The 144,179-nt window shown below is 47.7% G+C and overlaps 1 protein-coding gene across 1 annotated transcript; it reads right to left on the bottom strand.

Moving 5' to 3' along the window:
• Positions 1–33,256: 33,256 nt before the first annotated feature.
• LOC135056777 (neurotensin receptor type 1-like) lies at positions 33,257–129,895 on the bottom strand. Its single transcript, XM_063962350.1, has 3 exons — positions 129,825–129,895; positions 63,284–64,213; positions 33,257–35,850 (listed from the first exon to the last, which is right to left on the bottom strand). The coding sequence occupies exons 2-3, from the start codon at positions 64,185–64,187 to the stop codon at positions 35,390–35,392; spliced, it is 1,365 nt and encodes a 454-aa protein (XP_063818420.1). The 5' UTR covers positions 64,188–64,213; positions 129,825–129,895; the 3' UTR covers positions 33,257–35,389.
• Between the last annotated feature and the right edge of the window lie 14,284 nt (positions 129,896–144,179).

Here is a 144,179-nt window from a genome sequence, read left to right as displayed (position 1 = left end):
GAAGTAATTTTTCCTTAAATTTCCCCTGAACCTCCCCCCCTCCAGTCTCAATGTATGCCCTTGAGTTCTAATACTTCTTTTCCTTTGAAGAATGTTTCCCTCCTGAACTTTGTTAAGACCCTTGATATATTTAAAAGTTTCTATCATGTCCCCCCTTTCCCTTCTCTCCTCCAACCTATACATGTTAAGATCTTTTAGCCTTTCCGGGTAAGTTTTGTGATGTAGGCCATGCACCATTTTAGTTGCCCTTCTTTGTACACTCTCTAATGTATTTATATCCTTCTGGAGATAGGGTCTCCAGAACTGGACACAGTATTCCAGATGGGGCCGTACCAATGACCTATACAGTGGCATTATCACTTCTTTTTTCCTGCTACTGATTCCTCTCCCTATGCAACCAAGCATCTGACTTGCCTTTCTCATTGCTTTGTTGCATTGCTTTCCTGCCTTCAAGTCACTTGAAATAGTGACTCCTAAATCTCTTTCCTCCTCAGTAGTTTCCATTATAGTACCCTTGATACTATGCTTAGCCTTTGGGTTTTTGAGACCCAAGTGCATGATTTTGCATTTTTTAGCATTAAACTGTAGTTGCCACGTTCTTGACCATTTCTCAAGCCTACCTAGGTCATTAATCATTTGTTTGACCCCTCCCGGTGTGTCTACCCTGTTGCATATCTTTGTATCATCTGCAAAAAGGCATATCTTCCCTTCAATACCATCTGCAATGTCACCAACAAAGATATTAAAGAGAACTGGACCAAGTACAGATTCCTGGGGTACTCCACTGGTAACATTTCCCTCCATAGATTGCACTCCATTAACTACGACTGTCTGTTTCCTATACTGCAACCAGGTTCTTATCCATTTAACTGATTTATAATCCACCCCCAGGCTTTCAAGTTTATTTAGCAGTCTGCGATGTGGGACAGTGTCAAATGCCTTACTAAAGTCTAGATATGCTACATCTACAGCTCCCCCTTGATCTATTATTTTCATCACAGAGTCAAAAAAGTAAGATTTGTTTGGCATGATCTCCCACCAGTAAATCCATGCTGTTTTGGATCCTGTAAGTTGTTTGATTTAAGATATTCCACTACTCTTTCTTTTAATAGTTTTTCCATTACTTTCCCTACTACTGATGTAAGGTTTACTGGTCTGTAGTTACTTGCTTCTTCCTTGCTTCCACTTTTGTGCAGTGGAACTACATTTGCTCTTTTCCAGTCCTCTGGAATAGCACCTGTATTTAGTGACTGGTTAAATAATTCTGTTACGGGTGTAACCAGCACATCTTTTAGCTCTTTGAGTATCCTTGGGTGTATCCCATCTGGTCCCATTGATTTTTCCACTTTTAGTTTTGAAAGTTCTGTTAGGACCTTCTCCTCTGTAAATGTATTTTCATCTACCTTATTTTTATGAATCTCCTTGCAACTTAACTGTGGCCCCATCCCTTCTTCTGTAGTAAATACTGAGCAAAAATAATTATTTAGGTGATCTGCTATTGCCTTGTCTCCCTCCACCAAATGCCCACTCTCTGTCTTAAGTCTTATTATTCCTCCATTTGATTTTCTCCTTTCACTTATATACTTAAAAAAAGTTTTGCCCCCTTTATCTACTGACTGGGCCATTTTCTCCTCAGCTTCTGCCTTTGCACGTCTGATCACTTTCTTAGCATCCTTCCGTCTGTCCAGATACACCTATTTGTCGTTATTATTTTGAGTCTGTTTGTATTTCCTAAAAGCCATCTTTTTTGCTTTCACACTAGTTGATACTTCTTTTGTGAACCACACTGGCTTCCTTTTCCTGGTGCTTTTCCTAACCATTTTGATACAATGGTCTGTTGCACTTAGCATTGCACTTTTCAGTTTTTTCCACCTCTCCTGCACCCCTTCCAAGTTCCTCCAGTCTGCCAATGAATCACTTAAACATCTCCCCATTTTTGCAAAGTCAGCATTTCTAAAATCCAACACCTTTGTTTTTGTGTGACAGGAGTTGGATCCTGTCTTTATACTAAACCATACTGCTTGATGATCACTGGATCCCAGGTGCTCACCCACATATATATCAGATATCCTATCACCATTTGTAAGAATTAGATCTAATATTGAGTCTTTGCGAGTGGGCTCCCTCACCAATTGCTTGAGAGATGCTCCCTGTAAGGAATGTAAAAATTTGCCACTTGTAGCTGAACTTGCAAAAGACCCCTCCCAATTTACATCAGGTAAATTAAAGTCTCCCATGATTATGACTTCTCCCTTAAAAGCCATTTTAGAGATGTCCAACAATAGGTTCCTGTCCAAATCCTGCCCCTGGCCTGGTGGTCTATAGATCACCCTAATGCGAATAATGTCCTTCTTCCCAGTTTCTATGGTGACCCAAAGGGCCTCAGTTTTGGCTTCAATATTTTGTATTAAAGTTAGCTACTGTCTAACAGATCCCACTGAAAGAACCTTGCATGGAACCTGCCGAAGGGAATTGCTTCGTAAGAAGCTACCATCTTTCCCAGGACTCGCGTGCAGTGATGCACCGACACCTGTTTTGGTTTCAGGAGGTCTCTGACCAGAGATGACAACTCCTTGGTCTTCTCCTCCGGGAGAAACACCTTCTTCTGTTCTGTGTCCAGAATCATACCCAAGAACAGCAGACGCGTCGTAGGAACCAGCTGCGACTTTGGGATATTCAGAATCCAGCCGTGCTGTTGCAGCTCTTCCTGAGATAGTGCCACTCCGACCAACAACTGCTCCATGGACCTCGCCTTTATAAGGAGATCGTCCAAGTACGGGATAATTATAACTCCCTTCTTTCGAAGGAGTATCATCATTTCGGCCATTACCTTGGTAAATACCCTCTGTGCCGTGGACAGACCAAACGGCAACGTTTGAAATTGGTAATGGCAGTCCTGTACCACAAATCGGAGGTACTCCTGGTGAGGTGGGTAAATGGGGACATGTAGGTAAGCATCCTTGATGTCCAGTGATACCATATAATCCCCCTCTTCTAGGCTTGCAATAACCGCCCTGAGCGATTCCATTTTGAACTTGAACTTCCTTATATAAGTGTTCAAGGATTTCAAATTTAGAATGGGTCTCACCGAACCGTCTGGTTTCGGTACCACAAACATTGTGGAATAGTAACCCCGTCCCTGTTGAAGGAGGGGAACTTTGATTATCACCTGCTGGAGGTACAGCTTGTGAATTGCCGCCAGTACTACCTCCCTGTCCTTGGGAGTAGCTGGCAAGGCTGATTTGAGGTAACGGCGAGGGGGAGACGTCTCGAACTCCAGCTTGTATCCCTGAGATACCACTTGTAGAACCCAGAGATCCACCTGTGAGCGAACCCACTGGTCACTGAAGTTCCGGAGACGGGCCCCCACCGCACCTGGCTCGACCTGTGGAGCCCCAGCGTCATGCGGTGGACTTAGTGGAAGCAGGGGAGGATTTTTGTTCCTGGGAACTGGCTGTCTGGTGCAGCTTTTTCCCTCTACCCCTGCCTCTGGGCAGAAAGGACGCGCCTCTAACCCGCTTGCCTTTCTGAGGCTGAAAGGACTGTACTTGATAATACGGTGCTTTCTTAGGCTGTGAGGGAACCTGAGGTAAAAAAGTCGACTTCCCAGCTGTTGCTGTGGAAACGAGGTCCGAGAGACCGTCCCCAAACAATTTCTCACCCTTATAAGACAAAACTTCCATGTGCCTTTTAGAATCAGCATCACCTGTCCACTGCCGAGTCCATAATACTCTCCTGGCAGAAATGGACTTTGCATTAATTCTAGATGCCAGCCGGCAAATGTCCCTCTGTGCATCCCTCATATATAAGACTACGTCTTTAATATGCTCTATGGTTAGCAAAATAGTGTCCCTGTCCAGGGAATCAATGTTATCAGACAGGGAATCAGACCATGCTGCTGCAGCACTACACATCCATACTGAAGCAATAGCAGGTCTCAGTATAGTACCTGAGTGTGTATACACAGACTTCAGGATAGCCTGCTGCTTTCTATCTGCAGGTTCCTTTAAGGCGGCCGTATCCTGAGACGGCAGTGCCACCTTTTTTGATAAGCGTGTGAGCGCCTTGTCCACCTTAGGGGATGTCTCCCAGCGTAACCTATCCGTTGGCGGGAAAGGGTACGCCATTAGTAACCGCTTAGAAATCACTAGTTTCTTATCTGGGGAACCCCACGCTTCTTCACACAATTCATTTAACTCATCAGATGGGGGAAAAGTCACTGGCTGCTTTTTCTCCCCAAACATAATATCCTTTTTTGTGGTAACCGGGTTAATGTCAGAAATGTGCAACACATTTTTCATTGCCGTATGGCCCTTGTGGATTGTACATTTGTCTCATCCTCGTCGACACTGGAGTCAGACTCCGTGTCAACATCTGTGTCTGCCATCTGAGCTAGCGGGCGTTTTTGAGCCCCTGATGGCCTCTGAGATGCCTGGGCAGGCACGGGCTGAGATGCCGGCTGTCCCAAAGCTGCGTCATCGAACCTTTTATGCAAGGAGTTGACACTTTCGGTTAATACCTTCCACATATCCATCCACTCTGGTGTCGGCCCCGCAGGGGGCGACATCACACTTATCGGCACCTGCTCCGCCTCCACGTAAGCGTCCTCATCAAACATGTCGACACAGCCGTACCGACACACCGCACGCACACACAGGGAATGCTCTGACTGAGGACAGGACCCCACAAAGTCCTTTGGGGAGACAGAGAGAGAGTATGCCAGCACACACCAGAGCGCTATATAACAGAGGGATTTACACTATACACAAAGTGAATTTTCCCCCAATAGCTGCTTATATCACAATTTGCGCCTAAATTTATGTGCCCCCCCTCTCTTTTTTACCCTTTCTGTAGTGTATACTGCAGGGGAGAGCCTGGGGAGCGTCCTTCCAGCGGAGCTGTGAAGAGAAAATGGCGTTGGCTGTGCTGAGGAAGATAGCCCCGCCCCTTCAGCGGCGGGCTTCTCCCGCTTTTTTAAAAATAATTATGGCGGGGGATTAGGCACATATACAGTTTAGAACTGTATTATGTGCATTTTGCCACCTAAGGTATACTAATTGCAGCCCAGGGCGCCCCCCCCCCCCCCCCAGCGCCCTGCACCCACCAGTGACCGGAGCGTGTGGTGTGCTGTGGGAGTAATGGCGCACAGCTGCAGTGCTGTGCGCTACCTTATTGAAGACCTTATCTTCAGCCGCCGATTTTCTCCGGAATCTTCCGTCTTCTGGCTCTGCAAGGGGGACGGCGTCGCGGCTCCGGGAACGGACGATCGAGGTTGGGCCCTGTGTTCGATCCCTCTGCAGCTAATGGTGTCCAGTAGCCTTAGAAGCACAAGCTAGCTGTAAGCAGGTAGGTTTGCTTCTCTCCCCTAAGTCCCACGTAGCAGTGAGTCTGTTGCCAGCAGATCTCACTGAAAATATTTTCTTTATAGTGAACTCAGGAGAGCCCAGCTCTGGCCGGGCACAGATTCTAACTGAGGTCTGGAGGAGGGGCATAGAGGGAGGAGCCAGTGCACACCAGATGTAGTACCTTATCTTTCTTTAAAGAGTGCCCAGTCTCCTGCGGAGCCCGTCTATTCCTCATGGTCCTTACGGAGTACCCAGCATCCACTAGGACGTCAGAGAAATATAATTGATCTCATCTACGGAGGTTCATAAACATTGTAGAGGTAGCTACATTACTCAGCTCACATAATAAGCAGCACCATCTGTGACATTGCTACCTATTGCGCCAATTCCATAACAGTTGCAGAGGGAAGAGTAGCTAACAGAACTACACACAAGTTAGTAGAAGAGTGGCAGGACCGTAGAGTGGCTGCATGTGTGACTCCATATAGTAAATGAGAGGCTCGTAACTAAGATCTAATGGAGGCAGATGAAGAGAAATATGCTGCCTTTTTGGATTTTAAACAAATGTAGCTACTAATATATAGAGCAAAGTTAAAAACTGGAAAGGAAATTTTTATTGGATGGTTACAGTTGAGTTTTATGGAGGAGTGCATGAAATATAAAAGGACTGAACTCTTTCCTGAAGGAGATTAAACACAGCTATATTGAGTAGGTGAATTGTAATTTTCTGCGTGAATCAAAAACATTTCTACATTCAACTAAAGAGTTTGTTAAACAGAGAAATATAACTTCAAACTCAGTTTAGGCTTACAAGGAGAAGCGACAACATACAGTACAGCACATATAGTGCTGACTAATCCTTCACAGTGGAACTAGTGAAATACTTAAAGATATCTCACAGTTAACAAAACTTAAGATCCTCCTTAAAGGGCCCCAACGTAAGTGCACCGACGTTACTGCAGTACACAGTGAGACAAATTTGAACCCGGGTTTATAGTTATGGTTTTTGGTTTTGTTTTGTTATTTGTATTTAATAGGGCATATCTATGTGTTCTACAACTACATACGGTGCAACTATTAGATAAATGTTAATGTTGGCAATGTTATTATACCTATGTGCTTACATTAAAACCTATGTACTTGTCTGTTGCATAACATTCTAGTGTAATATTCTTTGTGAAAGCAGATAAAGAATACAGGTATTCTTATACAACAACAATTTCAGGTGTAAATGTCATGTTATTGTTTAAACTAGTACAATTGTAATCTCACATGCCTATACACAGGACACAGATTGCCTACCTATCAGGCTTACCCAAGCAAGCCAAATAGAATATAGCTTGGGTTGAGGCACATATGTATTAAGTACCCCTGGGTGGTGAGAGAGGGGTTACATATATATGAATGGATGTCAAAGGTAGCACCACCCCCTTAAGTGAATTCCAAGAACACTATATATGAATTCACAAGGAGTTGTTTTTTTCTATTTTGGTCAATTTAACCAAAATATATATATTCACATATAAGTGTGCAGATAACCCCAGTCCTTCTTATCATATTTCCTGCAAAGCTAATCCCATTTATTATGTTCATTGACTCTGTACTGTATTTTTGATTATTGTTCCTACAATCTGTTAAGCACCTTGAGTCCTATTGGAGAAAGAGCGCTATATAAATAAAAGTATGATTATTAAATTCACTTCTGAGCTGCGTATGACCCATAATCAGGCCCAATGTGTTCTCATTGGTGTTCATACACTAGTGCAGGAATGGCCAACCTATGGCTTTCCAGCTGTTGAGAAACTACAAGTCCCAGCATGCCCTGCCACAGTTTTTCTATTACAGAATTCTATACTTTTGCAGGGCATGCTGGGATGTGTAGTTTCACAACAGCTGGAGGGCACAGGTTGGCCAGGCCTGCACTAGTGCATACAATGAAGCACACATTCCCTTTTCATCTTATTTGGTTGCAATAACTGACAAATTTCAGGAACAAAAAAATAATAAAAATTACAGCGCTTACACAACTGATGCTAATAATGTATAAATGTAATAATTACAACATACTGAATTACCAAGCATATATAAAAAAATTGATGATAAAAATAAAAATGCTCATAGACCAATTCATGGACATACACTATGCTTCTCAAAATTGACCTAAATAAGGCAAAGGTCCATATGTTAGTATTCGGACACAGAGTCTAAATTAGACCAGGACTAATGTAGTTTGTTACCCAACATGTGTTCCAATGCAGGGATCCGGATTCAGGTCCTTAGTTATGGAATGGATTCTGGTTCACAGTCTGTTATAATGACACTGTAATGTCCTGCACACTGTGTTCCACTTTAGATGAATCCTGGGAAGTTATTCCTTGTTGGACCAAATGGAATCGGGATCCTGGTTCACTTTTAGCATAGAGGTGGGTCGTCCTGGATTTGGAGCCAGTGAGGTTTGCCTTAAATGACGTCCAATGGTCTGGAGCAATGTTCCCTTACGCGTTTCGCCGCTCCAGGCAGCTTTGTCAAAGGGTAATGTGGTGTTCAAGTTTTACCCCTTTTTATAGGGGAAATTATGTCATCAATTAATTTGCATAAACAATCAATTAAAACCAAGCATCATAATTTCAAATTTTAAATTACGCAGAAACAGCAGAGACTAAAAAATAAAAACACTCATGAAATAATGTTCACAAAACTATTCATAGATCCCTTAAAAAAACCTTTTGTTTACATTCCAATAATCAGTCATGTGATCGTATTGCCGATCACATGACACTGCTCTGAGTGACTTCCTATAAGGCTGTCTATTCATAGGGACAGCCATCCGTCACTCAGCACATCCAACCCCACTCACAAATAATGTGAGTATACAATAAAGGAAGTGACCCGCTTCTATAACTACGGAGCCGTCACTTCCTGATGCGCATGTTATTCGCGTTGCTAGGGAACACAGAGGTGACGAAAAATGGGAGGATTCTCTTCGGCTACATGTACGATCACCGGAAGTGACCTATTTCTATGGTAACAGAGCCGTCATGTCCTGGTGCGCACTGTTGTTAGCAACCATCTATAATACCGGAAGTGACCCGTTTCTATAGCAACGGAGCCGTCACTTCCTGATGTACGCTATTACTAGCTTTTATACCATTATCAAGAGGCACAGAAAAAACTAACTAAAAGTGGGAGGATTCTTTTCAGTTGCACGTGCGGTCACCGGAAGTGACCTGCTTCTATGGCAACGAAGCCATCACATCCTGGTGCGCACTATTATTAGCAACCTTAATGAAGAAAAAAGGAAAACATCTAAATTGAATCATTTCAAAATTGATTCATATTGCACTTTCAGTAAAATACTCATTAAGATTAGAATTTGGATATTAAACTGTGGTCCAAAATATATGACAGAAACCACTACATACAAAATCTCTTTGAGAAGGTTAAAGTATATAGCTAAGAGGACACTAGATTAAGAATAAGGGAACCATACTAATACTGAATACCAATTTTATCAGTTACCACTCGAGATGTGTTGACCCAATCAAAAGCTGATAAATTCAATCAGCTTTTGATTGGGTCAACACATCTCGAGTGGTAACTGATAAAATTGGTATTCAATATTAGTATGGTTCCCTTATTCTTAATCTAGTGTCCTCTTAGCTATATACTTTAGCCTTCTCAAAGAGATGGTCTACGTGCTTTGTATGTAGTGGTTTCTGTCATATATTTTGGACCACAGTTTAATATCCAAATTCTAATCTTAATGAGTATTTTATTGAAAGTGCAATATGAATCAATTTTTAAATGATTCAGTTTAGATATGTTTTCCTTTTTTCTTCATTAAGGTTGCTAATAATAGTGCGCACCAAGATGTGATGGCTTCGTTGCCATAGAAGCAGGTCACTTCCGGTGACCGCACGTGCAACTGAAAAGAATCCTCCCACTTTTAGTTAGTTTTTTCTGTGCCTCTTGATAATGGTATAAAAGCTAGTAATAGCGTACATCAGGAAGTGACGGCTCCGTTGCTATAGAAACGGATCACTTCCGGTATTATAGATGGTTGCTAACAACAGTGCGCACCAGGACATGACGGCTCTGTTGCCATAGAAATAGGTCACTTCCGGTGATTGTACATGTAGCCGAAGAGAATCCTCCCATTTTTTGTCACCTCTGTGTTCCCTAGCAACGCGAATAACATGCGCATCAAGAAGTGACGGCTCCGTACTTATAGAAGCGGGTCACTTCCTTTATTGTATACCCACGTGATTTGTGAGTGGGGTTGGATGTGATGAGTGACGGATGGCTGTCCCTATCAATAGACAGCCTTACAGGAAGTCACTCAGAGCGGTGTCATGTGATCGGCAATACGATCACATGACTGATTATTGGAATGTAAACAAAAGTTTTTTTAAGGGATCTATGAATAGTTTTGTGAACATTATTTCATGAGTGTTTTTATTTTTTAGTCTCTGCTGTTTCTGCGTAATTTAAAATTTGAAATTATGATGCTTGGTTTTAATTGATTGTTTATGCAAATTAATTGATGACATAATTTCCCCTATAAAAAGGGGTAAAACTTGAACACCACATTACCCTTTGACAAAGCTGCCTGGAGCGGCGAAACGCGTAAGGGAACATTGCTCCAGACCATTGGACGTCATTTAAGGCAAACCTCACTGGCTCCAAATCCAGTACGACCCACCTCTATGCTAAAAGTGAACCAGGATCCCGATTCCATTTGGTCCAACAAGGAATAACTTCCCAGGATTCATCTAAAGTGGAACACAGTGTGCAGGACATTACAGCGTCATTATAACAGACTGTGAACCAGAATCCATTCCATAACTAAGGACCTGAATCCGGATCCCTGCATTAGAACACATGTTGGGTAACAAACTACATTAGTCCTGGTCTAATTTAGACTCTGTGTCCGAATACTAACATATGGACCTTTGCCTTATTTAGGTCAATTTTGAGAAGCATAGTGTATGTCCATGAATTGGTCTATGAGCATTTTTATTTTTATCATCAATTTTTTTATATATGCTTGGTAATTCAGTATGTTGTAATTATTACATTTATACATTATTAGCATCAGTTGTATAAGCGCTGTAATTTTTATTTTTTTGTTACTTTCGTTAAGGAGATTGACTTCCTCCTACCTACAGCAGCTTGGAGGAACTACTCATTTCAGCGCCTGTTTATTATATACTTGATATATAATTTTTTTGCAAATTTCAGGAACAATAAGTAAATAAATATACATAGAAGAACCCAGTCCTATTGAGATACCGGGTAACAATAGTTCTCCAATTTGTAATGTATTGCACTGGAAAGAGTTTGGGGTGTATTTATCATTGTCATAGATAATTTATCATGATCTAGCAATCTCTATAGCCGCTTACTGCAGTGATAGAGAATTTAGTTGACCCCAGTGTACAACATTGGGGCTCTAGCGGAAACAGCACTCGGCAAGGATTTTTGGCAACCAAACAATGCCAGCCAACGTTAAAGCATAGGTTCTCAAACTCGGTCCTCAGGACCCCAAACAGTTCCCATCTGTCAGGTCACCCTTCAGTAGCACAGGTGTACTCATTACTCACCAACACACTTTCAAAGAGCCACAGGTGGAGCTAAGTATTTCACTTGTGATTCTCTGACGAGAACTGGAAAACATGCACTGTTTGGGGTTTTGAGGACCAAGTTTGAGAACCTATGCCTTAAAGTGATCCTCACATGTGTGGCTAACAACGTCAGCTCATGCCCATAGTGTATGGACTCTGCTGGGGTCTAGCAAAGCCTCTCTGACAGCTTCCCTATGTTCAGAGGTGTAGCAAGGTGTCATGGTGCCTGGAGCAAGGTATGTTTCGGCACCCCCCTCCCCTGTACTGAATTGGGGGCGTGGCCACCAGGGCCGGTTCTAGACCTTGTGGCATCCAGGGCGAAAGTTTCCTTTGGCGCCGCCCCCCCCCCCCAGCAGGGAAAACATAGTGCGTGCCGAAGGCGCGCGGCAAAAAATAGGAGTGTGGCTTCATAGGGAAGGGGTGTGGCCACAGTTATGCCCCCTGTAGTTATGGACCCAGTAGTAGTGCCCCCTGTAGCTGTGCCCCCTATAGATTTGCCCCCAGTAATTGTGCCCCTGTAGCTGTGCCTAGAGTAATTATGCCCCCTGTTGCTGTGCCCGCTGGTAGTGCCGCAAACACAAAACAAAACAAAAAAATACTCACCTGCCCGCTCCTGCTTCCCGACTGCTGCTGGCCGCGTCTCCGCCCGTCCGTACGTGTGATGCATGACGTCACACGCAAGTCACGGACCAGCGGGGAGCGGAGGAGGTAGGGGAGCGAAGGGGAGGGGGAGACTTGATGCAGCTCGGGTTTCCAGGTGTCAGTCACTGACAGCTGCGGCTGCTTGTGGTCAGGAGGAGGTTCCGGCGGAGTCGAGCTGCGGCGCCCTGTACTGTCTTGGGCACCTGGAGCTCGAGCTCCACCGGAACCGCCCTCCCTACGACTTTTGTTAAATTGACTAAGGCAGCTTTCCCATAAAGGTCTATTGCTACAGAATGTCATGACTACCATGGCAACACTGAAACATGGCACATGATGTATACAGCAGAAAGGCTAGGAATTGTACATGTAAGCGCCGACTGCGATGTGACATCCTCCCACTCCTTCCCCCCTTTGCCATAATATGACACCCTGAGAGCTATACAAACTTGGGTCTGGTTCACCATTCTTGTTTCAGGTGCAGAGAGGTTTTGAAGGGACATAATGATTTGCAGGAGGAGTGCTAAAAGAAAATCACTATCAGTCAAGATATTTAACTTGCTATTCCGGGAAAAAAAACCTTTGTGGAAATGCTGCTCTAACTTGACAGATCTATTCCTGTAAAGGGACACACGTCTAAGGTACGGTATGCGGACTTCTATGATACAGGCACATTTTGGTAGGTGTATACAGTATGGAAATGTATATATAGAAGCCACAAAAACAGACTAGACCCAACCCTAAATTTGTCACTTTCTCTAACGTCCTAGAGGATGCTGGGGACTCCGTAAGGACCAGGGGGAGAGACGGGCTCCGCAGGAGACATGGGCACTTTAAGAAAGAATTTAGTTCCTGGTGTGCACTGGCTCCTCCCTCTCTGCCCCTCCTCCAGACCTCAGTTTGATTCTGTGCCCAGAGGAGCTGGGTGCTTTTCAGTGAGCTCTCCTGAGTTTGCTGATAGAAAGTTTTTTGTTAGGTTTTTTATTTTCAGGGAGCTCTGCTGGCAACAGACTCCCTGCATCGTGGGACTGAGGGGAGAGAAGCAGCCCTACTCTCTGAAGCTAGGTCCTGCTTCTTAGGCTACTGGACACCATTAGCTCCAGAGGGATCGGTACGCAGGATCTCACACTCGCCGTCCGTCCCAGAGCCGCGCTGCCGTCCCCCTCGCAGAGCCGGAAGACTGAAGCCGGGTGAGTATGAGAAGCAAGAAGACTTCACAGGCGGCAGAAGACTTCGTGATCTTCACTGGAGGTAACGCACAGCACTGCAGCTGTGCGCCATTGCTCCACACACCTACACATACTCCGGTCACTGTTAGGGTGCAGGGCGCAGGGGGGGGGGGGGGGCGCCCTGGGCAGCATTTGGGACCTCATTCTGGCAAATGAACACATATATACAGCTGGGCACTGTATATATGTAGGAGCCCCCGGCAAAGAAATAAAATTTAAGCGGGACAGAAGGGCGGGGCTTCTCCCTCAGCACTCACCAGCGCCATTTTTTCTCCACAGCACGCTGAGAGGAAGCTCCCCAGGCTCTCCCCTGCTGATACACAGTAGAAGAGGGTTGAAAAGAGAGAGGGGGGGGGGGGGCACATAATTAGGCGCAAAAAAGTATATGAACAGCGGCTACTGGGTTAACATTAAGTTACTGTGTTATTCCTGGGTTATATAGCGCTGGGGTGTGTGCTGGCATACTCTCTCTCTGTCTCTCCAAAGGGCCTCGTGGGGGAACTGTCTTCAGAAAGGACATTCCCTGTGTGTGTGGTGTGTCGGTACGCTTGTGTCGACATGTCTGATGTGGAAGGCTATGTGGGAGAGGAGCGGGAGCAAATGAATGTGGTGTCTCCGCCGACGGCGCCGACACCTGATTGGATGGATATGTGGAAGGTTTTAAATGATAATGTAAATTCCTTGCATAAAAGATTAGACAAGGCTGATGCATTGGGACAGGCAGGGTCTCAACCCGTAGACAACAACACTTAACTGCTGAACAGCGCCTATGGAATATGGCAGATGAACAGTTTAAGAATTCCTAATTAGGAACAACTCCTGAAATACTGCGCGTGCCGAGAACACTATGTGGAGTGAGCAGAGGGACAATATAACAAAGAAAAAACGGCTGCGCTGTGTGTCAGGAGATGATCTATATAAAGAGAGCCGACATGTGAATAATTAACAATATTTAATATGATTAATATGATTAAAAAACCAATAAATGAGCATGTATGAACCGATCACATGGAATAAAACACACCTTAAAAGCTCAGGAATAAATTACACTCTATAAGGGCGTTATATGCAGATTCAGGACCCAATATAGGCAAGTGTCCATTTTCCATAGGCTAAATAGCCATAACATAAATTGATTGTCGGTAAACGAGCACAGAAAGTTCCAAAAAGTCTGTGTGCTTGCAGAAGTTGGATGTAATACGTAGAAGGTATTTACCTCTCCAGTGGGCTGGGCGAGAGTCGGGCGTCCCCGACTGTCCGTCCTGCAGTGCCCACGTCCACACGGCGGCGGGGAGGGATAAAGATCACTGGAAGAAATAGCTGGCTGTAGAGACGTGACGTCCAGCGGTCGCTCTCAAAGGATTTTGCAGCCAGATGGAATATCGTTCTAGTCTGTGCAAGCAACACCTGTGACTACCTGAGCGAGGTGTGTGGAGGGCGGGGTCTGACGCGTTTCGTCACAGACTATGCTCATTTATTGTTTTTTTTATCATATTAATCATATTAAATATTGTTAATTATTCACATGTCGGCTCTCTTTATATATATCATCTCCTGACACACAGCGCAGCCGTTTTTTCTTTGTTATAGGGTCTCAACCCGTGCCTGATCCTATGTCGCAGGGACCGTCGGGGTCTCATAAGCGCCCACTATCCCAAATTGTTGACACAGATACCGACATGGATTCTGACTCCAGTGTCGATTACGATGATGCAAAGTTACAGCCAAAGTTGGCTAAATCACTCCGATATATGATTATAGCAATTAAGGAGGTTTTGCACATCACAGAGAAAACCCCTGTCCCTGACACAAGGGTTTATATGTATAAGGGAAAGAAACCTGAGGTAACTTTTCCCCCCTCACACGAACTGAATGAGTTATGTGAAAAAGCTTGGGAATCTCCAGATAAAAAACTGCAGATTTCCAAACGGATTCTTATGGCGTATCCTTTCCCGCCAACGGACAGGTTACGATGGGAATCCTCCCCTAGGGTGGACAAAGCTTTAACACGCTTATCCAAAAAGGTAGCCCTGCCGTCCCAGGATACGGCTACCCTCAAGGATGCTGCTGATCGCAAACAGGAGGGTGCCCTGAAGTACATTTATACACATTCAGGTACCTTGCTCAGACCGGCAATTGCGTCGGCCTGGGTCTGTAGTGCAGTAGCGGCATGGACTGATACCTTATCAGAGGAGTTTGATACCCTAGATAGGGATAGTTTTATTGACCCTGGGGCATATTAAAGACGCTGTCCTTTATATGAGAGATGCTCAAAGAGACATTAGTCTGCTGGGTTCTAGAATAAACGCTATGTCGATTTCTGCCAGAAGGGTCATGTGGACTCGGCAATGGACAGGTGATGCCGACTCAAAATGACATATGGAGGTTTTACCTTACAGGGGTGAGGAATTGTTAGGTGAAGGTCTCTCGGACCTGGTCTCCACAGCTACGGCTGGAAAGTCAAATTTTTTGCCTTATGTCCCCTCACAGCCTAAGAGAGCACCGCATTATCAAATGCAGTCCTTTCGTTCACAAAGAAACAAGAAAGTCCGAGGTGCGTCCTTTCTTGCCAGAGGGAGAGGCAGAGGAAAGAAGCTGCACAATACAGCTAGTTCCCAGGAACAGAAGTCCTCCCCGGCCTCTGTAAAATCCACCGCATGATGCTGGGGCTCCACTGGCGGAGTCGGGGCCAGTGGGGGCGCGTCTTCGGAATTTCAGCCACATGTGGGTTCACTCCCAGGTGGATCCCTGGGCAATAGAAATTGTGTCTCAGGGTTACAAGCTGGAATTCGAAGAGGTGCCTCCTCGCCGGTTTTTCAAATCTTCCCTACCGTCTTCCCCCCTAGAGAGGGAGATAGTGTTAAATGCAATACAAAAATTGTATCTTCAGCAGGTGGTGGTCGAGGTTCCCCTCCTTCAACAGGGAAGGGGTTATTATTCGACCATGTTTGTGGTTCCGAAACCGGACGGTTCGGTCAGACCCATATTGAATTTAAAATCTCTGAACCTATACTTGAAGAGGTTCAAGTTCAAGATGGAATCGCTAAGAGCGGTCATCGCCAGCCTGGAAGGGGGGGATTTTATGGTGTCACTGGACATAAAGGATGCGTACCTTCATGTCCCCATTTATCCACCTCATCAGGCGTACCTAAGATTTGCGGTACAGGACTGTCATTACCAATTTCAGATGTTGCCGTTTGGTCTCTCAACGGCTCCGAGGATTTTCACCAAGGTAATGGCGGAAATGATGGTGCTCCTGCGCAAGCAGGGTGTCACAATTATCCCGTACTTGGATGATCTCCTCATAAAAGCGAGATCAAGAGAGCAGTTGCTGAACAGCGTATCTCTTTCACTGAAAGTGTTACAACAACACGGCTGGATTCTCAATATCCCAAAGTCGCAGTTGGTTCCTACGACTCGTCTGCCTTTCTTGGGCATGATTCTGGACACGACCCAGAAAAGGGTTTATCTCCCGATTGAAAAAGCCCAGGAACTTATGACTCTGGTCAGGAACCTTTTGAAATCAAGACAGGTGTCCGTGCATCATTGCACTCGAGTCCTGGGAAAGATGGTGGCCTCATACGAGGCCATTCCCTTTGGCAGGTTCCATGCGAGGACTTTCCAATGGGATCTGCAGTCACACAGGGAAGACATTTCCAGGGTCTTTGGTCAAGTCAGGAGACTTGTCTGCACATCAACATCCTGGAACTAAGGACCATATACAACGCCCTACGTCAAGCGGATGCCTTACTTAGCGACCAACCAGTTCTGATCCAGTCAGACAACATCACCGCAGTGGCTCATGTAAACCGCCAAGGTGGCACAAGGAGCAGAGCGGCAATGGCGGAAGCTACCAGGATTCTTCGCTGGGCGGAGAATCATGTAAGCGCACTATCAGCAGTGTTCATTCCGGGAGTGGACAACTGGGAAGCAGACTTCCTCAGCAGACACGACCTACACCCGGGAGAGTGGGGACTTCATCCAGAAGTCTTCGCACAGATTGTGAGTCGGTGGGAACTGCCACAGATAGACATGATGGCGTCCCGCCTCAACAAAAAGCTACAGAGGTATTGCGCCAGGTCCAGGGACCCTCAGGCAGTAGCGGTAGACGCCCTCGTGACACCGTGGGTGTTCCGGTCCGTCTATGTATTTCCTCCTCTTCCTCTCATACCCAAGGTGTTGAGAATAGTAAGAAGAAAAGGAGTGAGAACAATCCTCGTTGTTCCAGATTGGCCACGACGGACCTGGTATCCAGATCTGCAGGAAATGCTCACGGAAGATCCGTGGCCTCTTCCTCTAAGGCAGGACCTGTTGCAACAGGGACCCTGTCTGTTCCAAGACTTACCGCGGCTGCGTTTGACGGCATGGCGGTTGAACGCCGGATCCTAGCGGAAAAAGGTGTTCCGGTTGAGGTTATCCCTACGCTGATAAAGGCTAGAAAGGAAGTAACAGCAAAACATTATCACCGTATATGGCGAAGATATGTTTCTTGGTGTGAGGCCAGGAATGCTCCTACGGAAAAATTCCATCTGGGCCGTTTTCTTCACTTCCTACAAACTGGAGTGGATTTGGGCCTTAAATTAGGCTCCATTAAGGTCCAGATTTCGGCCCTATTCATTTTCTTTCAAAAAGAATTGGCTTCTCTCCCAGAAGTTCAGACTTTTGTCAATGGAGTACTGCATATTCAGCCTCCGTTTGTGCCTCTGGTGGCGTCTTGGGACCTTAATGTGGTCTTGGACTTCCTAAAGTCACACTGGTTTGAACCACTGAAAATGGTGGAGTTGAAATATCTCACTTGGAAGGTTGTCATGTTATTAGCCCTGGCTTCGGCTAGGCGAGTGTCGGAATTAGCGGCTTTATCACATAAAAGCCCCTATCTGGTTTTCCATATGGATAGAGCGAAATTGCGGACACGTCCTCGGTTCCTGCCAAAAGTGGTTTCATCCTTTCATATGAACCAACCTATTGTGGTGCCTATGGCTACACGGGACTTAGAGGATTCCGAGTCCCTTGATGTGGTCAGGGCTTTGAAAATTTATGTAGCCAGGAAGGCTAGAGTCCGAAAAACAGAAGCACTGTTTGTTCTGTATGCAGCCAACAAGCTTGGCGGCCCTGCTTCAAGGCAGACTCTTGCTCGCTGGATCTGTATCACGATTCAGCAGGCGCATTCTAAGGCAGGATTGCCGTTACCTAAATCGATCAAGGCCCATTCCACTAGGAAAGTGGGCTCTTCTTGGGCGGCTGCCCGAGGGGTCTCGGCACTACAGCTGTGTCGAGCTGCTACTTGGTCGGGTACAAACACCTTTGCAAAATTCTATAAGTTTGATACCCTGGCTGAGGAGGACCTCATGTTTGCTCAATCGGTGCTGCAGAGTCATCCGCACTCTCCCGCCCGTTTGGGAGCTTTGGTATAATCCCCATGGTCCTTACGGAGTCCCCAGCATCCTCTAGGACGTTAGAGAAAATAAGATTTTACTTACCGGTAAATCTATTTCTCGTAGTCCGTAGAGGATGCTGGGCGCCCGTCCCAAGTGCGGACTTCTTCTGCAATACTTGTATATAGTTATTGCTTCAATAAGGGTTACGTTATTGTTGCATCGGGCGTGAACTGATGCTATGTTATTGTCATACTGTTTACTGGATTGTTATCACAAGTTATACGGTGTGATTGGTGTGGCTGGTATGAATCTTGCCCTTGGATTAACAAAAATCCTTTCCTCGTTTTGTCCATCTCCTCCGGGCACAGTTTCTCTAACTGAGGTCTGGAGGAGGGGAATAGAGGGAGGAGTCAGTGCACACCAGGAACTAAATTCTTTCTTAAAGTGCCCATGTCTCCTGCGGAGCCCGTCTCTCCCCCTGGTCCTTACGGAGTCCCCAGCATCCTCTACGGACTACGAGAAATAGATTTACCGGTAAGTAAAATCTTATTTTTCCACTGCTGCAAAAAAAATAAGAATTTACTCACCGGTAATTCTGTTTCTCGTAGTCCGTAGTGGATGCTGGGAACTCCGTAAGGACCATGGGGAATAGCGGGCTCCGAAGGAGGCTGGGCACTCTAGAAAGATCTTAGACTACCTGGTGTGCACTGGCTCCTCCCACTATGACCCTCCTCCAAGCCTCAGTTAGGTACTGTGCCCGGACGAGCGTACACAATAAGGAAGGATTTTGAATCCCGGGTAAGACTCATACCAGCCACACCAATCACACCGTACAACTCGTGATATGAAACACAGTTAACAGTATGAAACAATAGAGCCTCTCAACAGATGGCTCAACAATAACCCGATTTAGTTAACAATAACTATGTACAAGTATTGCAGATAAACCGCACTTGGGATGGGCGCCCAGCATCCACTACGGACTACGAGAAACAGAATTACCGGTGAGTAAATTCTTATTTTCTCTAACGTCGTAGTGGATGCTGGGAACTCCGTAAGGACCATGGGGATTATACCAAAGCTCCCAAACGGGCGGGAGAGTGCGGATGACTCTGCAGCACTGAATGAGAGAACTCCAGGTCCTCCTCAGCCAGGGTATCAAATTTGTAGAATTTTGCAAACGTGTTTGCCCCTGACCAAGTAGCTGCTCGGCAAAGTTGTAAAGCCGAGACCCCTCGGGCAGCCGCCCAAGATGAGCCCACCTTCCTTGTGGAATGGGCATTGACAGATTTTGGCTGTGGCAGGCCTGCCACAGTATGTGCAAGCTGAATTGTACCACAAATCCAACGAGCAATAGTCTGCTTAGAAGCAGGAGCACCCAGCTTGTTAGGTGCATATAGGATAAACAGCGAGTCAGATTTTCTGACTCTAGCCGTTCTGGAAACATATATTTTCAGTGCCCTGACAACGTCTAGCAACTTGGAGTCCTCCAAGTCCCTAGTAGCCTAGGCACCACAATAGGCTGGTTCAGGTGAAACGCTGACACCACCTTTGGGAGAAACTGGGGACGAGTCCTCAATTCTGCCCTATCCATATGGAAAATCAAATAAGGGCTTTTACAAGACAAAGCCGCCAACTTTGATACTCGCCTGGCAGAAGCCAAGGCCAATAACATAACCACCTTGCACGTGAGATATTTCAGATCCACGGTTTTTAGTGGTTCAAACCAATGTGATTTTAAGAAACTCAACACCACGTTGAGATCCCAAGGTGCCACAGGAGGCACAAACGGGGGCTGACTCTGCAGCACTCCTTTTATAAATGTCTGAACTTCAGGTACTGAAGCTAGTTCTTTTTGAAAGAAAATCGACAGAGCCGAGATCTGTACCTTAATGGAACCCAATTTAAGGCCCATAGTCACTCCTGCTTGCAGGAAATGCAGAAATCGACCTAGTTGAAATTCCTCTGTTGGGGCCCTTTCGGCCTCACACCATGCAACATATTTTCGCCATATGCGGTGATAATGAGTTGCTGCAACCTCTTTCCTGGCTTTAGTAAGCGTAGGAATGACTTCCTCCGGAATGCCCTTTTCCTTCAGGATCCGGCGTTCAACCGCCATGCCGACAAACGCAGCCGCGGTAAGTCTTGGAACAGACAGGGCCCCTGCTGCCGCAGGTCCTGTCTGAGTGGCAGAGGCCATGGGTCCTCTGATATAAATTCTTGAAGTTCTGGGTACCAAGCTCTTCTTGGCCATCCACGAGTATCGTTCTTACTCCTCGCCTTCTTATTATTCTCAGTACCTTTGGTATGAGAGGCAGAGGGGAGAACACATAAACCGACTGGTACACCCACGGTGTTACCAGAGCGTCCATAGCTATCGCCTGAGGGTCCCTTGACCCGGTGCAATATCTTTTATAGCTTTTTGTTGAGTCGGGACGCCATCATGTCCACCTGTGGCCTTTCCCAATGGTGTACAATCCTATTGGAAGACTTCTGGAGGAAGTCCCCATTCTCCCGGGTGGAGGTCGTGTCTGTTGAGAAGATCTGCTTCCCAGTTGTCCACTCCGGGAATGAACACTGCTGACAGTGCTAACACATGATTTTCCGCCTATCGGAGAATCCTTGTGGCTTCTGCCATCGCCATCCTGCTTCTTGTGCCGCCCTGTTGGTTTACATGGGCGACTGCCGTGATGTTGTCTGATTAGATCAGTACCGGCTGGTTTTGAAGCAGAGGCCTTGCTGGCCTCAGGGCATTGTAAATGGCCCTCAGGTCCAGAATATTTATGTGTAGGGAAATAACCTGACTTGACCAAAGTCCCTGGAAATTTCTTCCCTGTGTGACTGCCTCCCCGCCTCAAAGGCTGGAATCCATGGTCACTAGGACCTAGTCCTGTATGCCGAACCTGCGGCCCTCTTGAAGATGGGCACTCTGCAGCCACCACAGTAGAGATACCCTGGTCCTTGGAGACAGGGTTATCAGCCTATGCATTGGAAGATGCGATCCGGACCACTTGTCCAACAGGTCCCTCTGAAAAGTTCTTGTATGGAACCTGCCTAATGGGATTGCTTCGTAGGAAGCTACCATTTTTCCCAGGACTCGCGTGCAATGATGCACCGCTACCTATTTTGGCTTCAGGAGGTCTCTGACTAGAGATGACAACTCCTTGGCTTTCTCCTCCGGGAGAAACACTATTTCTGGTTTATGTCCAGAACCATCCCCAGGAACAGTAGACGTGTCATAGGAACCAGCTGTGACTTTGGACTGTTTAGAATCCAACCATGCTGTTGTAGCACTTTCCAAAATAGTGCTACCCCGACTACCAACTGCTCCTTGGACCTCGCCCTTATAACGAGATTGTCCAAGTACGGGATAATTACAACTCCCTTTTTTTGAAGGAGTATCAACATTTCGGCCATTACCTTGATAAAACACCCTCGGTGCCATGTACAGTCCAAACGGCAGTGTCTGGACTTGGTAATGGTAATCCTGTACCACAAATCTGAGGTACTCCTGGCGAGGATGGTAAATGGGGACATGCAGGTAAGCATCCTTGATGTCCCAGGATACCATGTAATCCCCCTCGTCCAGGCTTGGAATAACCGCCCTGAGTGATTCCATCTTGAACTTGAATTTTTGTGTTCAAGGATTTTAAATATAAAATGGGTCACACCGAACCATGCGGTTTCGGTACCCCAACCCGTGTGGAATAGTAACCCCGTCCTTGTTGAAGTAGGGGCACCTTGAGTATTACCTGCTGGGAATACCGCTTATTAATTGCCTCTAGCACAGCCTCCCTGCCTGAGGGAGTTGTCAGCAAGGCATATTTTAGGAAACGGCTGGGGGGAGACATCTCGAATTCCAGCTTGTACCCCTGAAATACTACTTGAAAGAAACAGGGATCCACCTGTGAGCGAGCCCACTAATTGCTGAAATTTTTTAGACGGCCCCCCACCGTACCTGGCTACACCTGTGGAGCACCCGCGTCATGGTGTGGCCTCACAGGAGGCGGGGGAAGAATCTTGATTCTGGGAACAGGCTGACTGGTGCAGCTTTTTTCCCTCTACCCTTGTCTCTGTACAGAAAGGAAGCGCCATTTGACCCGCTTGCTTTTCTGAAGCCGAAAGGACTGTACCTTTGTCTGTGAGGAAACCTGAGGTAAAATTATTTCTTCCCAGCAGTTGCTGTGGATACGAGGTCCCAGAGACCATCCCCAAATAATTCCTCACCCTTATAAGGCTCTCTATGCGCTTTTTAAGTCAGCATCACCTGTCCAGTGACAGGTCTCTAATACCCTCCTGACAGAATGGACATTACATTTATTTTGGATGCCAGCCGGCAAAATATCCCTCTGTGCATCCCCCATATATAAGACGACGTCTTTAATATGTTTTTATGTTTGCCAACTAGTATCCCTGTTTGACAGGGTCACCGACCACGCTGCAGCAGCACTATCTGCAGGTCTCAGTCTAGTACCTGAGTGTGTAAATACAGACTTCAGGATAGCCTCCTGTTTTTTATCAACAGGTATCTATTAAAGTGGCCGTATCCTAAGACGGCAGTGCCACCTTTTTTGACAAACGTGTGAGCGCCTTATCCACCCTAGGGGATATCTCCCAGCGTAACTTATCCACCTGGCGGGAAAGGGTACGCCATCAGTAACTTTTTATAAATTACCAGTTTCTTAACGGGGGAACCCACGCTTTCACACACTTCATTTATTCATCTGATGGGGGAACAAAACACTGCCTGTTTTTTCTCCCCAAACCTAAAACCCATTTTTAGAGGTGCTTGGGTTAAAGTCAGAAATGTATAACACATTTTTTATTGCCGGGATCACGTCACGGATGTTCCTAGTGGATTGTGTATATGTCTCCACCTTGTCGACACTGGAGTCAGACTCCGTGTCGACATCTGTGTCTGCCATCTGAGAGAGCGGGCGTTTTTGAGCCCCTGATGGCCTTTGAGACGCCTGGGCAGGCGCGGGCTGCGAAGCCGGCTGTCCCACAGCTGTTACGTCATCCACCCTTTTATGTAAGGAGTTGACACTGTCGGTTAATACCTTTCACCTATCCATCCACTCTGGTGTCGGCCCCACAGGGGGCGACATCACATATATCGGCCTCTGTTCTGTCACCATATAAGCCTCCTCATTCAACATGTCGACACAGCCGTACCGACACACCGCAGACACACAGGGAATGCTCTAAACGAGGACAGGACCCACAAAAGCCCTTTGGGGGGACAGAGTAAGAGTATGCCAGCACACACCAGAGCGCTATATATATACAGGGACTAACTGAGTTATGTCCCTAATAGCTTTTATATAATATACTGTATACAGTGCCAATTTTAATGCCCCCCCTCTCTTTTCCCTCTTACTGTACTGTAGAATTGCAGGGAAGAGCCAGGGAGCTTCCCTCCAGCCGAGCTGTGAGGGAAAAATGGCGCCAGTGTGCTGAGGAGATAGGCTCCGCCCCTTTTTCGCGGCCTATTCTCCCGTTTTTTATGGAATTCTGGCAGGGGTATTTACCTCATATATAGCCCCTGGGGCCATATATTGAGGTATTTTAGCCAGCCAAGGTGTTTTTATTGCTGCCTCAGGGCGCCTCCCCCAGCGCCCTGCACCCTCAGTGACCGGAGTGTGAAGTGTGTGAGAGGAGCAATGGCGCACAGCTGCAGTGCTGTGCGCTACCTTGGTGAAGACAGAGTCTTCATGCCGCCGATTTTCCGGACCATCTTCTTGCTTCTGGCTCTGTAAGGGGGACGGCGGCGCGGCTCCGGGACCGAACATCAAGGCTGGGCCTGCGGTCGATCCCTCTGGAGCTAATGGTGTCCAGTAGCCTAAGAAGCCCAATCCGGCTGCAAGCAGGCGAGTTCGCTTCTTCTCCCCTTAGTCCCTCGCTGCAGTGAGCCTGTTGCCAGCAGGTCTCACTGAAAATAACAAATTCTAAGACTATAACTTTCTAAGAGCTCAGGAGAGCCCCTAGTGTGCATCCAACCTCGGCCGGGCACGAAATCTAACTGAGGCTTGGAGGAGGGTCATAGTGGGAGGAGCCAGTGCACACCAGGTAGTCTAAGATCTTTCTAGAGTGCCCAGCCTCCTTCGGAGCCCGCTATTCCCCATGGTCCTTACGGAGTTCCCAGCATCCACTAGGACGTTAGAGAAATCTGGGTTATTGCTGGGTCTACCCAGGTTGTTGCTCAGTGTAAAAGGGTCCAGTGACCCAGGAATCCGACCCCGGTAGCTAACAGGGTCTGTGAGTGACATTCAGGGCAGACACAGGTTCAGTGAGACCAGGGAATAACCTGGGTTCAGGCTGATAGCTGAGGGTCCCCTTTTTCCAGGGATACCAGATTTATGAATATCGGCCCTGAGGAACCGGAGATATCTGACTTCAAAGCAATGGTCCCATCCAAGCCTGGTAATTTGTTCTCCCCAGCCAGATGCCTCGAGTATTGTCTGATTTACAGTTTATCTGAGAGTATACTTTAAAAGCTGGGACTCTCCCCTTTAGGTGGACATTGGCATCTTGTCTCTACTATGCCCAGAACCAGAGATATCAGCCTTCCAGCAGCTGCTCCCTGCTCCAGCTCCACACGCATAATATGCAGTTTTATATTTTCGTTGGTGGGTTACTCTGGCTCTTGAACTCTGATCCCCAAGTCCCCAGTATCTCCTGAAAGGTGGGACTCTCTAGTCTTTTATCCAATTAAAAGCTAAGAACTCTATTTCCAGGAACTGGAGATATCTGCAGTCAAGTAAGCTGCCCTCCCACCAGAAAATGATGAATATTAAGCCCACTCCACTATCCACCATCCCCTGCATATTATACACCCCCTACCACCCTGAAAGTCATGTACCAGGGCCCCTTCATTCAGCCCAATGCCCGCTTCTACAGTTTAGTGTTCTCCCTCCCGCCCCATCTCCCACCATCTGTGCAGTAAAGGAGTAATTAGCAGAAATTACTGCTCCAGGTCTTACATGCTGAGCAGAAGATAAAACACCCCCTACCACCCGCAGGACATCACAGCTGTCGCTGATAGCACACCCCACCCCTACTGCTGGAGGATGGGTAGGGGCCCCAGTGCATTGCTTTGCTCAGGGTCCTACACTGCTGTTAAGACCACCCTGTCTGGGTTGAAGGTGCAGTGTAAATGGGGTCAGACCCGGATTTGACATGGGTTGGAACCATGGGGGTCATTCCGAGTTGTTCGCTCGCAAGCTGCTTTTAGCAGCTTTGCACACGCTAAGCCGCCGCCTACTGGGAGTGAATCTTAGCTTATCAATATTGCGAATTAAAGATTAGCAGAATTGCGAATAGACACTTCTTAGCAGTTTCTGAGTAGCTCGGGACTTACTCTGCCACTGCGATCAGTTCAGTAAGTTTCGTTCCTGGTTTGACGTCACAAACACACCCAGCGTTCGCCCAGACACTCCTCCGTTTCTCCAGCCACTCCCGCGTTTTTCCCAGAAACGGTAGCGTTTTTTCACACACACCCATAAAACGGACAGTTTCCGCCCAGAAACACCCACTTCCTGTCAATCACATTACGATCACCAGAACGAAGAAAAAACATCGTAATGCCGTGAGTAAAATACCTAACTGCATAGCAAATTTACTTCGCGCAGTCACACTGCGGACATTGCGCATGCGCATTAGCGACTAATCGCTCCGTTGCGGAAAAAAAATAACGAGTGAACAACTCGGAATGACCCCCCATGTCCGGAAACCCAGATCGGACCTGGGTTTTTGGTGGAAAAGTGGTATAAGTGATCTCTGCAATGAAAAACAAACACCAAATGAGCATACTTCGTTTAATTCTCAAGTAAAGAAAAAAAAATACAATCAGTGATTTTTTTCCTAAAATAATAAAATTCCCAAAAGTACTATTACAATAAGTAACATCAGCAACATGCTCTCTGTTCTTGTTGTAGCTGTAAACCTGTACACCCGTGATCCATCTGAATGCAGGACGAAACAAGCCAGCCACTAATTGCACACTATAAAGTGATGGAACAGAATACTGAGCTCATAATGTTAGACTCCATGTCAACCATCAAAGCTTTACTTGGCAGCTGAACAAAATGCAAAGGTGAGAAAGAATCAATCACAATGGTCAGTTGTAGAACATGTCTGGGCTGGCCCAAATGTATTAAGCCTTAACAAGAGATAAAGTGGATACAGATAAAGAGTGATACATGACCAGCCAATCAGCTTCTAACTGTCATTTTTCAAACACAGCTTATGACATGGCAGTTGGGAGCTGATTAGCTGGTACTTTGGGTATATTTGATATAACATCATTATCTCCTAAAAGCTGGAAAATTTTATATTTATGTACTCTGGAGATGGAGATAAATATCTCCTCTCCAGTGGCAGTTGCAGAGCAGTCCACAATTCAAATAGGGGAGCCACACCAACTGTCACCCCAAACACTGCCACTGACATTGCAGTTTGGGACTCACCGGCAGTTGGTGTGGCTCCCCTGTTTGAATTGTGGACTGCTCTACAACTGCCACTGGAGAGGAAATATTTTTCTCCATCTCCAGAGAACATAAATATCACATTTCCAGCTCTTATGAGATAATTATGTTTTATTAAATATCTCCCTTTATCATTCTTCGGGTCTTATTCAGGTTTGTTAGCAAACCAAAAAAAGCACACAACTGTGCAAAACCATGTGCACTGCAGGTGGGACAGATGTAACGTGCAGAGAGAGTTAGACTTGGGTGAGTTATATTGTTTCTGTGCAGAGTAAATACTGGCTGCTTTATTTTTACACTGCAATTTAGATTTCAGTTTGAACACACCCCACTCAAATCTAACTCTCTCTGCACATGTTACATCTGCCCCACCTACAGTGCAGCATGGTTTTGTCCAATTGCTAATTTTCTTGGTTTGCTAACAACTCTGAATAACCCCCTTTATCCGTCTCCACTTTATCTCTTGTTAAGGCTTAATACATTTGAGCCAAAATTACATTTTCAAATTTAGTCCCTGTAATCTTCTTGCTGCAGGAAGGCACTTCCAGCGGGTACCCTGCCATACCATACAGGTGTAACATTTAGCTGTTTCATGTTTGGTACCCCAGGCACCCTCAATAACCTAGGCATATTTTAAGGTGCCCGTCATATATTTCATAAAATAAAATTTATCTTTTCCCAAAGTGCTGCTTATAATGGTGATGCGATTATAAACATTTGTTATGAAAATCCATCTTTTCATTTGCTAATCTCTGTGGATGAATGTTAAGTGCTCGTTATCTCAAGCAGTGACCCTATTTTGTTTGAGACAGAATAAATAATAGATTGATGTGTATGCTCGAGTGGTTCCATTCAAGGAAAGAGGAAGAAAAGACAAGCAAGAAAATATGGGTTTCCGTGGCTTGTAATTCATACTCCAAACTGCACAGCCTAGAGAACTGTTTGAGCAGCCTGTACCTATAACCTGCGCGCTCCCACTTTAATGTTTTGCGGAACTAATTATTCCTCTGATTATTTTTGGATCATGCCAATGTAGTGATTAGTTTCGTTACATTTTATAGTACATCTAGTGGGACCAACTACTGGTAAATAAAATTTCTCTAACGTCCTAGAGGATGCTGGGGACTCCGTAAGGACCATGGGGGATAGACGGGCTCTGCAGGAGACATGGGCACTTTAAGAAAGACTTTAGATCTGGGTGTGCACTGGCTCCTCCCCCTAGGCCCCTCCTCCAGACCTCAGTTTACTACTGTGCCCAGAGGAGATAGGGTGCATTTCAGGGAGCTCTCCTGAGCTTTCTGACAGAAAGTATTTTGTTAGGTTTTTTATTTTCAGGCAGCACTACTGGCAACAGACTCCCTGCATCGAGGGACTGAGGGGAGAGAAGCAGCCCTACTCTTTGAGTGCAAGGTCCTGCTTCTTAGGCTACTGGACACCATTAGCTCCAGAGGGATTGGTACGCAGGATCTCACCCTAGCCGTCCGTCCCAGAGCCGCGCCGCCGTCCCCCTCGCAGAGCCGGAAGAGAGAAGCCGGGTGAGTATGAGAAGTAAAGAAGACTTCAGAGGCGGCAGAAGACTTCATGATCTTCACCGAGGTAACGCACAGCACTGCAGCTGTGCGCCATTGCTCCCATACACCGCACATACTCCGGTCACTGTAAGGGTGCAGGGCGTAGGGGGGGGCGCCCTAGGCAGCAATATAGGCGGGGCTTCTCCCTCAGCACTCACCAGCGCCATGTTTTTCTCCACAGCACCGCTGAGAGGAAGCTCCCCGGACTCTCCCCTGCTTATACCACGGTAGATGAGAGGGTTTTAAAGAAAAGGGGGGGCACATAATTCGGCGCAGATAATAACAGCGCTACAGGGTAAACATTAAATTGCTGTGTTTTTCCTGGGTCATATAGCACTGGGGTGTGTGCTGGCATACTCTCTCTCTGTCTCTCCAAAGGGCCTTGTGGAGGAACTGTCTTCAGAAAGAGCATTCCCTGACTGTGTGGTGTGTCGGTACGTGTGTGTCGACATGTCTGAGGTAAAAGGCTCTCTTGAGGAGATGGAGCAAATTTGTGTGTGTGTGGTGTCTCCGTCGACAACGCCGACACCTGAATGGATATGTGAAATTAAGTGCTAAGGTAAATTTATTGCACAAAAGATTAGAGAACAGACAGGGAATCTACCCATGTCTGTCCCTATGTCGCAGAGACCTTCAGAGTCTCACAACGCTCACTATCCAAAATAATAGACACTGATATCGACACGGAGTCTGACTCCAGTGTCGACTACGATAATGCAAAGTACAGCCAAAACTGGCAGCAAAGTATTCAATATATGATTATTGTAATAAAAGATGTTTTGCATATCACTGATGACTCATCTGTCCCTGACACAAGGGTACACATGTTTAAGGGGAAGAAAGCTGAGGTAAATTTCCCTCCTCTCATGAAGAAAAAGAGCGGGAATCTCCAGACAAGAAACTGCAGATTCCCACAAAGAATTTTCAGGGAGTATCCTTTCCCTACTAGGGCCAGGATACGATGGGAATCTTCCCCTACGGTGGATTGACACGTTTACCCAAAAGGTAGCGCTGACTTAACAGCTATCCTCAGAGATCCTGCAGATAGCATGCAGTAAAAGTACTATGAAGTCCATTTATACACATTCTGGTACACTACTCAGACCGGTAATTGTGTCGGCCTGGGTGTGTAGTGCTGTAGCGGCATGGACGGATACCTTATCTGAGGAGATTGATACTCTAGATAAGGGTACTATTTTATTGACCCTGGGGCATATAAAAGATGCTGTCCTATATATGAGAGATGCTCAAAGATACATTAGTCTACTGGGTTCTAGAATAAACGCTATGTCGATTTCTGCCAGAAAAGTCCTATGGACACGGCAATGGACAGGTGATGCCGACTCAAAACGGCATATGGAGTTTTTACCTTACAGGGGTGAGGGAGTGTTTGGGGAAGGTCTCTCGGACCTAGTCTCCACAGCTACAGCTGGAAAATCAAGATTTTTTGCCTTATATTCCCTCACAGCCTAAGAGAGCACCGCATTATCAAATGCAGTCCTTTCGATCACAAAGAAACAAGAAAGTGCGAGGTGCGTCCCTTCTTGCCAGAGGTAGGGGCAGAGGAAAGAAGCTGCACAACACAGCTAGTTCCCAGGAACAGAAGTCCTCCCCGGCCTCTACAAAATCTACCGCATGACGCTGGGTCTCCACTGGCGGAGTCCGGCCCAGGGGGGGCACGTCTTCGGATTTTCAGCCACATCTGGGTTCACTCCCAGGTGGATCCCTGGGCAAATATAAATTGTTTCTCATGATCACAAGCTGGAATTCGAAGAGGTGCCTCTTCGCCGATTTTTCAAATCGGCCATACCAGCTTCTCCCCAAGAAAGGGAGATAGTGGTAAATGCAATACAAAAATTGTATCTTCAACAGGTGGTGGTCAAGGTTCCCCTCCTTCAACAGGGAAGGGGATATTACTCGACCATGGTTGTAATCCCGAAACCGGACGGTTCGGTCGGACCCATTTTAAATTTAAAATCCCTGAACCTATACTTGAAAAGGTTCAAGTTCAAGATGGAATCGCTAAGAGCGGTCATCGCAAGCCTGGAAGGGTGGGATTTTATGGTGTCTCTGGACATAAAGGATGCATACCTTCATGTCCCCATTTATCCACTTCATCAGGCGTACCTCAGATTTGCGGTACAGGATTGTCATTACCAATTTTAGACGTTGCCGTTTGGTTTCTCCACGGCCCCAAGAATTTTCACCAAGGTAATGGCGGAAATGATGGTGCTCCTGCGCAAGCAAGGTGTCACAATTATCCCGTACTTGGACGATCTCCTCATAAAAGCGAGGTCCAGAGAGCAGTTGCTGAACAGCGTATCACTTTCACTGAAAGTGTTACAGCAACACGGCTGGATTCTCAATATCCCGAAGTCGCAGTTGGTTCCTACGACTCGTCTGTCCTTCTTGGGCATGATTCTGGACACGGACCAGAAGAGGGTTTATCTCCCGATAGAAAAGGCCCAGGAACTCATGACTCTTGTCAGGAACCTATTGAAACCAAAACAGGTGTCAGTGCATTACTACACTCGAGTCCTGGGAAAGATGGTGGCATCATACGAGGCCATTCCCTTAGGCAGGTTCCATGCGAGGACTTTCCAAACGGACCTCCTGGACAAGTGGTCCGGGTCACATTTACAGATACATCGATTGATCACCCTGTCCCCAAGGGCCAGGGTATCACTCCTGTGGTGGCTGCAGAGTGCTCACCTTCTCGAGGGCCGCAGATTCGGCATTCAGGACTGGATCCTGGTGACCACAGACGCAAGCCTCCAAGGTTGGGGAGCAGTCACACAGGGAAGAAATTTCCAAGGTCTTTGGTCAAGTCAGGAGTCTTGTCTTCACATCAACGTCCTGGAATTAAGGGCCATATACAACGCCCTACGTCAAGCGGAGACCTTTCTTCGCGACCAACCGGTTCTGATCCAGTCAGACAACGTCACTGAGTGGCTCATGTAAACCGCCAAGGCGGCACAAGGAGCAGTGTGGCGATGGCAGAAGCCACCAGAATTCTTCGCTGGGCGGAGAATCACGTAAGCGCACTGTCAGCAGTGTTCATTCCGGGAGTGGACAACTGGGAAGCAGACTTCCTCAGCAAACACGACCTGCATCCAAGAGGGGACTTCTTTAGGAAGCCTTCGCACAGATTGCAAGTCAGTGGGGACTGCCACAGATAGACATGATGGCGTCCCGCCTCAACAAAAAGCTAAAGAGGTATTGCACCAGGTCAAGAGACCCTCAGGCAGTAGCTGTAGACGCCCTAGTGACACCGTGGGTGTTCCAGTCGGTCTATGTATTTCCTCCTCTTCCTCTCATACACAAGGTGTTGAGGATAATAAGAAAAAGAGGAGTGAGAACAATCCTCATTGTTCCAGATTGGCCACGGAGGACCTGGTATCCGGATCTGCAGGAAATGCTCACAGAAGATCCGTGGCCTCTTCCTCTAAGACAGGACCTGTTGCAGCAGGGGCCCTGTCTGTTCCAAGACTTACCGCGTCTGCGTTTGACGGCATGGCGGTTGAACGCCGGATCCTAGCAGAGAAAGGCATTCCGGTTGAGGTCATCCCTACGATGATAAAGGCTAGGAAGGACGTAACGTCAAAACATTATCACCGTATATGGCGAAAGTATGTTTCTTGGTGTAAGGCCAGGAATGCTCCTGCGGAAGAATTCCATCTGAGCCGTTTCCTTCACTTCCTACAAACTGGAGTGAATTTGGGCCTAAAATTAGGCTCCATTAAGGTCCAGATTTCAGCCCTATCCATTTTCTTTCAAAAAGAATTGGCTTCTCTCCCAGAAGTTCAGACTTTTGTAAAGGGAGTGCTGCATATTCAGCCCCCTTTTGTGCCTCCAGTGGCACCTTGGGACCTTAACGTGGTGTTAAGTTTCCTAAAGTCACACTGGTTTGAAACACTTAAAACGGTGGAGTTGAAATATCTCACATGGAAGGTGGTCATGTTATTAGCCTTGGCTTCGGCTAGGCGAGTGTCGGAATTAGCGGCTTTGTCACTTAAAAGCCCCTATCTGGTTTTCCATATGGATAGAGCGGAATTGCGGATCCGTCCTCAATTCCTGCCAAAAGTGGTCTCATCTTTTCATATGAACCAACCTATTGTGGTGCCTGTGGCTACGCGTGACTTGGAGGATTCCGAGTTACTTGATGTAGTCAGGGCTTTGAAAATTTACGTGGCCAGAACGGCTAGAGTCAGAAAAACGGAAGCACTGTTTGTTCTGTATGCAGCCAACAAGATTGGTGCCCCTGCTTCAAGGCAGACTATTGCTCGCTGGATTTGTAACACGATTCAGCAAGCGCATTCTACGGCTGAATTGCCGTTACCGAAATCGGTCAAGGCCCATTCCACTAGGAAAGTGGGCTCTTCTTGGGCGGCTGCCCGAGGGGTCTCGGCACTACAGCTGTGTCGAGCTGCTACTTGGTCGGGTTCAAACACCTTTGCAAATTTCTATAAGTTTGATACCCTGGCTGAGGAGGACCTCATGTTTGTCAATCGGTGCTGCAGAGTCATCCGCACTCTCCCGCCCGTTTGGGAGCTTTGGTATAATCCCCATGGTCCTTACGGAGTCCCCAGCATCCTCTAGGACGTTAGAGAAAATAAGATTTTAAACCTACCGGTAAATCTTTTTCTCGTAGTCCGTAGAGGATGCTGGGCGCCCGTCCCAAGTGCGGACAACTTCTGCAATACTTGTATATAGTTATTGCTTCAATAAGGGTTATGTTATAGTTGCATCGATCCTGAACTGATGCTATGTTGTTTTTTCATACTGTTAACTGGGTAGTTATCACAAGTTATACGGTGTGATTGGTGTGGCTGGTATGAATCTTGCCCTAGATTAACAAAATCCTTTCCTCGTACTGTCCGTCTCCTCTGGGCACAGTTTCTCTAACTGAGGTCTGGAGGAGGGGCATAGAGGGAGGAGCCAGTGCACACCCAGATCTAAAGTCTTTCTTAAAGTGCCCATGTCTCCTGCGGAGCCCGTCTATCCCCCATGGTCCTTACGGAGTCCCCAGCATCCTCTACGGACCACGAGAAAAAGATTTACCGGTAGGTTTAAAATCTTATTATTCAATTAGCCGCCTGTAGAGACTGACACTGTTAAAAATATAACATTAAGGGGGATATTCAATCACAGTCGGATCCTCTCTGACGAAGAAAATCTGACACTTCAGTATTCAATAGCAGGCCGTTTCTGCCCGTTTCCCCTCCGATTCCGACCATTCATTTCCGTCCTCTCTTATGGGCGAAAATGAATGGTGGAAAATGGACCAATTTTGACCGTGGCAGGGTTGAAAACACATGGCTGTGCAGAGATTTTCCATGTGTTTTTCAACTTGTCGGAATTTCAGACAGGGCAGAAAAATGGCACTTCAATTGAATATTGAAATGTCAGAAAGTTTCGATAATTGGCGGAGAGTGCTGTCTTTCCGCCTTGTCGGAACTTCCAACTGCAATTGAATATCTCCCTAAATGAATAATTGTTGAAAACAGGGCAGAGGGCTATCTTGCAAACTCCAGAACGAGCCCCAGTAGCTGGGTTGGAAATGCACAGTGAGTGTGTGTACCAAGGGCCTAATACAGATTTGTACATAAACCCGATGGTTTATGTACAAATCTGATGGTTGTAGGCTTGCACAGATGAGAGACCCGTTCTGCTCATATGCAGGACAAGTCTTGCGATATCACTTGCAGCCCCCTGTCAGCTGTAGCATGACTTGACATGCTGCGGCTTTTGGGGGGCAGAGCGGGGGCAGCACCGTACTTCAAAACGGAGGCCCCCTGTTTTGAAGGCGCGACGGTTCCAGGGTTTGTGTTGTCTGAAGCAGATTTACTGGACCCCGATATCCTAATCTGAATGCCAGCCTGAGTAAACTTCAGCTTAGGCAGGCTGAACGCTGCCCAGAAACATCTAAAATTGTGACCGATGGTTGCGATGGTGATCTTAAGGCTGTGTACTGTGACACAGCACTCAGATGTCGCAATTGCATGCAGGAGGTGTCTATCTCCGACAGATGCCTCCTATTGCATTTGTATTTTAATGTCACGGCTGTGCAATACCATCAAAACAAGAATTAGGCCCCATGTCTGATGTAAGAAAAGAGAATTTTGTATTTCCTCATCGATGGGGTGAGGAATAGTGCTTAATTTTTAATTAAACGTTCTTCCATGTGTGTTTTTGCTGTGTATCTTTGGTACTTTGGACGTGTGGGGATTCCATACTCATTATGTATGTTGCTATGGTCTTCTAACTTTTGGGGAGGGGAGTCAGTTCCAGACAAAAATTAGTTTAAGAAATTAACAAAGCTCTTGAACGACTGGATTTTGTTTCTGTTAAACTAACGATGGTTGAAAAATTAGATTATCACATAAACGTACTGTATCACTTGTGTTTTTAGACCTTTGGCCTTCTCTTTTAAATCCAGGTGATGATAAGGTTTTAAAAACATTTTTTAACCACGGTCATCGTATATGCATAAGGATTCTGAAAGATGAGTCATCTTTTATAACCATGACATGGATATATTGCATCTGTCTCTTCCATGACAGTCCTGGTTTTGTAACAATTCTGCTAGCCCTTTTGAGGTTCCACCTCCTGGCCAAACTAGGAGCGCTTGAGGAATCTCCCGAGAGTGCAAAATAAACATCCACTTTGATACGCACTGGGCAGGCCATCTAGACACCGCGGTGGAAAGCCAAAGAGTTTAGCAGTAGTACACTTTATACATGAGGTGCGGTATGTGAATGAGCCCCACCAACAATTGAATTTTCCATTTTGGCTAGAGTTCTTTAGTTACTGCTACTTACGTTGTTTGTTTCAAACACAATTAAAAATTAATTTACAAAGTAACGTTAAAATTCCAATTAAATATGATTCAGCTAATCCTCTTAGAAGTAAGACTTGGTTTCAGTTGCAGCTCACAGCTTTGATGTGTTAATAATCCATCAATTTTCAAAGCTATTAAAACCGCGCCGTGCTTACATGTATTAAAAGGTAATTTTCACCATTTTATTATTCACTCAAGATCCTCACTTTACGTGACAGCCCTGTAAAAGATTCGCCGTGTGTCTCCTTTGATTGCAATGGTTTCAAAACAATTCCTCTAGGGAACAGAGAAGTCCCCCGTCTCCACCACATCAATATGTCGGAACGATAAGAGTTTGGGGTCAGCAGTTCGAGCCTGACCCAAGCTTTCCTTTTGCTCGCCTTCATTGGAGTTTAGTGTCCACGTTGAACGCATGCTTGGCGCTGATGCCAGGGAGGAGCCACCAGGCCGAACGCCGGAAGCTTGGTAGGCATGACTTGGTCCGTTGGTAGACTTCTCCTGACACGGACAAATGGCTGTTAGGGTTTCCCAGCATGCATTGCGGAAAGATGTTGAGGATATACAAAACAGTATGGGATCCAAAGCGCTATTGAGGTACCAAAGTGGCAGGGATAGGTAGGTCTTCAGTAGGGTATAGACCTTGAGGACGTGCGTGTTCCAGTTATCTATGTAGATCTGCATGAGAGATGAGGCAGTATCGGGGAAATTGCACAGGAAGAATGCCGCCACCACCGCCCCTGCAAAGAAAATGGATGTATTAGTATTTTATACCAGAGACGATTCTACAGTACTGGGGAGTAGTAGCGGCTTGCGTCATGTGAAAATTGCAATTTGCTATTCAGACTCTGAAAGGGATCTAATTATCCTATTTACAGTGCATCCGGAAAGTATTTACAGTGCTTCACTTTTTCCACATTTTGTTATGTTACAGCCTTGTTTCAAACTGGAATAAATTCATTTTTTCCCTCAAAATTCTACACACAATACCCCATAATGGGGGTAATTCTGAGTTGATCGCAGCAGCAAGAAAGTTAGCAATTGGCCAAAACCATGTGCACTGCAGGTGTGGAGGATATAACATTTGCAGAGAGAGTTAGATTTGGGTGGGTTATTTTGTTTCTGTGCAGGGTAAATACTGGCTGCTTTATTTTTACACTGCAAATTAGATTGCAGATTGAACACACCACACCCAAATCTAACTCTAAATGTTATATCTGCCCCCCCTGCAGTGCACATGGTTTTGCCCAATTGCTAAAAAATTTCCTGCTGCGATCAACTTGGAATTACCCCCAATGACAACATGAAAAAAAGTTTTTTTGAGATCTTTGCAAATTTATTAAGAATAAAAAATGAAGAAATCACATGTACATAAGTATTCACAGCCTTTGACATGAAGCTCAAAATTGAGCTCAGGTGTATCCTGTTTCCACTGATCGTCCTTGAGATGTTGCTACAGCTTAATTGAAGACCACCTGTGGTAAATTAAGTTGATTGGACATGATTTGGGAAGGCACACACCTGTCTATATAAGGTCCCACACTTGACAGTGCACGTCTGAGCACAAACCAAGCATGAAGTCAAAGGAATTGTCTGTAGACCTCCGAGACAGGAATGTCTCGAGGAACAAATCTGGGGAAGGGTACAGAAAAATATCTGCTGCTTTAAAGGTCCCAATGAGCACAGTGGCCTCCATCATCCGTAAATGGAAGAAGTTCGGAACCACCTTACTACAGCTGATCGGCCGTCTAAACTGAGTGATCGGGGGAGAAGGGCCCTAGTCAGGGAGGTGACCAAGAATCCGATAGTCACTCTGTCAGAGCTACAGTATTCCCCTGTGGAGAGAGGAGAACCTTCCAGAAGGACAACCATCCCTGCAGCAATCCACCAATCAGGACTGTATGGTAGAGTGGCCAGATAGAAGCCACTCCTTAGTAAAAAAGCCCATGGCAGCCTATATGGAGTTTGCCAAAATGCACCTGGAGGACTCTTAGACCATGAGAAACAAAATTATCTGGTCTGATGAGACAAAGATTGAACTCTCTGGTGTGAATGCCAGGCGTCATGTTTGAAGGAAACCAGGCACTGCTCATCACCAGGCCAATTCCATCCCTACAGTGAAGCATGGTGGTGGCAGTATCATGCTGTGGGGATGTTTTTCAGCAGCAGGAACTGGGAGACTAGTCAGGATAGAGGGAAAGATGAATGCAGCAATGGATGAAAACCTGCTCCAGAGGGCTCTTGACCTCAGATTGCTGCGAGGGTTCATCTTTCAGCAGGACAACGACCCTAAGCACACAGCCAACATATAAAAAGATTGGCTTCAGGACAACTCTGTGAATGTCCTTGAGTGGCCCAGCCAGAGCCCAGACTTAAATCCGATTGAACATCTCTGGAGAGATCTTAAAATGGCTGTGCACCAATGCTTCCCATCCAACCTGACGGAGCTTGACAGGTGCTGAAAAGAGGAATGGGCAAAACTGCCCAAAGATAGGTGTGCCAAGCTTGTGGCATCATATTCAATAATTGCTGCCTAAGATGCATCAACAAAGTATTGAGCAAAGGCTGTAAATACTTATGTACATGTGATTTCTTAGTTTTTTTATTCTTTTTTTTATTTTTTTATAAATGTATTTATTGAAATTTTTCAGAGAAAAAACAGAGCAGAAAACACTACGCAAACATTGGTACCACAAGACATTTCAGGTATCAAAATACAAGTACAGTAGGAGCATTGTAGTGAGATAACACGAACCCAAAATATCTAATGAAATATGAAAAGGAAACAAACAACATCGTAATGTCTACTACTCAAAAGTAGTAATGAATCGAGAGGTGTATATGGAGATAAAGGGAGGAGAAGAAGGAGAGGAGAGGGGAGAGGTAAGGACATAGTAGACATAAAAAAAAATATATATTTCAGAGAAAACTTTACACCTTTTGTAGGATTACTGACACATTTCAGTAGAGAAAATAGTCCATTAGATCAGTCGGATTATATCTCATAACCACACATTCTTATAGTTTAATGTAAGAGAACGTCAATCGTCCTGTTAAAATCTTAGTCAAAAGTTTATATTCGAAATTTAACAGGGAGATCCAGGGTCAGAGGAGTTTCTACCAGGTTTAAGAAGTACTCTAATAATGGCATCATTATAGTACAATGGGAGTTTACCAGAGTCTAATATATTATTAAAGACTAAAACCAAGATTGGGGGCCAATAGTTTATAAAAATCTGTCGTAAAGCCGTCGAGGCCTGCTGATTTGCCTTGTTTTAGCTGGGAGATGGCAGATGAAACTTCATCTGTAGTGATGGTACCAATTACAGAATCACTCATGGCCTGTGACAGTTGCGGTAAAGGTAAACTATCCCAAAATTGAGATTCGCTGGGAGTAGATGGTTTTGGAGCAGAGTGTAAAGTGCCATAAAATTCCTGCAATGTTTTTTGCTATTTGAGAATTCGATGTGGTCAGGGAGTTGTCATTGTTTCGTAAGGTATCCGGACTCCAGGTTGACAGCACAAAGGTCGACACACCTTAGGTCGCCGCCAATTGGTCGACACACCTTAGGTCGACATGGACAAAAGGTCGACAGGAACAAGGTCGACATGGAAAAATGTCGACATGAGTTTTTCACGATTCTTTTCTTTTTTTGAACCTTTTTATACTTAACGATCCACGTGGACTACGATTGGAACGGTAAAGTGTGCCGAGCAAAGCGAAAGCACCATGCCCGAAGCATGGCGAGCGAATTAATTGGGGTTCCCGGTCACTCTACGAAGAAAACGACACCCAAAAAACATAAAAAACTCATGTCGACCTTTTTCCAGGTCGACCTTGTTCCTGTAGACCTTTTGTCCATGTCGACCTTTTGTCCATGTCGACCTAAGGTGTGTCGACCAATTGGCAGCGACCTAAGGTGTGTCGACCTTTGTGCTGTCGACCCTCAGTCCCAGACCCGTTTCGTAATGGGAATACAATAGAAGGGACACGTTGGCCTCTGTGTAGGTTGGATAGCAACTTACTAGACTTATTAGCATATTTGTGGGACTTAAAATTTTTGGTACAAGTGTATGAGGCTTCCATTTTAATAAAAAATACCCTCGAATTGCTTCCTTGCCTGGAAATAAGTGTCTCGGGTGAGAGGTGTCGGGTTGGATTTGTATGTTTGGAAAGTAGAAGTAAGTAAATCTTGAGCCTAAGTGTAAGCTAGTATATCTTCTTATAGGCTGTAGTGTGAGAGATAATAACCCCTCTAATCGTGGCCTTAAATGCTTGCCAGTAAAGTACCGGGTTACTCAATTTCGTATCCGGAAAATCCTTTGTAAAGTCATTCCAAGCCTGAATAATAACACCATTCAAAGTATTTGAATTTGCTAAAGAATAAGGGCAATGCCATCTAATAAGATTCCCCTTGTCTTGAGCTAACAAGAGTTCCACCCATACTACCGCGTGATCAGAGATCATTATGTTCTCAATTTCTGCTTGTACAATTTTTGGCAACAGCGCGGCAGACATGAGGATGTAGTCTATTCTAGACATTGTAGCTCTCGCTGCGATAGACATGAAAATTCCCTATCTGTTGGGTGTAGCGCGCGCCACGTGTCCAGCAAATCACGTTCCATCGCAAGTTCAGGAACACCCAATTTTGGAAGTTTAGGCCCTGGAGCCGAAACATGTTGTCTATCTAATTGTGCAAGAGATTAAATTTAAATCACCACAGGGAATAATAGGTAGGTGTATATAAGGGAGCAGTAAAGCAATGATCTTCAACATAAAAGCCCTAGAATACACATTAGGAGCGTATATTGAGACACAGACAAATTTCAACCATTCAACCAACAGGTGGCAGATAACATATCTCCCCATAGGGTCTATCTGTATCTCTGAGACCTCTACTTGAAGCTGAGACCTAACTATAATTCCTACACCTCGAGCCTTAGAATTAGATGAAGCAGATGTGAGGACTTTCCATCCGGGTGTAGTAGTGTATGCCGGCGGCTGGGCTCCCGGCGACCAGCATACCGGCGCCGGAATCCCGGCCGCCGGCATACCGACAGCTGGGCGAGCGCAAATGAGCCCCTTGCGGGCTCGCTCACTGTGCTCGCCACGCTGCGGGCACGGTGGCGCGCTAATCGCGCCACGCTATTTATTCTCCCTCCAGGGGGTCGAGGACCCCCAAGAAAGAGAATAAATGTCGGTATGCCGTCGGTCGGGATTCCGGCGCCGGGATGCTGGACGTCGGGAGCCCGGCCGCCGGCATACAGAAGACGACCCTTCCATCTCCTATATATTTGTCTTAATCTGTGACTCTGTGCCCGTAACGCTGGGCGGAGTCACAGAGCTGGGCGGAGTCAACTGCATCTGCTGCAGGGAGCTACCCCATACCCAGCGCCAGCAGCAGTCAGGTGCAAGACCCTACCTTACAGTATAGGAGGTGAGGATGGCCACTAGCTGCCGGCTGCTGTGCCTGTCCTCCCCCCCCAATCACCTGTGACAGCGGGCTGTGTGCTGTGCAGTGCGGGTCCCGTAAAGGGGGCGGGGCTACGGCATCACGAAGGGGAGGAGCTACACGGAATAGAGGGGCGGAGCTACACGGGACCAGACAGCTGAACAGTGGTGGAATCAGCATTGCAGTGACGGCCAGCCAGACTTGGTAAGTGGAGGGTGAGAGAGAAATGTGTGTGCGTGTGTGTGTATATAGTGGGGGTGGGTGTGTGTGTGTGTGTGTGTGTGTATATATGGTGGGGTGTGTGTGTTTGTATATATGTGTGAATTGTGTGTGTGTGAGGTATGTCTGTGTGTGCGCACTTTATGTACGCCACTGCTGGGGGGGCCATTACATGCAAGGACGCTACTAATATAGGGGGGGGCATTACGTATAAGGACGCTACTAATATAGGGGGGGCATTACGTATAAGGACGCTACTACTATAGGGGGGGCATTACGTATAAGGACGCTACTAATATAGGGGGGGCATTACGTATAAGGACGCTACTAATATAGGGGGGACATTACGTATAAGGACGCTACTACTATAGGGGGGGCATTACGTATAAGGACGCTACTACTATAGGGGGGCATTACGTATAAGGAGGCTACTAATACTGGGGGGCATTACATATAAGGACGCTACTACTGGGAGGGCATTACATGTAAGGATGCTACTACTACTGGGGGCACATTATGTATAAGGATGCTACTACTACAGGGGTGGCATTACGTATAAGGACGCTACTATTACTGTTGGGAGGCATTACATATAACTGCTACTACTACGGGTGGGGCATTACGTATAAGGATGCTACTATTACTGTTGTGGGGCATTACATATAACTGCTACTACTACTGGGGGGGCATTATGTATAAGGACACTACTACTATTGGGGGGGCATTATGTATAAGGACGCTACTACTACTGGGGGGGGCATTATGTATAAGGATGCTACTACTACTGGGGGGGCATTATGTATAAGGACGCTACTACTACTGGGGGGCATTACGTATAAGGACGCTACTACTACGGGTGGGGCATTACGTATAAGGATGCTACTATTACTGTTGGGGAGCATTACATATAACTGCTACTACTACTGGGGGGGCATTATGTATAAGGACACTACTACTATTGGGGGGGCATTACGTATATGGACGCTACTACTACGGGTGGGGCATTACGTATAAGGACGCTACTACTACGGGTGGGGCATTACGTATAAGATGAATAAGATTGTGCTACATTGTGGCGTAATTTTAAATGGGGGTACTATTGTGTGGCCATGCCCCTTAGTTGTGAGACCACACCACTTTTCCCGATGCACAACAAAGGAATATGGGAGGGCGCAAAATTCATAGTTTGCAGGGGGGCGCCGAACACCCTAGCACCGGCCCTGGCCACCAGTAGCAAAAGTACACCACGGCCACTGACACTATCTGCAGGGAGGGGAACAGCGCTGATATGGAGGGTACTTGCAGGCAGCGAGTCGCCGCCCGCAGCTCCTCTCCCACCTACACACCATACCTGCCGCCTGACACCCACACCCCAGGGAGAGGGCGCTAGCTCAGGCACCGCTAGATCAGCATCTGCAGCATACACACAAGGGCTGCCATGCTCAGCGGCAAGCGGTGCGGAGCATGTGCAGCGGGACAGCGCCAGGACGGGACACGCACTAATCAACATTGCTGCTGGGCCGGAGCTCCCTCCGTCTGCAGCCTAAGGACGCGCGCCGCACCTCTCCAGGGAAACACCATGCCTGCCCGCCCACAGGGCTCCGGACCCTTACCTATGCTCCGCAATCACAGCAGCTGACGCTGCCATGCAGGATGGAGGAATGACGCCCGTCAGACGGGGCGGACAGTGTGCGGCGGAACGGGGCCAGGAAGGAATGCTGACCACGACCCATTGCTGCTGGGTCTGAGTTCCCTCCCTCTGCAGTCACCATCTCACAGCAGCAGCCTGGAGGTTAGTGGCCACCACGACCCGCACATCCTTACCTCACACATACCTCACATATACCTCACATACCTCACACATGACAGCAAAGGTACACACACTGTGACATCACACCTGTAGCCCACCCCTATATCTGCTAAGTACTCCCCGTCACTATGCCCTGTCACCCTCATCCTGCTCTCTAACTGCCTGTCTGTGTACTGGCCTTCACCCCTCTTACACCATCACCAACCCTCACTAACTACCACAGAGGCTATGTGCACTGATATCTGCCCCTCCACCACCTGCACCGCCCCTGGACCCCTCCCCATCCCCCGCAAACCCCCGCACCTGCCCCTCCACCACCCGTGGCACCCCCACCCACTGCGCCTTCGGACCCCCTACCCCACCCGCAGTGTCTTCGAAACCCCTCCCCCATCTGCAGCAGCCCCTCCCCCATCCGCTGCACCCCCGGACCCATCCCCTGCACCCCCACCCCTCCAGCAACCGCAACACTTTCGGTCCCACTACCCCACCCGCAGCACTCACCCCACCACCAACCACTCCACCTGCGGACCCCCTCCACCACCTGCTCCTCCACCACCTACAGCCCCTCCCGATCCACCGCACCCTCACCCCCCTCCCTCCCTCCCCCACCCGCAGCGCCTCCGGAACCCCTCCCCCATCCCACAGCACCCCCACCCCTCCCGCATCCCCTGACCCCCTCCCCATCCGCTGAACCCCCGCACTCACCCCTCCCCCATCCGCTGCACCCACTGACCCATCCCCTACACCCCCACCTCTCCAGCAACCGCAACACCTTCGGAACCCACTACCCCACCCTCAGCACCCACCCCTCCACCACCCACTGCACCTCCGGACCTCCTACACCACCCGCTCCTCCACCACCTGCAGCCCCTCCCCATCCACCGCACCCCCACCCGCAGCGCCTCCAGGCCCCCTACCTCACCCGCAACACCTGCACCCTTCCACCCTGCAGCGCCTCCGGAACCCCTCCCTCATCCGCAACAGCCCCTCACCCGCCTCTCCCCCACCCACAGCACCTCACCTCTCCCACACTCCCGGACCACCTCCACCATCCGCTGCACCCCCGCACCCACCCCCTATCCCACCCGCGCACACACCCCTCCACCACCTGCAGCACCTCCAGACCCCCTCCCCCATCCACCGCAAATCCACACACCTGTCCCTCCACCACCCGTGGCACCCCCACCCACAGCGCCTACGGACCCCACACCTCAACACACACGGACCCTCCCTCCTCCGGACCCCTAACCCCATTCATTGCACCCCCCCTCTCCCACCCGCAACGCCTCCACACCTCCTACCCACCCGCCACACCCTTTCCCACCCGCAGTACCTCTGGAACCCCTCCCCCATCCAGCCCAGCATCTGCCCCTCCCCCACCTGCCCCTCCCCCACACACAGCGCCCCCCCGGCCCCCTCCCCCGGTACCTACCCGCGGCGCCTCCAGACCCCCTATGCCACCCGCCCCTCCACCACCTACATCACCTCCGGACCCCCTCCCCCATCCGCCACACCCCGCATCTGGCTCTCCCCCGCCCGCTGCACCTTTGGATCCCCTACCCCACCCACGCAGCAGGCCCTTCCCAATCCGCATCGCCTACACCATTCGCAACAGCACCGCACCCGCCACTTCCCCACCCACGTTACCCCCGCATCCACCCCTCCCCCACCCACCGCGCCCCCTGGACACCTCCCCCATCCACTGCACACCCGCACCCACCCCTTCCCCATCTGCAGCGCCTTCGGAACCCCTCCTCCATCCGCAACAGCCCTGCAGCTGCCATCCCCCACCTGCGACACCCCTGCTCCTACCCCACCCACAGCGCCTTCATACCCCCTCCCCCATCCGCGGTCCCCACTCCCCAAACCCCTTCCTGTTGCAAGGGACTACGCCCCCTTCACCATCGGAAGGCCTTTCATTGTGCAATATTCAAACACTAACAAAACTAGGAATGCAGGGAATACTCCATATATTGAACCCTAGAAAGGCGTGCAGGGGTTAAAGGGGCGTAGCCCCTTCCGACGGTGTGAAGAGCGCCCGTAGGGCGCGATGAAGCACCTAGTCCTAATATATTTAGCTTGAAGATCTTGAATAAGATGGGTCACTTGCAAACAGACTACATCTAAGCGCAATTTACGAAGGTAAAACGAGGACACATTCACGCTTTTTGGGGGAGTTAAGACCCCCAACATTCCATCTGCTTATTTTTAGTGATGTGCACCGGACATTTTTCGGGTTTTGTGTTTTGGTTTTGGATTCGGTTCCGCGGCCGTGTTTTGGATTCGGACGCGTTTTGGCAAAACCTCCCTGAAATTTTTTTGTCGGATTCGGGTGTGTTTTGGATTCGGGTGTTTTCTTACAAAACCCCCTCAAAAACAGCTTAAATCATAGAATTTGGGGGTCATTTTGATCCCATAGTATTATTAACCTCAATAACCATAATTTCCACTCATTTTCAGTCTATTCTGAACACCTCACAATATTATTTTTAGTCCTAAAATTTGCACCGAGGTCGCTGGATGACTAAGCTAAGCGACCCAAGTGGCCGACACAAACACCTGGCCCATCTAGGAGTGGCACTGCAGTGTCAGACAGGATGGCACTTAAAAAAAAATAGTCCCCAAACAGCACATGATGCAAAGAAAAAAAGAGGCGCAATGAGGTAGCTGTGTGACTAAGCTAAGCGACCCAAGTGGCCGACACAAACACCTGGCCCATCTAGGAGTGGCACTGCAGTTGCAGACAGGATGGCACTTCAAAAAAATAGTCCCCAAACAGCACATGATGCAAAGAAAAAAAGAGGTGCACCAAGGTCGCTGGATGGCTAAGCTAAGCGACACAAGTGGCCGACACAAACACCTGGCCCATCTAGGAGTGGCACTGCAGTGTCAGGCAGGATGGCACTTCAAAAAAATAGTCCCCAAACAGCACATGATGCAAAGAAAAATGAAAGAAAAAAGAGGTGCAAGATGGATTTGTCCTTGGGCCTTCCCACCCACCCTTATGTTGTATAAACAGGACATGCACACTTTAACAAACCCATCATTTCAGCGACAGGGTCTGCCACACAACTGTGACTGAAATGACTGGTTGGTTTGGGCCCCCACCAAAAAAGAAGCAATCAATCTCTCCTTGCACAAACTGGCTCTACAGAGGCAAGATGTCCACCTCCTCCTCATCCTCCGATTCCTCACCCCTTTCACTGTGTACATCCCCCTCCTCACAGATTATTAATTCGTCCCCACTGGAATCCACCATCTCAGGTCCCTGTATACTTTCTGGAGGCAATCGCTGGTGAATGTCTCCACGGAGGAATTGATTATTATTCATTTTGATGAACATCATCTTCTCCACATTTTCTGGAAGTAACCTCGTACGCCGATTGCTGACAAGGTGAGCTGCTGCACTAAACACTCTTTCGGAGTACACACTGGAGGGTGGGCAACTTAGGTAAAATAAAGCCAGTTTCTGCAAGGGCCTCCAAATTGCCTCTTTTTCCTGCCAGTATACGTACGGACTGTCTGACGTGCCTACTTGGGTGCAGTGACAGTAGACGACATGTCAGTAATCGTTGGCAGGTCCTTCAGTCCGGACCAGATGTCAGCACTCGCTCCAGACTGCCCTGCATCACCGCCAGCGGGTGGGCTCAGAATTCTTAGCCTTTTCCTCGCACCCCCAGTTGCGGGAGAATGTGAAGAAGGAGCTGTTGACGGGTCACGTTCCGCTTGACTTGACAATTTTCTCACCAGCAGGTCTTTGAACCTCTGCAGACTTGTGTCTGCCGGAAAGAGAGATACAACGTAGGTTTTAAATCTAGGATCGAGCACGGTGGCCAAAATGTAGTGCTCTGATTTCAATAGATTGACCACCCGTGAATCCTGGTTAAGCGAATTAAGGGCTCCATCCACAAGTCCCACATGCCTAGCGGAATCGCTCTGTTTTAGCTCCTCCTTCAATGTCTCCAGCTTCTTCTGCAAAAGCCTGATGAGGGGAATGACCTGACTCAGACTTGCAGTGTCTGAACTGACTTCACTTGTGGCAAGTTCAAAGGGTTGCAGAACCTTGCACAACGTTGAAATCATTCTCCACTGCGCTTGAGTCAGGTGCATTCCCCCTCCTTTGCCTATATCGTAGGCAGATGTATAGGCTTGAATGGCCTTTTGCTGCTCCTCCATCCTCTGAAGCATATAGAGGGTTGAATTCCACCTCGTTACCACCTCTTGCTTCAGATGATGGCAGGGCAGGTTCAGGACTGTTTGCTGGTGCTCCAGTCTTCGGCACGCGGTGGCTGAATGCCGAAAGTGGCCCGCAAGCCACCGACAGCATCTCTTGCACGCCCCTGTCATTTTTTAAATAATTCTGCACCACCAAATTCAATGTATGTGCAAAACATGGGACGTGTTGGAATTTGCCCAGATGTAATGCACGCACAATATTGCTGGCGTTGGGGGTAATTCCAAGTTGATCGCAGCAGGATATTTTTTAGCAGTTGGGCAAAACCATTTGCACTGCAGGGGGGGCAGATATAACATTTGCAGAGAGAGTTAGATTTGGGTGGGTAATATTGGCCCTCATTCCGAGTTGATCGGTCGCAAGGCGAATTTAGCAGAGTTACACACGCTAAGCCTACGCCTACTGGGAGTGTATCTTAGCTTCTTAAAATTGCGACCGATGTATTCGCAATATTGCGATTACAAACTACTTAGCAGTTTCAGAGTAGCTTCAGACTTACTCTGCCTGTGCGATCAGTTCAGTGCTTGTCGTTCCTGGTTTGACGTCACAAACACACCCAGCGTTCGCCCAGACACTCCTCCGTTTCTCCAGCCACTCCTGCGTTTTTTCCGGAAACGGTAGCGTTTTCATCCACACGCCCCTAAAACGCCGTGTTTCCGCCCAGTAACACCCATTTCCTGTCAATCACATTACGATCGCCGGAGCGATGAAAAAGCCGTGAGTAAAAATACTATCTTCATTGTTAAATTACTTGGCGCAGTCGCAGTGCGAATATTGCGCATGCGTACTAAGCGGATTTTCATTGCGATGCGATGAAAAATACCGACCGATCAACTCGGAATGAGGGCCATTGTTTCTCTGCAGAGTAAATACTGGCTGCTTTATTTTTACACTGCAATTTAGATTGCAGATTGAACTCACCACACCCAAATCTATCTCTCTCTGCACATGTTATATCTCTCCCCCCTGCAGTGCACATGGTTTTGCCCAACTGCTAAAAAATTTCCTGCTGCGATCAACTTGGAATTACCCCCGTTGTCCGATGTCACAAATCCCCAAGAGAGTCCATTTGGGGTAAGCCATTCTGCGATGATGTTCCTCAGTTTCCGTAAGAGGTTGTCAGCTGTGTGCCTCTTCTGGAAAGCGGTGATACAAAGCGTAGCCTGCCTAGGAACGAGTTGGCGTTTGCGAGATGCTGCTACTGGTGCCGCCGCTGCTGTTCTTGCTGCGGGAGGCAATACATCTACCCAGTGGGCTGTCACAGTCATATAGTCCTGAGTCTGCCCTGCTCCACTTGTCCACATGTCTGTGATTAAGTGGACATTGGGTACAGCTGCATTTTTTAGGACACTGTTGACTCTTTTTCTGAGGTCTGTGTACATTTTCGGTATCGCCTGCCTAGAGAAATGGAACCTAGATGGTATTTGGTACCGGGGACACAGTACCTCAATCAAGTCTGTGAATGTGAATTAACGGTGGATAACGGAAACACGTTTCTCACCGCCCAGGCTGCCAAGGCCTGAGTTATCCGCTTTGCAGCAGGATGACTGCTGTGAAATTTCATCTTCCTCGCAAAGGACTGTTGGACAGTCAATTGCTTACTGGAAGTAGTACAAGTGGTCTTCCGACTTCCCCTCTGGGATGACGATCGACTCCCAGCAGCAACAAAAGCAGCGCCAGCAGCAGTAGGCATTACACTCAAGGATGCATCGGAGAAATCCCAGGCAGGAGAGGACTCGTCAGACTTGACAGTGACATGGCCTGCAGGACTATTGGCTTTCCAGTGTAAGGAGGAAATTGACACTGAGGGAGTTGGTGGTGTGGTTTGCAGGAGCTTGGTTACAAGAGGAAGGGATTTAGTGGTCAGTGGACTGCTTCCGCTGTCATCCAAAGTTTTTGAACTTGTCACTGACTTATGATGAATGCGCTGCAGGTGACGTATAAGGGAGGATGTTCCGAGGTGGTTAACGTCCTTACCCCTACTTATTACAGCTTGACAAAGGCAACACACGGCTTGACACCTGTTGTCTGCATTTGTGTTAAAATAATTCCACACCGAAGAGGTGATTTTTTTTGTAATTTGACCAGGTATGTCAATAGCCATATTCGTCCCACGGACAACAGGTGTCTCCCCGGGTGCCTGACTTAAACAAACCACCTCACCATCAGAATCCTCCTGGTCAATTTCCTCCTCAGCGCCAGCAACACCCATATCCTCATCCTGGTGTACTTCAACAGTGACATCTTCAATTTGACTATCAGGAACTGGACTGCGGGTGCTCCTTCCAGCACTTGCAGGGGGCGTGCAAATGGTGGAAGGCGCCACCTCTTCCCGTCCAGTGTTGGGAAGGTCAGGCATCGCAACCGACACAATTGGACTCTCCTTGGGGATTTGTGATTTAGAAGAACGCACAGTTCTTTGCTGTGCTTTTGCCAGCTTAAGTCTTTTCATTTTTCTAGCGAGAGGATGAGTGCTTCCATCCTCATGTGAAGCTGAACCACTAGCCATGAACATAGGCCAGGGCCTCAGCCGTTCCTTGCCACTCCGTGTCGTAAATGGCATATTGGCAAGTTTACGCTTCTCCTCAGACGCTTTTAATTTTGATTTTTGGGTCATTTTACTGAACTTTTGTTTTTTGGATTTTACATGCTCTCTACTATGACATTGGGCATCGGCCTTGGCAGACGACGTTGATGGCATTTCATCGTCTCGGCCATGACTAGTGGCAGCAGCTCAGCACGAGGTGGAAGTGGATCTTGATCTTTCCCTATTTTACCCTCCACATTTTAGTTCTCCATTTTTTAATGTGTGGAATTATATGCCAGTATCAATAGCAATGGCCTACTACTATATATACTGCGCACAACTGAAATGCACCACAGGTATGGATGGATAGTATACTTAACGACACAGAGGTAGGTAGAGCAGTGGCCTACTGTACCGTACTGCTATATATTATATACTGGTGGTCAGCAAACTGTGCAAAACTGAAATGCACCACAGGTATGGATGGATAGTATACTTGACAACACAGAGGTAGGTAGAGCAGTGGACTACTGTACCGTACTGCTATATATTATATACTGGTGGTCAGCAAACTGTGCAAAACTGAAATGCACCACAGGTATGGATAGATAGTATACTTGACGACACAGAGGTAGGTAGAGCAGTGGCCTTCTGTACCGTACTCCTATATATTATATACTGGTGGTCAGCAAAATTATGCACTGTACTCCTACTATATACTACAATGCAGCACAGATATGGAGCGTTTTTCAGGCAGAGAACGTATAATACTGGTGGTCACTGGTCAGCAAAACTCTGCACTGTACTCCTCCTATATAACACTGCTGGTCCCGAGTCCCCACAATAAAGCAGTGTGAGCACAGATATATGCAGCACACTGAGCACAGATATGGAACGTTTTTCAGGTAGAGAACGTATAATACTGGTGGTCACTGGTCAGCAAAACTCTGCACTGTACTCCTCCTATATAATACTGCTGGTCCCCAGTCCCCACAATAAAGCAGTGTGAGCACAGATATATGCAGCACACTGAGCACAGATATGGAGCGTTTTTCAGGCAGAGAACGTATAATACTGGTGGTCACTGGTCAGCAAAACTCTGCACTGTACTCCTCCTATATAATACTGCTGGTCCCCAGTCCCTACAATAAAGCAGTGTGAGCACAGATATATGCAGCACACTGAGCACAGATATGGAGCGTTTTTCAGGCAGAGAACGTATAATACTGGTGGTCACTGGTCAGCAAAACTCTGCACTGTGCTCCTCCTATAATACTGCTGGTCCCCAGAATAAAGATATTTGCAGCCCTCTGAAACAAATTGAGAGGACGCCAGCCACATCCTCTCACTATCATTTCCAATGCACGAGTGAAAAATGGCGGCGACGCGCGGCTCCTTATATAGAATCCGAATCTCGCGAGAATCCGACAGCGGGATGATGACGTTCGGGCGCGCTCGGGTTAACCGAGCAATACTGGAGTATCCGAGTATGCCTCGGACCCGTGTAAAATGGGTGAAGTTCGGGGGGGTTCGGATTCCGAGGGACCGAACCCGCTCATCACTACTTATTTTTAGAGACATAGTAATATTTCAGAGGAAGTAGAGATACAATCAATTTCGGTATAATGAATGCCAACATTAAACACAGCATAACAACCAATCCACTGGGGTATTTCTGAATCGCAATCCGTGTCATAAATGAGCATATGAAAAGGACAAGGTTGTGTAAAAAATAAAAAAATAGAAAGAGGGAGGGACCCAAAGGAGGAAGCAGGAAAGAAAAGGGCAGACCCAAAACAAAACTGGTCAGAAAGTAGGGGTAACTTCCTTGAAAAGTAAGCAACAATATATTGCTTAGCATAAAGAACAATGGGGGTAATTCTGAGTTGATCACAGCAGGAATTTGTGTAGCAGTTGGGCAAAACCATGTGCACTGCAGGGGAGGCAGAAATAACGTGCAGAGAGAGTTAGATTTGGGTGGGTTATTTTATTTCTGTGCAGGGTAAATACTGGCTGCTTTATTTTTACACTGCAAATTAGATTGCAGATTGAACACACCCCACCCAAATCTAACTCTCTCTGCACATGTTATATCTGCCTCCCCTGCAGTGCACATGGTTTTGCCCAACTGCTTCAAAAATTCCTGCTGCGATCAACTTGGAATGACCCCCAATACAAACATTGCTCCAGTGCTCGGCCGCCCATCTTTTCATAGGGGGTCATTCAGAGTTGATCGTAGCTGTGCTAAATTTAGCACAGCAACGATCATCTTCCCTGACATGCGGGGGGACGCCCAGCACAGGGCTAGTTCGCCCCGCATGTCAGTCCCCCCCCCCCCCCCCCCACACAAATACAAAATCATCCCACAGCGGCGATGCTTTTGTATTTGTGGAGTAACTCCCGTCCAGCGCAGCTCCTGCAGCTGGCCGGTAGTTGATCGTCGCTGCCACTGGCCGCAGCGGCTGCGTGAGTCGTCATGCATCCGCCGCGGCCCGTCCCCCCAACGGTCCGGCCACGCCTGCGTTGGCCAGACCGCGCCCCCTAAATGGCGGCTTAACGCCACCGTCCAGCCTCCTCCCACCCTGCGACCGCCTCTGCCTGTCAAACAGGCAGAGGCGATCGCTACTGAATGACGGCCTTCAGCCATCCGGCTGTCGCTGGCGCACTGCGGCGCCGGCGCATGTGCAATTCCAGGCCGATTGCTCTGCTGCGATAAACTGCAGCGAGCGATCGGGTCGGAATGACCCCCATAGTTCTAGTCAAAATGAGTAGTGAGCCTTATATAGAAAACAGCTGAGTTTTATTAGAGAGAGAATAAAAAGAAAAGAATAACCTGAAGTAACCCAGCAACACCGTAGGGCCTTAAAGGAAAAACAATCATGACTGAAAATAAAAACATACTTAGTAGGTGTTGCGTACACCTGCAGCATGAGTAAGTGAATACATTCGTCTAGCAGTATAATCTAAATCTCAGAGCAGCAGCAAAAAGTCCCTTATGATCTGAGTACTGTTTCACCACATATAGAGGCCTATTCATCACCATCCGCATCCAGGAGCTCTGTCCCTGCGATGATACTCTGCAGCATCATCAGGGTATTTTTCAGAAAAAATACCCTGATGTCCTGCTGCGCATGGGCCTCCCCCGCCGACATCACCGCTACCGCCGCCACCCGGTCGACCCCTCCGTCGCGACTACCCCCACGCGCCGCGGACATCCTAAGAAGATCAATATACTCACCAGTCTAGGGAGCCGGTCCGCGCTGCTTCTGCTGGGCTGCCCGGCGCCGAATCCTGTGCGCTGCGGTGACAAGCGGTGCTGTAAAGTGTGCAGCAGACACCGGCTCCCTGGATAGGTGAGTATGTTTTTTTTTTACTTTTTAGAGAAAGCTGGGCAAATGCCACATTATCGCAGTGCTGTCCTGTGAACTCGCCAGCCTGAGCTGGTGAGATTATCACAGGGCACACTGCGGTATTTTTTCACATTTATTTTTTGTAAAGTCGGCCCAGATCGCATTTCCCATTATAAGTATGGGGTGAGAGTCAAGAACTGCAAAACTCTAGCATATGAAATCAGAGTATTATTAACTAATAAGATGGAACGGAGACAATTGTCTCTGCAGGAACAGGTAATGGAGGTCATTCCGAGTTGTTCGCTCGTTGCCGCTTTTCGCAACGTAGCGATTAATGCGAAAATGCGCATGCGCATGGTACGCAGTGCGCATGCGCTAAGTATTTTAGCTCAAAACTTAGTAGATTTACTCACGGCAGAACGAAGAATTTTCATCGTTGAAGTGATCGGAGTGTGATTGACAGGAAGTGGGTGTTTCTGGGCGGAAACTGACCGTTTTCAGGGAGTGTGCGGAAAAACGCAGGCGTGCCAGGATAAAACGCGGGAGTGTCTGGAGAAACGGGGGAGTGGCTGTCCGAACGCAGGGCGTGTTTGTGACGTCAAACCAGGAACGAAACGTGCTGAGCTGATCGCAGTGTAGGAGTAAGTCTCGAGCTACTCAGAAACTGCTAAGAATTTTCTATTCGCAATTCTGCTAATCTTTCATTCGCAATTCTGCTAAGCGAAGATACACTCCCAGAGGGCGGCGGCTTAGCATGTGCAATGCTGCTAAAATCTGCTAGCGAGCGAACAACTCGGAATCACCCCCAATATCCCTTGGCATCAGTAGATGTTAGTAAGTCAACAGTAGTGAGTTCGTGAGAGAACTCTAATAAAACAAAACAGCACAAATTGTAGAACACATCATTGGCACTGAAGGGGATCTGCAACATTCTGCGGAGGGTCATGACGTCAGTAATCTCAAAGTAATAAGTACATTCTGGCACAATGTGGTTAACGTAAGTAGAAAACGCAGGGAGAGCTGTTGGAGGACTGAGTATTATTCACATTCAGACATTCTGGAGATAAAAACTCAGCTTCTGATGATTCCTTGAGGAAGGCTTCAGCATCAATGGGAAACAGAAAGTCCTTAAAGGAGGAGCCATTGTATAGGCGCAGCCTCGCAGGATAGACAAGTGCAAACTTCCGATTTTCTTGAATGAGACGTGAGCAAAGGGGTGCAAAATCTCTGCGGGCTTTAGATAATTCTGCTGAATAATCTGGAAATAATAAAATCTTGTGACCCACCCATGATAATTGTTTGGACTTGCGGGATACTGACCATAGCAGTTCTTTATGTAGGAAATTAAGTGGTTTGAAGATTACAGCTCGAGGTCTAGCACCCTCTTGTGGCCGCACTTGTCCCAACGTGTGGGCTCTTTCTATTATAAGATCATTGCACTTATCTTGTACTTGTAACATTTCAGGTAAAGATACCTTTATGAAATGAAACAAGGCTTGACCCTTCACAGTCTCTGGCAGACCTATGATCCGTAGAGTTCCTCTTCTGGGCCTATTTTCTAAATCTTTAATTTTATTATGGAGATGTAAGATTTCCTTAGTATTCTGTGAGGCAGACTTTTTAAGGTTTGCCACGTCAGCAAAAGTTTCTCCAAGTCGTTGTTCCACTCCCAGCACCACCTGTGTAAGCTGTGCTAGCTGAGTATTAATGTCAGCCATTTGCTGTTTAAACCATACTCGCCTACTCTCCCGGAATGGCCGGGAGGCTCCCAAAAATCGGGTGACCCTCCCGGCCCACCGGAAGAGCAGACAAGTCTCCCGACTTTTCACTTTCCACCTGCCCGGACGCCCACTTTGAGAGTAAAGTGGGCGGTCTGGACACTCGATGACGCGATTCAACAAGAATCGCGTCATTGTAGTCACGCCCCCTGCTGTAAAATGACGGTTATAGTGACATTACAGAGCGGGGGCGTGGCTTAAACGTGGTGTCAATGTAACCCTGAACTCATACCGCCTCCGACCCGCCTCCACCACGCCCCATTCCGCCTCCTCCCCACCCCCTCCTCTCGTTATTGTCCCGGACAGCCCCTCCACTGAGCCGACCTGGCAGCTCTCTCCCGGATGGTTTAAACATAGGGCTTGTAGTAGCTTTAATGGCACTGATCATTGCTGTGTGTGTAACCTGTGTATCAGCAGGGAGCGGTACCTTGTTTGAGGCAGTCACGGAGGGTGTGGATCATTAGATCGACAGTGTCTAGGTCGACAATGTTTAGGTCGACCACTAGAGGTCGACAGTCACTAGGTCGACAGGATTTGAAGGTCGACAGGGTTTATAGGACGACATGTTCTAGGTTGACAGGTCAAAAGGTCGACATGAGTTTTTCATGGTTTTTTGGTGTCATTTTCTCTGTACAGTGACCGGGATGCTTTGGGCAAGGTGCCTCGCTCCACTACCGTTGCGCTTGGCATAGGTTACTATTCCCAATTGTAGTCCGCGTGGATCATTAAGTATGAAAAAGTTCAAAAAAGAAAAAAAATGTGAAAAACTCATGTCGACCTTTTGACCTGTCGACATAGAAACCCTGTCGACCTAGAAACCCTGTCGACCTAGAAACCCTGTCGACCTAGTGACTGTCGACCTATAGTGGTCGACCTAAACATTGTCGACCTAGACACTGTCGATCTTCAGACCGATCCCGTCAGGGAATCAGGGAGCGAGTCCCCATCAGAAAGATCCCCCAGGTCAGCTCTGCCAACATCATCCTCCTTGGAGAGAAAGTCACTGTCTGTTTGGCGGTGACGGGAGATGGCGTCCAGCACCATCTTGGCTTGGGTGCGGTGCCGCTCCTTCTCCTTCTGAGCGCACACTTTACCGCAAAATAGCGTTCCATGCAGCGGACGCGGAGCCTATAGTGAGCGGGCAGTTGTGGTTCACAATTAGAGGCTGGGAAGCCGGGATTTAGGGCTGGGTGGGACAGTGGAGATCTCCTGTTCAGCAGCCTTCCATCAGGCAGGATGGAAGCAGAAGTCAGTTTTTTTATTCTTAATAAATTTGCAAAAATCTCAAAAAAACTTTTTTCACGTTGTCATTATGGGGTATTGTGTGTACAATTTTGAGGGGAAAAAATTAATTTATTCCAGTTTGGAACAAGGCTAACAAGGTAACATAACAAAATGTGGAAAAAGTGAAGCGCTGTGAACACTTTCCGGATGCACTGTGTATTGGGAGAGAGAGAGATAAAGTACCAGACAATCAGCTCCTACCTGCCATGGTACAGGCTGTGTTTGAAATATGAGGATTAGGAGCTGATTGGCTTGTAGTTTATCGATACTTATCTACTCTCCTGCAAGTTGCGTGAGACTCACGATTTGTAGGCCAGTCCCCTGCACCCACAGAGAAATGGCCGCAACTCCCGCATCCTGCTTGCCTCCTAGTGAAGAGGGCAGGTTGACGAGATTAACAGGGTAATTCTGGTGCCGAATGGAAGGTGCGGGTCTAAAAGATACAAATTTGCATAATTTAGTCCCACCCCTCTAGGGAACCCGCAACTTAATAGCTGCACGTGTCATTGGCCTTACACTACAGCAGGGACAGCTCCGTCCGTGGCAGCGGCGGCTGCCGGCTCCGGGCTGCATGTGAGATCTTGTTCTTACATTGCCCTGCGTATCAGCGTGCTATCTGAAAGCAGAGCCGATAATGACAGGGGCGCACATGACGTGCCCTGATACCGATTCTCCCCCATAACAGAAGATCATAAATGTCCCCCATTATCTCTCTCCAAGGCTTAGTATATCTGCCCCATAGTATTTCAAGTATGAAAATTGTGCGCTGTGTATTCTGCCATTTGCCACAAAAGGCTTTGATCCACTGCACTCACCACTCCGTCCTATATCGGGGTGCATGTGGTATAATAATACACCCCCTGAACGGACCATATTTGCATTCAGCTCAAGTCACCACCTGAGAATGCCCATCACTGCTTTACCACATTTTCTGTCTGACCAATCGCAACAGCCCCTGTGATTGCACACTCAGGGTAACACACGACCACAGGAGAATCCAGAATTTACTAACAGTACCAGACAATGTAGAACAAGGAGGTGGTATATACACATTGCTGCACCAGCGGTCACAACACTCAGATAAGCAGCAGGGCAGCAGCAACCAAGGGTTAGAAGCCGGTGTAAGGAGTATGAAGCAGATGATTGTATAGGTAAGGGAAGATAAGCACATGAGGGAGGAGGGCCCTGCTCGTGAGCGCTCACATTCTAAGTTCTCATGCGCAGTTGCAAATGATCACAGAACCACGTGAACATTGGGATTGTGTTTAGATTGTGTGCGACTCAGGATCAGGTTCGGGCTTGCTGCGCTCACCACAGGTTCTATCCCCACTCTATGGGCCCGATTCAGACCTGATCGGTGTTGTGCAAAATCACACAGCGTCCGATTATCAAATGAGTGCGCACGCATATGCGCCGCAATGCACAGGCTTGACACCAAACAACAACAGTATGGTGCGAAAATTCTGATCGCAAGGCATTCGCAAGGTGATTGACAGGAAGAGGACGTTTGGGAGTGGTAACTGGCCGTTTTCTGGGCGTGTCAGGAAAATAGCAGGCGTTCCCAAGCGTTTTCAGGGAGGGTGTGTGACGTCAGCTCCGGCCCCGATCAGCCTGTTCTCATCGCACTGTAGGAGTAAGTCCTGGGCTGCGCACACACTGCACAGTATGGAAAAATAATTAGATGGTGAGTGAGCTGCGAACGGATTTGCAGGTGTCCGCTGTCTGGCTAAGTTTTCGCACGGCGTACACATGCATTCGCACACTTGCACGGGGCGGGTTTTCCCTCTCCCTGGGCGGCGGCTATCTGATCACAGACCTCTGCAAATTTGCAGCACAGCGATCAGGTCTGAATTAGGCCCCACGGGTGTCGTGGACAAGTGGGAATAGTCCCTGTTGGACCAGGGGGTTAGTCAGTGTTCGGGATGCCGGCGCCGGTATTGTGACCGATGGTCTCCTGACCGTCGGTCACATAACCGCATCCCGTGTAAATGACTGCTGTGCGGTAAACCCCTGTAGTTTGCCAGGAATCTATATCCACCGCCACAAATCAAGGGAGGCAACACTGTCACAAAAGATTGCTTAGTACCCGAGTTGCAATCTGTAGATGGTGCACACTGCAGTGACATGCAGTCAGGGCAGGCAGGGGAGGCAGAGCTACCCCCCTGTCATACTCCCTGTGATACTCCTGAGATTTTATATAAAAAGCATTAGAATAAGACACAGAAGATATTTATAACATAAACATCTTTGTTTCTTGTAATCCTATTATAGTTAACGCTCACCAGCTTTGTGGAGAACCCTGGAGCTGCAGGGAGACAAAAAAAGATGAGACAACAACAAGCTCTCCCTCGGTTCTACAGTCAGACACTGCTTTGCAAAGCTGGGGTAGGGGCCACACCACAGCCAGTAATGCTGCACAGAAAGGGGGCTAATAGAGACATGCCTCTGAGTGTGGGGGCGGACCTTGTGCACTGATGGACACTTGGATGTGTCATGTGACCAGGAAGTGCACTTTAGTCGGAGCTCAGTCAGCAGCAGCAAGAGAAGACACAGGGTTGCAGGTAGGAGACTCAGTGTACACTGTAGCTTAGTGTAGTGAGGGAAGAGTTACTGTGAGTAGGGGTTGAAACTGGCTCCCAGCATTCAGACTTATCCCCATGTGTGCTTCCCCATCCATTCACCTCACCGCACGTCACTGACACGCTGACTCTTACATTGTATTGAAGCTTGCATTTCAAAAATCAATTCTTTTTTAAAATATATTTTTGTACTGTGGAACACTTAATCATGTTTTCCTTCGAGAGTAAAATCCATTAAGCTGGTGCTATACAGCGACAGTACATTATGTCAAGGGTCTGCATAGAAAAGAAAGCATACAGAAACCTCGCCTTAATGGTTAATGCACTCTCTGCTCTCTTCATATGTGCTCAGTAAGTAACTGCTACATTACAACATGGCATTGAATAAGATAGTTTGTGATGTATTTAGGTTTTCTAGGTTTACTTCAGGACAATGGGTGTAGTATGTGTTGCCGGCGGTCGGACTCCCGGCGACCAGCATACCGGCGCTGGAATCCCAACCGCCGGTATACCGACAGCTGGGCGAGGGCAAATGAGCCCCTTGTGGGCTCGCTGCGCTCGCCGCGCTGCGCTCGCCGCGCTGCAGGCACGGTGGCGCGCTATGCGAGCCACACTATCTATTTTCCCTCCAGGGGGGTCGTGGACCTCCAAGAGGGAGAAAATCTGTCGGTATGCCAGCGGTCGGGATTCCGGCGCCGGTATGGTGGTCATCAGGAGCCCGGCCGCCGGCAACCTGAAGACCACCCTAGAACAACTCCCCTTAAAAACATTATTTATCATTATCACCTTTTTCCATCTCTTCTCCAAGAAGGAGGGAGCATTGATGGCCTATTTCCCTGCTAGGTCAGTGGCACTTTCTCAAAATATATGAACATACCCTAATAGGAATACAGAAACAAGTACAAGTAGCCGCAACTCCGTTATATTATAACCAATGCATTAATTAACGACAACCAAGAATTATAATAAAAACAACTATTACTATATTGTTAGCGCTACTTTATGACGAAATATAGAATATCTCTCCCATTGCCACCCTTATACGCGGTGGATTCACATTATTATGACCACCTCCTTTATTTGACGTCAGCAGCGCATAGCCCATGACGTACTTCACGTGTAAAAACACCTGCAATGTAACTTCTACTCGGACCCTGCAAATACCTGGAAAACAAATGTTTCTCCAAGAAACATTGTAATGAAGTAACACTGACTTGCTGTTTGCTAACACTGTGTAATTTTCCATCTAACATCAGCAAAACATTTGCCTTACTGTTAACCTGTAGACATTAACCACATTTTAAAGTCTTGCTAATCATATTTATTTCTGCAATTTCACTGCTCTCTCATTCAGCCACCACTCCTCCTCCTATTCTCATTGTACTACCACTATTTACCCCATCCACACTATGGCCAGGCTGGCAACATCCCCCATTAATCCTTGTCTTCCTAATCCTTTATTCTGTCCCCTGGTCTCCTCTGTCTCCCCTCCTCCCCTCTGCCTCCCTTCCCCTCCTCTTCTGTTTCCCCATTACAACTTACTTCTGCCCCTTCACAGGCTCTCTACCCCACCACTCAACCCTGCTCTCTCCCTCCTCTGCCTGTCACCTCACCTCTCCTCCACCAGTATCATACTGCACTCCCTCCCTGCCTCACTCCTGCAGTCTCCTTTCCTAGCCAAGGACCCAGCACCATCATTACACCCTCTGTATCCCTTCCTTCCAAATGAATCTTACCTCAACGCTACAGCAATCCTGATAATCTCATTCATATCTCTCCAACAAACTCCTACCCCCTATCCTGTGCTTTCTGGAATGCCAGATCTGTTTGCAACAAACTGGCCCCCACTCATGACCTCTTCATTTCCAACTCCCTGCACCTCCTGGCCATTACAGAAACCTGGATTACTCCCTATCACACCACTTCTCCTGCTGCTCTCTCTGCTGGGGCATCACATTCTCACACACACCCCGACCCGGGTGTCGCCATGGGGGTGGTGTTGGGGTCCTTTTACCCTCTAGCTACTCATACCAACTTATACCTCCAGAACCATCCCTTACATTCTCTACATTTGAGGTCTATGCAATACGCCTCTTCCAACCTACTAATCTTCGAGTTGCTGTCGTTTACAGTCCAACTGGCATTTCCTCCAAATTCCTCGACAACTTTGCTTCCTGGCTACCCCACTTCCTTTCTTCTGACATTCCCTCCCTTATCCTAGGTGATTTCAACATCCCTATCGATAACCTCACAAAATCACCTGCCTCTAAACTCCTTAACCTCACCTCTTCACTTGGTTTCTCCCAGTGGACCACCTCACCCTCCCATGTGAACGGGAGCTCACTGGATCTGGTATTCACTCACCGCTGTGATATTTCTGATTGCTCCAATTCCCCTTTTCCCCTCTCTGACCACCACTTGCTCTCTTTCAACTTATCTATCTCTGCTTCCCCATCTCTCCCTCCTAAGGCTACCATCACTAAGCGTAACATTGATGCTATTGACGCCTCATCCCTATCCTCCCTGTTTGACTCACTTCTCTCTCCTCTTCTCTCTCTCACATGCCCTGAACAAGCCACATCCCTATACAATGCATCTCTTACTTCTGCTCTTGACTCCACCAACCACTATTCACCCTCGCAGATCAACACCTCAACCCTGGCACACGAAATGCATCAGATATCTTCAAAAATGCTCATGTGCTGCCGTGCAACAGTGGAGGAAATCACGCTCTAAGGCAGACTTCCTCCATTTCAAATTTATACTCATCCTTCAGTGCTGCCGTTTCCCTCACTAAACAATCATACTTCAAAAATCTCTACCCAGTCTTCCAACTCCCGGCACCTTTCTGCCACTGTTAACTCCCTCCTCTGCCCACCACCACCTCCTGGCATGGGGGAAATCGGGAGCGCGTCACCCCCGTTTTCCGGGAGTGGCGAGGCCACGCAGTAACCTTGGCCTTGGAAGCCGCACTCCGAAGGCAAGGCTGAGAAAGCTGAAGCTTACTCAGCCTGCTGTTGCAGATGAACATCACGACTGATGGTTGCGATGTTCATCTGAGATGCGATTACATTGCAAATGCAGGGAGGAGGTGGTGTGCTCCTCCCCCTGCATTTCCATTGCTAAGGACGGCAGCAGTTTTGCATTTGCAATCCTTAGTGAATTAGGCCCACAGGGCCGTTTTCAATTGATTATCGCGCCAAATCTCAGTGATGTCACTGGTCTCTAGTGAATAAGGCTGCATTCTCAAGAAAATTCTTTCAGGTCACAAAATGGCTGCACGCACTGTGGCTAGGTGACAGGTGCCCTTCAATGAGGGCATTGTTAATAAATAGAAACTGCACCACTGCACAGATTTGTCCACCTCACCTTCCTTTATTGCTTTTAACAGGAAGTGTGGTACAGTATAGCCTATGGCCCTCATTCCGAGTTGTTCGCTCGCTAGCTGCTTTTAGCAGCATTGCACACTCTAGGCCGCCGCCCTCTGGGAGTGTATCTTAGCATAGCAGAATTGCGAACGAAAGATTAGCAAAACTGCTACTAAATAATTCTTTGCAGTTTCTGAGTAGCTCCGGACCTACTCACAGATTGCGATCACCTCAGTCCGTTTAGTTCCTGGTTTGACGTCACAAACACGCTCTGCGTTCGGCCAACCACTCCCCCGTTTCTCCAGACACTCCCGCGTTTTTCCCTGACACGCCTGCGTTTTTTTGCAAATGCCGGGAAAACGCTGAGTTGCCGCTTAGAAACGCCCCTTTCCTGTCAATCATTTACCGAACAGCAGTGCGACTTAAAAGCGCCGCAGAAGCCACAGCAAAACTGCTAAGTTTTTAGTTAAATAAATTTAATAATTTAAATTTGCAACAATTTGCAACAAATCGCAGCATAGCGAAAATCGGCAACGAGCGAACAACTCGGAATGACCCCCTACGTACAGTAGTATTGAATATACATGCTGACCATTTGGGAATTTGAGTAACAAGGGCAGCTGCCCCGTCCACCCCTGAGCACATGCGCGCAACACTAAAGACAGGTAAGGTGACAGTTTGTACAAGACACAAACACATCTTCCTGAGCCTGAGCACACCTCCAATGTCTGCCTCCGCAGAACTACAAAGTAGTCCGCATACACAGGAAGAAAAATGGGTTTTTAAAATAAACAACAGTAAATAACACGTTCCAGGTTCTAAAACCCTCCTTTTGACCATATCCCTCATTTATGGCCTGATATATTTTATGCACAGCAATTCCATAATCTCTCACCTTATTTATAAAACACCCTCAATCAATCACCTTCTACCTATCATTTTAGATGTGTTTAATTAATGCTAAGTCAATACTGATTGGTTGCTACAGGAAATTTCAACATTCTTTATAACGCTTGATACGAGCATCTCCCCCTCTGTTTAAAACTGACGGTACAAGTAGAGAGTAATGTATAGTTAACTTATGGGGTCTATGTACTAAGCCTTGGCGAGGGAGATAGTGGGCGGAGATAAATTGGGGTCTATTTGGATGGAGATAAACTCCCAACCAATCAGCTCCTAACTGCCCTGTTACAGGCTCTATTTGAAAAATGACAGTCAGGAGCTGATTGGCTGGTACTTTATCTCTGGCCACTTTATCTCTCTCCAAGGCATAGTAGATTGGCCCCTATTTAATTCCATATCAATGATGCCCTCTGTTAAGTCTTGCCCTAGACCAGTGGATCTTAAACTCAGTCCCCAGGATACCAAACAGTTCATGTTTTCCAGGTCACCTGTGGATCTTTAAAATGTGGCAGTTGGTCACACACCTGTACACCTGCTGGGTGACCTGGAAAACGTGAACTATTTGAGGGCTGAGGACAGAGTTTGAGAGACACTGCCCTAGACTTGTCGAATATGGCTTAATCAAAAGCCTGGTTTCTACGCACATTGTGCCACAAGTGTATACTCACCCATCAGTTGACGTGCCTTTTTTTCAGAAAATGGGCGACTGCATGGCGGTTTTGTTTGCTTTGAAGAAAATCGCCAATGAGTTCTTGTGAGTCCGATATTTTCCCTCTGACGGTGGTTCATGCTGAGGTGATTGAAGATTAAGAGGTGAAAAATGATGATGGTAATCAGGGGCAAGACGAAGAACAAGACGTTACGTGTCTGTATGATGCTCTTGTAAACAATATAGGGCTTTGGTTCGAGCATTTCACATACTGTGGATTCTAGGACAACTTCATCCTGAGAGGTGGCAGTGTAGTCCAAGATGCAGGCAGGCGTTTCTCCGTAGACAATAGCCACCGGTATAGTGCTGAGGAATGACAGTATCCAGATGAAGGCCAATAAGTAAGCCATGCGGGATTTCCGGAGTCCAGTAATGGACCACATTGGATGACATATGGCAAAATATCTCTCAGATGTAAAGGCAATGATTGTCCAGCTGGTGGTGGCACAGTAGACTTGTCTGACCATGAAGTATAGTTTGCACACAGTGTCAGAGAGTGCCCAAGGATAATATTGCCAGAAATATCGGTAGAGAGTCACCGGGATGGTAAGCAGTAGTAGGATGTCCGCCAGAGCCAAACTGAAGAGATAGAAGCGGATGGCACTTACTTTCATCCTTCGGTTTCTCATTAAAGTAAGGATGCTTAGCCCATTGGCCAGAACACCGAAGAGGAAGAGGAGACTGTAAAAGATGGTGGCAGGGATAGCCACATAATTAGGCTCCTGCTTTTGGGCACCAATGAAAAGGTGATGCAGTGTCCTACGGGTGCTGTTCCAGCCAACACTGTTATTCCATAAAGATTCATTGTGAAAATTAATGTGGTTTTGGCACTCGTTGAAAACAGCTGCTTTTGACTGGTTCATTTCAAGTCCGTGTCGAGTTTGGAGAGCTGAATAATACAAATAGAAGAAATTATTAGAAGAAGCAGAATTAAATAACGTTAGCAGAAAAATACATAATTGTACATTCAGTGCTAAGTAAAATTCACCATTAAAGGTGAAAAACAATAGGCCATGATTAAAGCAAAAATTACAGAATTACCCGGTAGTACAAATCCTTGATTGGCTTGATAAATTGATGTCTCTTTCATCAGCCAATATTAAAGAGTGAAAGGAATTGCCGGTAAATGAATGGAATAACTGCATAGTACTTGACTCAAATCCTTCATCTTAACATGAACAGTTAACATTCAACACAAAAGCCTCGATACTGGATGTATACTCGGTGTATACGCTGGCTGTTCTTGACTATTTTTAAAAAAGTCTTCTAACAACACAAAGCGTGTCAGTTATTAATGAGTGGAGCTACATCAGACAATTCCAACCTCTCACTTTTGGGAAACGGAGGAGTGGCGCCTCGCTCTCCCCGATCCCAAACGGCAGCAGGCTGTCAATCACTGACAGTCTGTAGCTGTATTGCGTCCAATGATGCAGGACCCAGGGGTGTATTGGCCATAGTGCTCACCAGGGAGATCCCCGGTAGGATAATGTGTCTGTGGGGCCTGTTTTGTGTGTTGTCATGTGGCCCAGCCCCCCACATGAAGGGCAGCCAACCGCACTCAGTACACTGCATTGTCCCCAGGCCCGGCGACAGGGGGGTTCAAAGGGGACACCAGTATCGAGGCCCCAAGGTTCTGAGTGCACTATTACTAAACATGGCTGCAGCATTAAAAACAGTCAGATCCTGCTGGCCTCTCGCTTGGTGCGATACGGAACAGTTGCTGAGGTAGGCAAAAGATAATAATTTGTAAGGGGCATCCCCCCCCTCTGGTGTCCCCTTGTCACCTGGTCCGGTCCCCGTGCTGCATATGTGTAACGTCATGATGCTATGCTATGCCCACTCACCCATCCGCACACCCGCACTTCCATGTTCTTTCCTTCCCTGCTGTGGCGTCCACTCGATCCACCGTAGAGGAGCAGGCTAGGAGGAACCGTCGCCAGGCAGGGCAGTAATAATACACACAAAGTCACTAAGACATAACAGCTGAAAGCTGCATGCATCCTGATCTCTGCCACTGTACACTACCAGGCTGCCTGTTGGTAAGTGACATATTTATTTTATACTATAGTAAGTAACATATGCTGCACTGCACACACCGGACAAATATGCATATATACTAAAACTACGCTCTACTTTACCACACTAAAAATACTTCATCACTCTAAAAAAGATTCATTGTGTGTGTATAACTGGCTCTTGTTTAAAACAAAAAAAACAACAAAAGTATATATATAATATTATACTGCATATATATATATATATATATATATATATATATATATACACACACATATATATGTGTGCGTATGTGTGTGCCTGTATATATATATATATATATATATATTCTCAAACAATTATAGGCAAGGTACTTTAAGGTCCTCTGGCTGTAATAATAGTGTAGCCCACTACAGTAAGGTCTGGGTCTGTGGTCGAGGGGGGGAGTGAGGCCCCAGACGTGTCAGTGTACCGGGCCCCAAGATTTCTGTTGCCGGCCCTGATTGTCCCCATTCATTCTTTTATTCCATCTCTGCAGTACAGCATCTCTGCCATCCAGTGATACTGCCCTGGCTACACGCAGGGGCGGATTGGGAACCAAAAGCGGCCCTGGAAAAATTTGTACCAGTGGCCCCACATGGGCAGCACCAGAGGTGTAAGGTCTAGCCATGGGCCATGGCAGCATCACCCTCCCCCCAAGACTTTCCAGATAGTGGGCATGTCTAGCATCAAGGGTGAAGTTAAAAGGAAATAAAATTAAATATTATGAGCATATTATATGATTAGTGATGAGCGGGTTCGGTTCCTCGGAATCCGAACCCCCCCGAACTTCACCCATTTTACATGGTTCCGAGGCAGACTCGGATCCTCCCGCCTTGCTCGGTTAACCCGAGCGCGCCCGAACGTCATCATCCCGCTGTCGAATTCTCGCGAGATTCGGATTCTATATAAGGAGCTGCGCGTCGCCGCCATTTTTCACTCGTGCATTGGAGATGATAGTGAGAGAACGTGGCTGGCGTCCTCTCAGTTTTGTTCAGGGGGCTGCAAATATCTGTGCTCACTGCTTTATTGTGGGGACTGGGGACCAGCAGTATTATATAGGAGGAGTACAGTGCAGAGTTTTGCTGACCAGTGACCACCAGTATTATACGTTCTCTGCCTGAAAAACGCTCCATATCTGTGCTCAGTGTGCTGCATATATCTGTGCTCACACTGCTTTATTGTGGGGACTGGGGACCACCAGTATTATATAGGAGGAGTACAGTGCAGAGTTTTGCTGACCAGTGACGACCAGTATTATACGTTCTCTGCCTTAAAAACGCTCCATATCTGTGCTCAGTGTGCTGCATATATCTGTGCTCACACTGCTTTATTGTGGGGACTGGGGACCACCAGTATTATATAGGAGGAGTACAGTGCAGAGTTTTGCTGACCAGTGACCACCAGTATTATACGTTCTCTGCCTGAAAAACGCTCCATATCTGTGCTCAGTGTGCTGCATATATCTGTGCTCACACTGCTTTATTGTGGGGACTGGGGACCACCAGTATTATATAGGAGGAGTACAGTGCAGAGTTTTGCTGACCAGTGACCACCAATATTATACGTTCTCTGCCTGAAAAACGCTCCATATCTGTGCTCAGTGTGCTGCATATATCTGTGCTCACACTGCTTTATTGTGGGGACTGGGGACCACCAGTATTATATAGGAGGAGTACAGTGCAGAGTTTTGCTGACCAGTGACCACCAGTATTATACGTTCTCTGCCTGAAAAACGCTTCATATCTGTGCTCAGTGTGCTGCATATATCTGTGCTCACACTGCTTTATTGTGGGGACTGGGGACCACCAGTATTATATAGGAGGAGTACAGTGCAGAGTTTTGGTGACCAGTGACCACCAGTATTATATGTTCTCTGCCTGAAACACGCTCCATATCTGTGCTCAGTGTGCTGCATAAATCTGTGCTCACACTGCTTTATTGTGGGGACTGGGGACCACCAGTATTATATAGGAGGAGTACAGTGCAGAGTTTTGCTGACCAGTGACCACCAGTATTATACGTTCTCTGCCTGAAAAACGCTCCATATCTGTGCTGCATTGTAGTATATAGAAGGAGTACAGTGCATAATTTTGCTGACCAACAGTATATAATATATAGCAGTACGGTACAGAAGGCCACTGCTCTACCTACCTCTGTGTCGTCAAGTATACTATCCATCCATACCTGTGGTGCATTTCAGTTTTGCACAGTTTGCTGACCACCAGTATATAATATATAGCAGTACGGTACAGAAGGCCACTGCTCTACCTACCTCTGTGTCGTCAAGTATACTATCCATCCATACCTGTGGTGCATTTCAGTTGTGCGCAGTATATATAGTAGTAGGCCATTGCTATTGATACTGGCATATAATTCCACACATTAAAAAATGGAGAACAAAAATGTGGAGGGTAAAATAGGGAAAGATCAAGATCCACTTCCACCTCGTGGTGAAGCTGCTGCCACTAGTCATGGCCGAGACGATGAAATGCCATCAACGTCGTCTGCCAAGGCTGATGCCCAATGTCATAGTAGAGAGCATGTAAAATCCAAAAAACAAAAGTTCAGTAAAATAACCCAAAAATCAAAATTAAAAGCGTCTGAGGAGAAGCGTAAACTTGCCAAAATGCCATTTACGACACGGAGTGGCAAGGAACGGCTGAGGCCCTGGCCTATGTTCATGGCTAGTGGTTCAGCTTCACATGAGGATGGAAGCACTCATCCTCTCGCTAGAAAAATGAAAAGACTTAAGCTGGCAAAAGCACAGCAAAGAACTGTGCGTTCATCTAAATCACAAATCCCCAAGGAGAGTCCAATTGTGTCGGCTGCGATGCCTGACCTTCCCAACACTGGACGGGAAGAGGTGGCGCCTCCCACCATTTGCACGCCCCCTGCAAGTGCTGGAAGGAGCACCCGCAGTCCAGTTCCTGATAGTCAAATTGAAGATGTCACTGTTGAAGTACACCAGGATGAGGATATGGGTGTTGCTGGCGCTGAGGAGGAAATTGACAAGGAGGATTCTGATGGTGAGGTGGTTTGTTTAAGTCAGGCACCCGGGGAGACACCTGATGTCCGTGGGATGAATATGGCCATTGACATGCCTGGTCAACTTACAAAAAAAATCACCTCTTCGGTGTGGAATTATTCTAACAGAAATGCGGACAACAGGTGTCAAGTCGTGCGTTGCCTTTGTCAAGTCGTGCGTTGCCTTTGTCAAGCTGTAATAAGTAGGGGTAAGGACGTTAACCACCTCGGTACATCCTCCCTTATACGTCACCTGGAGCGCATTCATCAGAAGTCATTGACAAGTTCAAAAACTTTGGATGACAGCGGAAGCAGTCCACTGACCACTAAATCCCTTCCTCTTGTAACCAAGCTACTGCAAACCACACCACCAACTCCCTCAGTGTCAATTTCCTCCTTACACAGGAAAGCCAATAGTCCTGCAGGCCATGTCACTGTCAAGTCTGACGAGTCCTCTCCTGCCTGGGATTCCTCCGATGCATCCTTGAGTGTAACGCCTACTGCTGCTGGCGCTGCTGTTGTTGCTGCTGGGAGTCGATCGTCATCCCAGAGGGGAAGTCGGAAGACAACTTGTACTACTTCCAGTAAGCAATTGACTGTCCAACAGTCCTTTGCGAGGAAGATGAAATATCACAGCAGTCATCCTGCTGCAAAGCGGATAACTCAGGCCTTGGCAGCCTGGGCGGTGAGAAACGTGTTTCCGGTATCCACCGTTAATTCACAGGCAACTACAGACTTGATTGAGGTACTGTGTCCCCGGTACCAAATACCATCTAGGTCCATTTCTCTAGGCAGGCGATACCAAAAATGTACACAGACCTCAGAATAAGAGTCACCAGTGTCCTAAAAAATACAGTTGTACCCAATGTCCACTTAACCACGGACATGTGGACAAGTGGAGCAGGGCAGACTCAGGACTATATGACTGTGACAGCCCACTGGGTAGATGTATTGCCTCCCGCAGCAAGAACAGCAGCGGCGGCACCAGTAGCAGCATCTCGCAAACGCCAACTCGTTCCTAGGCAGGCTACGCTTTGTATCACCGCTTTCCATAAGAGGCACACAGCTGACAACCTCTTACGGAAACTGAGGAACATCATCGCAGAATGGCTTACCCCAATTGGACTCTCCTGGGGATTTGTGACATCGGACAACGCCACCAATATTGTGCGTGCATTACATCTGGGCAAATTCCAGCACGTCCCATGTTTTGCACATACATTGAATTTGGTGGTGCAGAATTATTTAAAAACCGACAGGGGCGTGCAAGAGATGCTGTCGGTGGCCCGAAGAATTGCGGGCCACTTTCGGCATTCAGCCACCGCGTGCCGAAGACTGGAGCACCAGCAAACAGTCCTGAACCTGCCCTGCCATCATCTGAAGCAAGAGGTGGTAACGAGGTGGAATTCAACCCTCTATATGCTTCAGAGGATGGAGGAGCAGCAAAAGGCCATTCAAGCCTATACATCTGCCTATGAAATAGGCAAAGGAGGGGGAATGCACCTGACTCAAGCGCAGTGGAGAATGATTTCAACGTTGTGCAAGGTTTTGCAACCCTTTGAACTTGCCACACGTGAAGTCAGTTCAGACACTGCCAGCCTGAGTCAGGTCATTCCCCTCATCAGGCTTTTGCAGAAGAAGCTGGAGACATTGAAGGAGGAGCTAAAACAGAGCGATTCCACTAGGCATGTGGGATTTGTGGATGGAGCCCTTAATTCGCTTAACCAGGATCAGTGATCGCAAAAACGCGGCATAGCGCGTATTTTACCCGATATTAAGGTCCAGGGACTCACTTTTTCTAAATGGGCGGGTCCCCGGGGACGCGCTCCACTGGGATTGGCTGGAGGTGTAATGATTGATTTCTACCTTGTCCGGCTGCAGAGAGAACTAAATATGTGGAGTAGGAGCCTCTTGGTCAAGGGAGACATCAATCATTACACCTCTAGCCAATCTGAGTGGAGCGCGTCCCCAGCAGGGACACACCCCTTTAGAAAAAGTGTATTTGACTCTTCCCTGCTTCCCGGGCGCTCTGGCTGGCCGTGACAGTGAGTGACTGTGACCGTCTGTGTATTCATAAGTAACCCAGCAGCTAGTGCCATGAATCACATGGGGGAGGGGGGCCACGCACCTCTGATGTCCTGCATGCTTCAGTAAGCGCAGCTGCAGCGGGGATGGGGTTGGGGAGTATGTCCAGGAGCACACCGCACAGGAGGATCAGGCAGTGAAGGAGGGAAAGGGCGGCTACAGTGCACTACCGCACGTCACTGCTAGTGTTCGCATCCCCTAGCAAAGTCCGTCCTTGATCCTCTCCATGTAATACATCACAAAGCTCTCGCTGTACACACTCCCTCACCACCCGTGATTTATGGAGATCAGCGGCAGCCGCCCTCTGCTTGATTTATTAGGCTGTGCTGGGAACGGAGCTCGGAGGTGGTGGGGGAGGGCTGCAGTGTCCATACAGGTATTACTGTGTGCAGCCAGCTCCCAGCATAGGCCAGGGGTGAGGCTGCTCTGAACGTTCAGCTCATGGAGCCCAAGAGGCTGAGCTGCAGGGAGACATGTAATAGTAGCCAGTAGCAACAGCAGCTTGTATCCTGTCCCCTCTCTCTCTCTCCCTGGCCATATTACACCATCTCTAGCCTGCACATCAAGTAGTGGGGGTCTGAGGTGGTGTCTGCAATGTGTAAGTGATGCTCTACATGGTGCACTGTGTGTAACGTGCTCTACCTGGCGCACTGTGTGTAACGTGCTCTACCTGGCGCACTGTGTGTAACGTGCTCTATCTGGCGCACTGTGTGTAATGTGCTCTATCTGGCGCACTGTGTGTAACGTGCTCTATCTGGCGCATTGTGTGTAACGTGCTCTATCTGGCGCACTGTGTGTAATGTGCTCTATCTGGCGCACTGTGTGTAATGTGCTCTATCTGGTGCAATCTGTATAACATGCTCTATCTGGCGCACTGTGTATAACGTGCTCTATCTGGTGTAATGTGCTCTATCTGGCGCATTGTGTATAATGTGCTCTATCTGGTGTAATGTGCTCTATCTGGCGCATTGTGTATAATGTGCTCTATCTGGTGCAATCTGTATAACATGCTCTATCTGGCGCACTGTGTGTAACGTGCTCTATCTGGCGCACTGTGTGTAACGTGCTCTATCTGGCGCATTGTGTGTAACGTGCTCTATCTGGCGCACTGTGTGTAATGTGCTCTATCTGGCGCACTGTGTGTAATGTGCTCTATCTGGTGCAATCTGTATAACATGCTCTATCTGGCGCACTGTGTATAACGTGCTCTATCTGGTGTAATGTGCTCTATCTGGCGCATTGTGTATAATGTGCTCTATCTGGTGTAATGTGCTCTATCTGGCGCATTGTGTATAATGTGCTCTATCTGGTGCAATCTGTATAACGTGCTCTATCTGGTGTAATGTGCTCTATCTGGCGCATTGTGTGTAACGTGCTCTACCTGTCGCATTGTGTATGATGTGTTCTATCTGGCGCACTGTGTGTAATGTGCTCTACCTGTCGCATTGTGTATGATGTGTTCTATCTGGAGCAATGTGTATAACGTGCTCTAACTGGCGCAGTGTGTATAAGCGGCACTACTGTGTGGCGTAATGTGAATTGGCACTATTGTGTGGCCGCGCCCCTTCCCCATGAAGCCACGCCCCTAAATTTTTGCGGCGCGCCTGCGGCGCGCACTGCCTGTAGTCATGGAGGTGGGGCAGCATTTCACTTTCTGCCAAAGGACACCAAAATGTCTAGTTACAGCTCTGGTGCAGGGTGTCCTGCATGCTACACAACCCAGCAGCATTGTCACCCCCCCCCCCCCCTTCCCCCTTGCAACTCTATTTTGTGGTGTCCAAATAAGATTAAGATCAATAAGAACCTTTAACCCAATGGGACCCAGAAAAGGACCGGTTGGACCCCAATTTTTAAAAGTGAGGGGTCCCTGGGACCCACTTTTTGTGGGGCTCAGCGCGATCACTGAGGATTCACGGGTGGTCAATCTGTTGAAATCAGAGCACTACATTTTGGCCACCGTGCTCGATCCTAGATTTAAAACCTACGTTGTATCTCTCTTTCCGGCAGACACAAGTCTGCAGAGGTTCAAAGACCTGCTGGTGAGAAAATTGTCAAGTCAAGCGGAACGTGACCCGTCAACAGCTCCTCCTTCACATTCTCCCGCAACTGGGGGTGCGAGGAAAAGGCTAAGAATTCCGAGCCCACCCGCTGGCGGTGATGCAGGGCAGTCTGGAGCGAGTGCTGACATCTGGTCCGGACTGAAGGACCTGCCAACATGTCGTCTACTGTCACTGCATCCAAGTAGGCACGTCAGACAGTCCGTACGTGTACTGGCAGGAAAAAGAGGCAATTTGGAGGCCCTTGCAGAAACTGGCTTTATTTTACCTAAGTTGCCCCCCCCTCCAGTGTGTACTCCGAAAGAGTGTTTAGTGCAGCCGCTCACCTTGTCAGCAATCGGCGTATGAGGTTACTTCCAGAAAATGTGGAGAAGATGATGTTCATCAAAATGATTTATAATCAATTCCTCCGTGGAGACATTCACCAGCAATTGCCTCCAGAAAGTACACAGGTACCTGAGATGGTGGATTCCAGTGGGGACGAATTAATAATCTGTGAGGAGGGGGATGTACACAGTGAAAGGGGTGAGGAATCAGACGATGAGTAGGAGGTGGACATCTTGCCTCTGTAGAGCCAGTTTGTGCAAGGAGAGATTGATTGCTTCTTTTTTTGGTGGAGGCCCAAACCAACCAGTCATTTCAGTCACAGTTGTGTGGCAGACCCTGTCGCTGAAATGATGGGTTTGTTAAAGTGTGCATTTCCTGTTTATACAACATAAGGGTGGGTGGGAGGGCCCAAGGACAATTCCATCTTGCACCTCTTTTTTCTTTCATTTTTCTTTGCATCATGTGCTGTTTGCGGACTATTTTTTTGAAGTGCCATCCTGCCTGACACTGCAGTGCCACTCCTAGATGGGCCAGGTGTTTGTGTCGGCCACTTGTGTCGCTTAGATTAGTCATCCAGCGACCTCGGTGCAAATTTTAGGACTAAAAATAATATTGTGAGGTGTGAGGTGTCCAAAATAGACTGAAAATGAGTGGAAATTATGGTTATTGAGGTTAATAATACTATGGGATCAAAATGACCCCCAAATTCTATGATTTAAGCTGTTTTTGAGGGTTTTTTGTAAAAAAACACCCGAATCCAAAACACACCCGAATCCGACAAAAAATTTTCAGTGAGGTTTTGCCAAAACGCTTCCGAATCCAAAACACGGCCGCGGAACCGAATCCAGAACCAAAACCCGAAAAATTTCCGGTGCACATCACTATATATGATACACCTTTAGAATGTAGGAAACTATATAATTCTTTAGAAATATATATTTTCTTGCTTATTAAACCAACCGTATCCCAATAACTATTCACTCAATCTTATATGTCAGCCAAGCAGGCAGACAGAGCATACACTAGATCATCTGCATTCACAGGCTAAGTGGCAAAGTAATTTTCATATATGCAAATTATTTTGCATCTTATTCATTATGTCTATAAATAGGACCACATGTCCTCAAACAAAACAGGCCCCAAGGATGCGTCGGCCCACCGGGAATCTTCCCTGTGAGACCTATGTCCAATCCGCCTCTGGCTACACGGTATGCTATAACTCTTGTGCTGCCCGTGTCAGGCCACTTCCTCAAAATTTTACAGGGCCACTTTTAGTGGCATAGTTTACTTGACGACACAGAGGTAGAGCAGTGGACTACTGAACCGTACTGCTATATATATATACTGGTGGTCACAGCAACATTCTGCACTGTCCCCTCCTACTATATACTGCGCAGAACTAAAATGCAACACAGGTATGGATGCATAGTATACTTGACGTTGACACAGAGGTAGAGCAGTGGACTACTGTACCGTACTGCTATATATATACTGGTGGTCACAGCAACATTCTGCACTGTCCCCTCCTACTATATACTGCGCACAACTTAAATGCAGCACAGGTATGGATGCATATGTCAAAGTCGAAAAATATTGCAGTACACGCATCACGTACAAACTACACACAGATGGCCTCCGTGCGCGTACTTGCTCTGCCGTGCGTGCGCATATTCGCAATTTGCGTATGGTCGCTCCCGTGGACCTGCGTATTAGCGCGTGGTATGAGTATTTACGGTAGAGTTTGTGAACGCATGGAAAAGCCTTCAAAACACATTACATATTTAATCCAAATAGTGCACATTTTACACATAGCCTCCCTGCACCACAGCAGCAAGTTACAGCAGTTTAAATGGTTTCAGAACAAAGGGATTCACCTTTACAGAATAGGAGGGGACAGACTAAGGTTATAAGGTGGTGTTTGGTATCCAGTTGTAGGGTATTTTAAGGGTAATATTCCGGTGTTGGTCTGCAGCAGATCGCATGTTCCTGCGGATAGTTATGCGCAGGAGCAGAAAATAGATATAAACTGTATTTACTGTACATTATGTATGCGGCGGGAATCCAGAGGAGACCACCCACAAGAGCAGTTGGAACAGACATTGCCCACCTATTCAAACCGACCTATGACCTCTCCTATACTGTAAATGACCATCCCTGTGTCCAATGGACAAAGATATTACAGTATCCATTGTGTTAAGTTTTGGAAGAATTGTATAAAGAGAGCCTGCTGCAGGCCTGGTCAGACACAAGACTCACAAAGTTATCTATCAGATGACCGAGGACCAGACTGGGTAGCGCAGCGAATCCAATCACGTATGTACCATTGACTGTAGCCATTATTCTGTTGTATTGTATTGTATTGTTTATATTGTAACCCCCTTTCAGTAATAATATGCTGTGGTGTCGGAACCCAGCAGTTTAATTACAATCTGGTGTCGTGTCTTCCTTTCCCTGCTAAGGTTTAAAGTGTATTACTATCGCATGCATAGCTGTTAAGGGTTTGCGGTGTATCTCTGGGTGTGTACGCGCTGTGTGTACTTTGTACCATCAGCGCGGCAGTTGTACGCAAAGTCCGTACACGGTACGGGACTCTGTACGCTAATAGCGTAAAAAGTACGTAGAGTGTGTATTAAGTATAGTGGCCGCAGCGGCTCCATGGTAAAGTGTATTTAAAGTGTGTTTAAGGTATAGCTTTTCATTCCTGTATATAAATCAGCATTATCACATAGTATACTTGACGTCGACACAGAGGTAGAGCAGTGGGCTACCGTACCGTACTGCTATATATATACTGGTGGTCACAGCAAAATTCTGCACTGTCCTCCTACTATGTATACTACAATGCAGCACAGATATGGAGCGTCTTGTTAACCAGCACAACAGCATTGAAGGTCGCCGAAAGAGAGACTTGGATCCACTCGTCCCACTGCAAGAAGGTCGCTGACCCGGAGAGAACTCGTGACAAAGAGCAGAGTGTAGAGAACCTCGTATCACTGGAGTGTCTGTTCCGGGAAAGTTGAGAGGCAGGACTGTTGAAGGGCATCTGAGCACAGAGAGTAACAAGATCTAGAACGGTTGTCGTACCATTTTCTTTTTTTTCACCTCCCCCTGCATTTTCCTTTCTTTTCTCCTTCTTGTTTTCCTCCTTTCCCTTAACGAAATGGATCGATCACAAGAGACTGCGGTTCGGGTTCTGTTAATAATTCTGGTTTTGATCAGGACAGTTTGTTATGGTGAGGGTCCCAGAGAGGTCGAGCAGGGATCTGGAATGGGTTCTGATGGCGAGTATCAATTTGTAGGATCTCAGGAGCAGCACATCACTTTAGTAAAGGCTGGCATCAGTAAGCGCTCTTGTAGTCAGGGAGCTCGGAGGCACTGTGAGGGGTTATTGTCTAATGAATATTGTATTTGTAGGAATTGTGAGAATATAGTAGAGGATGGGTGCATCCAGAGATGTCAGTCCAACCTTAATATCGACATGGACCGTCATCCGTTGAGTGATTACCACTAACTAGTGGGTAAGGTCTTAAACCAGACAGAATGCTGGGTATGCTCACAGGTACCTCAAGGTCAGAGTAAGTCAGGATTAGTACCGTACCCTTTAGCAATAGATGAGGTACTCGAATTACGGGGTGGGAGACCGGTGGACAAGAAATTCAATATTTCTAGGCCCCCTAGTTTGAAGCTCCACCAGTATCATGTAGACAGGTCCTTACTGTGCTTTAATATTTCCAATTACCGAAAACCGGGAAATTGGGAAGTGACGTGGAATAACCAGACAATGACCTGTTCATACAGAGCTGATAGGATACCCATAGACTCTGAACTTGTACGCCAAATAGCCAACAGTGGAAGGTATTTTCGGTATAGGTATACTCGTGGAAACAAGACCATGTGGGTTGGAAAAGTATCACCAGGGTATTGTGCCCATATCATCCAGCCCGATACTTGTACTGAGCAGATGGGAGAACTAGGGATTGGTTTCTTTACTTGGAAAGTTTGTAATATGGTGATGTTATATTTTGTCCCCTATGTTCTCCCAGATGATGCCTATTTTATATGTGGGAGGAAGGCGTACAAGTGGCTTGCCCCGAGCTCAGAGGGATTGTGTTACATTGGGAGAGTACTGCCAGAGGTCATGACCATAACCCATGATAAGATGAAAGACGTTCACCACAGTGCTCAGGCTCCTTATACTCATACTCACTATGAACATATCATCAAGAGACACCTCATAGATAGGACAGAGCACGCAGCCTCTGATTTGATCCAGGAATCCACCGGGATTCAGTTCCTTCTCGCATTAGACATCACCCGTACTGCCAGAGGAACTATAAATTATAGGTATATCCACGCGCTAGCGAACTTGATAGACAATATCACTGAGATGTATGACGACACCTTCAGGTATACGAGAAGGGAGTTACAAGCCTACAAGAAGGAACTGATTCAGCACAGGATGGTCCTTAATTATGTCACAGCCGTGACAGGTGGGTACTGTGTTACTCTGGCAACTCAATATGGTGTGAAGTGCTGTACATATATCACGAACAGCACTGACGACCCCACGGAGATCAACGATCAAAAGATGGATGATATCTTGCAGTTGAAGTGGGAGTTCAGGAGGAAGCACAACCTTACCTTAGCGACTGTGAGTAATGAACTGACCGGCTGGGTCTCATGGTTGTACCCACGCAATTGGTTCTCAGGTTTAGGAGAGTGGGCTCAAAATGTCATCATGAGTGTAGGGAAGTTTCTCCTTTGTATCCTGGGAGTCGTCATAATTATTGGTTCGATATTTATGTGTGTTCGAATTCTAATGCGGCGCAAGCACGGCACAAAGTTGATGAGTCTAAGGAGCGAGGGCGCTGTTATAGCAGCAGATTTCATTTACGACCCATCCATAGAGACAGTGTTATGATAAGGATTGCAAATGAATTTCATGGCCTGTGTCTTTCACCCGTTTTTCTTTGGTCTCCCCCTCTGCCCAGATACACCCATCCGGAAAAGACATCAGCCTTACCCAAAATGTTTATGTGAATGTATTTTTATATATGTGTCTTATCTTCATCTCTGCGACCTTAAGTTAATGACACACATAGTCGACAAGTGATATACACATATACTAGCACTCACATATGTTCCCCCCTCCGTGTATCATCAACTAAATGTGCACCCCATTTGTTGGAACAAGAAGCCGAAAAGAGCTCGGTAGTGTTTGTTGGCCCATTTACAGACCCTTGGTACGGGATAAGAAGGATTTAATGTATACTTCGCAGTACCTCGAAGCTTATTTAGAACATATACGGCACGATGATACATGCCCCTAAGACATGGATTCATACATACATGCTTTTTACTATCCCACTAGGTCATACATTTCCCACCTACAACTCTCCTCGATCATCCAAGCTTCTGTAGATATTGTATTGATATTTTTCTGTTTAGTGATTAGATAGTGGCAGTTATTGGTGACTGCCAAAGGGTGGACTGTCAAAGTCGAAAAATATTGCAGTACACACATCACGTACAAACTACAGACAGATGGCCTCCGTGCGCGTACTTGCTCTGCCGTGCGTGCGCATATTCGCAATTTGCGTATGGTCGCTCCCGCGGACCTGCGTATTAGTGCGTGGTATGAGTATTTATGGTAGAGTTTGTGAACGCATGGAAAAGCCATCAAAACACATTACATATTTAATCCAAATAGTGCACATTTTACACATAGCCTCCCTGCACCACAGCAGCAAGATACAGCAGTTTAAATGGTTTCAGAACAAAGGGATTCACCTTTACAGGATAGGAGGGGACAGACTAAGGTTATAAGGTGGTGTTTGGTATCCAGCTGTAGGGTATTTTAAGGGTAATATTCCGGTGTTGGTCTGCAGCAGATCGCATGTTCCTGCGGATAGTTATGTGCAGGAGCAGAAAATAGATATAAACTGTATTTACTGTACATTATGTATGCGGTGGGAATCCAGAGGAGGCCACCCACAAGAGCAGTTGGAACAGACATCGCCCACCTATTCAAACCGACCTATGACCTCTCCTGTACTGTAAATGACCATCCCTGTGTCCAATGGACAAAGAGATTACAGTATCCATTGTGTTAAGTTTTGGAAGAATTGTATAAAGAGAGCCTGCTGCAGGCCTGGTCAGACACAAGACTCACAAAGTTATCTATCAGATGACCGAGGCCCAGACTGGGTAGCGCAGCGAATCCAATCATGTATGTACCATTGACTGTAGCCATTATTCTGTTGTATTGTATTGTATTGTTTATATTGTAACCCCCTTTCAGTAATAATATGCTGTGGTGTTGGAACCCAGCAGTTTAATTACAATCTGGTGTCGTGTCTTCCTTTCCCTGCTAAGGTTTAAAGTGTATTACTATAGCATGCATAGCTGTTAAGGGTTTGCGGTGTATCTCTGGGTGTGTACGCGCTGTGTGTACTTTGTACCGTCAGCGCGGCGTTTGTACGCAAAGTCCGTACACGGTACGGGACTCTGTACGCTAATAGCGTAAAAAGTACGTAGAGTGTGTATTAAGTATAGCGGCCGCAGCGGCTCCATGGTAAAGTGTATTTAAAGTGTGTTTAAGGTATAGCTTTTCATTCCTGTATATAAATCAGCATTATCACATAGTATACTTGACGTCGACACAGAGGTAGAGCAGTGGGCTACTGTACCGTACTGCTATATATATACTGGTGGTCACTGCAAAATTCTGCACTGTCCTCCTACTATACCTACTACAATGCAGAACAGATATGGAGCGTTTTTCAGGCAGAGAACGTAGAAATTTTCAGCACACTGAGCACAGATATTTGCAGCACACTGAGCACAGATATTTGCAGCACACTGAACACAGAAACTGAGAGAACGCAGCCATGTCCTCTCGCTATCATCTCCAAAGCACGAGTGAAAATGGCGGCGACGCGCGGCTCCTTATATAGAATACGAATCTCGCGAGAATACGACAGCGGGATGATGACGTTCGGGGCGTTCTGGTTAACCGAGCAAGGCGGGAAGATTTGAGTCTGCCTTGGAACCGTGTAAAATGGGTGAAGTTCGGGGGGGTTCGGATCCCGAGGAACCAAACCCGCTCATCACTACTCAGGATGGATTGCACTGCATTGCAGCAATAGGCAAAATGGCCCCTACTTCCTCTGTTGGCCCCTGCCCTTCCACTTGTATACGGATCAATCATGTCTTACGGATCAATCATATCTGTATTGCTGCCCCTGAGATGGTCAGTGTATTGCATGGTACTCACTGAGATGGTTAATGTGCTGTATTGTGGTCACTGGGATGGTCAGTGTACTGTTTTGTGGTCACTGGGATGGTCAGTGTACCGTATGGCGGTCACTAGGGTGGTCAGTATACTGTATTGTGGTCACTGAGATGGTTAGTGGGGATGTGGTTATGTGACCGTTGGTCACAGTACTGCACCTACATCCCGCCACATCAAAATCCTACCAATCGGCATGCCGACTAGCAGGGACTATTCCCACTCGTGGGTGCCCACGACACCCATAGAGTGGGAATCGAACCTGTGGCGAGCACAGCTCACCACCAACCCCACAAGAGGCTTTGTTGTGCTCACCCCCTCGACGGCATTCTTATCCCCGGGATCCTGGCGTCCATATGGTGACCGGCGGGATACCAAGCGCCGGTCACCCATACTCAACCTGGTTAGTGTACTGTGTTGTGGTCAGTGGGATGGTAAGTGTACTGTATGGTGGTTATTTGGATGGTCAGTGTACTGTATGGTGGTTATTGGGATGGTCAGTGCACTGTATGGTGGTTACTGGGATGGTCAGTGTACTGTATGGTGGTTACTGGGATGGTCAGTGTACTGTATGGTGTTACTGGGATGGTCAGTTGTATGGTGGTTACTGGGTTGGTCAGTTGTATGGTGTTTACTGGGATGGTCAGTGTACTGTATGGTGTTTACTGGGATGGTCAGTGTACTGTATGGTGGTCACTGAGATGTTTTCTGCACTTGTATGTGGGTATACTTTAATTAAATATGTCCTTTTTTGCTGCAATTTGTCTTACTGCCTCTTTAATATTTGGTAATTACTTTTCAGACTCTCATGCAAGATGATGACTCTCTGGGGATGTTTCTATTATATGTAGCAACCAAATGAGATCTATTATGTATCACATTTAATGAACATAGGGCCTAATTTAGAGACGTACGCAAACTCAATGGTTTATATAAATCTCCGCTGTTAGGCGATCTGCGGATATACAAGGTCTGTTAGGCGCCACACTGTCCCCAAAGTTGTAGTGTGACTGACATACTACAGCCGCATGGCCAGCGTCTCAGTAAACAGGGGCGTTTCAGCCACATTTTCTGGGCCTGCCAAGTCCTTTAAAGCCCAGCCCCAGACTATTGTGAAAACTAGCCAATGGGAGCCTGGGGGCGGGCTTAGCGGGAGAATGGAGGAATTATGCAGAATGCTGAGTCCTAAATTCAGCAGCAGCTGTAAGACTATACGCATCGCTGGTAATCCCCAGGTGGCTTGTAGCCAGCACATATGTTACATACCTCCCTACATGTATGTTCCTATATGCTAACCCGCTCCCTCCTGCACAATGCTGTATTTACTGTACATTATGTATGCGGTGGGAATCCAGAGGAGGCCACCCACAAGAGCAGTTGGAACAGACATCGCCCACCTATTCAAACCGACCTATGACCTCTCCTGTACTGTAAATGACCATCCCTGTGTCCAATGGACAAAGAGATTACAGTATCCATTGTGTTAAGTTTTGGAAGAATTGTATAAAGAGAGCCTGCTGCAGGCCTGGTCAGACACAAGACTCACAAAGTTATCTATCAGATGACCGAGGCCCAGACTGGGTAGTGCGGCGAATCCAATCACGTATGTACCATTGACTGTAGCCATTATTCTGTTGTATTGTATTGTTTATATTGTAACCCCTTTCTGTAATAATATGCTGTGGTGTCGGAACCCAGCAGTTTAATTACAATCTGGTGTCGTGTCTTCCTTTCCCTGCTAAGGTTTAAAGTGTATTACTATCACATGCATAGCTGTTAAGGGTTTGCGGTGTATCTCTGGGTGTGTACGCGCTGTGTGTACTTTGTACCGTCAGCACGGCGTTTGTACGCAAAGTCCGTACACGGTACGGGACTCTGTACGCTAATAGCGTAAAAAGTACGTAGAGTGTGTATTAAGTATAGCGGCCGCAGCGGCTCCATGGTAAAGTGTATTTAAAGTGTGTTTAAGGTATAGCTTTTCATTCCTGTATATAAATCAGCATTATCACATAGTATACTTGACGTCGACACAGAGGTAGAGCAGTGGGCTACTGTACCGTACTGCTATATATATACTGGTGGTCACAGCAAAATTCTGCACTGTCCTCCTACTATGTATACTACAATGCAGCACAGATATGGAGCGTTTTTCAGGCAGAGACCGTAGAAATTTTCAGCACACTGAGCACAGATATTTGCAGCACACTGAACACAGAAACTGAGAGAACGCAGCCACGTCCTCTCGCTATCATCTCCAAAGCACGAGTGAAAATGGCGGCGATGCGCGGCTCCTTATATAGAATACGAATCTCGCGAGAATCCGACAGCGGGATGATGACGTTCGGGGGCGTTCTGGTTAACCGAGCAAGGCGGGAAGATTTGAGTCTGCCTCGGTACCGTGTAAAATGGGTGAAGTTCGGGGGGGGGGGGCTCGGATCCTGAGGAACCAAACCCGCTCATCACTACTCAGGATGGATTGGACTGCATTGCAGCAATAGGCAAAATGGCCTCTACTTCCTCCGTTGGCCCCTGCCTTTCCACTGGTATACGGATATATCATGTCTTACGGATCAATCATATCTGTATTGCTGCCCCTGAGATGGTCAGTGTATTGCATGGTACTCACTGAGATGGTTAATGTGCTGTATTGTGGTCACTGGGATGGTCAGTGTACTGTTTTGTGGTCACTGGGATGGTCAGTGTACCGTATGGTGGTCACTAGGGTGGTCAGTATACTGTATTGAGGTCACTGAGATGGTTAGTGGGGATGTGGTTATGTGACCGTCGGTCACAGTACTGCACCTACATCCCGCCACATCAAAATCCTACCAATCGGCATGCCGACTAGCAGAGACTATTCCCACTCGTGGGTGCCCACGACACTCATAGAGTGGGAATCGAACCTGTGGCGAGCACAGCTCACCACCAATCCCACAAGAGGCTTTGTTGTGCTCGCCCCCTCGATGGCATTCTCATCTCCGGGATCCTGGCGTCCATATGGTGACCGGCGGGATCACAAGCGCCGGTCACCCTTCCTAAACCTGGTTAGTGTACTGTGTTGTGGTCAGTGGGATGGTAAGTGTACTGTATGGTGGTTATTTGGATGGTCAGTGCACTGTATGGTGGTTATTGGGATGGTCAGTGCACTGTATGGTGGTTACTGGGATGATCAGTGTACTGTATGGTGATTACTGGGATGGTCAGTGTACTGTATGGTGGTTACTGGGATGGTCAGTGTACTGTATGGTGTTACTGGGATGGTCAGTTGTATGGTGGTTACTGGGATGGTCAGTTGTATGGGGTTTACTGGGATGGTCAGTGTACTGTATGGTGGTTACTGGGATGGTCAGTGTACTGTATGGTGGTCACTGAGATGTTTTCTGCACTTGTATGTGGGTATACTTTAATTAAATATGTCCTTTTATGCTGCAATTTGTCTTACTGCCTCTTTAATATTTGGTAATTACTTTTCAGACTCTCATGCAAGATGATGACTCTCTGGGGATGTTTCTATTATATGTAGCAACCAAATGAGATCTTTACAGAACCAGCCTTGATCTATTATGTATCACATTTAATGAACATAGGGCCTAATTTAGAGACGTACGCAAACTCGATGGTTTATATAAATCTCCACTGTTAGGCGATCTGCGGATGATATACAAGGTCTGTACTGCGCCACACTGTCCCCAAAGTTGTAGTGTGACTGACATACTACAGCCGCATGGCCAGCGTCTCAGTAAACAGGGGCGTTTCAGCCACATTTTCTGGGCCTGCCAAGTCCTTTAAAGCCCAGCCCCAGACTATTGTAAAAACTAGCCAATGGGAGCATGGGGGCGGGCTTAGCGGGAGAATGGAGGAGTTATGCAGAATGCTGAGTCCTGGGTTCAGCAGCAGCTGTAGGACTACACGCATCGCTGGTAATCCCCGGGGGCTTGTAGCCAGCACATATGTTACATACCTCCCTACATGTATGTTCCTATATGCTAACCCGCTCCCCCCTGCACGACGTGGCGTGAGCGGCAGCCCAGGAGCTGCACTCACTACTGAACACTGAAGTGTAGTAACACGGTTTCCCCCAAATGCACTGTATGAAAATTTATTAAATGGTTGGTCTTATTTGCAACCGTTGCTTACAATAGTATTCACATGGCGCTAATCATATGTTTATACTGCTATTATGTCTTTTGAAGCACTGAATTCAAGATCCATTTCACTTCCCTTTTGTCAATACAATGGTCTTTTATGTAATCATACAATTACTTTTATATTATTGTTGTGATATATTGTGTTCTGCTTTTTGAATACCATTAATTTTAACCATTTTGTTTCCTTGTTGCAACTAAGTAAAAGATTGAAGTCAGATTTTTAAAACAATTATTTATTTAAAAGACCACGCCCGTATACAGGCGGAGAGGCAGCATCTTCTCAGCCCGGGTCAAAGACATCAACAGAGAAAAACATGGCAATTCACTTATTTTTATAATACATGGTTGCACCCAATTCTTTTAACACTCCCACTGATTTCATGAATCTTTGAGTACACTTATGCTCATATTCTGGCCCTCATTCCGAGTTGATCGCTCGCTAGCTACTTTTAGCAGCCGTGCAAACGCATAGTCGCCGCCCACGGGGGAGTGTATTTTCGCTTTGCAGGAGTGTGAACGCCTGTGGAGCCGAGCGGCAGCAAACACATTTTGTGCAGAACAATACCAGCCCTGTAGTTACTTATTCTGGGCGATGATTGCTGCGACGAATGACACGGTAATGACGTCAGATGTCAGATACCCGCCCGGCTACACCTGCGTTTTTCCAAACACTCCCAGAAAACGGTCAGTTGCAACCCAGAAACTCCCACTTCCTGTCAATCTCCTTGCGTTCGACAGTGCGACTGAAAACGTCGCTAGAACCTGTGCAAAATCACGATGCTCTCTGTACCCGTACGCCGTGCGTGCGCATTGCGGTGCATATGCATGCGCAGTTTTTTAAAATGATCGCTATGCAGCGAACAACGGCAGCTAGCGATCAGCTCGGAATGAGGGCCTAAGACAGGGTACCAGCTAGAAGCTAGTTAGCCTTATTTGGTGCAATTCCAATTCTTTTACACACTGTGGGCGGGATGTATTAAGATACATCGCCGCCCCTAGCCACCTACCGCAGCGATGTTGATCGCACATGTACTAACATGTACGGTCAATATCGCAATGCGGTGATGGAGGCCCCCCCGCGATACCTGTGAGGTGGTCTGCGGGGGGTCTCCACACTTCTCCCATGCCGGGAAGCAGCAGCAGGCTGCCCCCGGCGCCTCCTCCTGCAGCCGGAAGGACCTCCGGCGGTGTTGCTAGGGGGAGGAGGAGGTTACCTTCCGGTACCAGGGCTGCCTGGAGGAAGGTATGCCGGGGGGAGGGGCGTCGGCATCTGCGGCGGGTTGCGGCGGTCGCCGATAAGAAGCCCATAGGCTTCTATAGGGTATCGCCATCCAGAGATGGCGATACCCAGGACGGCGAAATACCAGCGGTAGGGTCTTAGTACCATTGAAAATGCAGTAAAACCCCCGTTTTCGAGGGTTTTACCACATTTTTCCTTTAGTACATCCCGCCCAATGAGTCAGCAAACTCTGTTAAAGTACATGTATCTTATAAGGGAACTGATGTCTGTATAAAGGTAACCTAGAAAACAAAATGGATGGTGGGTTAGGGCATATTATATGATAGGTATAGCTTTATACCGATGAAATATGCGAATATATTGAATTAGTAAAATAAATTCTATTCCTTATGCACTTAGATATTTCACAGCTTTAGCTGCTCCATGTTTGAAGTAAAGATCTGTATAAGCTTCAAGCTATTTGTGTCACATAGATGATCATCTCAGATTGACTAACATGGACCACGAGAGGCATAGGTATTTCTATAATGGGTGCAGTCATTTCTATAATGGGTGCAGTCTGCACCCATATATTATATTTACCCCTCCAGAGTCCCGCAGCGGTGGCCCTGCAGTGTGGCACAAATCACTTGGAAAATGTCCGCTGCAGCCATTTCCGAGTGAATTACGCATTCGCACTGGACATGTCCTCGGGAACAAGGCGCGAGCGCCATGTTCCCGGAGACCTGTGCATGTGCACAAGACTTTGGCATGTTGCCAGAGTCTACTTGCCACCGGAGAGGAGGGAGCCTGCAATCGAGGCTGCACGCGGGTTCCTTCCTCTCGTAAAATGCCCCTGACGAGAGTCAGACAGTGTTTGGGCATGTTTCTGAAGTAAAGCAAAAAAAGCAAGTAACTTTGTGTCTGGAACAAACAGTGGTGCAAGTAGAAAAAAATTCTAGCTGATACTGTGTGAACGCGTGCCAAAAAATGGGTGTGGCCACATGCCACACAGGGCGTGGCTAATAAAAGTGGGGGCGTGATACACATATGGGGAGCCAGATACACATATGACCCCAACAGCGCAGTGCCAGATACACATATGTCCCCAATAGTGCATAAAACGGCGGTCAAATGCCGCCGGCACGCCCCCACTCCCGCCCAGCGGCCGCCTCTGCCTGTCAATCAGGCAGAGGCGATCGCAGGGCTGAGACGGACGTCAGCCGTCTGGCATGTGCCGGCACATTGTGGTGCCGGAGCATGCGCAGTTCAGACCTGATCGGCTGCTGTGCGAAAACGCACAGCACCGATCAGGTCTGAATTAGGCCCACAGAACAATACAAATCAAATAGTGTGGATCACTTTCAAATGAATCTAATTGTTTCTGGACAGGGTGCTGTTCCTACTGTAAAGGGGAAGGAGAAAAGAAGACTCTTTTGTGGGCGCACTCTTGTTAATCTTGAAGTCTCAGATGAAACAATTGTTATTATAAAAATATAATTTTATTAACAATATCAATAAAATAAATAGTAGTTGGATATACAGACAAGAAAAAGGAAAAAGAAAAAAGAAAAGAGGAACAGGAACAAATAATACTAGCATAAATGCTTGATAAACGTTCCAAAACTGTCCGGGTTTCAAATACAGATTTGCCACAACTGACTGCCTGAAAATATATAATCCTAAACTAATTAGTTTAGGATTATATATTTTCAGGCAGTCAGTTGTGGCAAATCTGTATTTGAAACCCGGACAGTTTTGGAACGTTTATCAAGCATTTATGCTAGTATTATTTGTTCCTGTTCCTCTTTTCTTTTTCCTTTTTCTTGTCTGTATATCCAACTACTATTTATTTTATTGATATTGTTGTTAATAATATTATATTTTTTATAATAACAATTGTTTCATCTGAGACTTCAAGATTAACAAGAGTGCGCCCACAAAAGAGTCTTCTTTTCTCCTTCCCCTTTGCATGTTTCATTACTGACTCAGGGTGCACCACCAAATCTAAGATAAATTAGAAAACAGTGGTTTTCTTCGCTTATTACTCTAATTTGGTAATTACATTATCCACTTTATACTTTATTATTCCCCTGTGCGGTATACCCCTGATACATGGCTGTTCCTACTGTAGTCTGTAACTGTTCCTGTGTTAAAAACACGTTGGTTTGTTAGGTTTTGTTTTTATGAAAATCTATGTATATTCCAGTGCTTGCAGTGTAACAGGGGTTGCGATGACATTGTCTTTTTAATGTAAATTAAGGAGATTTTGAGATCAACTCAACACTATGGGAGACAATTTTGCAGAACACTGAGCCCCAGTACACACAGACACTGGTATGTATATAAACGTTTTGTTTGTATACTTGTGTATATATTGATTCTGTGTATTCATTATGTTGTCATTAACACTGTCATTTGCGGACCTGCTCCTAAGATGTGCTTCAGGGGACTGTGATTACCGCTGCGCCCCACAGGCGGCAGCTTCCACTTTAGTGACGCGCATGGTGCGTTCCACGGACCTGAACTTCCGGTCACGTGGTGCGCGGCGTGCATTCCACCAGCAGAGGACTCCTGGAGGGGGCTGCTGGACGGGTCCGATTCCCATGGGGTGACGTCATGGACTGCATGTGTTGCAGGTGAGTGTTATCATGTGAGGCAATATTTGCACTGCATTCAGGCACTTTTGTATAAGGCACTAAGGGGGTCATTCCGAGTTGATCGCTCGCTAGCAGTTTTTAGCAGCCATGCAAACGCTATGCCGCCGCCCACTGGGAGTGTATTTTAGCTTAGCAGAAGTGCGAACGTTTGTATCGCAGAGCGCCTGCAAAATATTTTTGTGTAGTTTCAGAGTAGCTCAAAACCTACTCAGCGCTTGCGATCACTTCAGACTGTTCAGTTCCGGATTTGACGTCACACACCAGCCCAGCGTTCGCCCAGCCACGCCTGCGTTTTCCCTGCCACTCCTGCGTTTTTCCGAACACTCCCTGAAAACGGTCAGTTGCCACCCAGAAACGCCCACTTCATGTCAATCACTCTGCGGCAGCCAGTGCGACTGAAATGCATCGCTAGACCCTGTGCAAAACTGCATCGTTCATTTTGCCCGTACGTTGTGTGTGCGCATTGCGCCGCATACGCATGCGCAGAACTGCTGTTTTTTAGCCTGATCGCTGCGCTGTGAACAAATGCAACTAGCGATCAACTCGGAATGACCACCTATGGCACTTTAATTGGCTGTTCCCCTGAAGACGGATAAGCACCGAAAACGGCTGTTTGGGAAGTCACCATTGTTTTGTCCTGCATCTTTACGATGAGTATAAGCTGAGCCTTGCATTTGTTCATATTTTGGCATATGGAGTAAAGATCACTTTGAAAATTTTGCAGTGTGCTGGTTCTATCTATACTGCTAACTGTGATGTTGCGGGATGGAAATGAGATCATATATTCACATTCATTAACCGGACACCTGCAATCCATCTGGGAGTGTCAGTGCAGCTACCTGGAACCCTGTTCTGTGATTATTGTATATATATATATATATATATATATATATATATATAATGAAGAAGGTCTGGCGGCACTCAGGAGACTTTTCAACCAATAGTGAATTTAATGGAGTAACATCCAACAATCATTTCGGGCCTCCGCCCGTCGTCAGGGATGCATAACACACAATAAACATACATTTTATATCAACATAAGGACCTCCCACCACACACATAACAAACACCTTTCAAAAACATGTTACTGAAATGGTAGAAGTTGTTTTAATTATGAGAACTCCCCAGATGCTGCTAGGAACATGGCTTTGAATATATTTATCTTATATATATGCCACGTATTAAATGCTTTATACTTGGGAATTATTAAAATACAGTGTCTCATAACTTGTTTTTATATTTTATATGTATTTCACTTATATTTTTTATATAAGTTGTTATTTTGCACATTAATAAGTTGTAACGAAGTAATGTTTAAACGTTTGTTTTGTTTTCGGGTTACCTAGGTAACCGGTATCCACACTTGACTTCCGTCTCCCTCGGGCGCCCCTTGATGACGTGCGGCAGCGGCTGGTGAGCGGGACGGCTCGTGGCAGCGGCTTGCAATGTGGCGTACGTCTCGGTGGGCGGGTCTGCAGGTGAGGTGAGTCAAGGTGTTTGTTATGTGTGTGGTGGAAGGTCCTTATGTTGATATAAAATGTATGTTTATTGTGTGTTATGCATCCGTGACGACAGGCGGAGGCCCGAAACAATTGTTGGATGTTACTCCATTAAATTCACTATTGGTTGAAAAGTCTACGGAGTGCCGCCAGACCTTCTTCATTATTTTTGGATGATTTCATCTCATGGAGGGCACCGGAGCAGATGTTACACCAGCAAGGGGAGTGCCGGCTGCTTTGTTGCTTTATATATTTATATATGTATATATATATATATATATATATATATATATATATATATATATATTATACACACACACACACACACACACACACACACACACACACACACACACACACACACACACACACACACACACACATTTTCTTGAGGCAATTGGGAAAGTTGCCCAATATCGGCAATGTTAATAGATGCGAAAAGTTTACACAGTTGTTTTCCCTGCACACTCCTTGTGTGCAACCTTCGGTCTCGCACGGGCACTAAAAGAGCCAGAGGGTGCATGAAAACACCGTCCATCTTGAGTATCCTGAGGGATTTCACATGTTCATGGAGACCGATCCGATGCTGCGTCTTCAGGTACAGCAGCGGATCACAGAAGTCGGCAGCAAGCTCTATTTACATAGGTCATCTCCTGCGGCATTAGCATATTTTAGCACAGCAGCTGCATACAATGATGCAGGCGCTGTGCTACAGCATCCATCCCTGAACCAGGCCCTCTGATAGCTTTTTCCATTGGAAAGAGCTTGCACATTAGCTATTGGAGATAGGGTCGAAAACATTTATCTTGATAAATACCACAATTGCATTATTACCATACACAGTATAGGGCAGTGGTGTGCTCCCATACTACCATTAACCCAGGAGGTAGCGACAGTGGGGGCCATTCTGACCTGATCGCACGCTGCAGTTTATCGCAGCGGTGGATCATGTCAGAACTGTGCATGCGCCGGCGTTGCAGTGCGCCGGCGCATGCCAGACAGCCGAAGGCCGTCATTGCGCTACGATCGCCTCTGCTTGATTGACAGGCAGAGGCAGTCGCTGGGTGGGGGGGCGGAATGGCGGCGCTTGGCCGCCGTTTCGTGGGCGCGGTCCGGCCAAAGCAAGCGTGGCTGGACCATGCGGGGGGCGGGCCGCAGCGGCTGCGTGATGTCACACGCAGCCGCTGCGGGCGGGGGAGCGACGAGTAGCTCCCGGCCAGCACACTAAAGCTGCGCTGGCCGAGAGCTACACCTAAAGTGCAAAAGCATCGCTGCTGTGCGATACTTTTGTACTTCTGCAGGGGGGGGGGGGGGCGGCACTGACATGCGGGGTGGGATAGCCCTGCGCTGGGCGTCCCCTAGCATGTCTATGGTCATGATCGTAGCCCTGCAAAATTTTGTAGGGCTACGATCAACTCGGAATCACCCCCAATATCTCCTGCGTTAGAAACTTGATAAATAGGAACAATAACGTGAAAAATAGGCCCCTAAACCCTACTGTATGTAACAGAATCTGTTTAAGTCTCGGATCTATGACAGAACTCCATCCACTCACTTCCCCTGGCCTGGCCGGGCCCTATAAATGACACTGCTAGTTGGTGAGATATACACTACGGAGTGTGGAGATCTCTGTGATACTAATCTGTCCAGCTGGATGGTTTCTGGTCTCCCAGACGTCTGGTGTCAGGTCTTGTAGTATGCTCCCTGACCAGGGGCGTAGAGAGCCACGCAGGGCCCTGGCAATGAACGTAGACGTGACCTAAAAGGGGGAGTGTCAATAATAGAATGAAAAAAATAATTGCAGCCCAACACGCTCCACAGAGGCACCATTCTAATGCAAGGGGGGGGGGCAAGGGGCATGGAGGAGGGCCCCCGCTTCCAACCTTGCTTGCGGGAACCAAGTCCTTCCTCCTTAGCAGGTGCCATCTTACCACTGATATTTGAGGAGAGTCTCTGCTTTCAATGTGCGTGTGCATCTTCCTAAAGATATGAGTGGGAAGATGGCGCCGACCTTAAATATACATAAACCCCGCCTGCGTGCTGGGCCTCTTCAGCAGCCCAGGTAATTAGTTCACCCCCCTCGACACCACTGTCCCAGCACCTCAGAATGACCTTAGTAAGTCCAAATACTTTTTTCCTAGAACTCTCATTACTACTTGCATTAGTCGTAATCTATCAAACCACTCCTATAGCACAGTTACTATAACGAAGAATAGTCTCTTCATTTAACAACGCTTGTGTCTTTCTTTATTCTTGAACCGGAAGCAGACACAGCCGAGTCTTTGCCGCAACCGCGTCTGTCTCATTATGCTAATGCTGAGACATCTGCTTGCAGAAGCGCAAATCCATCGTACAGAGATGATACTCACATGTCTGCAGTGCAGGGGTGTAGCGAGGGTGGCTCAAGTAGAGCGCGAGCTCTGGGCGCCGTAAAGCTAGAGGGCGCGCTGAACAAGCAGCCACAGAGCAGGAGGTGGAGAAGGAAAGCGGCGCACACTGACTCAGACTTGGAGACTAGATAGGGAACAAGGCAGGCCAGAGGTGACAGCAGGAGGCATTGACAGCCAGCACAGCTCTGCTGCCCTCTATGTATGTATCACTGACTGCATGTAGCTGTGCAGCAGGACTACTTCTGTCCTGGTACACCACTCTATACTGGGTGCTGCAGCACCTCTTTCTGCCCCAGCTGCTGCAGCACCTCTCTCTGTCCCAACTGCTGCAGCACCTCTCTCTGCCCCAGCACCTCTATCTGCCTCGGCTGCTGCAGCCCCTCTCTCTACCCCAGCTGTTGCAGCACCCCTATCTGCCCCGGCTTCCACAGCACCTCTCTTTACATTGATGCTGCAGCACCTCTCTCTGCATTAGACACTGCAGAATAACATATGTTCAAGGCTCTATTGTGGTGTAACGTGTATAAGCGCCTCCACTGTGTTGTGTAACAGTTATAAGCGGCTTTACTGTGGTGTAACGTGTATAAGTGGCTCTACTGTGGTGTTTCATGTATGAGCAGTACTACTGTGGTGTAACATGTATAAGCTGCTCTACTGTGGTCTAACATGTATAAGGGGCTCTACTGTGTGGTGTAATGTGTAAGGGGTACTACTGTGTGGTGTAATGTGAATAATGGAAACTACTGTGTGGTGTAATGTGAATAATGGACACTACTGTGTGGTGTAATGTGTAAGGGGTACTACTGTGTGGTGTAATGTGAATAATGGAAACTACTGTGTGGTGTAATGTGAATAATGGACACTACTGTGTGGTGTAATGTGAATAATGGACACTACTGTGTGGTGTAATGTGAATAATGGACACTACTGTGTGGTGTAATGTGAAAAAATGGACAAAACTGTGCTGTGTAATCTGAATTGGTGCTATTCTGTGGCCATACCCCTTCCCCATAAAGCCACTCCCCTATATATCAAAGGAAACTCATGCCCTGAGATCCACAAGGCTTAGAACTGGTCCTGTCACCAATTTAGGATTTTTCAATGTTTTTTATTTTCAAATGTAATATATATTCACTATAGGGGAGGGGGCGCCGAAATATACTCTTGCTCCAGGCATCATGGCACCTAGCTACACCTCTGCCGCTGGGGCCGGAAGAAGATGCTGGAGCCGCCGCAAAGCACTGATATCATAACTGTATACCGTATGAACTGATGCAATTCTGAAATATGTACAGTATATAAACGTTGCATAATGAGTCCTTCATGTCCTATTTCTACAGGGATGCGGTTCCGACGCCGGAATCCCGATTAGCTGTGAAATATCGCCACCGGAATCCCGGTGCCACAGGCTTTTCTCTATCTCTGGGTGTCCACGACACGCATAGAGGGAGAATATAGTGATCCTAGTGGATGACTCCCATGCTTCCAAATTTAATAATGGACCCAACTAGACACATACTTAATTGTCTAGCGTAGTCTATGTGACCTCCATCAGTATCCGGCCTGTAGATCTACACTAAAAAGGTCTACAGTCCATAGGTCAAAAGGTAGACAGGTCATAAGGTCGACACATATATGGTCAACACAAGTTTTTGCTTTTTTTGTTTACATTTTATTCAGCTTTTTCATACTTTACTGTCCACGTGGACTATAATTGGGAATAGTAACCTAGCCCGAAGCATGGCGAGCGAAGCGGTACACTAATGGGGTTCGTTTGTGCCAGAAAAGTGACCAAACACCACCCGAAAATAAAAAAAATTGTGTCTACCTTTTTTGTGTCGATCATTTCCATGGTGACCTTTTGACTCCGTCAACCTTTTGACCATGTCGACCTTTTCTACTGTCTACCTATTCTATGTCGACATTTTGACCCTGTCGAAACTAATGCACGTCGACCATTAGTGGTCATCATTGACTGTAGACCTTTTTAGTGTCGATCTAATAATCCACACCCGTATGAAAACGTGGTAGAATATGTTGAAATATAAAAGAAATATTACACAGTGTAACATCTGCTAGGAAAAGAACACATTATAAATAACACTGTGCAAATTATCAGAGCTGAACAGAAAATAATTGCATAATAAGATACTGTACACTATATTAACTGCTGATTACCCTGACAGCAGAGCAGAACTCTGCACCACCGCGGACTGTAGAAACTGCGATAACAGGGGAGCAGATCTAATTGAAAACGTACAGAGCGGCTGGAAGCAATCTATTTGCACCAGCAGTTTATTCAGCGACAACAATTTACAACAATGTTAGGTGATTTAAATGAGCAAGGTTGATATTTTGCAGTCAATAATAAATGCCTGTGTGATGGAATCTGGCTATTAATATTAGCGTGATTTGCAAAAGCTTAAATACATGAAATGACTCATTTCCACTCACTTTTCAGAACATAAATATGTTTGTCTTTCTTATCAAGGCATTTTCATGAGAACAAAAACTTCTTTTTATTTCTGTTTTCCCCATAAATCACTATTTAGGCGATAAGAAGCAACTTAATCATTTTTTTCTTCTTCTGTAGTACAATCACTGGTAGACAAGTCTTCAGATTTGTCCTCTAGTATAATGTGGCAACTGAGTGACATAGTGCATGATGTAGTGAGCAGTGAGGCTTAGGCATGAACCTCTGAGCTCGGTTTTAACTGTGACATCCTTCCCCTCCTTCTCTCCCCTCTGGCTGTCATTGGGGCAGATTTAATTAGCAACGGGCTTTACCGGTATAACTCCCCTGTTCAGTGCTCTGAGATATTTAGTTAATTATTGTCTGCTTTAAGCCTCTGGATAGCCAGCAAATAGCTTTAGACCACGAACTAAGTTCCGGAGATATTCAATTACTGGCCGCAATAAGCCTGCAACTAGAGCAAATGGTGTACTTAAAGCAAATTGTTCTTTGCAGCCTCTGGAGCTGCAAGAACACATCCATTTTAAGTGCACCCTCTGGGCTAGTCATGGGGTTACCACCATGGGCAGTAGTTGACTAGCTTTGAGCATTTAACCTGGGAGCTTAAGCCATGCGGTAAAGCCCACAGCTAGTTTAATCTGCCCCTGTGTCTCTGGCAGAAAATTTCTGTTTATTCTACAGAGTGACGAGTCCCACTTATCATCTACAGCAACAGCTGTGCTATGCAAAAAAAAAGGCGCACAGCATCTATTCACGGTAGACAGAGGGAATGTGGACATGCCAGCAACTCACAGAGTGCTGGGCTGCCCCCTCAGTCACGAAGATGGGAGGCGTGGATTGTAGCTGCGGCATTCCCATGAAACCACTCCCCCTTTTCGGCCACGCACTGAAGTCCCGGTTCACTATTATTAAAATTGGGGGTATGTAACTATCATGTTACGGGCTGTGTTTGTTTATCTCTCTCCAAGCTTTGATAAATCTCATCCTATGGAGTGGATTTAACAACGAGTGATATGCTTGTTTTCACTCGTTGCAAATGATAAATGGTACTCCAGCCAATCAGCTACAGTAATTTTTCAAACACATGACAGTTAGGGGCTGATTGGCTGGACCACCATTTATCATTTGTAACAAGTGATAAGAATATCACTCATTGTTAAATCTGCCCCTTAATGCTCTTATTTTTCTACTTTAAGAATATGGTAGGCAGAGGTGTAGCGTGCCGTGCAGCCATGGTGTCCGGAGCACATGTGTGTATCTATTCATGTAGGAGATCACATGGTCTGGAAGATGCCTGTTTGTGTAGGAGTATAACTAATGTCATCATCATACAACAGAGGTTCAGTCAGACTCATCACCCCTGTGTCACCTCCTGCCCGATATCCAAACAGCCTCCTGGCCTGTTACACCTTCCTCATGTCTTTCCAGCTTCCTACCCTGTGTCACTCCATCCTACTGCCCCAGGTCACTCCAGCCTCTTGCCCCCAGTGTCTATCCAGCCTCCTGTCACTCCAGACTCCAGTTCCTTGTCACTCTAGTTTCTAGTCCCCTGTAACTGCAGCCTCCTGCTCTGTCACTCCAGCCTTCAGCCCAAAACTGAAGCCTCCTGCCTTCTGTCACTCCAGCCCCCTGTCTCTTCAGCCTCCTGCCCCATCACTCCGTCCTCCAGTGTCACTGCAATAGTCAACCCATTTCCCGGCCCACTCTGACTTGCCTTCTTCTTTTCGGCCTGCATGCTCCTCTTCCTTAAAGCTGACTGGGTGATAGAATGTATCTGCTGTCAGTATTGTGGATGTAAATTCTGCATTTTCCTACCAGTTTACATAAGTATTTGGTGTAAAGACCAGGGGAAAAACATGGAGCTGACAGGAGACCACTGATCATGGGTTTCCTGCACCAGCTGAATCTCTGTAAAAATGTCACTCTGAAGAGGAGAAGCCTGGTAAGTACCAGCAGGGTGAAGGGTTAATGCTACAGGATGCTAAAGCCTGAATGTGACAATCACCAGGGCAGGAAAATGGTGGAGAGCACGGCCCTGCTGCTGGGTGACTCCTGGGAGAGGACAGGGTATAAGTTCCTGGCAGATTGTGCTGGCTCCTATTGCAGGGTGATATATGTCTCCAGCAGCAACAGGGCATGGCCAGGGGCTTCCAGCATCTCATTGACCTTTTCTTTCACTACCTGTCATCTTGTCTCCCATCTGCCAGCTTGTACAGTATCTGTCACTTTGTATGCTGTGTCTCTAGCGGCCATCTACATTCTAAACCTTCCTTGTTACTTAAATGTCTGCAGTGTCACAGCATGGAGGAAGAGGAGGCACATACACAGAAGGAGAGCCGCCGGGTATTGGTGCACACAGAAGCAGTGATGGTGGGACTGCGGTTGCGGCCCCCTTCCCAGGGTAGGCACCTGGTGCATGAGCTCCACTAGAGCCGCCCTCGCTACACCCCTGATGGCAGGGCTTGTTGGGCTACAATATTATTTCTACACATGGGGGGTCATTCCGAGTTGATCGTAGGGGTGTAGTATGGTATGCCGGTAGCCGGGCTCCCTGCTACACGCGCCACGCTATTTTATTCTCCCTCCAGGAGGGTCGTGGATCCCCACAAGGGAGAAAAAGTGTCGGTATGTCGGCTGTCGGGATTCCGGTGCCAGTATACTGTGCGCCGGGATCCCGACAGTCGGCATACTGAAGACCACCCGATCGTAGCAGTGCTAAATTTAGCACAGCTACAATCATTCACACTGACATGCGGCGGGACGCCCAGCACAGGGTTAGTCCGCCCCGCATGTCAGTGTGGGCCCCCCCAAACAGAAGTGCAAAGGCATCGCACAGTGGCGATGCCTTTGCACTTCATGAGTAGCTCCCGACCAGCGCAGCTTTAGCGCGCTGGCCGGGAGCTACTCGTCGCTCCCCGGCCCGCAGCGGCTGCGTGTGACGTCACACAGCCACCGCGGCCAGCCCCCCCAACGGTCCGGCCATGCCTGCGTTGGCCGGACCACGCCCCCTAAACGGCGGCTTAACGCTGCCGTCCAGCAAACTCCCGCCCAGCGACCGCCTCTGCCTCAGAGGCGATCACTAGGCAACGACGGCTGGCATGCGCAGTTCCGACCCGATCACTGCACTGCGAGAAACTGCAGCTAGCGATCGGGTCGGAATGACCCCCATGGTTATCATGTTAAACTGAGATTGTGAAAATCCACAAAAAAAGGTTTTCTTTCCTTAGGTGCTGATTCCTTTTTTTTTTTTTTTATTATAATCTTGCTGTTTGCAATTCTGGAATTGTGAATGTTGACATTAGAACCGCAAAGTATTTATTTGCGGTGTTCACTAAAAAATAAATAAAAAAAATCATGTTTGCGTTTGTCTCACATTCTTGAAATTACAATTCATTGAAATGTGACAAACGTAAATGTCAAAAAAGCCTCAGCAGCGGATAGTACATCTTTTTATTGAATGCCAGTAAACATGGTTGGTAACTATGGCAACTGCCCCAGGGGCCGACTCACATGCTTCTGAAATACAATAATGGACTTCACTAGACACATACTGGGGTGTAAGTTCATACCAGGTTCCCGAAGGTGGAATAGAAGGTGGTGTGTCCCCCCCTCACTGATTTGCACCTGTGCTGACATCCCAGAGACTTGCCAATGATACATCTGAGAGAATAAAAATTGCTTATTGAAGCTAATTGCGGTGATAAGGAATATTTATTTTCAGATGCTGGCAGCAAATGATAATAAATAGAACCCCGAGGGTTTTTTTTTATCAAACCTTGGAGAGAAATAAAAATGTGAGAAGTAAAGTACCAGCCAATCAGCTTCTGTCTTACATTTTTACTGGCTGTGTTTGGAAAAATGACAGGAGCGGATTGGTTGGCATATTATCTCTAATAATTTTATCTTTCTCCAAGCTTTGATAAAAACCCCCCTAAAAGTTTTATTATAATAACTAGGTGATTCATCGTGCCCTACGGGCGCTCTTCACACCGTCGTAAGGGGCTACGCCCCCTTAACCCTTGCACACCCTTGTGGCATGCAATATTTTTTATTATATGGAGTATTACCTCCAATCATAATTGTGTGAGTGGTTAAATATTGCACGGACAAAGGGCGTGCAATGGTTAAAGGGTCGAAGCCCCTTGCAATGGGGTGAACAGCGCATGCAGGGCCTGATGAGTCACCTAGGAGGTGCTTTGGTTGGGGGAGTGGCGGTTGCGGGGAAGACGCGGATGGGATCCGGGAGTGCCACCGGAGGGGGAGGGGCGGTTGCGGTGTTGCCGCAGGTGGGGGAGGGGCTGGTGCGGTGGTGCCGCAGGTGGGGGTCCGGAGCCACGGCGGGTGGGGTAGAAGCAGTTGGGGGGGTGCCCCGGGTGGGGGAGGGGCGAATGTGGTGGTGCAGCGGGAGGGGCGGGTGTGGAGTTGCTGCGGGTGGGGGAGGGGGTCCGGAACTACCGCGGGTGCTGGAGGGTGTGTGTGGGGGTGCCGCGGATGGGGCCGGAGGTACTGGGAGTGGGGGAGGGGCGGGTAATGCTTATCCTGCTTCTCCTCCTGTCAGCAGCTAAGCTGCTGTCCTCCCTTTGGCAGTGGCTCTCCCGGAGACTCGCAGAGCAGCCAGTCACTATTGTTAGCGCCGGTGTCCCAACGCGCTGCATTACAGGGAACAGTGGCGGATCCAGGAGGGGGGGCACGCGGGCCCGTGCCCCCCCTGTCATGTCTGGAACTTAAAACAAAAACAAAAAACAATCCCTTGAAAAAAGAAGCGGCGGCGCAGACAGTGCTGTTCACTGTCGCCTGCCGCGATGAAGGGTCTAGTGGCGACGGCAGCAGTACTAATGAGTCAGACTGACTCATTACAGTATGCTGCAGCCGCGGGCAGTGTGTTAGTAGCTGGGAGCCAGTGGGAGGCGAGCAGAGCGGACTGGCGATTCCACCATTGAGAGGAGAGAGGCACAGGAGAACGCATCCTTGTCTGGCATATCCAAAACACCCGACATCTTTTAGCCACTGATCATAAAGGCTAAGTCACCATCATGTCAGTGCCGCGGTGGACAGATTTCTGCTGGCTGGAGCGGCCACGTGTCTGGCTGTTTTGAACGTGAGCATCAAGAGAGACTGACTGTTGAAGCTGCTTGTGGCTCAGACGGAAGCTTCCCACCAGCGCTAATACATTCAGCCGCACAGATAGAACCCGCCAGCCGATTCCAGGACACCGTCCCGGTCTGCAGGTAACGAATATCAGCTATGCAGACTGTGCATACCCGGGGACGCTCGGGCTGCACAAACTCCTCGTACCTGTAAATAGGTCCCTCACTATAAGCTTAAGGGACAGAGTAAGTAAGTTACCTGTGACCGTTTGATTCTGATACACACAGATATTTGGACATAATTACTAGTGACTTTTGAATATAATTAGCCAGGTGCATTTAAGCTCAGAGAAATATAGTCTTTATTGAACTCTTGGATCAACTTCTGTCAGTCTGGACGTTTTTATAATTAAGCACACATAATGTATGTATGTAACGGTATTAATGTGTGTGTATATATAGCCAGTTGGTGCTTCCCTCCCCTCTGTAGAATAACACCCCCCCCCCCACCCCCCACTATTGGCCTTCCATATGGAGGAGACCCCCTCACTGCTGCCCTACCCTCCATAACCCCCTTCCCTCCTCCCAATGCTGCCCTCCCATATGGAGGAGACTCCTCTCACTGCTGCCCTACCCTCCATATCCCCCCTTCCCTCCTCCTACTGCCCTTGTTGTGAGGCCACGCGCACCTTCATGGGACCGCATGCCGAAGGCGTGCACAAGGTGCCCCCCCTGTCATTTTTTCCTGGATCCGCCCCTGACAGGGAAGAAGATGCACTCAATAAACTACAGCTCCCAGCAGCCCTAATGCGTAATGCGGCGCGCTGGGACACTGATGCTAACAATAGTGACTTGCTGGCAGAACTGAGTGACTGGCTGAATCAATGTAAAAGGTGAGAGTGCTGTGCAGCGTCATTGTCAGTGACACTGCACACAGGCCCAGCGCTAGCCGCTCAGCAAAGGGATGCAGTACAGGGAGGCACCAGGAAGGAGAGGCGTTCTCCCTGCTCTGCATCCCTGTGCTGAGCTGCTGCTGCTATTCCTGCTGCTGCTGTCCAACATGCAGCAGCGCCAGCAGCACAAAACCTCCTCTCCCCCTCGGCACCGGCAACACAAAGCCTCCTCTCTCCCCCCCGCTCCCCTGTGTGACATTCAGTGGCCGGTCGGGAGTCAAAGGGGGCGGAACTAGATGTGAATAAGGGGCGGCGCTAGATGGGACCATGCTGCAGCAGGAGGATGAGCTACTACAGCTTTGGCCAGCCAGACTTCATTAGGTAAGTGTCTGGAAAGAGAGTGAATGTGTGTGTATATATACAGTGTCTGTGTATACTGTATATATGTGTGACTGTGTATGTGTGTGTAATGCATGTACAGTATGTGTGTGTGTGTGTTTGCATATATATATATATATATATATATGTGTCTGTTGTGTGTGTATGTGTGACTGCGGCATAACGTGTGTAAGCGGCACTGGTACAGGGGGCGTTACGTGTGTAAGCGGCACTGGTACAGGGGGCATTACGTGTGTAAGCGGCACTGGTACAGGAGGCATTACGTGTGTAAGCGACATTGCTACAGGGGGCGTTACATGTGTAAGCGGCACTGGTACAGGGGGCGTTACGTGTGCAAGCGGCACTGGTACAGGGGGCATTACGTGTGTAAGCGGCACTGGTACAGGGGGCGTTACGTGTGCAAGCGGCACTGGTACAGGGGGCGTTACGTGTGCAAGCGGCACTGGTACAGGGGGCATTACGTGTGTAAGCGGCACTGGTACAGGGGGGCGTTACGTGTGCAAGCGGCACTGGTACAGGGGGCGTTACGTGTGCAAGCGGCACTGGTACAGGGGGCATTACGTGTGTAAGCGGCACTGGTACAGGGGGCGTTACGTGTGCAAGCGGCACTGGTACAGGGGGCATTACGTGTGTAAGCGGCACTGGTACAGGGGGCGTTACGTGTGCAAGCGGCACTGGTACAGGGGGCATTACGTGTGTAAGCGGCACTGGTACAGGGGGGCGTTACGTGTGCAAGCGGCACTGGTACAGGGGGCGTTACGTGTGCAAGCGGCACTGGTACAGGGGGCATTACGTGTGTAAGCGGCACTGGTACAGGAGGCGTTACGTGTGCAAGCGGCACTGGTACAGGGGGCATTACGTGTGTAAGCGGCACTGGTACAGGGGGCGTTACGTGTGCAAGCGGCACTGGTACAGGGGGCATTACGTGTGTAAGCGGCACTGGTACAGGAGGCATTACGTGTGTAAGCGACATTGCTACAGGGGGCGTTACATGTGTAAGCGGCACTGGTACAGGGGGCGTTACGTGTGCAAGCGGCACTGGTACAGGGGGCGTTACGTGTGCAAGCGGCACTGGTACAGGGGGCGTTACGTGTGTGAGCGGCACTGGTACAGGGGGCGTTATGTGTGTAAGCGGCACTGGTACAGGGGGCGTTATGTGTGTAAGCGGCACTGGTACAGGGGGGCGTTACGTGTGTAAGCATCACTGGTACAGGGGGGCGTTATGTGTGTAAGCATCACTGTTCACTGGTACAGGGGGCGTTATGTGTCTAAGCGGCACTGGTACAGGGGGCGTTACGTGTCTAGGCGGCACAGATACAGGGGCGTTACATGTCTAAGCGTCACTGGTACAGAGGGCATTATGTGTCTAAGCGGCACTGGTACAGAGGGCATTACGTGTGTAAGCGTCACTGCTACAGGGGGCGTTACGTGTGTAAGCGTCACTGCTACAGGGGGGCGTAACGCGTGTATGCATCACTGGTACAGGGAGCGTTACGTGTGTAAGCGTCACTGGTACAGGGAGCGTTACGTGTGTAAGCATCACTGGTACAGGGGGCGTTACGTGTGTAAGTGTCACTGGTACAGGGGGCGTTACGTGTGTAAGTGTCACTGGTACAGGGGGCGTTACGTGTGTAAGCGTCACTGCTACAGGGGGTGTTACTTGTGTAACCGTCACTGGTACAGTGGGGCATTACGTGTGTAAGCGGCACTGATACAGGGGGCGTTACGTGTGTAAGCATCGCTGGTACAGGGGGGCGTTACATGTGTAAGCGTCACTGCTACAGGGGGCGTTACGTGTGTAAGCGTCACTGCTACAGGGGGGCGTAACGCGTGTATGCATCACTGGTACAGGGAGCGTTACGTGTGTAAGCGTCACTGGTACAGGGAGCGTTACGTGTGTAAGCATCACTGGTACAGGGGGCGTTACGTGTGTAAGTGTCACTGGTACAGGGGGCGTTACGTGTGTAAGCGTCACTGCTACAGGGGGTGTTACTTGTGTAAGCGTCACTGGTACAGTGGGGCATTACGTGTGTAAGCGGCACTGATACAGGGGGCGTTACGTGTGTAAGCATCACTGGTACAGGGGGCGTTACATGTGTAAGCGTCACTGGTACAGGGGGCGTTACGTGTGTAATCGTCACTGCGACAGGTGGTGTTACTTGTGTATGGTCACTGGTACAGGGGGCGTTACATGTGTAAGCGTGACTGGTTCAGGGGGCATTACATGTGTAAGCGTCACTGGTACAGGGGGCGTTACATGTGTAAGTGTCTCTACTACAGGGGGTATTATGTGCGCTGTGCCTTTGTAATGTATGCCATGGTGCAAATTTATAGTTTGCAGGGGGGCGCCGAACACCCTAGCACCGGCACAGACTGCACACCCACTGCACTGCACAGCACTGTCACCTTTTACATTGATTCAGTGTCCAGACATTACCCTCCGCGATATCACCCACTCTATCCATTACATTAGCAATCTCAGGGCTTCCAGGCTGGCAGCCCAGGTGCTGTGTTGCGGAGTCAGGGTCTCTGGGGATATGGGCGCGGCTGTGGCGGGGAGGCACTTCTGTAACATCACACGCAGAGAAGGCTCCGGGGCTCAGAGAGTATGCGGCGCAGGGACGGCTATGAAAGCCTTCTGCTGCGCCGCTTTCATACACATCTATGCTGGTGGCCGTAGCAGCTTTTGTTCCACCTGCGCTGCTGCTGCTAGGAAGTGGGGATTGTTGATGCTGGAGGGGCAGGCGGACTAGCAGCAGGACATAGGACGCTGCAGTAAAAGGATTTCCCCCCCTATCTACAGCACAGAGACTTGCTGCAGATGCAGTGGTATACCCTCTAGCTGCACCTTTTTGGCAGGTACAGTCTATTTTTTTTATGGTCTGTACCGACTTTTGACTCTCCAAGCTTCCATTGAAAGTATATGAAAAAGGGCGTGGCCATGTGAGTGTAACCGTGGCCACGCCCCCTTTTCAAATTTGCATCAATGTTTATGTGTAAAGTGTTGGAGGGTATGATGCTGCAGATGCAGTGGGACTAGTCATGGGCAAAGTGATTCACTGAACTGAGTTGAGACACATGACTCAGTTCAGTGAAGTGTCTCGAGTCAGTGTCTCGGCACATGAGTCATGACTCATTTGTACTGGAATGTATTGCAGAGACTGCACATGAATCAGTGAGTTGCCAGTGCTGGAGGATCAGTGCTGGACTCATGGGGGTTTATTTACTAATATTCGTGTTTTGACCGTTTTGAAGGGTGTTTGAACTCGAATGGTATCGGGTGCATTTTACTGCAACTTTTTGAATTCTGATACGGTCATTCACTAAGCTGCCGAGTTTTACACAATCGTTTTTCCCGATGTCGATGTGATTCGTAATATCAGGCAGTGTTTTACGGGAGTGATGAGTAAAACGCTGCCTGAAAAAACACAAGGAAACCCGGACGGATCTGTGAGATCCGTGCAGGGCTTCATTGTGTACCTTAAAAAGTTCATTAAAGTCTTTAAAATTCTGGAAAAAATTGCGTGGGGTCCCCCCTCCTAAGCACAACCAGCCTCGGGCTCTTTGAGCCGGTCCTGGTTGAAAAAATATGGGGTAAAAAAATGACAGGGGTTCCCCCATATTTAATCAACCAGCACCGGGCTCTGTGCCTGGTCCTGGTTCCAAAAATACGGGGGCCAAAAAGCGTAGGGGTCCCCCATATTTTTGAAACCAGCACCGGGCTCCACTAGCCAGGTACATAATGCCACAGCCGGGGGACTTTTTTCCTGGTCCCTGCGGCCCTGGCATTACATACCCAACTAGTCACCCCTGGCCGGGGTACCCTGGAGGAGTGGGAACCCCTTAAATCAAGGGGTCCCCCCCTCCAGCCACCCAAGGGCCAGGGGTGAAGCCCGAGGCTGTCCCTCCCCATCCAAGGGCGGCGGATGGGGGGCTGATAGCCTTTTTGTTAAAATGTGAATATTTGTTTTTAGTAGCAGTACTACAAGTCCCAGCAAGCCTCCCCCGCAAGCTGGTACTTGGAGAACCACAAGTACCAGCATGCGGTGGAAAACCGGGCCCGCTGGTACCTGTAGTACTACTACTAAAAAAATACCACAATAAAAACAGGACACACACACTTTGAAAGTATAAGTTTATTCCATACATGCACACCTCCAAACATACATACTTACCTATGTTCACACGAGGGTCGGTCCTCTTCTCCATGTAGAATCCATGGGGTACCTGTGGGAAAAATAATACTCACATAATCCAGTGTAGATCGGTCATCTTCTGTTTTTTTTGTAATCCACGTACTTTGCAAAATAAAAAAACGGACACCCGACCACGCACTGAAAGGGGCCCCATGTTTTCACATGGGACCCCTTTCTCCGACTGCCAGGAACCCCCCCTGACTTCTGTCTAAGAGGGTTCCTTCAGCCAATCAGGGAGCGCCACGTCGTTGCACCCTCCTGATTGGCTGTGTGCTCCTGTAGTGTCTGTCAGGTAGCACACGCCAGTGATACAATGTAGCGCCTATGCGCTCCATTGTAAACAATGGTGGGAACTTTGTGGTCAGCGGTGAGGTTACTTTCGGTCAACCGCTGACCACAAAGTTCCCACCATTGTGACAGTGGGTGACTACTGAGTGTGTGTGACAGTGGGTGACTGCTGAGTGTGTGTGACAGTGGGTGACTGCTGAGTGTGAGTGTGTGTGACAGTGGGTGACTGCTGAGTGTGTTTGGCAGTGGGTGACTGCTGAGTGTGAGTGTGTGTGACAGTGGGTGACTACTGAGTGTGTGTGACAGTGGGTGACTACTAAGTGTGTGTGACAGTGGGTGACTGCTGAGTATGTGTGACAGTGGGTGACTGCTGAGTGTGTTTGGCAGTGGGTGACTGCTGAGTGTGAGTGTGTGTGACAGTGGGTGACTACTGAGTGTGTATGACAGTGGGTGACTGCTGTGTGGGTGACTGCGCCAACTTTAAACTGCCATTGCATCTGCCCTGGTGCTGAGACCTGATTTGAGATGTCAGTGTCCCTGCTTGGGAAGGCGCTGCAGTGGGTGAGAAAGGGAATTGGGGAGAGGGGCTAAAGAGAAGGAAGTTAGTGAGAGGTGCTGGGGTGTGAGAAGGAAGCAGGTAGGCAGTGGGGGAAGAAAGCAGGCACGGAGTGAAACAAGGTACAGGGAATGAGGGTGGTGGTGGTGGTGGGGGGAGCAGTGAGAAGTGCAGGAGTTGAGAGGGAAGAAGAGGTTGAAAGGGTAGCCAGCAGTTAGAGTTGCAGGGGGTAGGTAAAGGTGAGAGACGCAAGCGATAAGACACAAAGAAGATCATGTGGGGAGTAGGAGGGTTACCTAGGATGATGGCGGGAGTTCAGTTTATACTTCCATATTCCCAGTTCATGCATCGACAGTATATGTATTTAGGACTGGATGCATTTAATGTAATATGTCATAAGGTTTTCTTTTTCTTTTCTTTTGCCGGAGGATGATTACAAACATTATTTACATAGCCTCTAGAACGTGATCATTCCTCACACTTCATGGGGTAAATTTACTAAGGTGGGAGTTCTATTTAAGATGGGATGTTGCCCATAGCAACCAATCAGATTCTACTCATTTATCTAGCACCTTCTAGAAGATAATACCTGGAATTTGATTGGTTGCTATGGGCAACATCCCATCTTAAATAAAACTCCCATCTTAGTAAATTTACCCCCATGTCTTTACTGTATATATGTATATATTTATGATGTCGTTTATGATGCAGTCTCTTCCCTCCAAACACATCGCAGGCAGTCTAATTGCACACAAATAGGTATATCGCCCGCTCTAGTGAACGGGCGATGTATACCTGTAGTGCAGCGGTGGCCAACCTGTGGCTCTTGAGCCGCATGTGGCTCTTTCTTTATTCAAATGTGGCTCCCAACACTAAATCATGTGACCACAACAGATACAGAAACCGCAGCACTCCAGCCAGACACGCAGCAGCACTACAGGGACTGAAAACTGAAGGAGTCAGATACTAGAGGAGAGACACCCACAAGCAAACAGAGGACACATTAGGGACTACTGCAATGGCATGAGTTGATGGGGGGGCTGTAGTGATACATGAGGGTATGCTAGAGTGACACATGGCAGAGCTGGTTGAAGAGACACCTGAGGGTCCTGGCTGGAGTGACGCGGGAGGGTGCTGGAAGTAGTGACACATGGGAAAGCTGGCTGGAGTGATATAGGAGGGTGGTAGCAGTAGTGACATATGGGAAAGCTGGGTGGAGTGACATAGAAGGTTGGTAGCATAAGTGACATGGGAGAGCTGGCTGAAGTGACAGGAGGGTGTTGGCTGGAGTGACACATGGGAGAACTGGCTGGTGTGACACAGCAGGGTCTTGGCAGTAGTGACACATGGGAGACCTGGCTGGAGTGACACAGCAGGGTCTTGGCAGTAGTGATACATGGGAGAGCTGGCTGGAGTGACACTCGGGAGCTGGCTGGAGTGACATAGGAGGGTGCTAGCAGGAGTGACACATGGGAGAGCTGGCTGGAGTGACACAGCAGGGTCTTGGCAGTAGTGACACATGGGGGAGCTGGCTGGAGTGACAGGTGGGTGTTGGCTGGAGTGACACATGGGGGAGCTGAAGTTTATTATGTGAATCTGGCTTTTTCAATAATTTTATGTGAAAGTGGCTTTTTCAATGGATCTGGCTTTAAAAAATTTTATTTTATGGCGTTCTGGCTTTTTCAATATATTTTATACCAGGGGTGTGGTCTAGCAGGCACAAGGCCACATTCCATTTTTGCATGCGCGCCATCCGCTCGATGTTGGCTCTTTGACTTACCTAACAAGGTTTTTTGGCTCTTTGTCACTGACTGGTTGGCCACCCCTGCTGTAGTGCATCAGTGGGTGTGTACACTTGTTATGTCTGTGAAGGCAGCGTTCATAGACATATTGCGTCAACCCTGCAGCACAGCTGATGCTGATACAGTATATCTTGCAGATATATTGGTCTGTCTGGCTGTGTGTATGGGCAGCCGTACTCTGATTGCACGGACTGACATCACAGCTGGGCCAATTCAAATGCCCGTCCAGTTGTGATGTCTGCACAGAGACATCAACTGGCTGATTGGTAAGTGTGTATGCTTACCGAATGGGCCGCTATATTGGCGGATCCATCTGCATAGTGTGCGCTAAACCTCAGATCAGCAGCAAACTTTGGTTGTGTGTGTAGACCAGTGTGTAGATATTTTTATACAATTGCACAACAAGACCACTATACCAGCAGAGGGATCTGCAGATGTATGCTTCAACGCCGAACAGAAAATAATAAATAAAAGTCTTTGTAACTTTTAAAACTAATCAATACTGCAGCTGCCAGCTTTACTTAGAGGTCAGGGGTGGGGGGTAGGCTATAGTTTTGCCTAGGGTGCCAAGAAAGTTGCACCGGCCCTGTGCATACTACTTACAGAATATGCACATTACTTCTGGCTGAGGAGAGAAAGCTTAACAGCCATGAAACACATCATTCAGTCTGTAACTAAACCAAATTAAAAAAAAATTATTTTATTTTGTATACTTTGCTAATTGGATGATTTTAGGTGGTTTTTTTTTTAGGTGGACTTGGATTTATTATATTATACACTATCTAGCCTCCAGGAAGTTTGCCACCCACAATCACATTGAGCAGGAACAGTGAGTTGAGAGCCCTGTACCACAGGGGCTCCACCTCCTGCAGGCTTATGCTGCATGAATCAGATCCATCCACTGAGTCACTGAGTCTACACAGTGCACATTGCACAACTGTCTCAACTCACTGGCAGACTCAGGATGAATCATGATTCATGACATGACTCAGGCACAGCAGCACAACACTCACTGACTGGTGAGTCGTGACTGCTCCTTCCCCCCTTCCACTGGGTGTCACCTGGTATAGCCACTGGCCAATCACAGCTAAAGACACTCAGCAGAACACACTGACTGAACGACACACTGAGTTTCCTCCCTCTGGCTGAGAAAGGCTGCTGCTGCAGCTGTCTCGACTCATTAAACAGTGAGTGACTGGGGAGTGGCCTGACTGGAGAGGCAGTTGGAAGCAGGAATCTGGAGCTCCTGCTATTTTCATTATAAATAATACCTGCCACAAGCTTTATTACCCCCATCACAGCCCTACAGTCCCCCCTGTGGCCCTGGTTACCTGGGTGCTTGGTTGTGGAGCCAGGGAGACCATTTTTGTGGTCTTTGCGGGTTGCGGCCTACACCGGGTGCCGGAGCCGCGGACTGGATTTTTGTGTGTGCCCCGCCGGGAGGCTCCGTGAGGAGAGTGAGCGCCGGAGCCACCCGAGATTGCCGGACTTCGTGGCCGTGCCTTCCCGCCTGCTGGCTGACCCTCTGGGCCCCCCTTGAGCCGAGTCTGGTGACCCGTGGAGCGGCTTCTGAGACCCAGCGGTCGTGGACGGAGGGAGTCGCGGGACCGCGCTTCCGGTGCTGCGGCGCCTGCCAGACGTGAGTTCCCTGTGAGGCGGCTGCACCCTCCGTGCACTCCTCTCCCCCCTGAAATCCGAAATCCGCAATCTATGACTGCTGGAGCTGAAGGAGGAAGAGGTATAGGGAGGACTTGGCACTGAGGGGGCCTATAAGTATAAGCACCACACCTAAGGGAAAGGCCTGAAGGGGATTGCCTGACACTCTGGGCCACTTGCATTATATAAAGTGCAGTAACATCACAGCCCTACCAAGCCTTGCTCCCCTTCATCCTTCATGCTAAGTACATCTTCACTTCATACTGGATGTCCTTTACACCACACTATAGTGGGATGGGATACCTCCACTACCACCACTACTGATCCTCAGCACCTGTGCTGTTTCTCCGGTCCGTTGCCACATAGTGAATTACAACTCCTACCCCCTCTCCCTGTCGCCGCGTGTGTGGGAGCTGAGTGCGGTTATCTCAATACTTACTAATCAATCGTCAGTTGGCGTGCTCGCACGGTGATGCCGCTGGCCGGATTGCCGTTGTAATTGAAAATTACATTGCTGATAATATTCACCACGCTCTCTCAATTTGGCTGCTTGATCTCCCACATAAGCCGGCGACATCAAATTTATACCTGGTTAACACAGTTACATTCTACTGACAACCTGGTGGACCGCACCCGCTCTCAGTTCCCCCTGAGGCGACACATCTCATGACGATATGTGAGTTCACACCACCCGCAGCTGTGATGTAAAATTCTTCATGCTTCCATAACCAACGGCATACCTTCGCATATACTCGATCCTCATGAACCTGCACTCATTATTATGGACAAATTCTTAAGTCCTTCTGCACCAAAACCTCAAAGATACAGAAGTGGAAGTAAACGCGGGGAACCAAGCCCCAACTCGCCACCACTGCCCTCTAATCCTGTCGACCTAGACATCGAAGTTGGATCATCGCCTACCATGGCCCCAAAAGCTCCCCCCGCTCCCCCTTCCTATTCAGAAATCGTGAAAGCAATCAAGGAAACCGTGGAACCTTTATTACAAGCACAGGCGGACAAATTTATGACCGCAGTATCAGACCTGAAATCAGAACTTGGGTCTATGACTCGTAGAATCTCGGTGAATGAGAATAGGATTGGAGTTAACTTCAAAGAAATTGAGGATCTCAAAGAACAGGTCGTCTCTTTGACATCTTCGCGGCAACATATGATGATGAAGATGGACGACCTGGAAAATCGTTCGGAACGTAACAACCTGAGAATTGTGGGCCTTAAGGAATCACTGAAAGGACCTGATCTTCTAAAATTTCTCCTCTCCGACCTACCAGAACTTCTGGGTATCCCTGAAGAACTCTCTTCGATGGAAACTGAACGAGCTCATAGACTGGGTCCACCACGTGACTCTAACCAATCTAGACCCCGCCCGGTTATCTTTAAATGCCTCAACTTCAGACACAAAGAGCTGCTGTGGTCCGCGGCACGGAGCAAAGGCCCACTTCAATGGGATGGCCAACGGCTGTTTCTCTTCCAGGATTACTCCGCAGAAGTCTCTAGAGCCAGACGGGAAATGTCTCCAATATGCTCTCAACTGGTGAAAAGTGGCATCCGATTTGCTCTTCTTTACCCTGCGAGGCTACGCATATTTACTCCACAAGGTCCGAAAGATTTTACTTCTGTAGACTCGGCTAAGGACTTCGTCACGGAACTCGGAAGATCCACGCGGTCGTCCTCGGCCTCACACCCATCTTCTCCGAGTAGAGCAGATGATAATGATTAAGACCTGTATTAAGACCTGACCCATATCCTTATGCTGGTTGATATAGTTAATGTTTCCCTTCTATTGCGGGGTGGATTTGGTTTAACTCTTAACATGTTAATTTAGAGGTCACCCCATTATTTTTGATTTAAGCATCATTGTGATGTTTCTTTTGAAGTTTATTATTTTGGTATTGCCTGTTGGTTATGTTGATATTTCTCTTTGTTAATACATAGCAGCGGGTCCATGCTGGAAGTTTATACTGATGTATGCTGGTGTGGACGCTACTATATATTGTTATTGTTTTTGTCTTAACCTTTGTCTCTACTTTTCTTTCACCTTTCTGATTTTTTCTATCTTCTTCTTTCTTCCCTCTTGCCTGAAGATGCCTAGCCGATTGGGATGGGGATTGTCCATGCTTATGACACTCTGGATTGTTTATGTAGGGTGGTCTCTCGTCGCAGGATCAGGTACTGTCCTTCTGTGTTCCCCCACCGATGGTGTAGATGTCGCAACTTAATATAATTTCGTGGAATGTTAGGGGCGTTAATTCTCCTATAAAAAGGAGACGTATCCTTACCTACTTAAATAAGATAAAAGCAGATGTCTCCATGCTCCAGGAGACACGCCTGACCCCTGCTGAACATGCTAAACTTACCATGCTTAGACAAGAAGTTGTAGCTTCTTCCTCCTTCTCTTCAAAAGCGAGGGGGGTAGCGATCCTTATCCGTAAGGGGGTGGTGTTTGATATTCATCATCAGATCATCGACCCTCTGGGTAGATACATTGTATTAGATATCACCTTGGAGGGCACCAGAATTACCTTGTGTAATGTCTATGCCCCGGCTGTCTATGACAAATCATTTTATCTAGAAATAACGAATATTCTACGCCCATATTCGCATACCTCTCTTATTGTTGGGGGAGATATGAATATGGTGTCCTCTTTGATCTTGGACAAGAAGGGTGCCTCGTCTCAGAGGACCCGACTTCCCGGGATTAATCTGGATTACATGTCTGCACAGCTGGGACTGATTGATGTATGGCGTCTTCATAACCCTGTGGAATTGGAGTATACTTATTACTCTTCCACTCACAATTCCTTTTCGCGTATTGATTATTTTCTTGTTTCCACCGATCTGTCCCCCAGGGTCATTGAGGCAACCATTAACCCCATAACCATTTCAGACCATGCCCCTATATCGATTGTACTACAAGGTAAACTCACTTTGGGTAATAATTCACATTGGAGGTTCCCTGCAAAAATGGCGGCTTCTCCAGACTTCAAAAATATGTTGATAACTTCCTGGGACTCTTACGTTCTTAATAACTCTGATCACACGTCTGACCCTGCTCTGTTTTGGCAGACGGCTAAGGCTGTCTTACGAGGAGATATAATTGCATACATGACGAAACACAGACGGGACCAAGACGCCGCATATAGGGAGTCACAATCTATACTAACTTCCTCATTTCAAACCTTTAAATCCTCACCCACATTAGCTAACAAACAGAAATATAGAGACGCCAAGACTCAGTTTGATCATACTCTGACACAAATGGACAATAGATTCCTTATTGCAGGAAAGTATAAATATTTTCAATACTGGGATAAACCTAGCCGAATGCTTTCCAATCTTCTTAAATCCGATAAGGGACCCCAACATGTAACAGCTCTAAGGGACTCAACCTCAGAGATACATTCCGAAGGGAAACAAATCACTGATATTTTTCACTCTTTTTATAGTGAATTCTACTCACATGGCGATATCGACCAGCCTACTAAAAACTCCTTCTGGGACACATTACAGTTACCTCAGATCTCCCCGGATCAGTCAGATTCCCTTATGGCTCCTGTTACAGCCATTGAAGTGACAGAGGCTATTAAAGCCCTAAAACCACTGAAGACCCCGGGCCCTGATGGTTTATCTGGGGAATTCTTTAAGTTACTCTCCCCTAAAATAGTGGATTCTCTAACAGCCTTTTTTAATTCCATTTTCTCCAACCTTACTATCCCACACTATTTTAACTCGGCCCTGATCCGAGTTATACCCAAGCCAGGTAAAGACCCGCTCCTCCCATCCTCTTACCGCCCTATCTCCTTACTTAATGTAGACTACAAATTATTCACTAAACTGTTGGCGGATCGACTGAAATTTATCCTGCCTGAAATAATCCATGAAGATCAAACCGGTTTTATTTCCGGCAGACACTCGGTGACCAATATTCGTAAAGTTCTGACGGTACTACAATCACTGGAGACGGAGGGGACGAGTGATCCCGCTTTCCTACTGTCATTAGACGCCGAAAAAGCGTTTGATCTGGTGACGTGGGACCACTTGTTTGAGACACTCCGACGTTTCGGTTTTCCTGACCGATTCGTTGCCGTTATACACGCTATATACCATAATGCATCCACGCAAATTTTCACTAATAGATATCTATCACAACCCTTAATGATTCATAGGGGGACTAGACAGGGATGCCCCTTATCCCCTCTGCTTTTTGCGGCAGCTTTGGAACCGCTAGCTATAGCACTGAGACGATTACCGGCCCTTTCGGGGATCTTGGTAGGGAAAAGGGAGGTTAAACTTGGATTATTCGCGGATGATATGGTCCTATTTGTCTCCAATCCCCGTACTTCGATACCAGCTATTTTTGACACTATACATTGTTTCAGCGCCTTTGCTGGTTATCGCATAAATACCCATAAATCTGAATTACTCCCTCTGACTAACATAAAGGACCCCCTTCTCTATAATGACTTCACTTCCCAATTCACGCTGACCCCTACTAAACTAAAATACTTAGGTATTTATATTCCCTCAGAACTCTCCCGGCTATATTTATTCAACTATACACCCATCATTCAACAAATTAAAGCACGTTTAGAAACCTGGAAAGACCTCACACTGTCTCTACTAGGCAGGATAGTAGTAATAAAGACTGTTATATTCCCGAAACTGGCTTATTTGCTCCAGATGCTCCCCGTTACGATCAATAAACAAGACTCCCTACTTTGCACACAAATGTTTTCAAAATTTATCTGGAAAAATGCTAGACCTCGCATGCCCAAGACCCGAACTTATATTAATAAACGAAAAGGCGGTCTGAGTATGCCCAATGTGATGATGTTTGCTAGATCAGCACTATTTAAATTCGCCTCAGACTGGCTGCTCCGGTCAGATCTATTTACGAACCTGGAATTGGAGGAGGCGCTATTTTTCCCTTACTCCCCTGCAGCTTTGCTCCACACACCATTGTCTAAATTACCCCAGGAATTTAGGACTAATATTTTATTTTGGGATACCTATAAGGCCTGGACCTCCACTCATAAACTATTCCGTACTAACCCTTTTGAGTCACCATACATACCTTTATGGGGCAACCCTAATTTCCCCTCCTCATTAGATAATCGCCATTTCTACACATGGAAATGTAAGGGAATATATTCTATCAGAGATGTATTTGACCCTGGTGGACAGATGTTCTCCTTCACGCAACTACGTGACAGATTTTCTTTGCCCCATTCTAATTTCTTTATGTACCTCCAAGCGCGCCATTATATTAACTCCCTAGATGACCCCTTAGGCAAAAAGGCCCCTACTCGAACAATACTCGACACTCTCACTTTTTGCAGACATAATCCATTCAAAATTCGTTACCTTTATAGTGACCTGATTGAGATATCAGCCCCCTCTTGGTCCCCTCTCTCTGCTTCATGGCAGCGGGAGCTCCCGGAGGCACCCGCGATGGGCGGGGTTTCTGCAAACACTGAGCTAGTCCTAAAGGCTCTAAAATCCGCTGCACTACAAGAAATACATTTAAGGATTGTGAACAGAATGTATATAGCCCCTTCTCAAAGACAACACTTCCGCCCTGGTGAGTCGAGCAATTGCCCTAAATGTGGAGTAAGTGGAGCGTCCCTGGTTCACAATCTTTGGTTATGTGGGAAAATTAAACGGTTCTGGCGTAAGATTCTCCAGTATTTATCCCGTTTACTTAAATTACCTCTGCCTGAAGAGGTGGGCCCGTTGCTGTTCGCAGACTTTTCGCCCTGGCTGTTGCGGTTTGACCTGGCCCCTGTGATCCCTCTGCTGACTGTGATGGTCACGGTGGCGAAACAGATGATACTGCGACATTGGATATATAAAACTGCTCCATCGGTGGGGGAATGGGAATCTGCCTTATTAGACGTACTATTCTGTGAGAGGCGAATGGCCACTTTTCAAATTGAAAATGGAGTGATGCTTTTCCATAAGAAATGGGGGACCTATATAGAGAGTTTGCCCCTAGACAGACGCGACTGTATCTGGAAGGTATTCCGAGACACAACGTGGTACTGGACTAGTCGAATAGTGGGAATTATCACTTGACCTCCTGTAGACTGGACGATAGATTTCATTGGGAGACCCAGATTATGCTTCGATCCCCCACATTAGGGTAACGCATACCACATTACTCACTCCACGACCATGACCTACTCTCCTTATCCGGAATATGGACTTTATCAGTCCCCTCTCCCAACCCCCTCCCCCCCCCCCCCCCTGTCCCCGGCAACATACACCACTTATCAATAGTACCTCTGCTCTGCTTCTCTTACTTTCATTTCTATATCTATCCCTTTTTCCTCTCTATCTCTTCTTCCTTTTAACAGCTGTGAAATTTGATTCATTTTCTGACAGTTGTCTGATATTGGGGAAAGTGGTACACCTAGGTGGGCCGCGACCCCTACTGCTACTCGTCCTAGACAGCTGTATTTGCATTATTTGATGTGAAATATTTCTATTTTTTTCTTCTCCTATAAAAAAAAAAAAACAGTACAGCCTTTAAATTTTTATATTCTGTACATTCTTGAACTTGTTTATGTGACATTGCAGAATTCTCTTGTACGGTAATACCTAGTAACGTATGTTGTGACATTATGGCTGTCTAATAAAGAAATTTATTTTAAAAAAAAACAGTGAGTGACTCGCATCATTCATACTTCCTGATGATTCGAGTCACTGTGTTGAGACAGTGAGTCAGTAGCCATCTCTAAGTGGGACTATTTTGGGATGTGGGGCTGGAGCTGCAGCTCAATCAGTCCCATTGCTAATCCTGCTCTGTGAAAACAGCAGGCAAAGGGCAGAACCTCCCATTGGATGTAACCTGTGTGGGAGGGCGTTTCTCGCCCAATCAGCTGTGGACAGGGTGTGATAGACCTGCCACTAACCCAATGAGAGCTCCTAGCCATGCCCAGCATTATACACACAGGCACAAAGCTACAGATCTGGGCTATTATATAGGAGATATTAGTGCATTTCCTTAAAACAACTTCTGCTCTCTTTTCTTTCTTTATATATGCAGAACATACTTACCTACTACAGCAGAACATACTTACATACTTTGTGGATGCCACCTTTGGGAGGAGGCAGCCAGTCCGCTTCAACAGGTGGCAGGAAATCGGCGTATGTGGCTGATGCGGGGGAGTGGAGACGCCCCCCCACTTTACAATTCACAGATTATCGGCATGTAAAGCAGGAAGGGGGGAGCAGGGCTACAATGACGTGATTCAGCTCCACCCCTTTTGGTCTTCAAGGGTGGGGTGCGGGCGGTTGCCGGGGGTGGTGCAGGCAAATGTATGGGGGGTGTGGCGTGGGCATCTGACCATTTTCAGGAGACTTGACTTCATTTCCGGGGGGCCAGTAGTGCCACCTGATTTTTGGTAGCCCCCCAGCCATTCCGGGAGAGCTGTAGCTCAGTATTGAGTTGCCCAACCAATCAGTGTTGAGGTAACATTTATCACGTGCATTTTATAATATTACATGTAGCAGCTGATTGGTTGCCATGGGCAGCTTCTCCACTGGCTCACTCCTCCACACTTTTCACTGCTTCATGAACAGACCCTCAAGACTCTTCAGCTGAAGGGGTTTTGAAAACTTGGACAGCAGTCAGCAGTGACTGTAGTAATTCACTATAACATAAGTGGAGAGAGATCTGTCCTCCTAGAAGAGTAGGCAGGTCGCCTGCATTCCCACCCACTTCCTAAAGCTGTGGGAAGAATGGGGAGATAATATGGGTAATCTTGGGTCTGTAGGTAGGGGGCGGAGTTAAAATTATGCAAATCGTGTCATTCTAGTTCCAACCCCTTACTGCAGGCCTGCAAATTTTGGTATTTTGACCTGCAGCGGGGGTGGGGGCCTATTGATGTAAGAGCCGGCCCCATCCCCAAAGCTATCAGCGGCATCTCCTCATTGAGCAATTCTAGTTTTGACATCTGGCATGGGGTTGTATCAATGCAGATTGGGAGAGTAATGCTGGTCATACATCTGCCCAATTTTTCCAACCACCATCGTACTAATGAACTGTCCAACTTGCCTGCCCAACTAAAAGGGTGGCCCACACAGCTAACCAACATGTTCAGCGGACCAGCCTACTTTTCCTAGGTGGACACTGTCTGCCTACTTCTGCATGGTTTAAATAAATAGACAAATTATTTGTTTGTTAAAAATGCAAACATCTGTACAGTGGCGGAACTAGCAAGCGGTGTGCCCATGTGCGACAAAATGGCTTGCCCCCCCCCCTATCCCATCCAAGTCCACCCCCTCACCCCTGGAGAGGATCTGGTGAGGGGTACCTGCTCAGGGAAGTGGATACCTAGCAACAGTGCCGTAACTAGACATTTTAGCACTGTGTGCAAGAAACGGCATCGGAGCCCCACCCCTGCATGCAAAACAGGGGCAGTGCGCGCCGTAGGCGTGCGCAAAAATACATAGTGGCGTGGCTTCGTGGGGAAGGGGAGTGGCCACAAAATAATACCAATTCATAAAACGGTGCACAGTAGTCTCCATTATTCAAATTACGCCGCACAGTAGCACCACTACACCAGGTAGAGACCCTTTTACACCTTACGGCGGACAGATTCCTCTTTTTACACATTACAGCAGACAGCGTCCCCCTTTTTTACACATAACGGCAGACAGCGTGCCCTTTTTACACATATCGGCAGACAGCGTCCCCTTTTTACACATAACGGCAGACAGCGTGCCCTTGTTACACATAGCGGCAGACAGCGTACACTTTTTACAAATAACGGCAGACAGCGTGCCCTTGTTAAACATAGCGTCAGACAGCGTACCCTTTTTACACATAACGGCAGACAGCGTGCCCTTGTTACACATAGCGGCAGACAGCGTACACTTTTTTCACATAACGGCAGACAGCGTGCCCTTGTTAAACATAGCGGCAGACAGCGTACGCTTTTTACACATAACGGCAGACAGCGTGCCCTTTTTACACATTACGGCAGACAGCGTGCCCTTGTTACACATTACGGCAGACAGCGTGCCCTTGTTACACATTACGGCAGACAGCGTGCCCTTGTTACACATTACGGCAGACAGCGTGCCCTTGTTACACATTACGGCAGACAGCGTGCCCTTGTTACACATTACGGCAGGCACATTCACCCTTTTTACACATTGCGGAAAGCAGATTCACCCTTTTTACACATTGCGGCAGACAGTCCCCCTTTTTACACATTGCGGCAGGCAGATTCCCCGTTTTTACACATTGCGGCAGACAGTCCCCCTTTTTACACATTGCGGCAGGCAGATTCCCCGTTTTTACACATTGCGGCAGGCAGATTCCCCGTTTTTACACATTGCGGCAGGCAGATTCCCCGTTTTTACACATAGCGGCAAGCAGATTCCCCCTTTTTACACATAGCGGCAAGCAGATTCCCCCTTTTTACACATTGCGGTAGGCAGATTCCCCATTTTTACACATTGCGGCAAGCAGATTCCCCATTTTTACACATAGCGGCAAGCAGATTCCTCCTTTTTACACATTGCGGCAGGCAGATTCCCCCTTTTTACACATTGCGGCAAGCAGATTCCCCCTTTTTACACATTGTGGCAGACAGTCCCCCTTTTAGAAAGAAAGAAAGAAAGAAAGAAAGAAAGAAAGAAAGAAAGGAAGAATTTTACTTACCCTCTCCGCTGGCTCAGGCTCCTCGGTGCGATTCCCGGGCAGTAGAGAAGGAGGAGGAGGGAGGTGGAGGAGGGAGCCGCAGCAGCGCTGTGTTATTGGTGGAGGCGCTGCTGCTGCTGCCCCTCTGCTTCACTATAGGCTGTTCTCGGAAGACAGCCTATAGTGAAGCAGAGGGGCAGCAGCAGCAGCGCCTCCACCAGTAACAAAGCGCTGCTGCGGCTCCCTCCTTCGGCTCCCTCCTCCTCCTTCTCCCCCGTACCGCTGCTCCTCTCCTCTCTGGGCGGCTGTGCGCTGCGGGCAGCGGTTGCCCGCAGCACGCAGCGGCATGTAATGAGTCAGTTTGACTCATTACATGCTTTGGGCCCCTGGACAGAGGCGGGCCCCAGTGCAACGCACTGGTTGCACTGGTGGTAGTTCCGCCTCTGCATCTGTATGTATAGTTTATTTTATCTTTTAAACCAAAGTCGTTGTTAATCACTTAACTAAGGTTTTTCACCAAAAAATTCCCCAAAATTGTATATTTTATTATCACATCATGTTATGCACCTTTTCCGCCAAAAACCTGGGTCCGACCTGGGAATTGAACACGGTTTCAAGCAGAGCCGGATTAAGGGGAGGTGACAGGGGGTAAGTACCCCCCCCCCCCGATCTAAAAGGGCCCCCCATCGCACACCATAGATCGGACCTTAAACACCGATCTGCAGTGCCTCAAAAGCAGGGGCTAGCAGCCGTCACGTTGACAGCGCCGCACCTGCTATGTGCTGTGCTTTCAGTGAGCGCCCGGATTTCAAGCCTGCGCCGGCTCTCTGACTGGCCGCGCGGCTTGCCGGAAGGAGCCGGCCGGGGGGAGGAGAGGAGATGGCGGGCAGCCGAGCCCGAGCCACACATGATTGAACCGGCATATGTGATTGTGTTTGGAGTAGCATGCTGCAGTCAGTGCAGTGTATGGAGCCAGTAACTTCGACCTAGAAAAGTAAGCCAGTGTTTTTGTCCTCAATCACATATATTCATATATATATATATAATATATATATATATATATATATATGTGTGTGTGTGTGTGTGTGTGTGTATATATGTGTGTGTGTGTGTGACTGTGTGTGTGTGTGTGTGTTTCACAGCAGTGAGACAACTTGCAAATGGAGGCTGCACTCAGCGGACTACTAAATGATAATAAGACACTGCATCCACCATGTATGCAGTATTAACATTTCGGAACCTTTAATTCCATCATCAGAGTATACAGAGTAAGTTACCTGCTTGTTGCCAGGGGTTTCATGCTCTGGGTTCGATGCTCGTTGCCAGGGGTTTCATGCTCTAGGTTCCATGCTCATTGCAAGGGGTTTCATGCTCTGGGTGTTATGCTCGTAGCCAAGGGTGTAATGCTCATTGGCGACAGCACTGCTATTACCTGCTCCGCCTCCTCCCACCCTTAGTACACCGCTCGATGGGGGGAGTTTCCCGAAATGACGTGGTTGCGTCAGGATGTCGCAACGCAACAGTGTCATTTTGCGAAATTCCGCCCACTGAGCGGAGTACTATGGGCAGGAGGAGGGAGAGCAGGTAATAGCAGCCATCAGGTATCGCAGCAGTCGCCCCATGCGTTCGTACGGCTCGCCCACCGGTAGGAACGGCGCTGCCTCCACCATCCCATCCTCTGTCCAGCCTCCATTCTCTGTCTGACCTCTATCCCACTTTATTCCCAGAGACATGACACAGGGATTCAATTATGTATGTTCACACGTGTGTATGATTAGTTTGTGGGGAAGACTTTCGGGCCCCCCTGTTTTAAATGCCCCGGGCCCCCCAACGGCGTAATTGGTTTCAAGCCGTGTCACAGCAGCTTAAAACCCCGTTCACACCGCAGGCTGGACCCCAGTTAGTGGTGGCTCTTCTCTCTGCTGATGCTTGAAGATGGCATCATCTCCAAATGACGGTGAGCCAGCTCTACATAGGCTTTTAGCGTAAACGGGTCCCATTCACACCGCAGGTTACCCGGGTCCTTCCTAGATTCCACTAGGGTATCTGAGATGGGTATGGGACTCAGGGTCGACAGCAATTAGGTCGACACCCATTGGTCGACAGTGGGTAGGTCGACGCTAGAAATAGGTCGACATGGACATTCGGTCAACCTGAACAAGGTCGACATGAAAAAAGATCGACATGCAGTTTTTTATGTTTTTTTGGTGTAGTTTTCTCCGTCATGTGACTAGGAACCCCAAATAGTGCACCACGTCCCCTTGCTTAAATTTTGACTTAAATACTAGACTGTATTTATCTTTGTTCTTCTTTATTGTTTTGTTTTTGCTTTTATTTTTATCTCTATCCCCAAACCTATATCTGACTCCATCGTTAACCTCAAAGTTCACACCACTTAGATGGCCAGATTCCTGTATGTCAGCATGACTCTCATCATCCTTAGTGGCAAGCATATCTTTTCTCACAAGTTTGAAAGCATAAACCAAGGCCTCATCTAATACTGCTTGTGGATAATCACAAGTACATACTTACAGATATGCAAATTAGTGTGGTAATTATGGACTGCCACAATATATCCCTTATAATAAAGATATGTATTCCCAGTCTCATATTCTATTTGGGTTCTTTTATACAGTATGTATTATTTATGCAGTACATTTTGTGCTACCTCTTACTGTATTATGGTACTATTATAGTAATGTTTTATTTATGAATGTGCATGTTTGCTCCAAAATAATAGGAGCTTAAAACATTACATTTAAATTGATGATCTAGAATGGCTGAATTTAATTACTGACAATCAGCTCCACCTGTGGAGCAGGTATAAGATCTGAACACTCCTACTTCCAGGTATACCTGCCTTTCGAAAAAGACGCCCTGCTGGCGTTGAAACGCGTTAAGGATACAGGCTCTGCACTTCAGGGATCAACACTGCTGTCTGCTTTTAATTGACCCAGTAACCGTGCATAGGAGCCCGGTTCTGACTACTGCAGCCAGGAACACTCGTTCTGCAGTCTTCATCTTTACAGCCCCAGCCGCCCATCTCATGTTGGGGCGGTAGAAGTCACAGGTGCCGTTCCTACCCAGCCCGGCGCAGACCGGTGCACGGAGATTACACCGGGTGTCTGCTTCATCTAAGAAAGGCCGATTGCTGGCCGAATACACCCGGACCGATCACCATAACAACTCCGGAATACCAGCTGATTGTCTCCGTTTGGAAAGTACGGAGGTACCGGAGGTGGTGTGGATCGGGTAAGGACGGCTCATCGGGACTCCCCGCACGGCGCGGCATCAACTCCATCCGCTGAGGCTCTGGTGTGTGTCTCTACCCAGACAACGGGACAACACCAGGGAGCAGGGACCGAAGAAGCTCCTGCCCAGCGGTATATGTGCATCTAAATTTCTTTTTATTTTACCTGCACCAGCCGTTTACTGCCAATAATCCGTGACATATGCAATTCTTCAAAAGCACACAGCCGTGAGTGATTCTTGTTCTGATAAAGCATTTAACAGCCTTATACTTTTGTGCACATACTGAACCCGGCACGTTTTATGACCTTCCAGGTGCTACTAATAATTAATTGTATGTAAATAAGATCATCTTCAATTGGTGTTTATATTATAGTTTGAACACGTAGGTAGCTACAATACAGTGTATACATATATTATTGTGATGTTTTAACATTGTTATTTACCCCTGGGAGGTTGTTGTAATTCTTATATATTTTTTAAAATAAATGTTTTCAACTTTCTGATTGTCAAGCGCCACTTGTTATTTGTTTGATAGTTTTGTGGTTAAGGGATTGGCAATTCCCTTTACAAGAAGCTGCTGACAATCACAGTGCAGTGCTACTCACCGGAGCGCTTAGTCTCCCTTTTTCCTTTAGCTCAAAACTTAGTAGATTTACTCACGGCAGAACAAAGAAATTTCAAGGTTGAAGTGATCGTAGTGTGATTGACAGGAAGTGGGTGTTTCTGGGCGGATACTCAGCGTTTTCACGGCGTTTGCGGAAAACGCAGGCGTGCCAGGGAAAAACGCAGGAGTGGCTGGAGAAACGGGGGAGTGTCTGGGCGAACGCTGGGTGTGTTTGTGACGTCAAACCAGGAACGAAAAGGACTGAGCTGGTCGCAATGGCAGAGTAAGTCTGGAGCTACTCAGAAACTGCGGGGTAATCATTACGAGAAAATTAGCGAATCTTTTGTTCGCAATTCTGCTATGCTAAGATACACTCCCAGTAGGCGGCGGCTTAGCGTGTGCAATGCTGCTAAAAGCAGCTAGCGAGCGAACAACTCGGAATCACCCCCATGGTTTTGATCATTTGCTATCAAATTTGATGCTGCGATCAGATCTGAATTAGGACCAGAGAACACTTGAACACTTCTAGGCATTTCCTGGAGAATAAGAAGTCCTTCATCATACCAGTAGCCGGCAGGTCAGTATACTGGACCTCTTCACTTATCAGTGCATTAGCTAGGTTCAAAAGTGTCACCCTGATTAGGAGGCCTGCTGCTGCTAATTTCTCATCATCTCTCTCCTCTCAGTACAATGATACTGAGTATTCTCAGAGAATCATCTGGGAAATCTGTGATCCCTGGAAATAACATTACCAGTGTTTGGCTCTAGGGGAAAACTAATCAATACGAATACTGTGCTGCGGATTGATGGCCAGGTCAGTGTGTACTGCAAGTACTGCACCCTGAAGTGACAGCAGCGTCAGTAAAATGAGTCAATTTCCATGACTAACTGAATGGCATATGAAGTATATCGCTGGCACAGAATGAAGCGGGCTTTACGTGTCACTGATACTGTGATGCGGAGGCAGCTTTTAATTATCATTCCTTAATTGGGCAAAATACGTACCAGCATACGTGGCAATAGGTATAATTTTTTTTTCATTATTACCGCAATATATGAATCTCTCGTCAGCGCAATTTATCACAAAAGTCTCCCTAGGCTGATGAGCGACATCGTCCGGGAGTGATAAGAGTTAACTTGATGGGCCATTTACCTGTGAGGTTTACTTATTTATTATTATTATTATTACCAGTTATTTATATTGCGCACACATATTCCACAGCGCTGTACAGAGAATATTTGCTCATTCACATCAGTCCCTGCCCCAGTGGAGCTTACAATCTATATTCCCTGTCACATGTACACACATTCACACCAGGGTTAATTTTGTTGGGAGCCAATTAACCTACCAGTATATTTATGGATTGTGGGAGGAAACCCACGCAAGTACGGGGAGAATATACAAACTCCGCACAGTTAGGGCCATGGTGGGAATCGAACCCATGACCTCAGTGCTGTGAGCCAGTAATGCTAACCATTACACCATCCGTACTGTCCGTATTTAAAACTTGTTGAGCATGATAAATGGTGCTCCAGCCAATCCGCTCCCAACTGTCATGTGTTTGAAAAGTGACAGTTGGGAGTGTATTGGCTGAAGCAGTATTATGATTAGGATTCTCTTCTGTGGCATCTTTTAGATTACTTGACCCATTACACATACTACCAGGATCCTTCTTAACGACTTAGCTGGCATGGATGCATGTGATGCAACCGGAGCAGGTGTACTTAGCTTGGTCGTATCACATGCAACGCTCTGCCCCCGCTGTCCGCAGCCCCATGCTCTCCGGAGCCCCCTCTGCCCTCTGCCACCTTTGCTCCCCGGACTTGGCAGTGAAGCAGCGGTCTCTGACTGCCTGCATCACTGCCAGATTTGCGCCATTGGTTGCCGTGCGGACCAGTGACATGCGGTGGGGTGAGGCAGGTGAGGTAGAGCCTTTCCTGACATACTAACGTTTGTGCCAGAGATTTGACTGTATAAAATATATGAAAGATACAAAGAGTATGTTTGAAATATCTTCTTTGCATTATTCTAATAATTTTTATAGCCAAAACTCTGGAGTAAGAAGTCTATGGCAGGTGAGGCAGCGCCTCCCCTGCCTATCTTTTCCGTACATCTCTGATCAAAACTCACCAAATTTCCAGGAGTTTATACTGCTGCACCTGTGTATAATGCCCAGATGTACACTTTGGCTCATATATTGCGTGTAAATCTGTCTCTGGTGCTAGTCAGTGTCTCCTGAGCTACTTAGCTCACAGCACGTCCCTGGTGTTGACGGCATTCTGGAGTGCATGCTCCGGGAAGCACACTGGAGGGAAGGAAAATTTGCTCCTCTCCCTGCATATTTTAGCTGATCTCTGTGTGTGCAGAGAGCAGCTGCAGCAGGGGTGGGGGGGGGTGGGGGGGGGTGATCATCAGTCTCTCTTGCACACGCTCCACTGTGCTCTGCATGGGGAAAGTGTGTGTATGTGGAGGGGGAGTACATACCCACGGAGATGGGGGGGGGGGGGAGGGGGACTACAGATAAGTATTTAAATTATTCTAAATGGGGGAGGGGTGAAATAATAATAAAAAAAAATCCCAGGGTATTGGGGGGAGGGGGCTTTTAACATGTAGGGGGTATAAAACATTGTTTTTTTTATACTACTAAGGGGCTTTAGGGGTTACTGTTATTGGGATTTGAGACCACTGGGGGGTATATTGCCAATGAGGAGTGGGAATATACTTTGTAATGGGGACCTACGGACACGGGGGGGCATGGTGCAAAAATCCCCCTAGATTTAATATTCTATTAAAAATACTTTCTAAACTTTATTAAGTAATAAAAAAGAAACTGACAATTTCTGACTGGTTTTGTAGGGGAAATAAAGTCAGTTAAGTTTTTAAACAGCCTTCCCCATGCGGATTGCTGGCAGAGATGACTGTTACCCCTTGATGGGGCGAAGCTGGCATGTGATGATAAATATAGCTTCAAGTCTGTTCTGAATAAATGTTTTTAATATGAATATTCAATAGCATGAATGGCAGTAAAATATGCTTCAGCATGCCAGCTGCCTTGTGGGTTTTTTTTTGTGAGATCTATCAAACATTCTAATGAGAAAAAGTGCATAAGTTACCCATAGCAACCAATCACAATTGCTATCGGTAACTTCTCCACTTCTTCTCTTTACAAGGTTTGCTGCATCGTCCCAATCAATCATTTACGATCCCTAATCTAGATAATTTATTCCCAAATTATACCTCTGTGTCAGGTGATGTAAATGTATTGGATGCGCACTGGCTCTTGTGGAGTTGGAAGGATTTTGTTGCAAAAACTGCAGGCGTAAAGGCGTGATTCAGATGTGGTTGGAGGTGCTATCACTTCTTTGGAAGCAGCAGTGACAGCGCTGTATGGTGATGCAGCAGGAGGGATCTATGACAAGCAGACGCCTCCTGCTGCAGTAGTGATCCAACCTGCATCCTAGGATGCAGCATCGGAGCATTGGACTCGCCATCGGGCAGCTTGCGGTACCCAATGACCCATCACAGAGGCCAGGAAATCTCTGTGTAGCCACTGAGATCCCTGGCCTCTTCCCTCCCCATAAACGACGGAGACACGCCTCCATTTGGAGAAACGGAGTCCGTCTCCGACCCCTCTCCACCCCCAAACGACATCAGACTGTCAATCACTGTGTCCTGTGTTGCAGGACCTGTTCGCGTATGCTAAGAATGAGGCTCAAAATTAGCACAAAACAGTCACATTATGCTCAGCATACAAAGCTTGATTTATATGCCCACATGCAGCTAGTTTACACCAGGAAATGTGATTTTACAGTGTTAGTGGCACATGCTAAAGTTACAGTACCCAATTCATATGCAATCATACTTGCCTACCCTCCCAGAATGGCCGGGAGGCTCCCGAAAATCGTGTGGCCCTCCCGGCCCCCCGGAAAGGTAGGCAAGCCTCCCGCTTTCCGTGCTGCCCCTCCACGACCCTCCAAGGCCGCCCGCAGCAGAGAACAAGTGGGCGGTCCGAGGGGGTCCGATGACGCAATTCGCGCTGAATCGCGTCATCGTAGCTCCGCCCCCCGCTATACAGCACCTCTTTTCTCGGCACTGCATAGCGGGGGGCGGAGCCACAATGATGTGATCATGATGCCATGCCCCCCGGACTGTCCACTACCCTGTTGGCCACACCCCCAGAATGCCCAACCTGCTGTCGACCACGCCCCTATGCACCTACAACGCTGCCTCCTCCCGGAGGAGGGGGCAGCAAAGTAGGTAAGTATGTACTATGCAATATAGTCTGGATATTAAAAACAAACATCTAGTGTCTTCCCCTTTAAAAGATCATATGAGAGAATGCTTTTGGGCTGCGGACCGACTGTTAATATCAAATAATGCAAATAAATCACAGCAGCCCAATAATAATAGCTACAGTGTCAGTGGGAGGGATCAACATGCATTCAGCCAATCAGAAGCAGTCGCATGTGATCTGCCTCCTGACACACATGTATGTTTGCTGTGCATGGATGCATTTGTTTGAATACGTCCTTACAGTAATTTGCCAATGCTTGCACTCCACCCGAATTCCCTGTTCTGCTTCTCAAAGGGGTAAATTTACTAAGGTGGGAGTTTTTCAGAACTGGTGATGTTGCCCATAGCAACCCATGAGATTCACTTTATCATCTTCTAGAAGCAGCTAGATAAATGTTAAGTAGAATCTGAATCTGGTTGCTATGAGCAACATCACCAGTTCTAAAAAATCCCCACCTTAGTAAATGTACCCCTATGTGTAAGGTACATAATAGAGGTCTATTTACTAAAGCCTTGGATGGAGATAAAGCGGTCAAGAGATAAAGTACCAGCCAATCAGCTCCTAAGTGCTATGTTACAGGCTGGGTTAAAAAAAAATGATAGGAGCTGATTGGTTGGTCCACCTTATCTCCATCCAAGGCTTTAGTAAATAGACCCCATAGGTGCAAAATGCATACGGTTTTGTTGTGAACATCTGCTGTACAAGATGTGCTGTTATTTGCCCAACTCTTCTGTTCATGAGTACCACAGTGATAATTACAAAGCAATAGAATTGTGCAGTATATGTATATAACCAATTTATATTCATTATGGTAACAAAATTACCTTGGAGTAACCTGTGTGGAACAATATAATAAGCCTCTTCTAGCTGTACCTCACAGGAGCAGCTCCAGTAATTATACTGAATAGTGGTTTTCCACAGCAGATAATTTGGGTCACTTAAACATAAGCGAAGTACACATCTCTATGTCAGAGAAGGCAATGTACCTTTCCTTACACAACTTAATGCATTTAGAAGGATGAAAACTGATTTAGCATGCAAGACTGTATTCTGCAAACAACATATTATACTGTGGCAGACAAAGTCTGGGTTGTGGGAAGAATTTTCTAAAATTAGCATTTAAAAAAAAAAACACCTTGATAAATGTACAGAATACTAAATGACTGAGGTGCCAATTTAGCAATTATTTGCAGGAAATCCTCCGAAAAACACCTGTTTTCCAGCAGGGGATATCCGCGAACAATAGATGTTCCTTGGATGTATGGGTCTGGGACTCAAGGTCTACAGTATCTAGGTCGACACCACTTAGGTCGACACCAGTTGGCCGACACACCCTAGGTCGACACCAGAAATAGGTCGACATGGAGATGTTGACTTGAACAATGTCGACATGGAAAAATGTCGACGTGAGTTTTTAATATTTTTTTTGGGTGTGGGTTTCTTCGTTATGTGACCGGGAACCCCAATTGGTGTACCGTGTCCCCTCGCATGGCTCGCTTCACTCGCCATGCTTCAGGCAAGTTACTATTCCCAGTCGTAATCCACGTGGATCGTAAAGTATGAAACAGTTAAAAAAAATGAAGAAAAATTTGAAAAACTCATGTCAACCTTTTGTCCGTGTCGACCTTTTATCCGTGTCGACCTATTTCTGGTGTCAACCTAAGTAGTGTCGACCTGGAGTCCGGATACCGGATGTATTTGGGGGAGGGGGGCGCAGCAGATATAGGAGATTTACGGGTATCGTTCGCCACAGCAGGAGCTTAGAAACCTAATTTAGGAGCTTTGTCCCCCATAGCTAATGCCATCTGAAGATGGCATTAACCATTGTAAGTCTACAGGCTACATATCACAAAAAGTACCGGGGGAGGGATCCGTAGCATCCCTCCTCCTAGGCACTCTCTACTCACGCATGTGCGCAGTAGCGAGGCGGGCAAAAGGAAGCGAAAGTAAAGTTTCACACATCGCAGAGAGCCCCTTTCCTGTGTGTGTGTATATAAGCACATCCTGGCGGAACTTATGGGCTCATTTATCAACGAGTGATACATTTCACTGTGAGTGATCAATTGCACCAGCCAATCAGCTACTAACTGTCATTTTACAAACACAGTCTGTAACATGGCAGTTAGGAGCTGATTGGATGGTGCAATTGATCACTCACACTGAAACTTATCACTCATTGATAAATGAGCCTATTAATTACTGATTAACTCCAATAGCAGCCGTGAGAAAACATAATTATTGGGTCTATTTAAAAGGGAATTAATAGCAAATGCAAAAACAGACTTGTTCTGAATAGAATATTATTGCCCTCTTAAATCTGGCAGACAAAAATTGAGGGTTTTGAAAATACACTACCCCTTAATGTAATAACAAGAATATGTTTACCATAATTATATCAATGCATATCCATGATAAATTATAATAAGCAGTAAACAGAGAGAAATAGGAGGGGAAAAAAAACATTTTTTTTAACTGACCATCAGATTCCACAAAACAACACAGACAGTGCCAAAATAAAATGATATTAATATAAAATGCATTTATGCATGACTACAATGATTAAGATATGATAAGAAATGGATTGTGCCTTACTTTCAGCTGTTTCCCAGAGGTGATGCTGTGCTGTTGTAATCTAGACTCCTCTCCTCAGCTGTTGCATTCAGAATGCCTTTACTATAGTACATGCGGTGGTGACAGGATAGTTGTAGGAGGCTGCTATGTTCTGCTAGGAGACTTCCTGCCATGAAGTGTAAGCTCTGACGCTACACAGCTGCTTATAGAAACTATAGGCTCACCTGTGCTGTGCAGGGAATACTGTAGATAATTGTCCTGTACCTGAGAGAACTGTTTGGAAGCTGCTAATCTGACATTACTTCTGAATAGTCCTTGCATTATTGCAGCTTCTTGTGCTTGTGTGGTACAGATAATGGGCATCTGCCAGCACTGTGCTGATGGTGCATCTGACAATACAGTCTTTCTGCATTTGTATGACTGAAGCCTCACATCACTGCACTGATCCATTCCTTCATTACTTACCTCTCCAGAGTGCCGCGTCGGCAGTGGTAGCGCTGCACAGATCACCAGAAAAATGTTGCGGCGGCCATTTTCCAGACATTTTGCACATGCGCGTAGAAAATTCCCTGGGAAAATGGCCACCGCGCCATATTCCCGGAGACCTGTGCAGTAGATTCTGGCACAGCACGAGAGCCTACTAGTGCTCGGTAATGCGATGCCAGCCAGAGAGAGGAGGAGGCAGATTCTATATACAGGTCCTTTTCTCTCTTAATATGCCCCTAAATGAACAAGTCTTCTGTCCTCCAGAGATCCATTCAGGAAACCTCTTCCCCAACGGGTTGACCCCATATGGTAAACATGCATTAGGTCAACAATGGCCAAAAGGCTGACATGGAAAAAGTAGACAGCAGAAAGGGGCATCAGGTACAAAAGATTGACACGGTCAAAAGGTCGACATGAAAATGGTTGACAAAAAAGGTCAACACAAGTTTTAAAGTTTTTTGGGTTTCGTTTTCTATCTTTCATCATATGTGACCACAATTATTACAAATGTACATCCTCGCGGGCTTGGTTCATCGCCATGCTTCGGGCAAAGTGCCTTCATCGCTACCCAGAGCCGGCTCGAGGCATGTTCCTTAGGAGCAGCCACATGGGGCGCTGGACTCTTAAGGGCGGCCATCGGCCGGCCCATCATACAACTCAAATATTGCGCTGGATCATCAGCCAATCAGCTCGTGGACCGACAGCAGCTCCTGAAATGGTGCCTGACATGACCGACGCCGGATACCCTCTCAGCAGCGGAGGCAGCGGGAACAGCAGAGGTGGCAACGGTGAGCAGTACTGCTGGGGCTGGGGGCATATGTGTATCTGGCGCTGGTGGCATATGTGTATCTGGCGCTGGTGGCATATGTGTATCTGGCACTGGGGGCATATGGGTATCTGTCACTGGGGGCGTATGTGTATCTGACACTGTTGGGGCATATGGGTATCGCACTGGGGCATACAATATGTGGATTTGGCACTGGGGGCATATGGGTATCTGGCACTGTTAGGGCATATTATTATTATTATACTTTATTTATATGGCGCCACAAGGGTTCCGCAGCGCCCAATTACAGATTACATAAAAAAATAATCAAAACAGGAAAACAGCAACTTACAGTTGACAACAATATAGGACAAGTACAGGGTAAATAAACATCAGCAGATGACACTAAAATAACTAGCAGGTGGCAGAAGACTGCTGGATTTGGTGCAGTTGAAGATCATTAAAGTAAGAAAAAGGATAAGCACATGAGGAAAGAGGACCCTGCTCATGAGAGCTTACATTGGGTATCTGGCACTGGGGGCGTATGTGTATCTGGCACTGTGGGGGCATACAATATGTGTATCTGGCACTGGGGGCATATGTGTATCTGGCACTGGGGGCATATGTGTATCTGGCACTGTGGGGGTATACAATATGTGTATCTGGCACTGGAGGCATATATGTATCTGGCACTACTGGGAGCATATGTGTGTCTGGCACTGGGGTCATATGTGTATCTGGTAGTGGTTCCTAAACTCAGTCTTCAATCACCCCCAACAGTTCATGTTTTCCAGGTCACCCAGCAGGAGCACAGGCATATTCATTACTCACTGACACATATTAAAAGATCCACAGGTGGAGTTGATTACTTCACTTGTGATTCTGCAAGGAGACCTGGAAAACATGAACTGTTGGGGGTCCTTGAGGACCGAGTTTGGGAACCACTGATCCATACATTGGAACCCTGCCCCAAAACCACTAACCTTTTATGCCCCCCTAGTATAAACCACAGGTTGTTTGTTGTTAAAACCATAATTGTGTATTTATTTACCTTAAGGTGTGTACATACGGTGAGATTCAGGCCTACCCCGATTCTCACTATGCGATAGGGGCTAGGTCAGTATCATAAGCACATAATGACTTGCGATACTGACTATGTGCGATTTTGCTAAGTGCCAATTTTGACTATCTTTTCTACGAGATAGTCAAAATTGACTTGCCTGCACAGTCTATCTATGCTTGCAATGCTGACCGCCCGAGACTGCGCATCGGCATTGCATCGGGATCGCAAGGTGACTTTCACCTTGTTATCTGCACTAACTTTTCTTACGATTTTGACTATGTACTGTAGTCAAAATCGTAAGAAAATATCTCACCATGTGTACACACCATTATATATAGGAAGATCTGCGGCCACTTTTAGACAATCAAAAGGATAACCGAGATTAGCAGCAAAGATTGATATGGAAGGTAAAAGAAAAATGGAGACAAAAAGGAAAAAAAACGAAGAAATGGCATACAGTAGATAATGAAAAGAGTCTCTGCAGTAATCGATAGACAATTCACTCCAATCGATCTCTGACTCTAGAAACCACAATTCTTTTCATCTAGGACAAAATTGGTAGCAGTAAAGTATGAAACCACTTGTATGACTCTACACTTTCCACTTTATACTCCTACATCTTCAGTACTCTTTCTATTTTTAAATAAGTTATTTAAAAACTGACTGCTGTCTACTTGGTAGTTGTATATGTCCCCGTTTCTGTCAGATAAAACCATGATACAGCGTTAGTAAATACTGGGCCAGCTTCAGAGATGGCCGCAGACCACAGCAGGTGCAACTTGGGTCTGTGTAGTAGTGAATAAATTGAGATGATAGTGAGCCCGTAGTTATCCACTATTGTGCAGGGTCTTGTTTATGGGCATACAGAAAATAAAACTAATATCGGACAAATCAAGGAGTACTATGTTTTTGGCCTGCTGTGATACATTTCTAACACCTCCTTCAACTTCAATTTCTGCTACTACATAAGCTTTCTGCTGTAACCAAACTTTAATGCCACTGAACACTTCCAACACTGGGGGTCATTCCGAGTTGTTCGTTCGTTATATTTTTCTCGCAACGGAGCGATTAGTCGCTAATGCGCATGCGCAATGTTCGCAGTGCGACTGCGCCAAGTAAATTTGCTATGCAGTTAGGTATTTTACTCACGGCATTATGAGGTTTTTTCTTCGTTCTGGTGATCGTAATGTGATTGACAGGAAGTGGGTGTTTCTGGGCGGAAACTGGCCGTTTTTTGGCCCTCATTCCGAGTTGTTCGCTCGCAAGCTGCTTTTAGCAGCTTTGCACACACTAAGCCGCCGCCTACTGGGAGTGAATCTTAGCTTATCAAAATTGCGAACGAAAGATTAGCAAAATTGCGAATAGACATTTCTTAGCAGTTTCTGAGTAGCTCCACACTTACTCGGCAACTGCGATCAGTTCAGTCAGTTTCGTTCCTGGTTTGACGTCACAAATACTCCCAGCGTTCGGCCAGACACTCCTCCATTTCTCCAGCCACTCCCGCGTTTTTCCCAGAAACGGTAGCGTTTTTTCGCACACACCCATAAAACAGCCAGTTTCCGCCCAGAAACACCCACTTCCTGTCAATCACATTACGATCACCAGAACGAAGAAAAAACCTCGTAATGCCGTGAGTAAAATACCTAACTGCATAGCAAATTTACTTGGCGCAGTCGCACTGCGGGCATTGCGCATGCACATTAGCGACTAATCGCTCCGTTGCGAGAAAAATATAACGAACGAACAACTCGGAATGATCCCCTATGGGTGTGTGCGAAAAAACGCTACCGTTTCTGTCACTATTACCCCCCAACGTCTGCCCTATCCTTTTCTCTGTCCCCTGCTCCCACCTCTATCTTTCTCCCCTAGTCAGTGGCAAACACAGGATTTCCAAGAGAGGGGTGGGGGTGGGAGTGTTTCTGTATATATATATATATATATATACACACACACACACACACACATACATAATTATACATATGCATATATATGTATGTATGTATATATATATATATATATATATATATATATAGACGCATAATAAAATTCAGCGGCACTCAGAGACTGTTCAAATAGTCAAAAAGTTTGTATTAAAGATTACTGCAAAAATCCAACGTTTCGGGACTGAATCGTCCCTTTTTCAAGGGACGATTCAGTCGCGAAACGTTGGATTTTTGCAGTAATCTTTAATACAAACTTTTTGACTATTTGAACAGTCTCTGAGTGCCGCTGAATTTTATTATGCGTCTGTAACTGGAGTTTCTTCAGAGGGCACCAGGGCAGCTGCACCAATTGTGGGAGTACCGGTCCAATTCTTATCTTTATATATATATATATATATATATATATATATATAGCATTACAGCACGGCGGCACACAGTAGAATAAATTAATCACAACAAGCAGGTAACTGCAACATCCTGATGTTTTATTGCATCATCAGGTGCCTGATGACGATGCAGTAAAGCATTGAAACGTTGCAGTTACCCGCTTGTTGTGACTAATTTATTCCACCGTGTGCCGCCGTGCTGTATCGCTGTTTGTGAGCTCCGTGCTAAGAGTTCCTGCGGAGTGTGCAGACAGTATTACAGGGTTTACAGATGTGCTGCCCTACTCTTGGAGGTGTGTGTGTGTGTGTATGTGTGTGTGTGTGTGTGTGTGCACTCGTATTCCTATCCTTATGGGGACACAGACCGGACAGCACACCAACACTGGTGGGACTTTCAACATGGTGGGGACCTGAAATGAGGTCCCCACAAGTCAGACTCCAGGAGGTGATAGTAAGGGCATGTCCCAACTACCGAGCATCAAAATCGGGCATGTCCTCGAGAATCACATTTACCAGACCATACTGTGTGTATGTGTGTGCAATGCAGATTATATGTTAAAGCAACTGATTGGTTCTCTAAAAATACATAGATTTATATATTTTAGGGGCCCACTGCAGTTCCACCAGGCAGCCACCGGGGGTGCCGTGCATTCCCCCTCCTCCTTAAGGAGCAGCAGACAGGGCGCCTCCCTGTAATTTTGGGGACCCGGGAGGCCTTCTAATAATTTTGGGGCCCCACTGCAGTTTTGCCCGGTGGCCACCAGGGGGCACCATGTGTGCCCCTGCAAGAGCAGCAGACAGGGTGCCTCCCCGTAATTTTGGGGACCCGGGGTGCCTTCCCATAATTTTTGGAGCCCCGCTGCAGTTCCGCCCGGCGGCCTCCGGGGAGTGCCGCACGTGCCCCCCTCATCTGCCCCTGGAGGAGCAGCAGTCAGGGCGCATCCCCATAATTTTGGGGACCCGGGGCGCCTTCCCATAATTTTTGGTGCCCCGCTGCAGTTCCGCCTGGTGGCCACCGAGGGGCACCGCACATGCCCCCTTCAGCTGCCCCCTGCAGGAGCAGCAGACAGGGCGCCTCCCCATAATTTTGGGGACCCGGGGCACCTTCCAATAATTTTGGGGCCCCGCTGCAGTTCCGCCTGGCGGCCACCGGGGGGCACCGCACATGCCCCCTTCATCTGCCCCCTGCAGGAGCAGCAGACAGGGTGCCTCCCCATAATTTTGGGGACCCGGGGCACCTTCCAATAACTTTGGGGCCCCGCTGCAGTTCCACTCTCTGCCCCCTGCAGGAGCAGCAGTCAGGGCGCCTCCCCATAATTTTGGGGACCCGGGGTGCAGTCGTATAATTTTTGGGCCCCACTGCAGTTCTGCCCGGTGGCCACCTGGGGGCTCTGCACGTGCCCCCTCCATCTGCCCCCTGCAGGAGCAGCAGACAGGGCGCCTCCCCATAATTTTGGGGACCCGGGGCGCCTTCCAATAATTTTAGGGCCCTGCTGCAGTTCCGCCTGCGGCCACCGGGGGGTGCCGCACGTGCCCCCTTCATCTGCCCCCTGCAGGAGCAGCAGACAGGGCTCCTCCCCATAATTTTGGGGACCCGGGGCACCTTCCAATAATTTTGGGGCCCTGCTGCAGTTCCACCCGGCGGCCACCGTGGGCGCCGCACGTGCCCCCTCCCTCTGCCCCTTGCAGGAGCAGCAGTCAGGGCGCCTCCCCGTAATTTTGGGGACCCGGGGTGCAGTCCCATAATTTTTGGGGCCCCACTGCAGTTCTGCCCGGTGGCTCTCTGGGCTTAATAGTCGGCCGGAGCCCCCGCTCTCCGGGTTTAATAGTCAGAGGCGGGCTGCCCCTTCCCCAGGTCTGAACAGCCGGGGAACACCCGCCGGCCGGCGGGGCCGGCGGCACGCGCAGTGTCCCATCTCGGGGACTTGGCCGGGGACAATCCGTTCGGCACGAGGGTCACTGCCTCCGCCGGCTGGGCGGGTCGGCGGAGGTGCCTCTCCCCTGGTCCTTCCGTCCCCGGTGGCTGGTCCCTCCCTGGGCTTAATATTCGGCCAGCGCCCCCGCTCTCCGGGCTTAATAGTCGGAGGTCCCTCCCTGGGCTTAATATTCGGCCGGCGCCCCCGCTCTCCGGGCTTAACAGTCGGAGGTCCCTCCCTGGGCTTAATATTCGGCCGGAGCCCCCGCTCTCCGGGCTTAATAGTCAGAGGCGGGCTACCCCTTCCCCAGGTCTGAACAGCCGGGGAACACCCGCCGGCCGGCGGCGCGCGCAGTGTCCCATCCCGGGGACTTGGCCGGGGACAATCCGTTCGGCACGAGGGTCAGCGCCTCCGCCGGCCAGGCGGGTCGGCGGAGGGGCCTCTCCCCTGGTCCTTCCATCCCCGGTGGCGGGTCCCTCCCTGGACTTAATATTCGGCCGGGCTTTATAGTCGGAGGCGGGCTGCCCCTTCTCCGGGCTTTATAGTCGGAGGCGGGCTGCCCCTTCCCCGGGGCTGAACAGCCGGGGAACACCCGCCGGCCGGCGGGTCAATGGCGGAATGCAGATACTGGACAGCCCTAGCCTGGGTATTTCCTCCCCATTTTTTTTCTATTATTATTATTTTGTGGGAGTGGGGGTTTATTGGGGGAAGGTTTTTATTTCCCCCCATGGGCTGGACACAACTGCTGCCGACCCATGTTTTTTTTTCTCTTTGTTCTCTACGCAGGCATTGCAGCTTCAGCGGATGGGGATTCTTGGCATTCCCAACGCTGCTACAGGTATTTTTCCCGTACTCTTTTTTTTTTTTTTTTGGGGGGGGGGAGGGGGGTTTGTTTGTTTTTGTGAATGTGGTTTTTCTTTTGTTTTGGGATTTGTTTGGGGTTTTGCGGGGGCGGGTGCTTTGCTCTTGTTTATTTTGGGGGGTCTGTTTGTTTTTGGGTGTGTTTTTTTTTTTGGGGGGGGGGGGGGGTGTCTTGTTCTTGCCCCAGGCACTGCAGTGGCGGATGGGGATACCAGACAAACCCCGCTGCCGGACAAGGTATTTTTCCAGTACTGTTTATTGGGGGGGTGTCTTTTGTTTTTGGGTGTGTTGTTTTTCTTTTGTTTTTTTTATTTGTGGGGGGGTCTTGTTCTTGCCCCATGCACTGCAGCAGCGGATGGGGATATTGGACAAACCCCACTGCCGGCCAAGGTATTTTTCCCTTACTGTTTATTTTTGGGTGGTCTGTTTGTTTTTGGGTGGTTTTTTTCCCTTTTTTTGGGGGGGGGGGGGGTGCTTTGTTCTTGTTTATTTTGGGGGGGGTCTGTTTGTTTTTGGGTGTGTTTTTTTCCTTTTTTTGGGGGGGGTGCTTTGTTCTTGTTTATTTTGAGGGGGTCTGTTTGTTTTTGGGTGTGTTGTTTTTCTCTTTTTTTTGGGGGGGGGGGTGTCTTGTTCTTGCCCCAGGCACTGCAGGCACTGCAGTGGCGGATGGGGATACTGGACAAACCCCGCTGCCGGCCAAGGTATTTTTCCAGTACTGTTTATTTGGGGGGTCTTTTTTGGGGGGGGTGTTGTTGTTGATTTTGTGTGGGGGGTCTTGTTCTTGCCCAATGCACTGCAGCAGTGGATGGGGATATTGGACAAACCCCACTGCCGGCCAAGGTATTTTTCCCATACTGTTTATTTTGGGGGGGTCTGTTTGTTTTTGGGTGTGTTGTTTTTCTTTTCTTTTTTTTTTGGGGGGGGGGGGCTGCTTTGTTCTTGTTTATTTTCGGGGGGTCTGTTTCTGGGTGTGTTGTTTTCCTCTTGTTTTTTTTTTTTTTGGGGGGGGGGGGGGGGTGTCTTGTTCTTGCCCCAGGCACTGCAGTGGCGGATGGGGATACTGGACAAACCCTGCTGCCAGCCAAGGTATTTTTTACCGTACTGTTCATTTTGGCGGGTCTTTTTGTGGTTTTAAAAAATGTTGTTTTTGTGCAATTTTGAATGTTTTTTTATTTTTTTTATTAGGGGGGTTCGTTTTGTTTTTGCGTTTTTTTTTTTGTTTTGTTTTTTCCCCTTCAGCAGTGGATGGGGATATTGGACAACCCAGCTGCACTTATTATTTTTATTTTTAAACTGGCAGGGTCAAAGCACACAGCATCACACACTCCCAGAAGTCCTTGGTTTGTCTCCCACCCTCAGAAGTTCACCATTATATCTCTCACTCCCAGAAGTCCTCGGCCTGTTTTCCACTCCCGGAAGTCCCTGGCTTGTTTCCTTAAGACAATGAACGCGGATGGGGCAGACAGTAAAACGGATGGCAGTGATGAAGACTATCTCCCCGACTCATCTGAGTTGAGCAGTTCAAATGACAGCAGCGGGGAAGAGACATCTTTTCATGGGAGACAGGCGCTGGAAGAAGCCGAGGCTTCCTCCACAGATGGAGGCCTGAACCGACGGACACATCACGGCGTGTCAGTCCAGGGTCTTACCCAAAAAGGGGATGGTTCCAGAACATATAACAAGAAGGAAAACTTCTGCCTATGGTGTGAGAGGCCATATTCCAAAATTGCGAGGCACGTGGAAGCCGTCCACCGCAGTGAGCCAGAGGTAGCAAGGGCACTGAGCTTTGACAAGAACTCCAGGGAAAGGTTAGTTCAGCTGGACCTAATTCGCCACCGGGGGAACTTTGCACATAATATAGGTGTTCTCCGTGAGGGCAGCGGTGTCCTACTACCTTGCAAGCAGCCGGCCAAAGCAGCAGCTCCCCAAGATTTCATGCACTGCGCACACTGCCAAGGTCTGTTCTCCAGGCGACACCTGTGGCGACATGTGAAGAGGTGCCCTCTTTAAAAAAGGGGTGGCCACCCCAAACCTGGTAGAACTCTTGTCCAGTCCCTGTGCACTTACGCCACACCTGTTCCGCAAGGTGTTGGCACCAGCCTGTGGAAGTTGTTGAGCCAAATGAATTATGATGATGTGGTACCTGTGATCATGGGGGACAGCTGCATCATGCAGTTCGGGCAGCACCTCTACAACCGACTGGGGTCTGATGTCGGCAAGCACAAGTACATCCGCCAGAAGCTCCGAGAGGTGGGTCGTCTCCTGCTGCATGCGATGAAGGTCACTCCATTGCGGAGCATGGAAGATTTCATCCGCCCACCCAACTTTTTCCATGTGGTGCATGCCGTCAGGAGCCTGGCTGGCTACGATGACAAGACCAACACCTATAGGGTCCCCTCGCTGGCCCTGAAGGTGGGCCACAGCTTGCAAAAGATTTCCGCCATGGTTGAGTGCCAGGCGCTGATGGAGGGCAGTGCCCTGACAGTGGAGAGCGCACGGAGCTTCAGGAAACTGTACGAGGCGAGGTGGAGTGAACTCATCACAACTGCTGCCCTAAAGACCCTACGAGAGATAAAATGGAATGCCCCACTCCTCCTACCCTTCACTGACGACGTGAAGCAATTGAACCTGTACCTCCTCGACCGTCAGCGGGAGTACTTGGATGGGTTATCTGCCCACCCTTCTGCAAAGCAGTGGTCAATGCTGGCCAAGGTCACCCTCATACAGTTGATCCTCTTCAACCGCAGGAGGGAAGGTGAGCTATCCTCATTTGAATCACGGCACACAGCCGACCTGCAGGGCGACGTGGCCCAGGCTCTCTCGGAGATGGAGAAGGCTCTCTGTCACCACTTCACCCGTATTGAGATACCTGGTAAAAGAGGTAGGAAGGTTCCCGTCCTGTTATCCCCATGCATGCAAAAAGCCATGGAGCTCCTGACCACAAAGAGGGCAGAGTGTGGTGTCACCCCTGACAATTTCTACATGTTTGCCAGGCCTGCCACCTTATCACACTTCAGGGGATCCGACTGCATTCGTTTCTATGCCCGGGAGTGTGGGGCCAAGCATCCCGAAGCACTGTCCTCCACCCGCCTCCGGAAGCATGTAGCCACCCTTTCCAGGGTCCTCAACCTAAGCGACACCAAGATGGACCAGTTAGCTGATTTCCTCGGGCATGACATCCGGGTGCATCGGCAGTATTACCGTCTTCCAGAAGGAACCCTGCAGCTGGCCAAGTTAAGCAAGCTCTTTGTGGCCCTGGAGCAAGGGAGAATGGCTGAGTTCAGGGGCCGCAGTCTGGAGGAGATCTCCATTGATCCAGATGGTAAGTATCACTGGACGAGTGGCTCCAGGGACTGACACTGTAAGTGGGCTGGTGTGACGGGGTTTACTGTCTATCTCTATTTCCAGAACCAATCCAGGTGGCAAGTGATGACTCTGGAGATGAGCCAGAGAGGCAAGCCAGTGAGGTGACAGTGGGACACCGAGAAAGAAACAAACAGTGTGGCAGTGGAGGGAGCCACTCCTAAAGGTGGGTGCAACCTTCCATGCTGGTGGGTGGGGGGGTGGCCTTGGCTGGTGATGGCTTTGCAGGGTGACTGACCTTTCCTCTCCCACATAGGTGACAGCAGAGGTGCTAAGAGGAAACCATGGACCCCAGCGGAAGTCAGAGCCGTTGAAAGACACATGATGCGGTTCATCCACTCCTGCAAGGTTCCGGGCAAGAAGGATTGTGATGCGTGCCTAGGGGCTGAAACCCAAGTATGTGTGTGTGTGTGTGAAATTCAAAGAGGTCAGGTGGCAACTTAAATAATATATATATAAAGCAGCATAGGACTGGCACTCCGCAATCATTCAAACTTAGCCGGTGCCTTCACATATACAAACGTATAAAATATATTGCATCCCCCCCTTAATCTGGCTATGACAGCAACCCTGATAATTTGACCTTGGGGTCGTCATGGTGGTGGTGATGTTGGGCTCCTCTTACACTCTAGCTACTTATGCCAACTCATGCCACCAGAACCATCCCTTACATTCTCTACATTTGAAGTCCATGCTATACGCCTCTTCCAACCTATTGATCTTCGAGTAGCTGTCATTTACCACCCCCCCTGGAATGCCCTCCAAATTCCTTGACAACTTTGCTTCCTGGCTACCTCACTTCTCTCTTCTGACATTCCCTCCATTACCCTAGGTGATTTCAACATCCCTATCTATAACCCCACAAAATCACCTGCCTCTAAACTCATTAACCTCACCTCTTCTCTTGGTCTCTACCAGTGGACCTCCTCCCCCTCCCATGTGAGTGGGTGATCTCATTGGATCTGGTCTTCACTCACCGCTGTGATCTTTCCGATTTCTCCAACTCCCATTTCCCCCTCTCTGACCATCAACTGCTCACTTTTAACCTATCTCTATCTGCTTCTCCATCTCTACCACCTAAGACTACCATCACAAAATGTAACATCGAGGCTACTAACACCACTTCCCTATCCTCTCTGTTTGACTCGCTCCTCTCTCCTATTCTCTCTTTCCTGCCCAGAACAAGCTACTTCCCTATACAATACATCCCTTACCTCTGCTCTTGACTCTTCTGCCCCACCAACCACTATTCATTACGTACCGCTGAACGACATTGGAGGAAATCACGCTCTAAGGCCAACTTCCTCCATTACAAATTTATGCTCTCATCCTACTTTGCTGCCCTTACCCTCTCTAAACAATCTTACTTCAAAAACCTCATCTCCTCCCAATCCTCAAACCCCCCGCGCCTCTTTGCCACTGTCAACTCGCTCCTCTGCCCACCCCCGCCTCAACTTCCCTCTTCACTTTCTGCTCTTGATTTTGCCACCTACTTCACATCCAAAATTGACTCCATTCGTCAGGACGTAACATTCCACCAGAACCTGAGCAACCCCCCTCCTCCATTTCTTGACCCCCTCCCTCTCCTTCCCTCTTACCAACTCTGACACCTTTCTTCCCTGTATCTGGAGAGGATGTCATGGTCCTCATCCGGTCCCCACCCCACCTTCTCCGCTTCCTCTCTTCTTCTGCCTGTCCCAATCTTGCCCATCTACTCAATCTCTCACTCTCATCAGGCACTATCCCTTCTGCCTTCAAGCATGCACTTGTCTCCCCTATTCTTAAAAAAACTACCCTTGACCCAAGTACCGACCCATCTCTCTCCTCCCTTTTGCCTCCAAACTCCTTGAGTGTATTGTCTACAACCGCCTCACTGTCTTTCTTTCTTCCCACTCACTGCATGACCATTTCCAGTCAGCTTATTATCTCTTTTGACTTATAATATCATCTCTACTCTGATGATACTCAAATCTACCTTTCCTCCCCTGATCTCTCCCCTGCTCTCCTCACTCGTATCTCCAACTGTCTCTATGCTATCTCCTACTGGATGTCCCAGCGCTTTCTTAAACTTAACATGTCTAAGACTGAGCTGATCATCTTCCCTCCCTCCCGCATAACCTCACCTCCCACAATTTCATTATCCATTGATGGCACAACTATCTCCTCTAACCCCCAAGTGCGATGTCTTGGAGTAATCCTTGACTCCTCCCTCTGCTTCAAACCACACATTCAGCACCTCTCACAAACCTGCCATTTCCATCTCAAAAATATCTCCAGGATCAGACCCTTTATCACCCAGGACGCTACTGAGACCTTCAATCTCCTCTTATCTGGCCTCCCTCAAAATTTACTCTCTCCACTCCAATCCATCCTCAATGCTGCTGCCCGTCTCATCTTCCTCACCAAATGTACTACTTCCACATCCCCTCTCTTACAGGACCTTCACTGGCTTCCCTTCCCATTCAGAATCCAATTCAAGCTTCTCACACTCACTTACAAAGCCCTCTCCCACTCTTCTCCCTCTTACATCCTCCCACTCCTACCTACAAGATTTTGCACGTGCTGCTCCCTTTCTCTGGAATTCTCTCTCTCTCCCCATCCGACTCTCCACCTCTCTACAAAACTTCAAACGGGCTCTCAAGACTCACTTCTTCACCAAACCCAGCCAACTCTCCTCCTAACCCTCTTGTCTATGCTCACTGTCTACCACTTCTGTGTCACTCCGGTCTGTTAGCCCTTCACCTTTTAGATTGTAAGCTTGCAAGAGCAGGGACTTCTTTCCTCATGTACTTTTTCCTTTTCTTACTTACACTCCTATACTTCATACTCTCTTTGATGGCACCTAACCCAGGGTTTTCTATACCTGTCCTATATTGTCTTGAACTGTAATTGCTGTTTTCTTGTTTGCTCATTTGGTTATGTACTGTGTAATGGGCGCTGCAGATCCCTTGTGGCGCCATATAAATAAAGGATGATAATAATACATATACTGTACTTAGAGCTCATTCAACAATTGTGGAGTGGATAATGGCTTTTTTCCTAAAAAAAAACACACCTAACTCACTGACGGTATTGCAGAAGCTAGTGTCATACTGGTATGTGCCAAATACTGACTATGATAATAGTACTGTATATAAGGCTCACTAAAAAGTGCAGTAGAAACCAGGGCTATTTTTTGTCTGGAACGCTCCAGAACACGTTCCTGAAAAATGACGTCATCTGGAATGGCGTTCCGGAATGTCCTGGCCGTGCTAGAAAAGTTTGGGGGGGCAGGTGCGGGCTGTGAATAAACATACAAGGCCCCGCAACCCCTGCAGTGGATTGAGACACGCCGGGGGCTGCGGAAGAGCTTCCGTCCGAAGTTGTGTAAAACCCCCCCGGCAAATATGGCCGCCGCTGAAGAGACAGATGCTAGAAATCACATTTGACCTCTAGCGTCTGCCTCTTTGGCAGCAGGCATTTTAAGAGGTTTTTACACTGCTATGGACATAAATGCTTCCACAGCCCCTGGCGCATCTCAATCCACTGCTGGGGCTTATGGTATATGCTTATTCACAGCCCGTACCTACCCTCACCCAGTCAACAAGCAGGA

Source organism: Pseudophryne corroboree, chromosome 3 (genome assembly GCF_028390025.1).
Source record: "Pseudophryne corroboree isolate aPseCor3 chromosome 3, aPseCor3.hap2, whole genome shotgun sequence".
Classification (NCBI taxonomy): domain Eukaryota; kingdom Metazoa; phylum Chordata; class Amphibia; order Anura; family Myobatrachidae; genus Pseudophryne; species Pseudophryne corroboree.
This window is presented reverse-complemented; position numbering and strand designations above follow the sequence as displayed.

Coding starts and splice junctions, on each gene's coding strand:
- LOC135056777 (XM_063962350.1), bottom strand. CDS start 64,187: ATGAACCAGTCAAAAGCAGCTGTTTTCAACGAGTGCCAAAACCACATT. Junction 35,851..63,283: donor AAAGGCACGTCAACTGATGG/GTGAGTATACAC, acceptor TTTTCTTTGCAG/GGGCGGTGGTGGCGGCATTC.